The sequence below is a fragment of the Aethalodelphis obliquidens genome, unplaced genomic scaffold (genome assembly GCF_003676395.1).
Source record: "Aethalodelphis obliquidens isolate GAN/ISIS:26980383/991018 unplaced genomic scaffold, ASM367639v1 scaffold1, whole genome shotgun sequence".
In the NCBI taxonomy this organism is placed as follows: Eukaryota; Metazoa; Chordata; class Mammalia; order Artiodactyla; family Delphinidae; genus Aethalodelphis; species Aethalodelphis obliquidens.
Window position 1 is genome coordinate 23,618,761 of NW_020837945.1, and position 144,179 is coordinate 23,762,939.

The window sequence follows — 144,179 nt, forward strand, 5'->3', positions numbered from 1 at the left end:
GTAGTGAGAAATTAGTCATCTACATACCTACAACAAAAGAAATTTTATCTTTCATTATAAAAGATTATAAATGAAAGTTTGGGGATGCATGAAGGACAAAAAGTAAGAAAAGCATCAGCAAATGATAAATCTAAATAAACATTATTTTATAAAATAATAAAAATAATTTCTTGTAGGATTTTAAATATAGGGAGAGTTAAAATATATAATAGGACACAGATAAAAAGAACTGACTTGTTCCTTGAATTATCCAGGAAGATAATAAAATTACTAATTACTATCAGGATGTGGTAATATTTACAAAGGTATGTCACAACCACTTACCATACCATTAAATAGTAAAACAGTGAACAACACTGAAGGTGATAGCAAGTAAATATGAAGTAAAAACTGTTTTTGCATAAAAGAGTCAAAACAACAGAAGGATGGTAAAATTATAAGGACAAACTAGGAATTATTATTTTAAAATGTCAACATAGTAGTTTGGGTGTGGACGATTTTTGATTTTTTGATCTAGGTGGTGCCTACATGCTTTTTTATTTTATTGTAACTTGATATAAGCTATAGAACTTTTCTTTATGTGCTGTTATCTATATATGTTATATTCAACATTTTTTTAAAAAAAAGGTTTTAAAAAGACACAACAATCAAAGGGTAAAGCCAAAAAAGAAAGACAGGACTAGACATATTATCATCACATATGAGTAGGCTTGTCATATAGGAGACTTTTTATGCAATTCTGAGATTGATGTTTAAAACAACAACAACAACAAAATGAAATAAGTATCAATCAATATGAAGAAGACTAGACCCAAATAGCTTTTGATTTAAGAAAAAAAAAAAAAGAAAAATTTGAAAAAGTTAAATGGCATTTCCAAGGTCATCAATGTATACAGAATGGCAGTGTTGGGTCTAGAAAGCAGGTCTTTGAGTCTTTTTTCATTGTTCATGACAGTATACAGAAGTGTTTCCTATTTTTATTTTATTATTTTTCCTGTAAAAATTAACCCTAGGGTTTCAGCTTCCAAGGATTGCTGTTAGAAATTCAGAGACTATCCTGTCTTTTGCCTTCCTAGCAGTCCACATATTTCTATTTTTTGGTTTGTTTAACACTTGTATTGTTACTGGTTGGTAAGCATCATGAAAGCAGGGACATCACATTTATTCTAATTCCTTTTGTATTCCCCCAGCACATAGAAAATTTGTGGGCAAGAAGTCAGTAGATTAGATTCAGTAGATTAGATGTAAAAAGTGGCAAGAATAGAAATCAGATAAGACATTTGTGCAAAATGAAATTTGTCTAGTCATTTTCCTTATGAAAATATGGGACAATGTTGTGTATATTATTTTATTAGTTGGTTGTTTTGTTTTATGGCTTAACCACAAATTATGAATGACTTCCCATATTAACAAATACATATAAATAACATCATTATGATGGCTCTATCATGATGCTTTATTTTGTGATTGTCTCATTCAATGAATGCCTATTGTTGAACATTTAGGTTCTGATTGTTTCTAAAACGCTACATTATACATTTTTGTATGTACTTTAAGATATGTAATCACTGGGACAAAAGATATGAGTAAGTTTAGGGCCTTTGATAAATACTGTTAGAATTCTCTCCACAGAGGATTGTAAAGCATCTTTACATTTCAGAAAACAAGAATAATTGCCATTTTCTTCAGAGGCTTCCTGAATTTTTTGGTGCAGGAGTGTTTTTCCATTTGTAGTTACTAAAAATTTTTAAATGCTTCTTAGATAGTCACGTTCTATCAGAAGAGTTTTTCATGTAGACAGAACATTATTCTAAATGATGTTCAAGGGTTGTGAAAGGGAATTCTTGCATTTATTTGACTGTTAGCTGGTTATAAGCCATAGTTAATTTTATGTATCAGTCTGACTAAGCTAAGGGATGTCCAGATAGCTGGTAAAATGTTATTTCTGGGTCCATCTCTGAAGATTTTTTGGAAGAGATTAGCATTTGATTCTGTAAACTGAGTAAAGGTCCACCCCCACCAATGTGGGTGGGCATTAGCCAATCCACTGAGGACCCAAATAAAACAAAGAGGTAAAAAAAGGTGAATTTCCTGTTTCTTCTTGAGCCAGGAAGTCCATCTTTTCCTGCTCTTGGGCATCAGACCTCCTGGTTCTCGGGCCTTTGGATGCTGAGAGTCACACCAGCAGCCCCTTGGTTCTCAGGCTGCCAGACTTGAACTGGGAATTATACCATGAGCTCTCCGGGCCCTCGGACTCAGACTGAATTACACCACCAGCTTTCTTGGTTCTCCAGTTTATAGACAGCATACTGTAGGGCTTCTCAACGTCCACAACCTCATGATGAGCCAAATCCTATAATAAAGCTCTCTCTCTCTCTCTCTCTCTCTCTCTCTCTCTCTTTCATATCAGTTTGTCTCTCTAGAGAACCCTGATATATTATATAACTTTCAAGTGTGTCTTTATAGGATTTAATAAAAATATGAGATGCCTCAAAGTCATAAAACAATCTGCACATACCAATAACCCTAGTTCATTGGCATAATCTCCCTCTCTCTCTATCTCTCTTTCTTTCTCTCTCTTACCCCCAAATCCAAATCTATCTATCTATCTATCTATCTACCTATCTATCTATCTATCTATCTATCTATCATCTATGTTTGCATCTATCTATCTATCCTATGCATATATCTATACCATTATCATTTCTTCTGCTGTTTTAGCCTGGAATTTATTTTAATGGTTTTCACAATAAACAAGATGTTTGTTGTTGGTAGATATTTATTTTGCTTCACACATTTACAGAACCTATTTACAGTTATCTTCAGTGATATAGTTCACTAACTTCCTGGAATCTCAATCTCTTTAAAATAAAATTTTGATTATGGCCACAGAATTTTTTTCTTAAGTGAATACATTGTTATACAAAATTGTTTTTGACTTTTTTATTATTTCAATTAGTTTATTCTGGTAGTTGGTTTTTATTAGCTATGTCACTCAAAATACTGTGCATCTTTAGATTTGTATTGCTTTGTCTAATATGATGAGAGGTGATCTAGAATTTCTTGTATTTTGGAACAAATGATATTGGAATTCCACCAAAGTTCCATAAAAATCTAAGAACCACACTCAAATCAGCTTAAAGTTCCAATAATATAGATGTCAATTTTTCTGGCTGTCTTCATGGGATATTTTGCATACTTGTAATTGTGTCCGAAATGAACCATAAATTAAAATCTGAAATGATAAGCTATGTTGAAGTATTGAATTTTTTAATTCATTTCCCCAATTTTCCAGTGGAAAAACTATAGCTTACATGTAAAGTGGAATAAAAAACTGACGTAAAGTATCAGTTTCTTCTACAAAATAAAAGCCATTCTGAGATAAAGAGAATTTTTCTTTACAAAGAAATACCAAGCTAAAAAAAATCAAAACAAACAATTAACATAGGCTTCACAAATTTAGTCCTTTTCTTATCCAGTCTGAAGTCCCTTTATAATCACTGCCTTCCCAACCACTTCCTTTTAAAGAAAAAGCACAATAAGCAAGAGATATTCTAAATAATGCTTGTTAAGCCTTCCTCTTTCCATAACACCATACCCTTATATAGTCCAGAGAAACAGAAACACACGTAGATAAATTGTGAAATATCATCCAGTTTTTCTTATTTAAGATATAGAATAAAAGTATGCCAACCTTTTAGTGAGTTCCTAAAGATTTTGAGCTTAACTTTTGTAACTTAAAGTTAACTGAAACATGACCTAGATAATTTCTGCTACAGTGTATGCTCCCAATTTTGCTGCTGACAGAATACCACTATTTTATTTTAAACAAATTTCATGTCACTTGGCTTATCTACTTTACAATTTTACCAAATATTAAATACTCTTTTATCTTCATCACTTGCCTCATATTGCATTGTTGCTGTAGGTGTGTATGGATGTGTGTGTATTAACATTTTCCTTCTTCTCCATCTCTTTCAAGTATCAGTGGATATTTTGGGAGTACAGTGTTCAGGTTAAACTCTATTTATTACCCTTTTATCCTTTATACTCAACTCCTCAATCACTTGTTATAGTCTTCACTTTACCCAGTGCATTTTGATAAGTAAATCATCAAGCTGAGAACAAGATGGGGGTACTTATCTTCAGTGCCTGGGATAAAGTTGATCATCCTTCTCAGCTCAGGGTATTCTTCTCTAATTTCATATTTTCATCACAAGCTGTCAAACTCAAGAGAAGGCCCCTTGCAGAGTTAGAAATCACCTCCCAAATCAATGATTCAGTGGGCAGATGGACACATTTGTCAAATGTCCAACTCCAAAATGGGAGTTTTTAAAGGAAAGTTGAAGCATGTTTTTGAAAAAAATGTTGGAAGTTTTTTTTTTTTTCCTTAGAGTTATTTTATTTCTTTAAAAACTATGTGAGAGTCTTGTACCCTCTAATTCTATAGAATGTTAAATATTGTGAACTGTATGTTTAAAAGCATAAATAATATTCTTTTTTTTAACCCCACGTTTATTTATTTATTTTTGGATGTGTCGGGTCTTTGTTTCTGTGCCAGAGCTTTCTCTAGTTGTGGCAAGCGGGAGCCATTCTTCATCGCGGTTCGCGGGCCTCTCACTGTTGTGACCTCTCCTGTTGCAGAGCACAGGCTCCAGACGCGCAAGCTTAGTAGTTGTGGCTCACGGGCCTAGTTGCTCCGCAGCATGTGGGATCTTACCAGACCAGGGCTCGAACCCGTGTCCCCTGCATTAGCAGGCAGATTCTCAACCACTGTGCCACCAGGGAAGCCCAATATTCTTTTTAACTTAGGGAAAATAAAATAAAAAACATATTGTTTATGCATGCTTGATGACAACCATCACTATACACATGGATAGTATTTGCTATTTATTATACTTTGGATTGAAAAGTAATGAAAGAGTGAGAACAATCATTATGTTAATGAAATGTCAATGAAGCACGTTTGCTTTTCCCACTTGTAATGAAAATAGTCTTACTTCATCTATTAGATTTTAACAGAAGTCAGAGAAAATCGTCGATGTTATGCAAATTATTCTAACTACCATATTATAAACTTCATGTATGACTTAAGAACTCGTTAACTAAATACAGCAACATTTATGGAGTTACACTCTAAAATTATATCTAAGAATCTTTTCAAAGATTGTTCCACTGCCTAATTCACCTACTAGATTTGTCTTTTTGAAAACTACTAGCATCCAAATAAGATCTCAAAAATAAGATTTATGGGGAGCACAAAACCCATTATATCCAAGATCACCTCTGCTACAATCACTATTGCCAGGCAGAACACACGGGAAGTTTGTTTGGGTAGTTTTTCCTCTGCTCCCAGCTCTAACATATACATCTACTTTCTACAGTTAAGCAGAAGTTGAAACAGGTAGGCATGTGGGTTCAAGTGAAATTTCAGAGTCTACTGGAATTATAATATTCTAACAGAAAAAGATATTACGTGATTTTCCCCTTTAGAGTAAGATCATATAAGAGTGTGTCTGGTCATTTTCTTCAGCAAAGATTTGAAGATGGCCTGACTAGTTAAGCTAAATCTTTTCTCTGTTGATATTGGGAGAGCATGACCATCATGAGCTATTGTGTAGCTTCCTTCTGCATCTTTATCAGGGTGCTAGACATGACCACTGAACTCTTACTGATCCACAGGCAGAGTTTACGCCACCACTTCTAAGAATGGCAAAACTAAAGACACATTGTATTTAATTGTGCTCAACATGGAGTGGACAAAGAGGATTAACTCTCCATCACAAGTACTGAGCAAAAAGAGAAAGGAAGAGCAAACAGAAGATCGAGCTTCTGGAGGAAACTGCAGCAAAAATTTCCAAAGGACTTTGAAATGGTCTCAATTATCAGTGTTTCTGCCTTTCACTTTTTGTATGCAAATTTACATATCTATAAGTTGTACATAACTGATATCAATGCAAATGATAATGGTCTATAGACATATAATTTTACCTGACTTACTCACTGTCAAAAACAAAATGGCTCAAAACACTATGAGAAACAATTAAAAAATCAAGACAAAAAACTGTCTTTTTTAAAAAAAAATAAATGAAATTGAGAAACTACTAGCAAAAACTAATAAAGGTAAAATAACAGAAGACCCACATTATCATTATCAGGAATGAAAAAGGATTTCACTACACATCCTGCAGCCTTGAAAAGAATAATAAGGTAACACTACAAACACCTTTATGCTCAATTCAACAACCTGGAAGAAATGAACCAGTTTCTCAAAGGCCATGAACTACTATAATTCAACCATGATAAAACAGATAATCTGAAAGTTTAAAACAACTAAAGAAATTAAACTTGCATTTAAAACGGCCACAAAAAAGAAATAAACAGGAATAGATGTTTCACTCAATAATTCTCTCAGACATGTAATGAAGAATTAACATCAAAACTGTAAAGATGAAAGATCCAAATACCTGCTAATAGATCAAGTTGTCTGCTCCCAAAGACCATTGAGTCTTCAAAGAAAACACCAGAGATATAAGTAAAAGAGGTTATGAGGGGTTTAACAGGAGACTTATTTTCTTTAGACTTGAGTAGACTGTGTATGGTACTCAGCATCCACCTGTCCTTGAGTGTGGGATCTTGACACCCCTCCATTCTACTCTCTACCTCTGTCTGCCTAAGTTCTTTTTTTCTCTTCTTCTTCTTTTTAAATTTATTTTTTGAATTTCATTTTATTTTTTTTTAAATATAGCAGGTTCTCATTAGTTATCTATTTTATACATTATTAGTGTATATATGTTTTCCCCATCTCCCAATTCACCCCACCACCACCCACCTCCCCCACTTCCCCCCTTGGTGTCATATGCTTTTCCTCTATATCTGTGTTTCTATTTCTGCCTTGCAAACTGGTTCATCTGTACCATTTTTCTAGATTCCACATATATGCATCAATATATGATATTTATTTTTCTCTTTCTCACTTACTTCACTCTGTATGACAGTCTCTAGATACATCCACATCTCTACAAATGACCCAATTTTGTTCCTTTTTATGGCTGAATAATATTCCATTGTATATATGTACCACATCTTCTTTATCCATTTGTTAGGTTGCCCAAGTTCTGAGCATTGTTTAGCTTAAATCTCATGCTGAACACCAGATATGGTGATGGGGCTTGATGGACAGTAAAAACTTGCTTCATGACCAGTCAAGGTGAAACTGAACAGAACTATAGTGGTGAATTTTCCTATGAGATTGAAAAACAGTGGACATACTGACACTGACACACACTCCTTTATTCAGCAAAAATGTATTAAGTGCCTAGTATATGCCAGGCACTGTGCTCAGGCCTGGGTATACAAAGATTGATCTCCCTAAACTCAACAGAACAAAGAAACTGGATCAAGAGCAATCACAGCAGAAACATAGAAATATGACATAGCACAGTTCTGAAAGAAAAAGATGAACCATTCCTGAGTTAAGAGGCAGTTACAAAATTGTTTTGCAGTTTTGTGTGTTGGAGAATAAATCTCCTAAGACTTATCTTTGACCAAATCTCTTCCAATCTTTTATTTTTTTTCTGAAACACCAGTAGGTAGGATTATAGAAATAAAGTTAATAACATCTATAATTTTAAAAACTGAATTTTAAAAACTTCTAGAGAGACAGCAACCAAGAATTTGCTACAATTTCAGTACAAATCCCATACTCTTTAACAGCTCATTTTGAGGAGTCAAGTATGTTCAGAAAATGAAAATGAAAGATAAAAATATCATTTAGGAAGGCATTTTGGTTTGCCACTTTTGAATAAGAGGTTTAATTATTCTACAGTGAGTAGAAAATGACGTTGTTTTCAGAGCTAACCTTATGTCCTTTGGATTTTATTGCATATATGGTATGGAATATAGAATGAATATATTTCACTTTCAGGTGTACAGTTTTGAATCTTTGTGGTCCAAAGTGTGTGTATTTGTGTGTGTGCATTTGCACCTTTAATACAGAGTGTCACAAAAATAGACCACACAAGTATAGTTGTGTGAAAGGATTTCAATCTAAAATGGAACCTCATTTTTATTCACACATGAGCTCTCAGAAGAATGGAACTTAAGAACTGAAAGACTGATGTCCATTAAATGCCTGATGTATAAAAGTCCAAGACTTATCTCCTGACTATTGAACACCCACCAAGAATATTTCCCCATCCTCAAGCCAATGAACTTACTGTTTGGACTCTGGCTGGGCTTTCCCCTATTTGCACTCCATGCCTATAAATCCAATACACTCTTAACCCTCACTGGACTCGCCTATAGCTGGTGCCAGCATGCATTTCCTGAATTGCAATCCCTCTGCTATTACTGAATAAACTCAATTTTTGGTAATTTGAACTTGTCTCAGTGTAACTCCTTATTTAGGCTGACAGTGGTAAGTATCCTTTTTTTTTTTGGCTGCGCTGCCGGGCATGCGGGATCTTAGTTCCCCCACCAGGGATCCAACCCGTGCCCCCTATAGTGGGAGCGGAGTCTTAACCACTGACTGCCGGGAATTCCTGTAAGTATACATTTTTTTTTAAGTATACATTTTTTTTAGATGATTTGAAATAATTACAGAAAAATGTCTCTAAAAAAACCTTATTTCTGTTTGGTTTTTCACATGATACACTATGTACCAAATTATTATATACAACATCCAATGTAGCCGATTTTCTTAGTCCTTTCTTTCCAATATCTTTAGGCTATTTGAATTTCTTTCTCTGCTATTTAAAAAATCTTAGAGATTGGATCATTTATCTATTCTAATAACAACATCCAAGAAAGTAATATTCCTCATCGTACTGGACTTTCAATTAAGCCAAGTAGTGTAAGGTCAATTCAATATTGTAATTGGGAAAAGATTGTTTTATTGTTGGCTGCTTTTGGCATATTGCCCATGGACTATGCGCCAGATTAATAAAAATATTCAGTGTTTGGTGTCCCTGATATTTCATATCTTTGCTGATCCTGAACCAGGGTCAGTATCTTCTCTTTGAGGTTTGAAATTCATTTCTCCCCTGGAGTCAAATCTCAAATTGATGTGACTTGACTGTGATGAGTAAATTGATAGAATTGATATTTATCAAGTAGATTGTTTTGGGCATATTCATAAAATATTTATTATATTTATAAAAAGAGACAGAATCCCTTTAATTTTGTTTCTGGTAGAAATAAAGGGAATTTCAAGCTATTTCTTTCAACAAACTACAGCTCATGGGCCAAATCTGGCCTGCTGCCTGTTTTTGTATATAACATTTTATTAAGTCACTGCCACAACCCTTCATTTGCATATTGTCTTTGGCTGTTTGGGGGCTACAAGATCAAACAAAATAATTGTTATAAAGCCCAATGGCCTAAAAAGCCAACATTTATTTACTGTTTGGCCTTTACAGTAAAAGTTTACTGAACTAATAAGTCTGAATTTTAGTTTGTTCCCTAGTAACTTTCATTAATAATAATACAAATAATAACTGAAAACTGTACTATAGGGAAGATGCTGTTCTAATCACCATACATTTATTAAATTATTTAATATGCACAACTAATATTTAAGAACCAGAGGTTATCTCAATATTAAAGACGATAGGACTAAAACATATAGAGGTTAATTAACTTGTCTATGGTCACACAATTAACTAATAAGGGGCAGTGCAGTGTTTGAAACACTAAGATCTAGTTCTATTGCCTACACTTTAACTGCTATGTTATTTATGTGACGGTCAGATGAGATCATTGTTTAAGCTTTGTTTTTATCTTGAGTTCATTGTCATCTTGAGCTTATAAATTTTGTTACTACATTCTACTTTTTAACCTGCAAAACTGCACTGTGTCAAGAGTAATATTTCTTTGATAATATATTATCATACTAGTGAAGTAACTCTTTAAAAAAAAATGCCGATATATTTAAGGTTCATCTGATTCCCTGCTATTCTAAATATGAGAAAAGTATTCTTTTGCACTTCTTTTTTAGCAAAAACAGTAAAACAATAGTAAACATAACTCTGTAACACTTTCTAATATTTTATCGTATCAGTTTATTTTTACAAGTCCTTCGAAATTTAATAACTAACCAGAACATTGGCTTATCTAGAATATTTCATTTGCAACCACTCCAATGAGTGTTTTTCATCCCTTTATATAAGAATGGGACCATCTGATGATGGCTTGGCTTCTTACTATCTTCTATCTTGCTTCCTGCATACTCTCACTGGTTTGAGAGTATGCAGGGGGGTACTTCCTTAATCTATCACCTTCACTTGAATCTATGGCTTAGGTCTGCTACTGATAGAATCCTCCTGGATATTGTAGAAGGGAACCAAGATACAATCAAGAAAAATTAGGATGCACTCCAAGCTGATACTTACAGATAAACAAATGTTTAAACAAAAGGAGGAAAGGCCATAAAACAAGAGCAGTAACAAAACTCTAAGCAAAATATCTGACACTTTTGTTTCTATGATCCTCCAGTATATAGCTGTGAGTGAAGAAACAGAAAGAGGAGAAAGACCATGAGTCTCCCTGACAGAAATATCTTCTCAGTATATATGTTCTTTTTGTTTATTCCTGCCTCATTTTTTTCTACACTAACGCTGCTTTGGCCTAATTTAACTTGAGTTTATGCATCTGTGTGTTTGTGTCTATGTGTGCTTCTGTGTGTCTTTGTAGTTATAAAAGTATATATGTACTTGTGTGTGTATGTATGTCTGTGTGTATCTACACAAAACACTTATTCCCACATACTGATTTTTTTTCCTTTTGGTAAAAAAGAGCAAGTAAAGAAGGGAACAGAAAAATGTAATAACTTTTTCATGTTATTTTTCCCCAATATTCTCAAATTAAAATTACAATATTAGAAGAACTACTACATTTAATACTTAATGGTTCTTGGAATATTGAAATAGATTTTCTTTTCTCTGTATTCATTATATGTTTTTCAAGGTATAGTTTTGTAATAATCTTGATTTCATAATTTGTTTTCAATTATAAATGTGAATGTACTTAAGCACTAAAGAAATCCAGGAGCTTCAGCAGATATGTGACTAATGAATGGGTTCTCCTGAAGATATTTTATAAATAGGGGGAGTCAATGCATTACACACTACATGGAGAGAGCATTTCCCCTCCTGTATTACACAGAATGATGGTCTTCCCATTGGGACATTTCTATCATTCAGATGTTCAAAGGAAACAACAGGTGACATCTTTATGGTCCAAGTGTCCTAAAAGTGTCATTTCCTAAAGTTGATCTGCAGAACAGATCTATGACCCAAGAGTATTCCCTTTCTCAAATGTCCTTCACAAGGGACTTTTCTCCTGATTTTCCAAGGAATATCATATTTTACTCAGGTCATTTTATTTTTATGCCTTGCAGTGCAAAATCCTTGGAATGTGATCATTCTTGTCAATATTATATTTACAAGGAAGGATTAAATGAATCAAATGCCTAGTAACAAAGCACTTTTCAATTTAGGTTATTCTCGAATCATTACTTTAGCAAAATTGAAGGAGAACTTAATCTAGTTATCCACTTATAGATATTTAAACATTTTTATGATAAATCAGAGTAAGATTTGGATATAATTTAGAAAAACCTTAAAGAAGTAAGTTACACCACTATAAAAAGTTTTGTTCTAGTCCATTCTACGCATTTATGGAGACATAACTTTGTGGTGCTTCTATTTGTTAATAATAAAAGTGTCGGGGGTAGAATTAATACTGGAATCATATCTCATTCTGATAACAAATAATTTGTGTCCATGAATACGTGTGCTGACTGGTAAAACTAAAGCTTTCCTCATACCATTAAAAGCTATACTTTCAATAAAATATTGTCTTTTAATATTTAATAAAGATAAATATTAAAAATATTCATTTAGCTTTGATCAGTTCTGTGCTATTGCACATCAATTTTTTAACACCCAAAGGATTCTTCAGCTTTTTACCAAGATGGAGTTACATATGTGGGTCTATTTCTGTGTCCTCTGTTCTATTCCATCATCTTTTAACTAATATTGATACTACCTTGATTTATGTGGCTTTATAGTAAGTCTTGAAATAAGATAGTGTGACTGCTTCAACTTTTTTTCTTTTTCAGAGTTGTTTATGCTATTTTAGTTTGCCTTTTCTTATCAATTTTTGAATTCAGATCGTAGTTTTCTACAAACATTTTTCTGGGAATATCACTTGGTTTGCATTTATTCTGAAGACAGATTGAGAAAAACTGACATCTTTACCATGTTGAGTCTTCAGCTTCATGAACATATATATGCTGAAAATACAAAGTAGGTGTCCTTCCATTTCCTCCTCCAGTTCTATTTTTTTTTTCCCTTCTCTATCCTGCTTGGTAATCCAGGACACTGACCTCTATGGACTGTATCAAGGCCTTCCTTATCCTCTGGATTTCAATTGGCTTGGGCCAAAGATAGCAACTATGAGAGATCAAACAACAGAAAATGAGGAAGGGTGAGTTTCTTTACCAAAGGCACAGCCCCTATTGGGCAGCCTTCTTCCACAACTACTTTTGCTGAGTTTTTGTCCTTCAGGTTTACAACTGGCAACATTATCCACTATTCTTCATTGGACCCTCTTAAGTCTGCCAGAGCCTTTAAAATTGGCCCTCAATTAAATTTTCTTAAGTTGTGCCTTTGGAATGTGCCATCACTTCAATGCCATGACCATATCATTGTGTATATGTTTTCAGGTATACTGTTATTTTAAAGCAATGTGAATTTGATTACATACACACAGAGTCTCTACTATTGGTAAATACACTTACATATTTGTGACTTAAGTCAGATGACCAGTATTCTTTAATGCATACTTTCATTTTTCAGGGCACAGTTATGTTTTTATATAGAGAAGGATGTTCATTTGAATTAATAGATTTCCATGTTCCACAAGCTTTCTCACAAACAAAGTATTATGTTATATGCTATGAATTCTGAAATTGTATAGCACATCTAATAGAATATGTTACTGAATTCAGGTTCAGCTGCTCACCACTCGAAAAGCCAATACTCGAGAGACAAATGCTGGTAGGAATGGAAGTTTGCTTTATTCAGGAGACCAGCAATTTGGGAAAAAGGTGGACTCATGTCCCAGAACCAACTGTGAAGATTCTGCTTGACCATGACAGTTTTTAAGGGAAAAGGGGAAAAGAATCTCAGTGAATCATCAAGGGAGGAGGTTGGGTTCTGTGTCATTTTCCATTGTGTGCAGACTGGCTGACTCCTCCTGATCTTTCTTCAGATGTTACCTTGCCTGCAGAGTCTGCCTGCAGAATTACTAGGGGGGCTGCAGGGAGTAGAGCGCTAGTCATTTAACTACTTAATTCTTCATTCCTACTTCTTTTAATCTAGGAAAAGAATCAACAGGTTAGGCAAGGCATTGCGTGCATTCGGTAGAGCTAAAGTCAGGAGTTAAGTTAAATGTTACCTAGTGATCTCATTTTTATAATTAAGGTTTAAGAGGAACAGAAATAGGCAAGCAGGAAAGGGGAAAAAAGCTGCTTACAAATAGGTAAGGTGAAATTATTAATTCTCCCTGGATCTAGAAATTTCAAATTGTAAGACCAAGAATTTCAAATGTAACACACTTTCTAAAAATAGAAATTTTTGTAGATGTAAAAAACTTTTGTAGATGTAAAGTGTTATATTCTAGTTATATTTTAAAATGTGATCTGTAAAATTTAGCTTATTAAAGGTGTGTATTACAGAGTCACATTTGGAAGAGAGAAAATTGTGATGAAACTCATATAATGTGTTCTATTAAGCAAGAATGGATGTGTTGCATTGAAATGGGAAGTATTAAACGTTATAAACTGGCTTCATTGTAATCAGAACCTTGAGAAGACAATGGAGTACAAAATAAGATAACTCAAGAAGATAAAAAGCTAATGTCATCATTTTTCCACATATCTGAATTATCACTGATGAGAAACTCCTAATTAGCATTTTAACCTTTAAGCAGATAATTCAGCAAAACTTTCATTAGTAGTAGATCAAGAAGAAACTGCAAATTAAAATGCAATTTTCTGACTTGTTACAAACTGCTTACTGAATTTAAGGATAGCTATATATAATTACATAATATTCATTATCAATGAAACATGCTTATAGTAGACTTATTCAAAAATATGTTACAAAGGCTATATAAATTAAAAAAAAATTAAACTAGATTTTTATCTTTTCCACAGTAATCAAAAAGTTAATTTAATGTAGAGTTGTTTAAAATGAGCTAAGGAAAGAATATGTACTATTTGTTCCCATTTCATAAAATTTTAAGTACTGTGTTCCTTTTAACATTCAGTAATTATTATTGAGGTTTGGCAATAAAATATTTTTAAGAATAAAATGAACAAATTTACCCTTCTTACAATTTTTTCCACCAGTTTTTGGAGAATGGGTAGTAAAGAAAGTTTATTGTTTTCACACGTTTTTTATGAGTGGGCATGGAAAATGATCAGTTCCACATCTGACCAGTTCTGTCTTAGTTGTTTTGTATAACTATAAAAATGAATCTTTGCAATGTCAAGCTTGCAATGTGATTATGCTTATCACTAGCAGCCTTTTGGAAAACAGAAATATATATCCTCCTTTTACTGATTGATTTCTTGTCTCTCAACAAATTGAAGTGTAACTAATGATGGCAATGATTCTGGCCCTCAGGAGAACTCCAGTGGCTACGTGCATTTATGATGGCTACTGTTTGCTATTCCTGCCCTTTTGAAAAGCCCAAGGCTTTTTCCCTGGAATAGCTAGGATCAGTAAATGCATCCCATGATTGTACTCTATCAGTGCTTGCATGGTAGAATAGAGCAACACAGTGAGAAGATTAAAAGTATGACTGTCTTTATCCCAAGTCTTACTGACACAGATTTACTACAAGAAAATTAAAAGGCAAAATTCATTTCACAACATCAAGACTAATAGCTTGATATTGGATAACAGTAAGAGATCTTATTTTAAAATCTGGTACCAGTGTATCATTAAGGTGGATTAGCTATGTGAGGCTTAAGGGTACTAAAATTTTCAAGGCTGCCACTGACTTTAAATTGTATATTTTCAGAACTTAAGTTTCATATGTTTTGAAGTGAGAAAGTTAAATCTAATGTATTATCTGTAATATTAGTAAAATTTTAAGAATAACTTTATTTTTCTTATATGGAAAACTTTTAGTAAGTGTATACTACATTCCTAAGAATGAAAGGTGCCTTTTTCTGGTGTTCAGTTTTTTATATTGAAATGGGTCACAGGCATTACATAAAATTTGAGAAATTATTTATATGATTAGAAGTCCTAGAAAATTTTACACTTTACCTTCATTAAAAAGGAACAAAAACCAAAAACAACAACAAAAACCTTCTCTTAATTTATATCCCTCAACCTTAAGTATCTATTTCTTCTGCTTTTTGCTTTAGCACCAATGTAATCAATATGTGAATTTGAACTATGTCAGCACAGCTTGTGAAGAGGAAATACAGCATAAGATTTTAATGATTAAATGTATATATCAGAAATAGCCAAATATCCTTAAAGAAGAAATGCCAAGCTCTAGATCTGGTCTCAATGAAACCAATTATGGTGCATAAAAATTTCATTTGCTTTAGAATATTTTCATCTAACTTTGTGCCCGGCCTATCTGAAGAGACTGCAGATTAGGGAAGAATGTCACTGAAGACTGAAAATCTTTCAGAAAATGATGTTCAAAATACGAGACAAAGTTAAGATTAAAGAACTGTGAAATAGGTAAAAGGAAGAGAAGGATGAAATAGTAAAGTCGGTAGGGAAGAAAAAGAGCCTAGGTTTCAGAAAGTGTCATTCTGTTAAGCAGTCAGGTTTGCAACTATGTTAGACATTCCTTTTACAATTTCCATAACAGGGACCCACTCTGGTTACCTTCATTAATAGAGATTCATCCTATGTATATAATGAAGTAAGAAGGACAGAAAATAGTTGCTACAAAACTAAATCTCACAGGAAATTGCAATAGAATAATCGCCACCAGGATGTGATGCAGTTCTAGCATACTGCAGCAATGATGGCTCTAAACAATTATTCCCCTAGTCCTATTTGCGGCCACTTTGTCTATTTGTCCTGTTCTCTATTCCTCTTACCACCTTACTGTGATACCAAGTATCTGTTCTCTCTACTTTCTGACATCCCTTGGCTCTTGACTGGTAACACTTCACTTCTGCTTACTCACTCAGTTTTCTATGCCTCTCCAATTTTGACCACTCTACTCTCTACTAACTTTCCAAGTGTTCCATGTCCAGACTGTCAAAAGGAGAGATCTGGTTGAACCAGCCAGCCAGTCACATCCGGTTTAAAGTGTTCCTTACGGGCAGAGCAACTTACTGTTTCATGGTCTACTCTTTAAGCGTGAGGACTCCTGGGTATCAGGTATAAATTATTGTCTGAACATCTAAGTGCATATGATACAAAGCATAGTTTGATATGGAATTCTCTTTGAAAAACTCTAAAATTGTAATGGATGCTGAGAAATATATGACCTTTCCTCTGACCACCTTTAGGTACATCTGTCTATGCATGCCCAGTGTCTAAAGAGAGTTGGTTAATTGGAGTAAATGATCCAAAGTCCCAGATTCCTTTAAATTCTTGCTGCTTCTTTTAGAAAAGCAACATATATGTTTTAATAAACAAATTTATATATGATGATTTATTTAAAATAAAAAGTGGAAATTCTCTGTAATCCACCCTGAGAAAATTACTAACAATTGGTTGTATATTCTTTCTTAGATACTAAGCATGTTATAAAAATATGATTTTTTTAAAATTGGGATCATAAAACTACAATTTTCTGTAACTTGTAGATGCATGTTCATTTAATGGCTACATAATATTCTAAATAGTGTTATACATTTAATTATTTTTTTGGTTTTTTACTATTACAAATAATGCTTTTATATATACCTATGTAGTTATCTGTTTATATATTTGTGTAAGAACTTCTATATTATAAAATTCTAACATGAAAATATTGGGTCAAAGATTTTTTATAGATTAAGTATTCATTAATTAGGTACTTAAAATATATCGTATTCTGTGTGAGATGATGGTAATAAAAAGGTGAAAGTATTATATACTTTTCTTTCTTATATTTCTCTTTCACTGTGTTTCTCTTTCTTGTTGGTAGTTTCAACCCCATACTTCATCACCCATAGATGCTCTTCTGCAAAACAACCTCACTCTAACTGCATCTAACAATCAGCCATTACTGGGCTTTTCTCAAGATTGAAGTGTGTTATAAGAAGAAAGAAAGAAAAAAAAAGAATGAATACATAAATGAGCTACTGTGCTCTCATGGTTAGCAAATTCAATGGTTGCTAAAACCTGCTGCCAAACTCCCTAGTTTTCTCTTGTTTTGCTCTACTTGTTGGCAATTATTCCTCATTCTTCACAGAAAGTATTCAAACTGACTGTTCTCCATGAATCTTTGAATCCATACCGTCTTTGAGCAGATCATCTTGCCCTGCCCATCACACAAAAGAAGCCATGTGATCAAATATATCTTAAAAGTCTGGTATTAAATTGTAGTCTTTTTTCCTTTCTGTAAAAACAAGAGTGTTATCATTTCCTTAATCTAAAGGTTAAAAAAATAGCAAAGAGCAGGGTCTTGTGTTTCCTGAAGAGGACAGGTGATGGTTGGTAAAGGAAAAAAAAGAGAAGGGGAAATCAACAGAATCTAACCTTCTCTTTTGTGTATTCAGAACCTCAGTCTTTCCACTGTTCCTGAGATGAGCATCCCTGGAGTGCTGTCTTACACACACACACACACCAAAATAGATAAATAAATAAGTAAATAAATAAACCTAAAACAACAATGTCTATTTAATAATTCAGAAGTATGTATTTCTACAATGAGAACTTCAATAGTTATGAGGACTGGAGGTTATTCAGGGTCACTAATAAATGACTGTTCTCACTTCCAGTAAGAAGTACAGGAAACTGAACTAAAACCACAAGTTCAGTTAGCACAAAAACAGTAAATGAAGTTACCTTCATACTTAAAGTGTCTGATATATCACCTTCACAATAGGAATATATAGGAGAAGGATACTTTCTTCGTTTACAATTGTTTGTTTCTCTTTTAATTTCTGTTTTTACTCTAGTAGTTGAGCAAGTCTCAGTGAAAATTACTAATGCCTGTTTCACATACCTTGTCTAATATAAAGTTAGGGGTGGCTATTCAAGTGTACCTCATGCTCTTTGCATAGGACCTCAAAAGGATTAAACACCTACTATGTACTGGATACTCTTCCAATCATTAGAACAATCTTTGGCATTGTATCTGTATTTGACACATATATACTGAGATTATGTAGGATCTCTGAAAAGCAGAACCTGAAAAAATAGAAATATATTTGCCTTTACTTTTTACAAAACTGTATTTATCTTCCTCTGATTATTGACCTATGTTGGTTTTACAACATAATGAATCTCTAAAATAGGGTTTTATTTGTTGGCTGAAAGCACTGAAGAGGAGACAGAATACATGGCAACACATTAGAGTGAATTAACTTTCCATTAATCTCTGTGAGATCATAGGAACATTAAATCTGATCCTGTTATTGAAAGGGCGTCTGAGAGGCAAAAGCTGAAGTCTCTTGCTAGACAAAGATTTGTAAAACATTACTGCTTTAAAAATAAAATTCGTATTATGGCTAATGTAAACAGGAAAGCTAAATGAGGTGTGAGAGTTTACATTAGAAACTGTATGTTGTCTACTGAATTCTTGCTTCCATTGGGCAGCATAGTTACTTATTGGCTAAGCTACAAGATGAAAGAACAACGGGTCCTTTCAGTAGAAGAAATGGAAGGTGGAAAGAAATCCATTTATTGATTCAAGCACTGGATGATTAGGTGAGTGAGGAAAAAAAATTTTTTTTTTCATAATGATGGTGAGAACACTTAACATGGCCTACCTTCTTAACTTTTTCAGTGTTTAGTACAGTATGAATAAAGAACTTGTGGTCATAAATACAATGGGATATTATTCAGCTTTAAAAAAAGAAGGTATTCCTGCCAAATGCAACAACATGGAAGAACCTTGAGAACATTATGCTAAGTGAAATAAGACAGTCACAGGAATAATACATTTTTAAGCCATCAAAATTTAGGGGGTTGTTTTTTAGAGCAGCTAGTTTTGTCTTTCCTAACACAGTGAATATGTGCATTCATTGAAAACGTACATTCCTTATAAGTGGTCTTCTTGAAATACTTCAAGGGGTTAAAAAAAATGCAGGATTCCTGATTTCATGAAGCCTCTATTTTAATAGGAGGAGGGAGGCAAAAAAAGAGTTAAGTAAATAAATAAACACACCTTGTTTCTTAGGAATCTAAGCATCAATAAGCAGAGTGAAGTGAGTGACTGAGGATAGCATGGTTGTATACTGAGGATGTTGCAGCAACACATGTGTGGAGAGGTGGTGATCAAAGGTGAGTAGTGTGGAGAGAACTGCATGCCAAAAAAAAAAAAATGAGGGTGGAAAAACACCTAGGGCTTGGATGTGCTTGGCTGTTAAATTAACAAAAAGGTCAGTGTATCTAGATCCTACTAAGGTAAGAATGGAATGAGAAGGTGCTACAAACCAAGACTTGAGCTGTACCAAGAGACAACTCAAGGAGTACCATCTAGTAAAGAGGTTGGAGTTTTATTTAAAGGCAATGAGAAACCATTAGAATGTTAAGCAAGGATGTTATTCACTTTGGTTTATATTATATAGATCATTTTTGTCTCTGTCATCTAGTTGATGGTGAACTACAGTGGAATCTTGGATAACAAGAGAATTCTGCAATTTTCCAGGCAGGAGATGGAGATGGCTATAGCCAGGGTACTCACCGCACAGGTAGAGAAGAGTTGTTGATCATAAATTTTATATGGAAAGCAGGTTCACAGTGGAATTTGTAATTTCATTTCCTCAAATATTATTCAGACAAAAATTCTATTATTAAGAAGCAGAATGAAATATTTACCAACTACTGATACTTTTCAGAAATGTTTTGGTACAGATGTAAGAATTAGGTATATTTGGTAATCTTCCTATATTGAAAATTAAATAATAAATTTCATAAGTGAGGAGATCATTTTACATATGATTTTAAAAACTCTCAAACAGGGACTTCCCTGGTGGTCCAGGGGTTAAGACTACATGCTTCCACTGCAGGGGGCGCAGGTTTGATCCCTGGTAAGGGAACTAAGATCCCTGTGTTGCAATGTGGCCAAAAAAAAAACTGTTTAAAAAAAATCCTCTCAAACAAAAGGCAAGTGCAATGGGTAAATGGTTCATCAGTATTTGTATACCTTTGTTGTCTATATTTAATTGAGTACATAGAGTCGCATAGCTTTGATAACATTTTTGTCTGCCCTTATTGAATTTCATTAACTATGAAGTGCTTTTAGAAAATAACAGACTGACAGACATGGAAACTTTACACAGGAAGCTTCAAGCTGTAATTTTTTTTTCTTAACTAGAATGCTATCTGGATTTTTATCTCTACATGAAAAAAGGCATTAATACTTTGGTACTCTATTAAAATGTAATGTTACTCTGATGAACTAGGTAATGGGCTGACATCAATACATCAAAACAATGAGTTTCAGGAGAGATTCAAAAGGGTTTATGAACTTAAATCCAAAGGTACTGAACGCAAAATGCTAAGTAGTGATTAGTAACAGAATATGGAATTTGAGAATGTTAATGTGTGCATATGAATTAAATCTAAAGTGGCCTTAGAATTATTTGAAAGGCTATGTTTACAGGACACTATTCTATATATTAATTTATGTCAGGTAAAAAAATTCAAAATAATTATATACATATGAGTCATGGAATTTCTATCAAAGATCTATGTTACTAAATTTGCTGTTTTCATCAGTTTTGTTTAAAGAATACGGTTGTGCAAATATGTAATTAGGCAGTTGACTAAGTGCACAACAGAATGAGGCAGATCTATAAAACAATTCATTTGGATAAAATAGATTCTAAATTTGGGGTATTATTATGCTTGATGAGCTATGGTGATTGAAAGCAAAGTCCTGATTCACTGGATAACTATACAATTGCTTTCATCGTTGGGAATTTCCTCTTTTTTTCCTCTCTTGTTAGGCTTGTTCTAAGATCTCCTGTAGCTTAATTTACTGGAAGCATCAATAGTTCTCTTCAATACATAAGAATGCAGTAATTCATTCCTAACTTTAATCATTTGGAATCGACTAGATGTGGTCCATAAAATGCTGAAGTATAACTATGACAGGTAACAACCTTAGCAGAGGCAGTGAGCTATAATTACCCAGATGTAACTATTTATCTTACAGTTGTAGTAAAAATACAGAATAAACTTGTGTTCTTAGAGTAAATGTATGTGTATGCATTTATGTTTCTGCGTGAATTTATGCAAGCGAGTCAAGAGCTCAAAGCTATTTGTCACAAGATGAAGAAAGAAGTATACAACTGATTCTCATTATTTGCAGCAGTTATGTTCTATAAAGTCACCATGAATGCTGAATTAGTGAATACTGAATCATTATTCCTAGGAATATACAGTGTTGGATTCCTGGAAGCCTCTAGTCAAAACACTTTATCAACTCATCAATACATAACCTTGTTTATGTGTGTTTCTTTTCAAAGACACCTTATTTAATATATATTGCTGATTCATTAACATTGACCTCACAACCAACCTGTTAAGTTATGTCAGAACTAAACTTACCTAAACACACTTGTTTTCTCTGTAAGGTACATCATAACCTTCCTGCACTTAGGAAAACTACAGAGCACTACAGCACTATGCTTAAGAGCCATTTAAACAGCTAGAATCACTACTGCCACTACCAACAAAAGACAGAAAAATGTGGCACTACTTATAATGCAAAAAGGACATATTTACAGTGTCAGAACTGAGCAGAGAATCACCTTGTTTGACCTCAGCCGGGAATGTGAGCATCAGGCCACTCAGAGTTTTCACTGTTCTGTGCATGTGCAAATGGAGTGGAGTTATGGCTCCATGATTCCTCCTATGTTGACTCATGTCAGTCATAAGTTCTACTATGGGACAGAAATTGGAGGAGGTATGTTATCCATCAATTCAAAAAACAGTGATTAAGCATCTATGTTATATTAGGCAATTATATGTTAATTGCAAGTATGTAGCAATGAAGAAAATAACCATGGTCTTTGGGGAGTAACAACTTACAGTGCCTCATCAATTACAGTGTTCAAACAGCTGATGGGTTTTGTACATACCTGCATGGATCTGCTAAGATTCCTCTAATGACTATTAAAAAAATCATTATATTTAAACAGAAATATCCACTGGCTTGAAATATTTTGTGATTTAAAAACCATGGCTGTCATTTTTAAATCAGTTGAGAAAAGGAAATTCCAAGGCAGCTGTCTTCTATCATTGAAATAGTCTGTTAACATCATTGTTAGTGAAATATTAATTACTGAATTAATACTGATACGTCTTAGTTCTAAGTAGGATTGACTGCTATAGATAGCATAAAAGGTGTGTACCATGTCTTTATAATCTGCATGTAAGGTAAAAGGACTTACTGCATATATTTTGGATTTAAAATTTAAAGAGAGTGATCTGGAAAAAAAAGCTGAACAGACCATAAATTGTACACATACACACTCCCCCCGCACACACACAAAATAGACACAGATATATGAGTGTGTATAACAATTTAAGATGAGTTTTTATGCTTATAGAGCATATTTTCGGGATCTGTAGTATGTCAGTTAAGCTTTACTCTTTTTATTGGTGTACAATTCACCAGAATTACTACCTGAAGGCAGGAATACCCATCTGACTTTATAATCAAGCTCTGACCTAAACTTTGCCCAAAACTTTACTTCTTTCTCTGTTCATATATTTTGCTAAGCCATGAAACTTGGGATACGATTATTATATGTGGAAAATCACCATTATTTCACTATTGATTTTGAAAACGTAAAATTAAAAATGAAAATACTCTGAGTGTTGTCAATACTATTATCATCACAAACAAATGTCAGAGTCCAAATGAGAAATTGTATGCTTGAGACATTTTTCAACCAAGCATCACAGTCATTTTTGGTGGGTATCAAGGAAATATTTGCAAATATTTGGAATATTTAAGCATTTTTTTCAAAGGCAGCCTTGAAGTTTAACTGACAGACCCAGAAAACTAAAGGACATCTGATAAAAACTTATAATATTGTATTGTGTGTTCTGGGATTAATATTATTTTAGGAAATGAAATTAATCACTGGGATATTTTTAAATTTTTATTTCAGTGTTGGAGAGGGTGTGGAGAAAAGGAAACCCTCTTGCACTGTTGGTTGGAATGTAAACTGGAACAACCACTATGGAGAACAGTATGGAGGTTCCTCAAAAAACTAAAAATATAGTTGGCATATGATCCAGCGATCCCACTCCTGGGCATATATCCAGACAAAACTATAATTTGAAAAGATACATGCACCCCTATGTTCATAGCAGCACTATTTACAATAGCCAAGACATGGAAAAAACCTAAATGTCCATCATCAGATGAATGAAGAAAGAAGATGTGGTGTGTGTGTGTGTGTGTGTGTGTGTGTGTGTGTGTGTGTGTGTGTATACACACACACACACAATGGAATCTTACTCAGCTATAAAAAAGAATGAAATAATGTCATTTGCAGCAACATGGATGGACCTAGAGATTATCATACTAAGTGAAGTAAGTCAGAAAGAGAAAAACAGATACCATACGATATCACTTATATGTGGAATCTAAAATACGACACGAATGGACTTATCTTTGAAACAGAAACAGACTCACAGACATAGAGTACAGACTTGTGGTGGCCAGTGGGGAGGGGAGGTGGGGGAGGGAAAGATTGGGAGCTTGCAATTAGCAGATACAAACTAGTAAATATAGGATAGATAAACAACAATGTCCTACGGTATAGCATAGGGAGCTATACTCAATATCCTGTGATAAACCAGAATGGAAAAGAGTATGAAAAAGGATATATATATAACTGAGTCACTTTGCTGTAGAGCAGAAATTAACACAACATTGTAAATCAACTATACTTCAATAAAATATTAAAAAATAAAATATTTCACAATAAACAATTGCATAAAGTTTTATGAAAAGAAATTATTTATCACTCTATTCAAACTCTATGTTGATCTCACATTTAAACCACTTTATTTACATAATGTTAAGAAAGACGTGTTATTATCAGAGGGGAGCCATATCATTTTCTAAAGAACTTACAGGTATTTTTAAGAAAAAATAACTGAATTTCAGAAAAGTCAAATATAATTTTTTCAAAAATGAGGATCAATATAAATGCTTCTATATACCTGAAATGTTTATAAATGAGCTTGTACATAATCAAATTAGTAAACATTAATAGAAATAAAATGATTAATACAAATTCTATTTTAAAATAGACTGTGTTATCTAACTTTGCACAAATTACTTTCTTCCTATTGTCTATCAACTTCACCTGCCTTCTCTGTAGGAAAGTTTCTAAATCCACTTTGTAAATACAGTGTGACAACAATGACTTAAAAGATAAGAATAAAATATGTTGTCACTACTGATGTGTTTATATTACACCTGCATTGAAACTGGGACAAACGTTTTTGTCTTGAAAACAAACCCAGTTGAGCTTGAAGCACTTGTCTGTTTCAACCACTGAACCATTAAATTTTTAACGACTTTAAAGTTTTAAATTATAAACAACTTTCTCAAGTTTTTTTTGGATTCCTGTAAAAAGTGGATTGATGTGAAAAAGAAATACATACAAAGAAGAAAACAGGAAAATAAGATAATTTATTTTGTTGTTTGTATTGACATTTTCCAAGTAACTTAAAATAATAAGTTAGGCTGTTTAGAGATTTTAATGGAGGAATTGGCAAAAAGATAGATAAATCATTGTTTTAACTTCCAATGATTAAATGCCCCAATTTGACTTTGGGGTCATTCCCATGATGGCAATTTCAAGTAAGAAGTTGCTTATTATATGACTAATTTGAAAGTATTTTAAAGGGATGGCAATGATTTTAAATCTATTTCTTTTCAGAGCTATCTGAATTTTTTATTTATCAGGGAACATCCAGGTAAACAAACTCACACCAGGTAATTTAACAGAAGGAATTTAACATGAAAACTTAATTCCAACATTTTATAAGAGGAAAAGGGCAACTAGGGGAGAATGAAGACATCTCCTTCTTAACTACAGGAGGTTCTTACCACTCTTAGGACTGAAGAAAGACAAAGAGGTGGTGGTGGTACCAGCTTCAAGGAGTTAGAGCTCCTAGTCAACGATGGGATCAAAGCAGATGTGCTTGTCAGGAATGGGGACCCTAGTGTGGTGGGAGCTGAAGACGTAGAAGAGATGCTTCTGCCAGAGATGCTAGCCAAGGAAAAAAAGTGTGAGAAACACCTGCCCTTTGAATTTCCTTCCTTCCCCAAATCTCTTGCTAGTGTCTCCCATTGACTGAACCTAGCCTGAAGTCAGTGGGCAAGGGATCCTGGGAAAAGCGTATAGCCCCCGACTGTTATGCCAAGAAGAGGAGGGGCAAAGCAGTAAATGGAACTGAGAGCAAACCACTAACACAGTCTTCTAAAAGCTTGGATCTATTTATGTCTCTTGCAATTTGTTAAAGTATTGAATGTTCCCCACTGCCTACAGTAAGGAGTTAAATAACCCTACTCAACAAGACCATCAAGTACCTTTGCAGTCTAGCATCAGTCTAATTGTCCAGGCTGGTCTTCTGCCACTCCCTGTCTTTCAGTCTAACGTAGAGGTAAATAAATGAAATACGAGTTATTTATCACATAGAGTAACTTCAGGTCACTAAACCTTGTTTACGTTATGGCTTTTGCATAGAATGTTTTTCCTGGCCCTCCCCCTGACCCCAGCACTTTATCCCATGACTGTCAACATCTTAGGAAATCAATTCAAACATATCATTTCTGCAGAAATTATTTTGAGATGCAGATAGAATGACTTTATAGTGATCAGCCATATCATTAGAATAATATTTATATTATTAGTAGTAATATAGTTTTCTTTCCTTTAATAAATTGAACTCCTTTAAGACAGGGACCAAGTTAAAATGCATAGTGAATGGATTATTGTCAGTTCTCAGTAAGTATTAAATATATGAATTAATTATGTTTTTTAGAATCTAATAAATTATATTTTTCCAAGAAAATTTCCAATATATTAATCATTGTGGTGACTTTCTTTTTGCACCTATGGGATCAATGCTTTGTAATAATCAAGGTTTACACTGAAATATAAAAAAAACTAAAATATTTAATTTTGTCACTAGCAATCTTTCTTACTTGTATTTTGTCAAACTTTCTCTTTAAAAACATCTTTTTTCTAATAAAATAATATTTTCAATCTAATATGGTTGGTAGAATATCATTTTCTGTTATTCACAAACCAGTAAACAATCAAAATACCTGCAGGAATCAAGGAAAAATGATCATGGGCTTTGCCCTTTATTAGTCATAGCTATCATTTGTTTTCTACTCCTGTCCATTTCTTTTCTGCCCAGAGACTGAATTAAGAAACCCTATGTAGTATGTGAGCCCAATTCTCCAGCCATAAATGACTGAGTTATGGATAAATTTTTGTTTCAAACTGAGAGGAAATATCCCTTAGAAATGTCTGCAGCTGCTCTCCCTCTAGCATTATGTTTGCATTTCAGTCAAGAAGAGGAAGTACTGATGCCTTTCCAAAAGCAAAGTTTTTTCAGTAAATTCCTATTAAACTTTAATCTGTATTTCATTGGGCAGAAATATGTTACGTGATGACACTTAAAACCAACTGAATGTACAAATCTTAGTGCTGAAATCTCAGAATAGTCATCGTAATCTCAAAGTTTGTTTCAAACTTTGCAAGCATCAAGTGTCAGTCAAAACTGAGAATGAAACACCAATGAATGTTGAATTCTCATTCTCTGCTATTTTTACTGTACTGTTTCATTTAAATTTCCTACACACTAACTTCATTTGTGCAATTGAAATAAAATTGCAGTATATACATGTTAAAAAAAAGGAAATGAGAAATTATGTTCTTGACGTTTCAGTCTCTACAGTAGAGAAAGGAAATTGAAAAAAGAATTAATACTTTATTCTGAATGAGCCAATTCATAGTATCTAACCAAACAATATGGAGATTTGGAGTTAAGAAACATAGGGAGATAGTAGGGGACATTTAAGGCAATGAGGTCACTTCTCTAAGCCACATGCCAACACAGTAACCAGTGCAAAAAGTAAGAATTTTGCAGAGGAATGTGGTATATGGAGATAAGAGTGAAAAGAGAGCAAAAAGGAAAAAGACCATGGGGCCTCAAAGTAAAGAGAAAAAGAGAACAGCTGTCTGATGTTTCATTTGTTAAGTAGCCCAGCTATAATTTGAGCAATTAAGATTCCCAAGATTCATTAGTATCCTCAAAAAAATTGCCTATACTTAGGACGGCCTGAGAGGTATTTTGTTTCTTTATAGCCAAGCTTCCTGATTTATATAAGAGCTTAGATGAGAGTAATATAAGTGGAAAGTCTGGCAACATCTTCACTGTTTCTTTAGAATGTGCTCCTACTCTCATATACTCTATGAACATACAAGAAAACCCATTGAATGAGTATATGTGTTACATTTGCTACTATTTTCTCCATTTAAAATTATCAGCAATCTTATGAAGAACGCTTTTAAAGGATAGTTTTTTCCAGCCATTTAAACATGTAGCTAATCATTTAGCATTTAATGTAAATCAGTCAGAAGCAAAATTAAGAAGAATGAAATGCAATGAAACATCTGTACTTATTCTAGTTACCTCAATGTACACTATTTTAATTCTTAGTAATGTCTCCTCATATAGTTTCACTTGTAAATATTAGGATCTGTGAAAATGCAGCTAGAGTTTATCACTTATTATTCTCCTAGTATCATTTGTTTCTCCTACTTGATATGCTTCATCATTTGTTTGCTATTGAACCCATGTCTATGGGATACTAGAGAATCTAACAGCTATGCATTAATCCAAAGGTTACCTGACAGATTTTAGCAGTTCTCCCTGGGAGGTCCTTTTTCTCCCTTATATTTTTTTGAGCATTCTTCCTAAGGCAACACATTTGATAATAAGAACAATACATCTTTTGGAAAAGAGGCATTGGAATGTCAGGAAATAGTACAAAACGTAAACTTTAAAAATATATAATCTATCAGAATTGTGGAATAGCCGAAAACCAATGCAAGAAGAGCTAGTTTTTACTATCACTTAACATGATACAATATTTGGTGATAGAGAATACTGATTAAGCAGTTTTATCTTTCCAAGTATTCTGCTTATTTTGTATTACTTTTTCTGATACTAGGCAACCTCATGTACAATTTGTTTAAATTTAGTCCATTTATTATGCATGCCATAGATGCATCTTTCATATATACCAAATGCCATACATAAACACATATACACACATATACTTATTTGAGTTAAAACATCTTAAGTAAAGGAAATTTACTGTAAAATTAATCTTTGCTTCAACTCATAAGCATGAAACAATTTTGGATTTATAAAAACACATACATACATTCCATTTTTACTGAGACTAGTAAAATTGCCAACACTAACAGATAGTGATAGACTCAGAGCAACCCTAGATTTTTGAATTGTGTTTGTCACCTTAGCAGAGATGGCAAGTTATTCTATGACATTTCTTTGCCTATTCTTCTATGGCAATAGAAATGTTAGCTGGGGCTGGGCACAACAATATCCAAGTAAAGATTGTCTTGCAACTAGATCATGTGGCTAGGATCTGGCAAGTGGGATGAAGTGGAGAGACTGTAAGCAATTATACTGTTCTACCCTTAAAAGAAAAAAAAATCATTTTTTTTCTTTTCCTATCCCATTCCTGCCAGCAGAAATACACGTATGGTGATGAGCCTTTTTGGATAATGAAAAAGAAAGATAAAATCTATTTATGGATACCAAAGATAAGCAAAAAGCAAAAGAAGGACCCTGGATACTTAATGCCATAGAGGTATTATTCTAGATCTTAGTTACAAATGCTTGGAATGTTAACTAATAGAGAAATAAACTTCCATGCTATTTTTTTTTACATCTTTATTAGAGTATAATTGCTTTACAATGGTGTGTTAGTTTCTGCTTTATAACAAAGTGAATCAGTTATACATATACATATGTTCCCATATCTCTTCCCTCTTGCGTCTCCCTCCCTCCCACCCTCCCTATCCCACCCCTCTAGGTGGTCACAAAGCACCGAGCTGATCTCCCTGCTCTATGCGGCTGCTTCCCACTAGCTATTTTACATTTGGTAGTGTATATATGTCCATGCCTCTCTCTTGCTTTGTCACAGCTTACCCTTCCCCCTCCCCATATCCTCAAGTCCATTCTCTAGTAGGTCTGTGTCTTTATTCCTGTCTTACCCCTAGGTTCTTCATGACATTTTTTTTCTTAAATTCCATATATATGTGTTAGCATATGGTATTTGTCTTTCTCTTTCTGACTTACTTCACTCTGTATGACAGACTCTAGGTCTATCCACCTCATTACAATAGCTCAATTTCATTTCTTTTTATGGCTGAGTAATATTCCATTGTATATATGTGCCACATCTTCTTTATCCATTCATCTGATGATGGACACTTAGGTTGTTTCCATCTCCAGGCTATTGTAAATAGAGCTGCAATGAACATTGTGGTACATGCCTCTTTTTGAATTATGGTTTTCTCAGGGTATATGCCCAGTAGTGGGATTGCTGGCTTGTATGGTAGTTCTATTTGCAGTTTTTTAAGGAACCTCCATACTGTTCTCCATAGTGGCTGTACCAATTCACATTTCCACCAGTAGTGCAACAGTGTTCCCTTTTCTCCACACCTCTCCAGCATTTATTAACTTCCATGCTATTTAAGACACTTTTTAGTGAGACAATTTGTCAGCAGCCAAAATGGTGCCCTAAATATTTTGATCGCCATTTATCACATCAATAAATTGAAGGTCATGTATAATAAATGAAAGGATTTTAATGAAGATGCTTGTACATATTTGTAAATTTGATTAGAAAATGAGGTCTAATGGTTTATAAACTAACATCAAGAAAGCAAAGGAACTTTTATTCCATTTCACTTTTCTTAGTTATGTGATATGATGGCAATAATAATAAATTAAAGGTAAAACTAACTATTAACAAGAATATCACAATACTCTCTTTTCTAACACAGAAATTCATAGTCATGTATCCCTTGGGGATACTTTGCTACCTAATCATTGGGCTTCCTACATTATGAACAGGACCATGATTTAGTGGCTTTGACCTAAGAATTGGCACACTAGTCTCATAATTCCAAATGTAGACTATTTTTCTTAATGAAAGAAATACTTAAAATATATATTATACATTATATTTTTTAACATATTTATTGGAGCATAATTGCTCTACAATGTTGTGTTAGTTTCTTCTGTATAACAAAGTGAATCAGCCATATGCATACGTACATCCCCATATCCCCTCCCTCTTGTGCCTCCCTCCCACCTTCCTTATCCCACCCCTCTAGGTGGTCGCAAAGCACCAAGCTGATCTCCCTGCGCTATGCAGCTGCTTCTCACCAGCCATCCACCTTACATTTTGTAGTGTATATATGTCAATGCTACTCTCTCACTTCGACCCAGCCCACCCCACCCATCCCCCATGTCCCCAGGTCCATTCTCTACATCTATGTCTTTATTCCTGTCCTGCCCCTAGGTTCATCGGAGCCATTTTTCTTTTTAGATTCCATATATATGTGTTAGCATACAGTATTTGTTGTTCTCTTTCTGACTTCCTTCACTCTGAATGACAATCTCTAGGTCCATCCACCTCACTACAAAAAACTCAGTTTCGTTTCTTTTTATGACTGAGTAATATTCCATTGTATATATGTGCCACATCTTCTTTATCCATTCATCTGTTGATGGACACTTAGGTTGCTTCCATGTCCTGGCTATTGTAAACAGAACTGCAAATGAACATTGTGGTACATGACTCTTTTTGACTTACAGTTTTCTCAGGGCATACGCCCAGTAGTGCAATTGCTGGGTCATACGGTATTTCTATTTTTAATTTTTAAAGGAACCTCCATACTTTTCTCCATAGTGGCTGTATCAATTTCCATTCCCACCAACAGTGCAACAGGGTGCTCTTTTCTCCATACCCTCTCCATCATTTATTGTTTGTAGATTTTTTGATGATGGCCATTCTGAGTGGTGTGAGGTGATACCTCATTGTAGTTTTGCTTTGCATTTCTCTAATGATTAGTGATGTTGAGCATCTTTTCATGTGTTTGTTGGAAGTCTGTATATCTTCTTTGGAGAAATGTCTATTTAGGTCTTCTGCCCATTTTTGGATTGGGTTGTTAGTTTTTTTGACATTGAGCTGCATGAGCTACTTGTACATTTTGGAGATTAATACTTTGTCAGTTGCTTTGTTTGCAAATATTTTCTCACATTCTGATGGTTATCTTTTTTTCTTGTTTATGGTTTCCTTTGCTGTGCAAAAGCTTTTAAGTTTCATTAGGTCCCATTTGTTTATTTTTGTTTTTATTTCCATTTCTCTAGGAGGTGTGTCAAAATGGATCTTGATGTGATTTATGTAGTAGAGTGTTCTGCCTATGTTTTCCTCTAAGAGTTTTATAGTGTCTAGACTTACATTGAGGTGTTTAATCTATTTTGAATTTATTTTTGTGTATGGTGCTGGAAGTGTTCTAATTTCATTCTTTTATTTGTAGCTGTCCAGATTTCCCAGCACTACTTATTGAAGAGGATGTCTTTTCTCCATTATATATTCTTACCTCCTTTATCAAACTAAGGTGACCATATTTGTATGGGTTTATCTCTGGTCTTTCTATCCTTTCCATTGATCTATATTTCAGTTTTTGTGCCTGTACCATACTGTCTTGATTACTGCAGCTTTGTAGAACATTCAGATGTCAGGGAGCCTGATTCCTCCAGCTCCGTTGTTCTTTCTCAAGATTGCTTAGGGACTTTTGTGTTTCCATGAAATTTTTTGTTCTGGTTCTGTGAAAAATGCCATTGGTAGTTTCATAGGGATTGCACTGAATCTGTAGATTGCTTTGGGTAGTATAGTCATTTTCACAATATTGATTCTTCCAATCCAAGAATGTGGTATATCTCTCCATCTGTTTGTATCATCTTTAATTTCTTTCATCAACATCTTATAGTTTTCTGTATAGTGGTCTTTTGTCTGCTTAGGTAGGTTTATTCCTAGGTATTTTATCTTTTTCATTGCAATGGTAAATGGGAGTGTTTCCTTAATTTCTGTTTTAGATTTTCCACCATTAGTGTATAGGAATGCAAGAGAATTCTGAGCATTAATTTTGTATCCTGCTACACTACCAAATTCACTGATTAGCTCTACTAGTTTTCTGGTAGCACCTTTAGGATTCTTTATGTATAGTATCATGTCATCTGCAAACAGTGACAGTTTTAATTCTTCTTATCTGATTTGCGTTCCTTTTATTTCTTTTCCTTCTCTGATTGCTGTGGCTAAAGCTTCCAAAACTATGTTGAATAACAGTAGTCAGTATGGGTTGTTCCTGATCTTAGAGGAAATGGTTTCAGTTTTTCACCATTGAGAATGATATTAACTGTGGGTTTGTCACATAAGGATGGCCTTAACTATGCTGAAGTAGGTGCCCTCTATGCCTACTTTCTGGAGAGTTTTTATCATAAATGTGTGTTGAATTTTGTCAAACACTTTTTCTGCATCGATTGAGATTATCATATGGTTTTTATCCTTAAATTTGTTAATAAGGTGTATCACATTGATTGATTTGCGTATATTGAAGAATCCTTGCAATCCTGGGATAAACCCCACTTGATCATGGTGTATGATCCTTTTAATGTGCTGTTGGATCCTGTGTGCTAGAATTTTGTTGAGGATTTTTGCATCTTTGTTCACCAGAGATATTTGCCTGTAGTTTTCTACTTTTGTGACATCTTTGTCTGGTTTTGGTATCAGGGTGATGGTGGCCTCATAGAATGAATTGGGAGTTTTCCTCCCTTTGTTATATTTTGGAAGAGTTTGAGAAGGATAGGTGTTAGCTCTTCTCTAAATGTTTGATAGAATTCACCTGTGAAGCCATCTGGTCCTGGGCTTTTGTTTGTTGGAAGATTTTTAATCACAGTTTCAATTTCAGTGCTTGTGATTGGTCTGTTTATATTTTCTATTTCTTCTTGGTTCAGTCTTGGAAGGTTGTGCTTTTCTAAGAATTTGTCCATTTCTTCCAGGTTGTCCATTTTTCTGGCATATAGTTGCTTGTAGTAATCTCTCATTATCCTTTGTATTTCTGCAGTATCAGTTGTTACTTCTCCTTTTTCATTTCTAATTCTATTGATTTGAGTCTTCTCCCTTTTTTTGTTGATGAGTCTGACTAATGGTTTATCAATTCTTTTTTATCTTCTCAAAGAACCAGCTTTTAATTTTATTGATCTTTGCTATTGTTTCCTTCATTTCTTTCTCATTTATTTCTGATCTGATCTTTATGATTTCTTTCATTCTGCTAACTTTCGGGGGGGGGTTGTTCTTCTTTCTCTAATTGCTATAGGTGTAAGGTTAGGTTTTTTATTTGAGATTTTTCTTGTTTCTTGAGGTAGGATTGTATTGCTATAAACTTCCCTTTTGGGACTGCTTTTGCTGCATCCCATAGGTTTTGGGTCATCGTGTTTTCATTGTCATTTGCTTCTAGGTATTTTCTGATTTTCTCTTTGACTCCTTCAGTGATCTCTTGGTTATTTAGTATTGTATTGCTTAGCCTCCATGCGTTTGGTTTTTTTTACAGTTTTTTTCCCCTGTAATTGATATCTAGTCTCATAGCATTGTGGTCAGAAAAGATACTTGATATGATTTCAATTTTCTTAAGTTTACCAAGGTTTGATTTGTGACCCAAGATATGGTCTATCCTGAAGAATGTTTCATGAGCACTTGAGAATAAAGGTATTCTGTTGTTGTTGGATGGAATGTCCTATAAATATCAAGTAAGTCCATCTTGTATAATGTGTCATTTAAAGCTTGTGTTTCCTTATTTATTTTCATTTTGGATGATCAGTCCATTGATCAAAGTGGGGTGTTAAAGTCCCATACTATTATTGTGTTACTATAGATTTCCCCTTTTATGGCTGTTAGCATTTGCCTACTGTATTGAGGTGTCCCTATGTTGGTTGCATAAATATTTACAATTGTTAAATCTTCTCCTTGGATTGATCCCTTGATCATTATGTAGTGTCCTTCTTTGTCTCTTGTAATAGTCTTTATTTTAAAGTCTATTTTGTCTGATATGAAAATTGCTACTCCAGTTTTCTTTTGATTTCCATTTGCATGGAGTATCTTTTTCCATCCCCTCACTTTCAGTCTGTATGTGTACCTAGGTCTGATGTGGGTTTCTTGTAAACAGCATATGTATGGGTCTTATTTTCGTATCAATTCAACCAGTCTATGTCTTTTGGTTGGAGCATTTAAACCATTTACGTTTAAGATAATTATCAATATGTATGTTCCTGTTACCATTTTCTTAATTATTTTGGAGGTTTTTGGAGGCCTTTTCCTTCTCTTGTGTTTCTTGCCTAGAGAAGTTCCTTTAGCATTTGGTGTAAAGCTGGTATGGTGGTGCTGAATTCTCTTAACTTTCACTTATCTGTAAATATTTTAATTTCTCCATCAAATCTGAATGAGATCCTTGCTGGTTAGAGCAATCTTGGTTGTAGGTTTTTCCCTTTCATCACTTTAAATATGTCCTGCCACTCCCTTCTGGCTTGCAGGATTTCTGCTGAAAAATCAGCTGTTAACCTTATGGGGATTCCCTTGTATGTTATTTGTTGCTTTTCCCTTGCTGCTTTTAATACTTTTTCTTTGTATTTAATTTTTGATAGTTTGATTAATATATGTCTCGGCATGTTTCTCTTTGAGTTTATCCTGTATGGTACTCTCTGCACTTCATGGACTTTATTGATGATTTCCTTTCCCATGTTAGGGAAGTTTTTGACTATAATCTCTTCTAATATTTTCTCAGACCCGTTTTTTTTTTCTCTTCTTCTTCTGGGACTCTGATAATTCGAATGTTGGTGCATTAATGTTGTCCCAGAGGTCTCTGAGACTGTCTTCAATTCATTTTGTTCTTTTTTCTTTATTATGCTCCCTGGCAGTTATTTCCACCATTTTATCTTCCAGCTCACTTCTCTGTTCTTCTGTCTCAGTTATTCTGCTATTGATTCCTTCTAGGGCATTTTTAATTTCAGTAATTGTGCTATTCATCACTGTTTCTTTGCTCCTTAGTTCTTCTAGATCCTTGTTAAACGTTTCTTGTATTTTTCCATTTTGTTTCTGAGATTTTGAATCATCTTTACTATCATTACTCTGAATTATTTTACAGGTAGTTTGCCTATTTCATCTTCGTTTATTTGGTTTTGTAGGTTTTTTCCTTGCTCCTTCATCTGTAACATTTTTGTGTTGTTTTAATTTTTTTTTTTTTTTTTGATGTGTGGTACTGTATTCCTGTCTTACTGGTTGTTTGGCCTGAGACATCCAGCACTGGAGTTTGCAGGCAGTTTGATAGAGCTGGGTCTTGGTGCTGAGATGAGGACCCCTGGGAGGCCTCACTCCAATTAATATACCCTGGTATCTGAGGTTCTCTGTTAGTCCAGCAGTTTGGACTAGGAGCTCCCACCACAGGAGCTCTGGCCTGACCTCCAGCCTGGGAACCAAAATCTCACAAGTTTCATGGTGTGGTTAAAAAAAAAAGAGAAAGAAAGATAGAACGAAAAACAGGAACAGTACAATATCAAAGAATAAAAAGCAAAATAAGATTAGAAGGATAAAAAATATATTAGGAAAAGTAAAACTATAATTGAAACAACTGCAATAAGGCAATATAAAACCACAACAGGAAAAAGAAAAAAAAAAGGGCTGGGGGAACAAGCCAAAAGGAGAGAGCAACAAAGTTACACAATAACAAAGTGTAAAGAATAAAATAAAATTAGAAAAATAAAAGATTTATTAGGAAAAATAAAAATATAAAAGAATCAACAACAAGGAACCAACAAGGTAAAACAGAACCCCAATCTAAAAAAGTAAAAAAGAAAAAAAAAAACCTTGGCTATGGGGGTGGAATTTAGGTGGGGGTGGAACTTAGGCAGGGGTGAGGTTAAAGGTGGGGCGGGGCCTAGGCGCAGGACCTATTTAGCCAGAAAAGGCCCTGGGGGTGGGGCCCAGGCAGGGCGGTGTTCAAGCTTGGTGCGTGGCTCTGCTTAGGACCTGCATGGAAGGGGAGAGGCAGCACATGGAAGGGAGGGCCTCTGGAGTGTGGAGATCTGGAGTTCGGAGGTAGGGCCCTGAGTGAAGTTGTGTGGGTGGGGTTTAGGCCCAGTGCATTGGAGGGGGTCTCTGAGTGTAGAAATAGGGCCCTGGGTGGGGGTATAGGGGCAGGGCTTGGGCTCTGCACGGCAGGAGGGAGGCTCTGAGAACAGAGGATTAGGCCCGGGAGCCCAACAGGCTCCCTGGTGCCTAAATGGACAGGGAAAGTGCTGGCTCCAGTCCCTTCCGTTCCTTTGCATCCTTCCCCAGCCATCTCCCCCAGGGTATCCCTTGTCGCTGCTGGACCCCTAACTGTGGGTGGGTCCCGCTGGGTGTAGGAGCTCCTCCCCTCCCCCAGTCACCCATCAGGGGTGCCAGTCCCATAGGTCTGGCCTTTACTTTTGCTCCCCCCTCCCTCCCTCTCACTCTCTCAGGACCCACGTGGCTGGAGGAGCCTTGGTAGGCAGAGGTCAGGTTCGGGATCTCAGCAGGTTTCTGAGGGCCCAAGTGGGCAGGGGAAACCTGGCCACACTCCCTTTTAAGCCTGTGCCCTCCCAATGGTTCCCCAATTTCCCCCTTCGGGTGTGGGATCCCTTCCCCTCCCTCAGCTGTCCCTCAGGAGTGCCAGTCCTGTCCCACCTCCACTTCTCCTCCCCCTTCACTCCCCCCATGCCCCACATCCTACCTGGTTTCTGGGGGTTCCTCCCATCCCCTTAGGTGTCTGTCATCCCCCACCAGTGCCTGTTAGGTGCCCTAGTTGTGAGGAGACACTAATTCCGTGTCCTTCTAGTATGCCATCTTGACTCTGCCCCCTATATATTATATACATTTTTCAGAAGTATCTGAAATTTACAACAAATTATAATAGAATCAAAACCAAAATTCTATTCATTTATTCTCAATCTCTAATTACATAATTGGGAAGAACCTTGTTATATTTTCAATGTTTTCAGCATCTGCTTGGGAGAGTGATATCCAATTCCTCATATATCAAAAGTGTCAAGGTCCTGATTATTTAAAGCCTTGAAAGCCATGGAAAAGATCATAGAATGCATTCTATGGCAAGCTATGTGGAATGACACTAGAAAGATTAGAATAGAATAATAATACAGTAAAGTTTAGGTTTAAAAAAAGTAAGGTTAGTCTGTGGAGAATATAAATTAATACTCACATATATCATCTTAAGAATTTCATGTAAAAGCAGGAAATTGGGTACATAAATTCCTATGGTATATATAGCAAAGACTGTAGTAACAACCTACTGCTACTACTGTATCTGCTATACTTATGAGTTATTGTTAATATACAATTCAGTTGATATGCCATAGTAACAATGAGGAAAAAATTAGACCGTTGAAAATTTCTTTTAATCTTATCTGGTAAGTGTTGCTGATTTCACAGCCAGATTTTTAAGGTAAATATTATTATTATTATTATTATTATTATTACTATTTTTTGGTCAGGGGAGGTAGGAAACTTATACTGTCCACAATAACATTAATGTTTACAGAGAATCATTAGGAACATTATGGTGTCTGATTTGCACAATTCATGCCTGTATCATTTAATCTTTATAACAACCAAATGAGAAACACAAAGTTCTAAAAGGTTTTTCTTAGAAATGCCAAGACATACATGTAATAAGTGAGAGGTAGAATTCTCACCTAGGTCTTCATTTATCTTTTAATTTTCTTTTTTTCTAAAAAACTAAAAAACAAAACTATGCTAGCCAAAATAAGTTATTCTTTTTTGAGTTGAATGTAATGTCAATGTGAATTTAAAAATACATAAAAGTTTCAATGTAGATACGGATTTTTACTTAAAAATGCTACTCCTAGAAATTTATTCTTAGGAAATAATTAGACATTTAGCATAAGCAACAATCTAATTGTCCAGTGGAACACCACCCAGTGATTAATTACCATATAAGGCTAAAGATATACACTTATTCATATAAAAAGTTGTTCCTGGCCTTCCCTGGTGGCACAGTAGTTGAGAGTCCACCTGCCAATGCAGGGGACACGGGTTCGTGCCCCAGGCCGGGAAGATCCCACATGCCACGGAGCATCTGGGCCCGTGAGCCATGGCCGCTGGGCCTGTGCGTCTGGAGCCTGTGCTCTGCAACGGGGGAGGCCACAACAGTGAGAGGCCCACGTATCACAAAAACAAAACAAAAAAAAGTTGTTCTTATCATGTTGCTAAGTGTAAAGATGGAAAAGAAAAAACACTGAAAAGAATGCATACTAAAAAGCTATTTGGTTTTGTTTGCTTGCTTATTTGGGTAAAAATAAACATTTCATGTGTCCATGTTTGAGGGAGTATCAAAGATGTCCTACAATTTCTAATTCTTAAAAAAACAATTTTTAATGCTTGAATAACAATCATCAAATCTTTTATCCCACATGATTACTGGAACCACAGGTTTTACCCCATATTCCTGCCCAAATCATTAGGGAATATTTTAGTAATGCTGAAAAAGTTCACACATCCCTTTCAGCCCCAATTTTAGAAAGTCATTTTGCTTCCATCATTCTCTAGTCACTATTCCTTGATTTTCCTAAATATCTTTTAAACTTGTCTACATAATTTCATCTCTACTGCTATCACTATTCTCCACTTCATTATCTTCACCCATCTGAGTTATGTTAATAGCTTTCTAATGACCCTTCTATCGTTAGTAGGATCGTCCTGCAGCTACAATGATTTTCATAAATGCAAAGTTCAGCATACCATGTTTTCTTAAACTTTCCAGTGACTTCCTAAAACCCTTAAAAGAAGTTTTAATTAAATATTTTAACAGCAGTGTCCATGTTTTCCATAACCTGGCTTTTACCTTTTTGTTTTCTGTGTTATATCACATCCCTCTACCTCTTACAACTCAGCCACATTGAACTTGTTTTAACTCTCTCTAGCTTTAGAAAGATTGTTAGTTCCTTTCTAGTGTACATATCAAGCATCAAAGAATCCCAGGAAGAGGAAGCAAAATGCACACTGAGTGAACCAGAAGCAAAGTGCTCTCAGATTGTCAAGTCTGCCAGAACTGGTAGACACAGCAATGATTGTGATAAGAGGTGCGGCCAAGAGAATTTGAAGTTTTTTCATGTATCTGTGATAAAGTTATGCACAGAAACATACTTTATAGACTCATATTTTATAGAATTCAGAATTCCATTTACCCTTACATTTGTTGTTGTTGTTGTTTTAGCACTGCCATAATACTTGTTCTCTATTTGTTGCAAACCTTATTGCTTTTCTTTTCTAATATTTTATACACATGTTCTTAACTCTCTTTTTTTCTCAACAACGTATCTAAACTTTGTCCGAAGAAAATATATTTATTTTATTTTATAAGCTTTTAGATCACACATTTTAATTTCTCCTATCTTTCAGAAGTAAATATTGCTTAGGTAATCTCAGAATCAAAGTTAAGTTTAGGTAGAGCCAATTTGGCCCTTAGGAAATCATATTACCTAATATAAATAGCAAATACCAATTCCTTATTTCTGCCTTTTCAGATAATGAAAGTGTTACCTTAAAGCAATAAAATGAACTTGTTCAGCTCTACTAGATATCTCACCAGCAGAAAGCAATAGAACTGGACCAAATAAGCTACAGAAGACAACAGGGCACATTAGACAATGTTGTACCTTTATTCATCATCAGAATATTTGAATTTTTCTGGAGTTATTTTTTTCTTTCTTTCTTTCTGTTCTTTTGACCTAGTAGCATTGTGTTTTAACTCTCTGGTCCTTGCACATTACTTATCAAACACACTACTTGTCTTATTACATTATCTATATTGTCTATTCTTTCTTTTCCTATGTGTCACCCTATTTCTTGTTAAGTATTTTGACTGGCTCTGACCTATCAATATTGGCATAGTCTCACTTATTTATGCATTCCACAATTATTTATCAGCTATATGATAGTGACTACACTTTGTTATATATTGTTTTCAGATTATTTAATAATGTTTTATTTATTATTGTTATATGTTACTTATAAAAGTGTATAAAATAAAATACTGTGCTGTCTAAAAGTTCAGAATAAGGATAGCAAAACAATGTTTTCACTAGATAAGATTTGGATTTTGACAGAGTTAATTACTGGGGAAAAAGTGGGAAGCCATCTAAATCAGCTTGGGAAAAATGGGAGCCTTTTAAGAAGAAATAACACTAAAAGGAATTTTCCATGATAATTTGACATTATTGAGGAAAAATGTAATCTTGTGTTTTATTATGAGAGGTACAAGTAATTTCATTTGGCTGTTCATAACATAAGAGTAAGATATAGTCAAAGATGGAGCAAGTGAAGTAGAATGAAGTGTAAATATGATGAATCATTAAAGAATTTTAGATAGATAGAAGGCATGATAGGATTTATAATAGGAAGTTTAGCAATACTATGAACTGTTGGTCAGAGAGCTGTGACTGCAGTAAGTCAGATCAATTAGGTAACTATTTAAGTAATCCAGAAGAGAAGTAATCTAGATCTTACTTTAAGAGGGTATAGAAGATACCTCCATTTGAAGAACATTTATGAAGCAGAATTGAAGGCAGTAAAATACTGAGTTCCTGAATATACATAAGAAGGAAGAGAGAAAAAGAGAGAGAGAAAGAAGAGGAAGGAGGAGGAAAAGGAAGTGGAAGAGGAGGAGGAGATGAGAGAGACTTACTCCATGAAACATGAATTACTCCACAAAGTGTGGTCTCGTTCAATGAGTTAATCACTCCATTAGACATCTTCCCCATGGGTGGTGAATGTTCATAACTATAGCCTTACATAAACTGTATTGTTTTGAGAAAATTGTAAATCTATTTTTATTTGTTCAAAGCGTTATCATTTTTATAAATTGCCTTGAGGTGCAATTTCATTTACTAAATATTCTATTCAATAAACAAATATTGATTCAATACTCTATGGCAGGGATTATTTTTGGCTATGAGTACACAATGGTAAATAACAGAAATATGGTCCATATCTATCTTCCTTCAGATTTTTTGACAGGATATAAGCACATAAATAAACACAGCAATTACAGATTTGTATAAAAGTTTTGAAGGAAAAAAAGGAGGGTATTTTATAGAGAATAAATTTTAGAACTGTGTAGTCTGATAGTGAGAGATACCCCATACATTGTTCACAAAATACTTTTCAGAAGAGAAGATATTTTGGCTGAGACTAGAAAATGGAGAGGTGCTGTATCCACTCTTTAGGAATAGGATGGACTCTTACTCAAAATTTTGTTCAGATGTCAAGACTGATGAGGCTACACACACTGAAAGGGTATGAAACGTTTAATCACTAACACAGTGAGGCTCCCTGAGAGCAGAGCAGGCCTCTTAAGTTGATCCAAAAAATGGCTTGAGAAAGTAAGGAAAGGAGACATGCTTGGGGTAATGAGTGGGTCCATAGTAAGGGTCCCAGAGCACAGAAAGGGGCTTGTAGTAGTTTGAAACTACTATAGGTGTCAAAGAGCTTTCCTGGGCTTTCTTATCAGCTTGTCCAGATATGGAGCCAAAGAGGAAACACAAGGGGTGAGGCACCTGGCAGAAGTCAAACATCCAAAAATAAAGACTTTCTTACAGAAAGCTACCTTTGGACAGAGCTGGATGATGGGTGAGGAGAGAGCTTGTTAAAACTTAGAACTTAGCCATGAGGCCTGAGAAAACTGAGCATGATCAAAGCAGAATGCTGGTGTGGATGGTGTACGGTAAATAAAGGTGAGGAAATTTCTAAAAACATTCATCATTTTATCCACGTTTCTCTGTATTTTTTCAATCTCTTAACCAGGATGTCATTTAGAATAACATAATCAGAATGGACACCAGCCTTAGCTCTAGAGTAAGATCCTCCAGGCTCCCCACTGAGCCATGAATTAACCCTTTAATATTCAGATTACTTAAAAAGTCCATGATGTCTTAGAGAGAGGCCACGTGCCCAGATCAGTAGGGAAGATAATTGGGAAGCTCAGGGCAGTGGCTCTTTCCCAAGGAACACAGAGTATTTCAAACTTTTAAAGCTGGTATAGTACCAGCTGAATGTTGACCTTATTTTAAATATTTTCTACAAGTGAATGAACTAGAAATTGAAACTTATGATCAAAAGTCAAAATGAAGATACAAACATTTCAAATAGTACTATTTCTTAAACTTCAACATAAATATAAAGTATAAAAAAGATATTTTAAAATGACTTGCATCCTCAGTTTTAAAAACATATATGATATTGTACAGGGATATGATTAGCCCATATACAAACTTGTGTAAATTTAAAAATATTTCTCTTCCTCTGGGTGCAAATATCCCCATTCTTATTCTCCTGATTTGGTGAGGACCACAAACTAAATTACAGCTCCTATGTGCCACTCAAAGAGTGCCTTTGTGCAGTGAACAACTTGAAACAGTATGTAGGTTGGACTTACTGTTAAAATTCTTGAAAAGTGCTAATAATCTAAATGTTCTTTAATTATTTTGAAAATTAGGGAAGAAAAGAGTAGCTGTCTTGCAAGTAATAGCAATGAGTCTGTACATATTTCGAAGGAGAATATTTTAGATCATCAACATTCAGTTCCAGTTTGGCTAGGAGAAAAACAAGAAACACTAGTCACTAGCTTTCTGTTTTTAGGAAAGAAATTGGTAAGAAAAATAATTCATTTCTTATTATTTTCAGTTGTAGGTTGTTGGTGAAATTATCTCCAATTTGAGGAAGGGAGGACTCTTGGATATTTGCTTTAAAATATCACTAGAGGGCTTCCCTGGTGGCGCAGTGGTTGAGAGTCCACCTGCCAATGCAGGGGACACGGGTTCGTGCCCCGGGCCAGGAAGATCCCATATGCCGCAGAGCGGCTGGGCCCATGAGCCATGGCCGCTGAGCCTGCGCATCCGGAGCCTGTGCTCCGCAGCGGGAGAGGTCACAACAGTGAGAGGCCCGCGTACCGCAAAAAAAAAAAAAAAATCACTAGAAAATCCTTCATTGCATTTTTTCATGGTTGTTGGACACAAAGCAATGGCATACATTTATGTATGAGCAAAATCACCAGCTGAAAATGGACTTTTATTTCCCTGTGGGAACGTAATAGAAAAAATCTTGGAATTTCACTTTTTTTGTTACTTCTGCTTTTTAATGAAAATACTAATTATCCTCAATAGGAGCTCTGGTAATACATTATTTAATCTTTCTTTTTTGAACTAACACAGATGCTGTCAGACTATTCAAAATAGTTTTGTCAACTTTTAAAAGGCAGTCTTTCTGTCATATGTGGGTGGAGAGGTTGATGAATTTACCTGACAAAATTCATTGGTAAATAATAATTCAGTTTGCTTTATTAAAGCATTTTTCATTTTACAGTTGTGATTAAAAGTCTTAGCTTTTTCTTTTGCATTTTATGATGTTTCAGAGTATATCAGTAAAGCTATAAAAATATTTATTTTTCTCCACTGAAAGAATACTTTGTATAAACACATCTTAAGCAAAAAGGAAAATTCATTTTTATGGTTGATTTTTCACCGTGACTCACAGAGACAAGAGATTTTACTACAAGTGTATAGTATATTTAAATTAAGGAGCCCTTCTTTTCTAAGATGGTTTTCTGTTTTCCACAGCACTTTTTGTGAATCCTCTAGCTGTCTGTATTTTAATAAGAATGTTGGACTTTCCTGGTGACACAGTAGTTAAGAATCTCCCTGTCAATGCAGGGGACATGGGTTCGAGCCCTGGTCCGGGAAGATCACACATGATGTGGAACAACTAAACCCATGCACCACAACTATTGAGCCTGCGCTCTAGAGCCTGCAAACCCACAACTACTGAGCCTGTGTGCTACAACTACTGAAGCCCGCGTGCCTAGAGCCCATGCTCCATAACAAGAGAAGCCTGTGCACCGCAAGGAAGAGTGGACCCTGCTCGCCACAGCTAGAGAAAACCCACACTCAGCAAAAAAGACCCAATGCAGCCAAAATTAATTAATTAATTTAAAAAATAAGAAGTTTATGACCAAAGGAATATATGGATTAAATCAGGTACTATAAGCCACTTGAAAGATCAAAGTAAATTTCTTTAGTAAAACTGTGTGCCCACACTGTGTTGATAATTGAAGAGTTTTAGTTAAATAAAAGATACTGACATCTTAAAAGTCCACATTCATAAATATGCTTTGCCTAAGATTTTGAAGAGCTTCTGGAAAGAACATCGTAATAATAATTATGTTGAGAATATTTTGTTATTTAGCAAAACAATCAAATTGGCCAAAGTTCATTTTAACAGGGTGGAAAACATATATATAATAGACACTTTTAATGCAATGTCATAACAGAATTTCCAAAAATTTGTAATCAAAAGGAACTGAATTGGCATAACTGCTTATTTCAAAGTATTTCTAACACTGACTTTTTAATTGATAAATAAAAGGTTAAAGATTCACACATTTTATTGTGTAAGAATATTACAAAAGCTTAAACTATATCTGATAAAAATATATAATGCATTTAAAACATCTTTCAAAATAAGTTGCTTGGTGAGATATTTGCTAAATAAAATTTTACATGCTCAAATCTTACAGAGCTTTATAGAAATCTTAATAATTCATCTAAAATTATAAAAATATCATTGTATAAAAGTATGAAATAAACTCTGAAATGAAAATAACTGTATTTAATATTTTATAGCAATATTCACTTATAGAATAATAAAAATTTTTTAAAGTAGTGAAGATAAGGGGGGATAATCATAATAGTTTTCATTATATTTAAGTAGCAATTGAAAATATTTCATTACAAGATAATATATTTAATAAATGTTTTACCAAATATTTCTGTTTAAACACCACATACAATATTGGTTCCAAAAAATTAAATAATTTAAATTGCTTCAATATAATATTAAGAGAATTTCAAAAATTTTTTGCAAATATATAATTTTATTGTAGAGCCTTTTATATTAAAATTATAAAATAAAAATTAAAACATTTATTATTTTTCCTTTTTCATACTAAAATATAACTATGATTCTCAAAAATGAGATGCAATAAACTTAAGTATAACAAAATGTAATAAGGAGATTCATTTGTTTTTTGAAGGAGTTTCATTTATTCTTGTTTTAATTATCCAGTATTAAATCAACATTGTTAAACATAAATTTGAAGTGTAGAAGGGAATATACAGAGGAAAACATAAAACAATGGAACTGGAAAGGAAATGGACCATTATGAAAGAAAGTGCATGGATATGTAGGTAAAGGGGGAGCCTACATATATTTTAGTTAAAAAAAAATTGTAATCACAACCTCATGTAGCTTGTAAACCACTTCATCATTCCAGTTCCTATTTGGTATGTTAGTTAACTAGAGTTTGGGTAGCTGCCTCACTTTAGCACAAACAACCATGTTGATGATTCACTCCGTGGCAGATGGCAGATGCTATCCTTGTCCTATATGTAACTCATAGATATCTGAGTGTGCAACTTCCAAATGCCTGAAGGAACTGCTGAAAGATGAACTGCCAGCCTGAAGTGCCAAGGAATGAATACTATGAGCAGCCCTGAAACAATGTTTCATATTTCATATAAACATACTCTAGCTATATTTACCACAGGATAAACAGGATAATTTTGAGGTGTGTTCTTTTGCATTGTTTCCATCATTTTTCTGTGGGATTGAGGACCTTGTTCTTCACCACTATATATAAGCCTGAGCTATGATGGGCAGCCACAGAAACACATGAATATGGTAAGTTATTTCTCTACATAATATGTTAATTATTTTATATAGAATAATTCACTGAAGTCAGTCTCTTGTAGACAGCACATATACATGTCTTTTTTTTGTATCCATCCTGCCAGTCTATGTCTTTTGGTTGGAGCATTTAATCCATTTACATTTAAGGTAATTATTGATATGTTTGTTCCTATTAGTATTTTCTTAATTGTTTTGGGTCTGTTATTGTAGGTTCTTTTCCTTATCTTGTGCTTCCTGCCTAGAGATGTTCCTTTAGCATTTGTTGTAAAGCTAAGCTGGTTTGGTGGTGCTGAGTTCTCTTAGCTTTTGCTTGTCTGTAAAGGTTTTAACTTCTCCATCAAATCTGAATGAGATCCTTGGTGGGTAGAGCAATCTTGGTTGTAGGTTTTCCCCTTTCATTACTTTAAATATGTCCTGCCATCCCCTTCTGGCTTGCAGAGTTTCTGCTGAAAAATCAGCTGTTAACCTTATGGGGATTCCCTTGTATGTTATTTGTTCCTTTTCCCTTGGTGCTTTTAATATTTTTTCTTTGTATTTAATTTTTGAAAGTTTGATTAATATGTATGTATTAATAATTTGATTAATAAGTGTTTCTCCTTGGATTTATCCTGTATGGGACTTTGTGCTTCCTGGACTTGATTGACTATTTCCTTTCCCATGTTAGGGAAGTTGTCAACTATGATCTCTTCAAATATTTTCCCAGTCCTTTTCTTTTTCTCTTCTTCTTCTGGGACCCCTATAATTTAAATGTTGGTGCATTTAATGTTGTCCCAGAGGTCTCTGAGACTGCCCTCAATTGTTTTCATTCTTTTTTCTTTGTTCTGCTCTGTGATAGTTATTTCCACTATTTTATCTTCCAGGTCACTTATACGTTCTTCTGCCTCAGTTATTCTGCTATTGATTCCTTCTAGAGAATTTTTAGTTTCATTTATTGTGTTGTTCATCATTGTTCCTTGGCTCTTTCGTTCTTCTAGGTCCTTATTAAACCTTTCTTGTATTTTCTCCATTCTATTTCCAAGATTTTGGATCATCTTTACTATCATTACTCTGAATTCTTTTTCAGGTAGACTGCTTATTTCCTCTTCATTTTTTTGGCCTGGTGGGTTTTTCCTTGCTCCATGATCTGCTGTGTATTTCTCTGTCTTCTCATTTTGCTTAACTTACTGTGTTTGGTGTCTCCTTTTCACAGGCTGCAGGTTCATAGTTCCTGTTGTTTTCAGTGTCTGCCCCCAGTGGCTGAGGTTGGTTCAGTGGGTTTTGTAGGCTTCCTGGTGGAGTGGACTGTGGCCTGTGTTCTGGTGGATGAGGGTGGATCTTGTCTTTCTGGTGCACAAGACAATGTCTGGTGATATGTTCTGGGGTGTCTGTGAACTTATTATGATTTTAGGCAGCCTCTTTGCTAATAGGTGGAGTTGTGTTCCTGTCTTGCTAGTTGTTTGGCATGGGGTGCCCAGCACTCGAGCTTGCTGGTTATTGAGTGGAGCTGGGTCTTAGTGTTTAGATGGAGACTTCTGGGAGAGCTTTTGCCAATTGATATTACATGGGGCCAGGAGTTCTCTGGTGGACCAATGTCCTGAACTTGGCTCTCCCTCCTCAGAGGCTCAGGCCTGACACCTGGCCAGAGCACCAAGACCCTGTCAGCTACAGGGCTTAGAAGAAAAGGGAGAAAAAATAAAAAGAAAGAATGAAGAAACTGAAATAAAATAAAATAAATACAGTTATTAAAATAAAAAATCAAAAACTATTATTAAAATGAAAAAACTTAAAATGTAATGACAAAAAAAAAGAAAGAATAGAGCAACCAAACCAATAAACAAATCCACCAATGATAACAAGTGCTAAAAACAATATTAAAAATAAAGAAAACTGGACAGACAGAACCCTAGGACAAATGGTAAAAGCAAATGTATACAGACAAAATCACACAAAGAAGCATACACATACACACTCACAAAAAAGAGAAAAAGGCAAAAAGAAAAAATATATATATGAAAAAAGGAAGAGAGCAACCAAATCAATAAACAAATCTACCAATGATAAGAAGCTCTAAATACTAAACTAAGATAAACATAAAACCAGAAACAAATTAGATGCAGAAAGCAAACCCCAAGTCTACATTCCTCCCAAAGTCCACTGCCTCAATTTTGGGATGATTCATTGTCTCTTCGGGTATTCCACAGATTTAGGGTACATCAAGTTGATTGTGGAGATTTAATCTGCTGCTACAGAGGCTGCATGGAGAAATTTCCTTTTCTCTTCTTTCTTCACACATCTCCTTGGGTTCACCTATGGATTTGGCCCTGCCTCTGCATGTAGGTTGACCTCTGGCATCTGTTATTTGCCCAGACGAGGGGATTAAAAGAGTGGCTGATTAGGGGGTCCTGGCTCACTCAGGCCAGGAGGAGGGAGGGGTACAGAATCAGGGCAAGCCTGCAGCAGCAGAGGACAGTGTGACATTGCACCAGCCTGAGGCATGCTGTGTGTTCTCTGGGAAAGTTATCCCTGGATCACTGGACCCTGACAGTGGCGGGCTGCACAAGCTCCCAGGAGGGAGGTGTGGATTGTGACCTGTGATGCACACAGGCTTCTTGGTGGCTGCAGCAGCAGCCTTAGCATTTCATGCCCTTCTCTGGGGTCCACGCTGATAGCTGTGGCTCACGTCCATCTCTGGAGCTCGTTTAGGTGGTGCTCTGAATCCCCTTTCCTTGCGCACCCTGAAACAATGGTCACTTACCTCTTAGGCAGGTCCAGACATTTTCCTGGACACCCTCCAGGTTAGCTGTGGTGCACTAGCCCCCTTCAGGCTGTGTTCATGCCGCCAACCCCAGTCCTCTCCCTGGGATCTGATCTCCGAAGCCCAAGCCTCAGCTCCCAGGTCCCACTCACCCTGTTGGGTGAGCAGACAAGCTTCTCAGGCTGGTGAGTGCTGGTCGGCACTGATCCTCTGTGCAGGAATCTCTTAACTTTCTCCTTGCACCCCTGTTGCTGTGCTCTTCTCAATGGCTCTGAAGCTTCCCCCCCGGCCACGCCCCATCTCCACCAGTGAAGGGGCTTCCTAGTGTGTGGAAACTTTTCCTCCTTCACAGCTCCCTCCCAGAGGTGCAGGTCCTGTTCCTATTCTTTTGTCTCTGTTTTTTCATTTTTATTGTGCCCTTTCCAGGTATGTAGGGATTTTCTTGACTTTTGGGAAGTCTGAGGTCTTTTGCCAGCGTTCAATAGGTGTTCTGTAGGGGTTGTTCCACATGTAGATGTATTTTTGGTGTATTTGTGGAGAGGAAGGTGATCTCCACATCTTACTCCTCTGCCATCTTGAAGGTCCCCCTCCTCAAAAGATATTTAAAAATATTTTGAACTAAATGGAAATAAAAATATAAGCTACCAATATTTGTAGGATGCGGCAAAAGCAGTGTTTAGAAGAAAATTAGCACATAATACATGCGTTAGAAAAGAAGAAAGATCTGAAATTAATAATTTCAGCATCAGCCTTAAGATATTAGAAAAAGAATTAAATCCACATTAAGCAGAAGAAAAGAAGTAATAAAAATCAGAGCACGTATCAAAGAAATTGACAACAGGAAAGCAACAGAGAAAAACAAAGAAACCTAAAGTTCGTTCTTTGAAAAGTCTGACAAAATTGATAAACTCCCAACCAGTCTAACTGATAAAAAAGTAAAAATACACAAATACTAGTATAAGAAATAATGGAGGCTGTATAGCACAGGGAACTCTACTCAGTACTCTGTAATGACCTATATAGGAAAAGAATCAGAAAAAGAGTGGATATATGTATATGTATAACTGATTCACTTTGATGTACCCCTGAAACTAGCACAACATTGTAAATCAACTATACTTCAATAAAAATTAAAAAACAAAAGAAATGAAGGAGGGCACTCACTATCAATCCCATGGATGTTATAAGGAAAATAAAAAAATATAAACAATTCTATGCCCACAAATCTGATAACTTAGATGAAATGGACCAATTTTTCTTGAAAGCCCCAATCTACCAAAACTAATTAAATATGGAGAAACAAATAATTATATGCACATGCGAGCACACACACACACACACATGCATATATGAAATAACATCAAAAATAGAAAGCACCAGGCGCGTATGGTTTCACTGGTGAATTCTACCAAACAACAGAAGAGCAAATCATTTCAATTCTCAGCAATCTCTTTGAGAAAATAGAAGCAGAGGGAACACTTTCTAAACTCATTTTATGAGGTCAGTGATACACAAATACCAAAAACAGACAAAGATATTACAAGAAAGGAAAACTACAGACCAATATCTCTCATGAAAATGGCTGAAAAATCCTTAAGAAAATATTGAATAATAAAATCAAAATGTGTATGAAAACTATTATTACCATGACCAACTTGAACTTATTCCAAGAATGAAAGATTGGCTCTAATTCAAACATCAATTAATGTAATCTATAACATCAACAACAGCTAAAGAAAAAAGATTATATTATCATATAGACAGATGCAGAAAGGGCATTTGACACAATCCAACTCTCATACAGGATAAAAACTGTTAGAAAACTACAAATAGAGGGGAACTTCCTCAGCCTGATAAAGAACATCTACCAAAATCCTATAGCCAACATCATATTTAGTGATGAGAAATGAGAAGCTTCCTGCTAAGATCAGGAACAGGCAAAGATTTTCCCTCCCACCAATACCATTCAACATTGTACTGGAAGTTCTAGCTAATGCAATAAGAAATGAAAAGGAATTTAAAAGGTATGCAGATTGAAAGGAAAAAAAAAATATCTCTTCATTTAAAAATGACATGGGGCTTCCCTGGTGGCGCAGTGGTTGAGAGTCCGCCTGACGATGCAGGGGACGCAGGTTCGTGCCCCGGTCCGGGAAGATCCCATATGCCGCGGAGCGGCTGGGCCCGTGAGCCATGGCCGCTAAGCCTGCGTGTCCGGAGCCTGTGCTGCGCAACGAGAGAGGCCACGACAGTGAGAGGCCCGTGTACCGCAAAAAAAAAAAATTAAAAATGACATGAACCAAAATGTAGAAAATCACAAAGAATCAAACAAAAATCTCCTGGAACTAACTAGTGATTATAGCAAGGCTGTAGAATATGAGGTTAATATTCAAAAGTCAATTGTTTAAGCAATAAACAATTGGAAGTTGAAATTAAAAACACAATGCCTTTTATATTAGCACCAAAATATTGTGAAATACCTAGGTATAAATATAACAAAATATGTGCAAGATATATATGAGAAATACTATAAAACTGTGAAAGAAATCAAATAATATCTAAACAAATGTAGATATATTCCATGTTCATGGGTAGGAAGAATTGATATTGTTAACATATCAGTTCTTCTCAATTTTATCTATAAATTCAATGTAATCCCAAACAAAGTCCCAACAAGTTACTTTGTGATATAAACAAACTGATTCTAAAGTTTCAAAGGAAAGAAAAGAAGCCAAAATAGTCAATATGATATTGAAGGACAGAGTTGGAGGACTGACATGACCCAACTTCAAGTCTCACTAGAAAGCAACCATCAGGGCAGTGTAATATTGGTGAAAGAGTAGTAAAATAGATCAATAGAATATAATAGAGAGCCCAGAAATAGACCTACACAAATACAGTCAACTGATCACTGACAAAGGAGTAAAGGCCATTGATTGGAGAAATTGTAACAAATGACACTAGGACAATTAGAAAGCTATACGCAAAAGAAGAAAAAAAAATCTAGAGACGACCTTACATGTCTTACAAAAATTAACTTGAAAATTAACTCACAGACCTATACATAAAACATAAAACTATAAAACTTCTGGAAGATAACATAGGAGAAAATTTAGGTGACCCTGGGTTTAGCAATGAGTTTGTCAATAAAAACACCAAAAGATCAAAAGCATGACCCACGAGAGAATGAATTGATAAGTTAGACTCCATTAAAATAGACACTTCTGCTCTGTAAAAAAAAAAAAAAAAAAAAAATTAAGAGAATGAAAACAGAAGTCACAGATTGGGAGACTGTATTTGAAAAGCATATATATGATAAAGGGTTTGTATCTGAAATACATATTTTTAAAAACCTATTAAAAGTCAATAGTAAGAAAACAAACAACCTGATTGAAAAGTGGGCAACAATCTGAACAGACACCTAACCAAAGAAGGTATATCAATGGCAAACAAGCCTATGAAAAGATGTTCAACATTATACCTCATTAGAGAACTGCAAATTAAAACAATGAGATGCCACTACTCACTTATCACCCTAGGATGGCTAAATTAAACACACTGACAATAAATTCTAGTGAGGGTGTTGACCAAAAGCAACTCTCATTCTTTGCTAGGAGGAATGCAAAATGGTACGACTACTTTGGAAGACAGTTTCTTACAAAGATAAATATAGTTTTAGCATATAATCCACTCCTAGGTATTTGCTCAAATGAGTTGAAAACTTAAGTCCATGCAAAAATATGCAAACAAATGTTTACAATCAATTTTTATCATAATTGCCAAAAACTGGAAGTAAGATGTTTTCCCGTAGGTGAATGGATAAACACTGTGTTACATCCATACAATAGAATATTATTCAGTGATAAATCAAAGTGAGCTATCCAGCCACAGAAAGACATGGGGGGACCTTAAATGTATACTGTTAAGTAAAGCAAACCAGTCTGAAAATCTGTTTGATTCTAACTATATGACATTTTGCAAAAGACCCAACTATAGAGAAAGTAAAATGATCAGCAGTTCCCAGGGGTTGGGGATGAGGGGAAAGGGATGAATAGGTGCAGCACAGGTGATTTTTAGGTCAGTGAATCTATTCTGTATGACATTATGATTGTGGACACATGACATTATGTATAGAACTGCACAACAGAAAAAGTGAACCTTAATGTAAACCATGGAATTTAGTTAATAATGATATATCAGTATTGGTTCATCAGTTGTAACAGAGGTATCTCAAGAATGAAAGGTGTTAATAATAGGGAAAACCAAAGACAGGGAAGGAAGCAGTATTTGGGAACTCTTTGTACTTTCTGTTTAATATTTCAATAAATCTAAATGCACTCTCAGAAATGAAGTCTGTTTATTAAAAATAAAAATCACCAACATCCATCCCACCCCAAGAAAAGGATTACATTTCCAAATCACCTTCTTATGGTTAGCTTTTGAAAATACATGTCTGCCAGATTAACAAACTTTGTTTAAAGTTAACTCATGCAATAGCTAGAGAAAATATATTTAAAAAATTAAGCACAACAGTGAATTGTACAGAAAGAAAACAATATGGATTTTGTGAAGGTTTCCCTGATCCTATTTAAAATTATATCTCCCCAAACTTGGAACTCCCTGTTGACACTTTCTGACTGTATTTTTGCTCATAGCACAAACTACCATTTTACCTAGTATATATTTTATAACTTGTTTTGTCTCACTAGAATGTAATTTCCTTCAGGGCAAATATTTTTGACTGGTATGTTGACTGCTGTATCTCCAGGGCCATGCACAGCATCTAGAACATAGTAAATGCATTGTATATGATTGGATAAATGGATTTATGGGAAAAGATTTAAAATTGATGTGTGAAATAACAGAAAATATATTGATATATATTGGTCTCTGCCCTTGGTTCCCAGCTCAGAGCTCCTAAAACTGTTGTAACTTTTTAAGTTATAAGAATTCTAGGAGCATCTTTTTCTAATATCTGGTCTTTGATCCTGGTTCCTCAGACAGAGGTCCTAAAACCCATTGGAATTTCCTGGGTAATAACATCATCTTTTGTTCCAGTGAGGTGACTCTTGGTGGGCTCCTTAAGGGGGGCTGGTCAGTAGAAAGACCAAGCCATTATTAGAAGCTTGGAACTTTCAGCCCCACCCCCTCACTCTATGGGAAAGGGAGAAGGGCTAGAAATGGAGTTAATGATTGATCATACCTACAGGATGAAGACTCCATAAAAATTCTAAAAGTATAAGGTTCAGAGAGCTTTGGGGTTGATGAACACATTCACATGCCAGGAGGGTGACAAACCCTAACTCCAAGGGATCAGAAGCTTCTGTGCTTGGAACCCTTCCAGAAATTGCACTATGTATCTCTTCATCTGGCTGGTTGTTTATATATTTTATCATATATTTTATTATATAAGAAAGTAGTAAGTACAAGTAAGTGTTTCCCTGAGTGTGAGCTATTCTTAAAAATGATAGAACCCAAGCAGGAGAGGCATGGGAATACCTGATTTACACCTACTTGGTCAAAAGCACAGGTGGCAACCTAGACTTTCCACTGGCTTCTGAGGTGTGGGGTCAGTCTTGCAGGGCTAAGCTCTTAACCTGTGGAGTCTGTGATAATGTCAGAATTGAATTGAGTTGTAGGACACCCAGCTGGTATAGCAGAGAACTGCTTAATGGGGGGGAAAAACCCATACATTTGGTGTCAGAAGTGTTATAAATAGAGCGTGAGTACAGCAGAAACAGAGTTTTTTTGAGACAGGACAATCATTAAAAATTTAAGACTCTTCATAGGACTGGCCTTTAAATGATTTGTAAGATTGGAGAGAAGGAGAAGAGGACAAGAGAGACCACACTTGGTGGTAACACTATAATTCAAGTCAAACTGATAAATACTGGGTCATACAGAACTGAAAAAACTTTGGATCAGGTAGACCAGAGAATGGGAGTAAATGTGTATAGCATCACAGAAGCAACCTGTATCAGCTATAAAGGCCACAGCTTCCAGACTTCATGATAAGAACTATGTGTATGCTCTTGGTTAGCAGTCAGACCCTAATCCCAAATCCTAATGCATTACAAAGTTTACCGCAACACTTACACAAAAAGTCAACAAGGTATTTGGGGTTATCAGTGCCCAATTTTTGTTGGAAAGACCCCATCCCTGACCCCAGTGTGTTCTACACATCGCCAAATATTTTTTTTCAGTATTATTTCAATGTAAGAAACAAAAAAGCAAAAAGTGTACACACAAATAATACAACTAGAAAATTGTGAATTCAATTTTTCTTCATCAGATACATTTTTGACCCACGTAAGTGGATTAAAATGTAGATAATATAAAGAATGGGATACATATTTTGTAAGCACAATTAAATTACAATCTTTTTTGGTGAACACATCAGAAAAGACATCAATTCTTAACAATGAAGGAGCAAAGCAACACATTAAAAATATATCCAAAATAAGACAGGACAGAGGGAAAAATAATACATAATTATTACTCCAGAAGATCCATAGGAGTAAAAAGCATTGCATATTGTGCCTCAAGTGGCAGAGACATTTCATAGTCAGTGGATTTTAAGCCAGTACAGAAAGATAGAATAAGGCAAGGTACAGAAAATTAGGAAGGTGTTCCTGACAGGGTTAGATTCACCACTTAATTTAAAATTCATTTTGTGCTCCCCCAACTCTTCCCACTTACATCTGATCTGATACACTTCACTTTACTGCAGAGCTACTTAGCACATGTCTCTGAGCCTTTCAAAAAGTAAGGATTACTTTATACAACTTAGAACCATCAGTTCTTAGCACTGTGTTTTTTAAATTTCCTAATTTGAGTAGCTAATGAATGCATGCATTTAGGGGAATCAAAGAATTTTAAATAATTAAAACCTCACTAGGAAGATACATTTTGGGGCTAAAATATCATGTGGTGAATCCCAAAGCCATTTATAGTCAGCTTTTGCAACATTCACTGCTCTAAGTTACACTCTAACTTGCTCCAACTCTATTTCACATTGAGAAGAAAATACATTTTAGTTTATTTCAGAAGAGCCAAGAAATGCATTATAAAGGAGCAGTGTAGAAGCATTTACTGAAGATTTATAATAGTTATTAAAATTTTGGCAATTCCTGAGGTAGTTTTTACACGTTTCTTGTTAGATTTAAGAAAACAGCAGCCCAGGATGTCTCCGTTACTTGCCCAAGGTCACACAGTAAGTAAATGGCAAACAATATCTCCATTTCTCCAAAGACTCTCCATATATCACATTAACTATTATAGAACAGCAGAGGGGCAGAAATGACTTTTTCTAAGCCATGGGAGTATTTTGTGTCACTCTCTTTGAAAAATATTCAGCCATGTATTTTCAACCCAGAGTCATAAGGAATAAAGATAAGCCTCTAAAATAGCGCTGAATTGCAGAAGAACATGAAATTTCTTATGCACAATTCCCAGCTCTATCAATCATGAGTTGTGTAACCTTATATAGGTCATGTTAACCTCTCTAAGCTACCAAACTTTCATCTGTAAAATGGAGATTAAAAAATCACATCTATAGTGTTGTTATGAAGATTAAGTAAAACAATATTTTAACGTGCTAGAGGCTGGTACATAGAAATATTCCTTGGGCATGATAGATGCCCTTTTTTACTTTTTAAACTATTCCTCTGACCCCTAAATACATATTCGATCATTGAACAAAAGTTAATACAGTATTTGTTATGTGTCAGACACCATATCTAGAATCTTGCTATACTATGATCTACAAAAAGACAGGTTCTTACCTCTCATCCTTTAGAAAACAGAGACTGTAGCAAATCAAAATGCTGATGACATATTTAGAGAGTGAGGATCTAGGGCATCATGGTGAGAAACGATACAAAGTGAGGTAAAGAAAGACACAAACAAATGTTTACTGATGCGTACCTTTGGCAGGTGGCTCCACAAGTATAGTACCAGGTAGACTATACAGCATCAGTACTGTGCTGCTTGGCCTACAGGAAGAACATCTCTGGACAGGCTGCAAGGTAAACTCAGGTCTCAGAGTGGCCAATCAAAGAAAAGTAGGAAAGGAATTATGTGCCAATTTCTTTTTTACCTACTGTTTCCTATTGGTCAGAGTTGATCCCGCAGGGAAATACCTCACATCCATTCTAAAATGCACTACCTAGTGACTGGGCATCCCTTCTGGGATCCCAGATCCCCCTGCTTGTGCTATGGTGTTTCATCTAAATGTATCAGGTGAGCTAGAAGGCAGAAATTCCGTGATTTCACTGGTCAACCCACTCTGTTGAAATGGCCAGAGGGAATGGCTCAGAACCTTCATGACAAATGAATTGCTGGCCCTCAGAAATGGCAGCATCTTAACAGGAGGTGAAAACAAGCTATCAAAACTTTGTATCACTGGCACCAAAAGAGAAACATGCTTAGGAAAGGAAAAAATGCTTAGGAAATGAGAAAACGTGTCCATTACAGCCAGAGAAGCTTCCATTGGATTGAATAACATGAACAACCTAGTTAATATATGAAAAAGCATATTGTTTGGAGGAGAGCCCAAAAGACAGATTAGAGCAAAAAGGAAGCAAAAGCAGTCTCTCTCTATCCAACATTGAATGCCAGGCAAGACATGCAAGAAACTACATGATATGCTAAAGGACTGTAGGGCTAGGCTCAGAAAATAGAAATGGTATTTTGATATATCAGAAATACTGAGACTTCTCCCGAGGGGCTGAAAATACATTGCCTTTGGCCAAGAAAAAGTTGCAATGGAAGCCATTAATTTCAGGATATGTAGGATACAACAAAATTTAGAGTAGTAATACTAGAGACATACGAACAGGATTTTTGGTAGAAATCATAAAGATGTTAAAAACCTGAAAGAAAATAAGATATATATCTATATCTTTATATATATATATATATACACACACACATAATCTCACAAGTCATGAGAGGAAGACCACTGCCAGGAAGGAGATTAAGCAGCAGTCAAAAATATGAGAATCAGACCTATACTGAGAAATAAAGACATATATACAACTAAAAATAAAACTGTATTAATTTAAGTATGGATGTTAAATTTTCAATGTTAGAATTAAAATATTGAAATTCACTGTCTATCTTTCCAAGTAGTAGAGAGGAAATATATGCTTAATAAAAGCAATCAATACAACAAAAGGAGAAGAATAAATAATAAGAGGAATAAATAAAAGGCAGGAAAAATAGAGCACATAATTTGAGAATGGAGATATATCTAGATATATAGATATGAAAAATGTATTAAATTGATTAAATTTATGTGTATATATACACATACATATACAAGTGTTTTACTAATCACAGTAATTATAAATGGATTAAATTTTTTGTTAGAATACAGAAATTATCAGATTATATAAAAAAAAACTAGTGATATTTACCAAGGACATACATAAAAGAGAAGAAAGAGTATGATGCAGACAAAACATAGAACTGGTAAATGAAATCCAGTAATGATATATATCAGGGCTTCCCTGGTGGCGCAGTGGTTGACAGTCCGCCTGCCGATGCAGGGAACACGGGTTCGTGCCCCAGTCCGGGAAGATCCCACATGCCTCGGAGCGGCTGGGCCCGTGAGACACGGCCGCTGAGCCTGCGCGTCCGGAGCCTGTGCTCCGCAACGGGGGAGGCCACAACAGCGAGAGGTCCGCATACCACAAAAAAAATAATAATAAAAAATAAATAAATAAAATAAAATAAAAATGATATATATCAGACAAAATTACTGTTATTGTAAAAAACATCATTAGGAAAAAAGAAAGCCTCTATTAATTAATGACTTCAACATTCAAAATAAAGTTAAAAAGCCAGGTAAAGAAAGTAAATTCTAAAAAACGTGTAAGGATTAGAAGAGGTTTAGCAAAAAATATTATTACGTACATAGTATCTACAGTAAGTTTTTAGAATTAATGTGTGCAACCATGTTGCTATATGTAATATTTTTAAAAATCAACTGAATTCTTCTTTCTCAGTGGCAAATATTAAGAAATCATAGTTAGTAGATACCATCTACAATAGCAACAATATATAGTGCATCTTCGAATAAATCTAAAAAAGATATTCAAAAACTCAATAAAAAATATTATAAAGCTTTACTGAAGTAATTTGAAGACCACCTGAATTAGTTGGAAGATGAACAATTTGATCCTGTCCAACCATATATTAAGGCTGATTTTAAATATGTAATAATTAAAATCCTGAAGCAGAGACATAATAATACATGCAGAGGCCAGTAGAACAAAACAGAGACCCTATTATTTGACAAAGCACACTTAGTGATATGAGAGAATGGTCATTCTATATTGTTAAAGAGAAAGAAAAAATTGAAATGTTGCATGATAACATGGCCACCATGATCCTAACTACACTGAAAAATATATAACCAAAGGAAAGTAATAGTATATTAGATGATGATGTGTCAATGTAAGTTTACCAATTGTAACAAATGCACCACTGGTGGGAGATGTTAGTAATGGTAGATGCTATACATGTGTGGAGGCAGGGGTATATGAGAATTCTGTGTACATTCCACTCAATTTTGTTGTGAACCTAAAACAGCTCTAAAAGATAAAATTTACTAAGAAAAGAAGAAAAGAAAAAGGAAATCAGAAAAAAAAAAAAAGGGTGGGGCAATGATAAAGCCTTCTATCCATTGCCTCTGTAAGAGATGGGAATATATTCTCCCACCTCTAGAGTTTCTTTCACTGGTTAATGCCAGTTAACATCATTTTAGGATTGTAAAAACAGAAGAAGTGAATGTTCTTGCCTATACTGCCAAGAAAGAGACATTATAACGATAACTAAGATATCTGCCAGTTTATGAATGCCTTTAAAATCTTTCCAGGAGTATTTGGATATTTTGATTGGCTATTATTTTCCATTTGTAAAACCTGCAAATAATTTGTTTGCTAAAATCATCTATTATACCTCAATTTTTATACAATTGACCTATTTAACTGGTATCTAATATTTTACATATTATTTAATATTTGGATTAAGCTATAAGATAAATTTCTGAACTCTTTCAATCTGATAAAATGTAGTCCTATCAGGCAGAATGCAGGATAAGTAATAATATAATTAAATCATTTTAAAAGCATGAATGCTTAGCTTGAGGAGTTTGAGTCTCCTGTGTTCAAATTCACACACACCCGTGCACATGCAAAAAGTTTTTTCATTGTTCTGGGAAATATTTAATTAACAAAAATAAAAAATGGAAGAAAAAAGGGATTGTTAACTGATAGAAAAACATTAAAGTTAACTGCTTCCAGTTAAAAACACTGTCTCTTATTTTACTGAAAATGAACAAAAATGCTTTGATCTGCAATAGCTGTAATAAATAAAGTTACATAATGTGTGAAATCTATTATTAGCAAAGTAAAAAGCAGGTAACTATATCCAACTAAATACTGAAATAGTACACTATGAATTTTTGCAATTTTAATACCTGATAAATTTGATTCTTTTTCTACTCCTCTAATTTTATAAACAGAGAAACTCTTTAATCAAAAAAATTTCCCAATTCCTACTATGGGCTTTATTTTTATCTGTTTTTTAATTTCAGTTTTACTTTGTGCTTTTTTACCTTATGGTTTATGTCCTTACATCTCATCCAATGTATTAATTTCTCATTTTTTGAATAATTTTTTAGCAAATATATTTCTTTTCAGTTTCTTTTTAAACTGCATCTATTTTTTCTATATTATTTTATTGTTTCATAGCATGTTATTTGATGTTTCAATTTTACCACAATGAATTTTAATTATGCAATATATAACTTTTAGATAAGCTGGGGCATATAGGTGTTTATGACATTTTGAAATTTGGTTCTAAAAAATGAAGATAAAACAGTGTGAAAAAAGGTCTATTTTTCTAACCTGTTCTGTTACAATTTGAAGCCCATTCTTTGCTCTATGAGGCTTAGATCACAATTCTAATAATTAATACTTATTAAGCAACTTCAATGCTTTGGGCACTGTTCTTAGTGCTTTATACATACTTTCTATTTTATTTTTTATTGAGTTGGAAACATGTTCATAAATTAACCATCGCTCTCTACTTCCAACCACTTCAACATTTCTTATCCCTCTCTTACCCTCATTTTGAGGAGTTAGACTTTCTTCATTCATTGACTCAGCAAAGTGCTAACCAAAGAAGAGTCACAGCCTTACCTTTTGTGCTAAAAGCTTAAGAGCAGGGTGCAATCACTAAATTTTGCAGATGCTAGTTATGAAAGAAAGGTTTTTCTATCACTCCCCCTCATTTCCTCATACCTCCCCACACTACTACTACTACACACACACACACACACACACACACACACACACACACTTGATTCATTTGATTTTGAGAATGACAGCATGATGAAGAGGGAAATAAAAAAAAAATAAAACTTATACATGGAGGAACCTTTGAGAAGGTACCCAATGCTGCAGCCCACACTGTCCTGGGTGGCCATCAGTGAGGGAGAGGATCCTGATAGAGACGGGGTCCAAACTGCTGAGGAAACATCTACCCCTGATATCCAAGTGTTCAGATTCCAGAGTTCTCCTCAGTCAACCAGGGCTCAAGAGTCTCAAGTTAACTGAGGTACTTAAACCCACAGGCCAAAGAGAACTCAGTAGGCAATAGATTTTCTCTTGTGTCAAGGGCCACAGGAAGCTTGGACTGAGGGAGAGTAAGCCTGAAGAGAATGTCATGGCAGCGAACTGCTTGGTTCCAAAGTCAGAGTCTCACCCTGAAATGTGGAAGGTGCACTCAGCAGATGGCAACTTGTGCGGGTGACAACTGGACCCGCAGTAATGTGCCCCCTGCACATAAACACACACAGTAGCCATGAAAGGGTCTGATTTTTCCAACTACTCTGATTTAGAATTTAAATGCTGGCTCAAGAAATGATGAAAGGAACATGATTTAAGTGAGAATTTGTCCGCCAGCAGAATGAGAAATTTAATTATATCCCAGTTATAGATAAACAAAGAATATTTTTTGCATATGTGCATTTGTAATTTGATACACATATTCAGACTGATGCAATCTTACCATCCACATTTGATGGATAAAGAGAACAAGGCCCAGTATGACATTAATTTTTCAAGGTCACATAGCTAGAAAGATCTACAGTCAGAATTGAAATGCTTGTAGGCTGATTCTGAACCTACACTTTAAAAAAAGATGTCTTCTGGGCTTTCCTAGTGGCGCAGTGGTTGAGAGTCCGCCTGCTGATGCAGGGGACACGAGTTCGTGTCCCGGTCCGGGAAGATCCCGCATGCTGCAGAGCGGCTAGGCCCGTGAGCCATGGCCGCTGAGCCTGCGCGTCCGGAGCCTGTGCTCTGCAATGGGAAAGGCCACGACAGTGAGAGGCCCACATACCGCAAAAAAAGAAAAAGAGATGTCTTCTCAGAAATTATTTTTTATAGTAAAAGTGGCTGAAAAGCTTTTTTTTGTTTTGGAGGGGAGGGGCATTCTGCCACCCCAACACTAAATGGGTGGATTATGTCAATAAATAGTCACATGAGATCTCTATCTCTATCTAGCTATCTAAAATTTGAGGATTTTTGCTTAAATGCTTAATATATTTTCTCACTTTCTTTTTCATTAAAAAAGAAATGAAAAACTGTGTGATATTTTAAAAATTTGCTTTTCAGGTTTATTAAAAATTAATTTATTATCAAATTAAAATAAATAAACTGACATCCTCTTTGTCCAAAATACTGTGTAACTGAGGCACACAGTCCCTGATCTTGAAGAATAAATGTGGACACAGATGTCTTAATGTTAATATCACATAGTTACTCAAAAGTGTGTCAAAAGAAGGTACAGTAAATGCACATGGCTGTGGTTCTCATCAGGAGTGAATGTTTCTATTTCAGAAGATCGATGAAGGAGATTCCATTTGAGCCTAATCATGAGACTATATAGAAGAATATCCATAAGCAGAAACACAAAATAGTAAGAACAATCTAGTTTGGGGAGAATATATCAAAGCCCAAAGGCCAAATGACACAAGAATTTAGAATATCTGTTACATAAAGTAGGTAGTGAAAGTAGAAGCTTGAAATATCATTGGAATATTGATCAGAGAGGACCTGACATAAAATATTAAGGAGTTTGAACTTTATTCTTAAGGAATTAAATTATATGACCTAAAATATAAGATACACAGATATTTAAGATCTCTGCGCATGTGCACTCCACAGCCCAAAATGGTGTGTGTCATTCACATAGGCTCCAATATAAGTTATACCCCCTACAGTTGGGCCAAATGGTGGCTCTGAAGACACATTAGTTTGCAGAATAAAGGATACATCGAAATATCAGTGGCAATGGAAAATGAGACAAAGTTTAGCCCCGTGGATATGTGAGATCGTGGTTGTAGAAATATTTCAATTAGACAACCAAAGAAGAATGCTCTGGTTATCAATGGATTGCTCTTGTCTCCAGATGAACTTTACCTGTTCTGCAATAAAGGAGATTTCTGGCAAGCACAATAGTAAGCTTTGTCAGTAGAGAGCACTGGAGGGACATTACGGTAGTAAGGAGCTTCTCTTCCCAGGTCTATTTTTTCTTCTCTTCCCAGCTCCTCTTCCCAGACCATTTTTCTTTCTTATTGCTGAGACTGTGCAGCTGTACAAGGATTCTGCTTGAGCCCAGAGCATGTAGTTTCTCAGCAAGCTTGCAGCCCCTGCCCAGGTCTGGTGACCACCTTTCTGCTGCCCTTCTGAAATAGACACTCAAGACTTCAAGTTGCCCTGGCAGGACAGGTTCACAAAGCTGCGACTCCCCTTCTACCGTTGCTTGCTAGTATGAATGTAAAATATTTATTGTTTGCCCTATCAGTAAACAAAGGATGCTGCAGCCACCAAGCCATCACTTTATGGTGAGCCCTGAGGGAACTCAGGAGGGAGGCAGGATGGCCTGCCCCCACCCCCCAACTAGCAGTCAGCTGCTTCAGGCACCCCCAACTGTACACTCGGAGTAGACTTAGGATGAGAAGCACAGGATACTGGCCCCAGATGGCTGAGGTGCATAGCAAAGGAATGATTTCAATGAATCCAGACGTTGCATCTTCCCATACATAGAAAAGCGTTAAATTATTTAACTTGAGATATCCGGTTTTCTTTATTTCTTCATTTATTTATTTTTAAAGGGTGACTTTATTTATTTGCTTGTTTATTTATTTTCAGGACATTATTTTACTTTTTTAATTAATTAATTAATTTTTGACTGCGTTGGATCTTTGCTGCACGTGGGCTTTCTCTAGTTGCAGCAAGCAGGGGCTACTCTTCATTGTGGTGCACAGGCTTCTCATTGTGGTGGCTTCTCTTGTTGCAGAGCACCGGCTCTAGGCGCATGGGCTCAGTAGTTGTGGCTCGTGGGCTCTAGAGTGCAGGCTCAGTAGTTGTGGTGCACGGACTTAGTTGCTCTGCGGCATGTGGGATCTTCTCGGACCAGGGCTCAAAACCCTGTCCCCTGCATTGGCAGGCGGATTCTTAACCACTGCGCCACCGGGAAAGTCCTGGTTTTCTTTAATTAACAGTAATATTTTGATATTCCAACCACCTGGTCTTTGTTGCAAAAACTGTATCTCCTGGCTCCCCACCTTGTCTCTTCGGAGCAGTCTCTCAGATCTATCTGAGATGCTGTGTCCCGGGGTTAAGTCCTCAGTTTTGTCTGCCGAATAAAACATAACTCTCAACTTTTAGGTTGTGCATTCTTTTTCAGTTGACACTAGCTTCTCTCAGCCTGCACCCTCGAGGATAAGAGGGTAATTTATGCAACCCTACTAAGAGCACCCTAGGCTTCTGATGTCCCAAACAACTCTGCACACCCTCCTCTCGACCCACCTGCACAGTGGATGGAGTCTTTCCATCCTCTCTGGCTGGGGCAGCCCAGTGTGTTTTTCCACTATCCAATGGGCTGCACCCACAACTTCTGCCAAGGAGACTTGGAGCCGAGCCTTGGGGCGGGGGCACACTTGTCCAAATTTGTCCTTTCTTCCTCATGTACTTTAAAATTCTGTTTATATTTTGATCATGTCTTTGCTTATTGTTAACAATTATTTATATTAAACTTCTCCTGTTCAAATTAAATTGTAGTTTCTGTCTCCTGATTGGATATGAACTGATACAGGAGGATAAAATAAAGGAGGAGGAAAGAAGAACTGGATGTAATTATAATGACTATGTGTTTGTTGCAATTTGACAAAGTAATAATGGAGATAATTTCTGGGAAGATGGTTAGGGAAAGCAGAGAAATATTGCTAAAATGCTTATTTCATTGCTTAATAAAGAAGCTGCTTCATAAGTACTTGAATGCCCAAATAACTAAGTTAATGAGATATGTCATGACACAGTCACTGTGTCCTTGTTCCACCCCTTACTTTCTAGTTTGAAGTTGTTAAATGTATGCAGAAACTATTACAATTTTATATTAATCATATTTACAATGCATTTGTGTTTAAGTAGGTTTTAATTTGTTTACCATGAAAATATAACTCTCTAGTACGGCGTGTTTCTGACAGCTTCTCAATTACATGTTAAATATGTTTAAATTAGCTAGTCAGTATATCTTCTATCGTTGAAGCTACAGAGGATTTCCTGACAAAAATTTGCTCTTTGATCCCTGTCTTGCTAAATTTTATTGAATATCCCCTTCTTTTATATTGTTCTTTCTTCAGAGAGAGGACAATGTAATTGCTTGGGTATGAACTTATTTATTACATTATGCTTCTAGATCACATCAATTAGAAAATGGTGTTTCTTAATATCTTCAACGATCTATTTACAAATTATTCCTTTGGTGAAATAATTGTTACAGATGGTTGATTCTACTTATTGTATATCTTCATTTTATTTATAATGTGCATATTAGTTTCCTAAGGCTGCTATAACAAATTCCCAGAAACTGGATGGCTTTAAACAACAGAATTTAATTCTCTCACAATTGTGGAGTTCTGGCGTCTGAAATCATGTGGGATCTTCCCGGACTGGGGCATGAACCCATGTCCCCTGCATCGGCAGGTGGACTCTCAACCACTGCACCACCAGGGAAGCCCATATTTCTTGTTCTTTGATTGTAGCAACATAATTCCATCTCTGCTGTCTTCATATGTCATTTTTCCCCGTGTGTATGTATTCTCTTCTTATAAGTCATTGGATTTAGGACCTATCTCAATTCCATATGACCTCATCTTAGCAAATTATATCTGCAAAGATCCCATTTCCAAATAATTTCCAATCTCACATTCTGAGATTCCTGGAGCATGAATTTTTGAGGTACATTATTCAACCCACTACTCTAGGGATATTAATTTTAAGGTTAAGGAAATTATCTAGGGTGGCTTCTGAAAAACAGAAATAACTTAGAGATCCATTTCAGTTCTTCTTAGTCCACTTTTATATTTGAAATATAGTACATATTTTTTATACTATAGACTTAAAATGGAGAGATAAATGAGTATATCTGGAGATAGTAAACAGCATGTGCCTAAGTTCCAAACTCCTCTTCTGCTACACATTCTTTTAATAGGAATGTTGCTTTCTTTAAACCATTTTATTGACCTTGATAGAGGTGGGCTAAATCCCTGCCAAGATTCCCATAAGAGTCAGGATATATTATCCTGAAAAATAAATAAATAAATACTCCAGGTTGTTAGACAATGATGCATATAAGGATAAAAATCTAAAAGGAAACGTAGATGAGAATTTCAAAGCAGAGTTCATTGATAATGGTATTATTTAAACAGAAGAGGAGAGGGAATTACCATAAAATGATAGCCAGAGATGAGCTTTCTGGAGAGAGAAATAGTCAGTGTAAATGTCCTGAGATGGGTGTTGCCTGATGTGTTTCTAGGATAGCAAATAGGTCAGTGTGACTGCAAGAAAGTGAGCAAGGAAGAGCTGCAGGAGATGACAGCACAGAGTTACAAGGTGGTGTGGGATCCTGGGGCATTTCCAGACCATAGTAAGGACTTTTCCCTTTAGTCTGAGTAACGCCAGACACCTGGAGGGTTTTGCCAAGAAGAGTGAGATTATGTAATGCAACATTGCAAGAGCTGCTGTGTTGCAAGTAGTCTTGGCGGTGGGGGGGCGGGGAGAACAAAGTGGAAGCAATAATATTAAATTGAAAAGAGAGAGTTTATTGCAATAATCCAGGTGAGAGATGACTGTGGTTTTGACCGCGGTGTGAGGAGTAGAGGTAGTGAGGTTTAGCAAGCACTTTAAAATATCTTTACGCATCCACTTACGAAAACTCGGTGATTTTGTAACTCATACACATTTACATAAGTAAACTGCCTCTTCAAATTCAGCAATGACATGAACATTGTGAAAGGCAATGTTCAAATCTCGTTTTCCATCTCACAGGATACACTCCCTGATTAAAGGTTGATTATCCATACACAGTAGTAGAGAAGTCTATGGATACAAAAGGTTGGGGAGAAGGCAACCAGGAATTCTGTTTCCATGTCTAACCTGAGATATCTACAGGCCACCTAGATGGACATATTGTACAGGTAGTTAAATATATGAATCCACAGTATAGGAGGAAATTCAAGCTAGAGAAATAAACTTTGAAGAGATATTGTTGGTACTGTTAGCAAAGAGGTAAAATGAGATCAATATGGGAGTGAGTGTATCTGAAGAATCAAAGGGGGCATTTGATGTTAAGAAGTCAGAAAGAAGAGAAAGAAGGTGGGGGACCTCCCTGGCGGTCCAGTGGCTAAGACTCTGCACTTCCAATGCATGGGGCACAGGTTCGATCCCTGGTTGGGGAACTAAGATCCCGCATGATGCGCAGCGTGGCAAAAAAAAAAGAAAAAGAAAAAGAAGAGGTAGGAAAAAGCAACAAATGGAATGAAAAGGGGTTGTAGCAAGTGAAGAAGAAATAAAAAGGCCAAAAGAAAAAAAAAAAAGAGTCCAAAAGCCAAATAAAGGCAGTGTTTCTAACACATGGGAGTAAAGCATGAGCTGTGGTCAATATGGCTGCTGGGTCAAGTGAAATGAAGACTGTGAACTGACCAATGGCTTTAGCAATGTGGAGGTCTTTGGTGATTTTGACCAGAGGCATTCTATTTAAGTAAACTTGGACAAATCACAAAATCTCTGCACTTCTCTGTCTGGACGTACAATGGTAAAATTAAGTGACCCATGTACCTTATTTGCCTGTGGCTCATATAGAAGAAAACATGTCAGAAGTGTCTTAAAATTGGTAAAAGTTTGTACAAACGTAAACCAGTATGCTTTTTGTTATGAATAACTGACATTCCACGCATGTCCTCTCTTTGTTAACTAACTCAAACAACCATTTGCTATGCTTTTTGGTTTGGATTTCACTTCTTTTTATTGAGATGCTTTTACTCTATGTCTTAAAATATAAAGATATGATTTCTGTGAGGTAATAAGTGTTGGAAACTCTTTACTAACACTTTTTCTTTGAACCATGCAATTTATGTTTCTGTTAAATCTCGATTGCACTTAGGTTTAATCTCATTTTTATAGAATCTACACACATCAAAAAAAAAGTATTCAATACAAGGCAGTTAACAAACGATTTTTTAAAAAGTAATATGGACTTGCATCATCTCATAAGTGCAGATGTGGAGTGTACGTATTTAGTGCAATATTTATTTTGTTTGAAAACACGGTATTATATAAAATGTGTGAGGATCTTATTTTGCTGCTGTTACTGAACTGTGGTTAGAGGACATTTAAATCTTTCTATGTCAAATCTTCATCTATGAAATTAATACATTAGTTTAGATGTTCCTCTAAATTCCTTTCAACCTCTTAATTTCTGTGGTTCATTTCTCAGAATAATGTCCAAACATACTTGCTTCCATATTTCTAGGTACTGCCTTTCTTGCAGGTTTCCTAGACATCTCATTTTATCTCATTATAAATAACTCTTCAGTTGAAATATGCCACTCTTTTTCCATAAAATTCTTAAATGTGTCTTTTAATTTCATTTAAATTTAATAGAAAATAACAGCCCAGACTGTAGGTATTCATTGCACATGTTGGAGAAAATAATTGTTATTAAAGGATTGACACTAAAAAATTTTATACAAAATCCAGGTATTTCATTGACCTCCCTTTAGGATCCACTTCTGAAAACAATATTACTGAGATGTTAGTCATAAGTCATATATCAAAAGTATACAGGAATATGAGTTAATGTTTATACTTTATGTAATTTCTAAAGCAATTATATTTCTATAGGCATTTCAAAAATTGATAAAGTATTTTTTAAATGTTTAAATATATTTGAGTCAATAATTATTATACACTTACTATCAGGTAAACTAGTTTTCTGGATGTTGCCGTAGAACAACTGTTGAATAAAACACACTCTGCCTTCAAGTAATTAATAATGTAAGGAAAGAGATAAGATTAAAATTATTTATTGTGATTCTAATCCATGTTAGGTATTACGCTAGGGCCTGGGGGCATGACAGTGAATAAGATAGTATTTCTTTTTGGAGTTTATAGTCTAATGTGGAGAAATAAATGAGTAAGTACACAATTAAAATAACATCTGATAAGTGTTATGGTGTTAGTGAAAAGAGTACAATGGGAATTCAAGGAAAAGCCACTTAATTCAACTGTATGGATACAAGGAAAGGGTCCTAAGTGAGAATGACATTCGATCCCAAACCTGAAGAAATAGCAAAGGATGAAAGAGTTAAAACCAGGAAATAATATGGAGACAAGCTTAAATTAAGTAAAAGCAAGGCATATTTGGAGAAGTAATGTGTTTCACCAGATTTTAAAGGTGGCATGTGTTCTGGACTGAATTGTGTCCCCTCCAAATCCATATCCTGAAGTCCTAACCCCCAGTAACTCAGAATGTGATTGAATGTGGAGACAGTGTGTTTGCAGAGGTAATTAAGGTTTAATGAGTTCATTGGGGTGGGTCCTAATCTTATACAGCCAGTGTCCTTATATGAAAAGGAGATCGGGACATAGACACTACAAGAGAAAAGACCATGTGAAAACATAGGTGGAAGGAGGCCATTTACAAACCAAGAAGAGAAGCCCTAGGAGAGATCAACTGTGCCAACATCTTGGACTCGGACTTCCAGCCTCCAGAACTGTGAGAAAGTAAATTTCTTTTTCTCAAATAAATTAAACACATAGTCTGTGGCCCTTTGTTACAGTAGCTCTAGCACATTGCAACAAGGTTAAAAATATGTTAGGCATACCGTAAGGAATGTTGAAGATATTTCACAGACTCTGGGCTTTATTGTGAAGTATTTGTAAAAGTTTTGCATTGCTTTCATCAGCGGAGTAATGATTTTAAAATGTCACCCTACCTGCAATCCTTAATGAATTGGCAGGAGACATGACTGAATTTGGAATGATATATAGGAGGAAGATGTACAGGTTTCCAGGTAAGAAATGATGATAGTCTTAATTAGAATAGATAAAGTGAGGATGGTAAAGGAAAGTGAAGTGCCTCAAGGGATATTTGAGAGGTAGAATTGTGAGGATTTCATTGACCGTGTGTGAATATTGTGGAAAAAGTCAAGGATGCCACTCACTACTAAAAGATGGAACACTGGTTTGATGGAGATGCCATTCACTGAGTAGAGGATTGTAAAATGCTAACATGTGCAACTAACCTCCCTTTCAGGATGGAGGCACTTATTACCTTAGGTCCTGGGAGGACTGATAGCTGATGTCTCATCTGAGTTGCTTCCAGGAACTGCCCTCAGCTGAAGGAGCATCCTTTCTCAAAGGTATCCTTTTTGCTAGGGAGTAACCCATATCCAATGACTGGTTACTGCAGTGATACAAAACTTAGGCTGCTTCCCCTCAAAGAAGGAAATGCTGAAAGACTAGGGAAGCTTCAGAGACCCCAGAGTATCCGCTACGGCTTATGTTCCAACTATATCATTCTTAAATTCAACTGCTCCCATTACCCAATTCTGCTTCCCTCGCTCTTTTATAGGTGTTGTTCCTTAGACATTGTTTAGTAAACCTCCCCCCATACATTTTTCTCTATTTTATATTTCCAATTGACTTAATATAGTTAAGTCAGAAGTCATCCCAGGAAGCAGGTTTTAAAATAAGATTTTTGGACCAGGATCATTCACTTCATGGCTAATTGGCAATGAGGACCAGCATATTAGTGGTATGTGTAATAACAGTGATAGCCCCTGGATACAGTATTGGTACAGTTTGACTACTGATGGGATACTAATGGAAATAAATGAGCTGAATAGTACAATGGCTCAGAGATTTGCAAGCTGTGGTGGGAACTGACGACCATGAGGGCTGTGGAATCAGTTGGCTAAAACTAAGTGCTACCGGGCTCCCCTGGTGGCGCAGTGGTTGAGAGTCCGCCTGCCGATGCAGCGGACACGGGTTCGTGCCCCGGTCCGGGTGGATCCCACATGCTGCGGAGCGTCTGGGCCTGTGAGCTACGGCCGCTGAGCCTGCGCGTCTGGAGCCTGTGCTCTGCAACGGGAGAGGCCACAGCAGTGAGAGGCCCGCGTACCGCAAAAAAAAAAAAAAAAGAGAAAGAAAGCTCAGCAGCTGACTATGCCTTACAGGAGAACGTGTGAGGTACTCTATTATTAGTGAAGGTAACAACAATCTTGTTGAGAAGCTCAATGGTGGCTGTCTTCTCTAGAACATGAGTAACTATGTGGTATATTGTTACAGAATCAATCTCCTTAATAGCAATAGGGAACAATAGGGATGATAGAATCTCAAAATAATAGAGGTCAGATGGCTATGTTTAAACACAATGTTAATACATTCTTTTCTATCCCTGGCAGGAGTAAGGATCAGAATCAGCTATTATTTATGTGACACAAACATTCAATTCTCTAGTTCTCTGACATCAGCAGTGATAATGAATGGCTTTTTTTTTTTTTTTTTTGGTTCAAGGACCTGGAGATAAATTTTCAAAAAGAGTGGGGAAAAAGATCAAGGATTAAGAAGTTTCAAGAAATAGAATGTGGATGGAACTATGGCAGTGGCCACAACGTATGAAGACCTTTGAAATGCAAATAAGCCACTGGAGAGCATACTCTATAGAAGAGGCTTTAGCCCACCTAGTAAACAGAATAGCATAGTCATTTGACATCAGAAATCTTCTATCATTGATTGTAGGCACAGTGATTCATAACAGAGTGGCCAGTGTGGCAGAGATCATGGCTATGCATGGCCACAACAGCATGGGCTCCTACCCTCCAAGCCTGATGTGCAAATATCCAGTAAAACAGTGCCTGTTGTCACATTTATTATGTAGTACTACTTCCAACCTGAAAGGACAGTGATATACATTTCAGCTAAGGGTTTGTCTTGCCTGCCTATAGGCCTTAGGCCAGCAGATAATTTAGAGACTTGCAGACCTGTAATCCCACATAAGATTGCTTCAGACCATGGAGTTCAGCCCACTTTCTAGCAAAGAAGTATGCCAGTGAGCTCATGACCATGGGATCTACGGGTTATACTGCACACCAGACCACCCAGAAGCTGCTATCCTGATGAGCAAAAAAAAAAAAAACAGATTTTGAAGGTGACATGCCATTTTGAAAATGATACTCTGAAGTGATGGGGTTTCATGCTTCCATACTCCAGGATGCAGTGAACATCCTAAAGCAATTATCATTTTATGGTGCTGGGTCCCCAGTAGGTAAAAAATGTTGATACAGGAATCAAAGAATGAAAATAGAAGTGTTCCACTTACTGTCATTCCCCAAATGGGGAATTCATGCTTCTTGTCTTCACAGCATTAGGCTCTGTGGGTCTAGAGTCCCTGGTTGCTTGAGAAGAACACTTCCACTGGGGAAAAGAGTAAGAGTACCAGTGAACTTTAATTTATGGCTGCCACCTGCTGATGGCATCTCTTTATGTCACAGAATAGTGTCATCATACTAACAGGGGAGGAAATAAAGTCGATGTTACATGGTGGGGACAAGGACAGATTCACTTGGCAATCATTTGGGGTGTCTCTTGTTACCCCCCTGTACAATTTTGATTGCAAATGGACAAATGCAGCAGTCAAGGTCTGAGCAGGACATGGTGAAAATAGACCAGCCCAGATACTTTGGGGATGAATTTCTGAATCACCCCACTCTACAATCTCCTTAGGCTAACAGAGATACTAAAACAGAGTGTGGGGAATCTAGACTGGGTGGTAAGAGACAGAAATGTTAAGTGTTGCCATGAGAATTATAGCACCAGTGGGAGCTTCATTTGTCCCCTTTTACCTTACTTTTCTAAATTACTTCAGAAAAGAGGCCAATCAGAATCTTAGGGAAACTATACCTAGCTGGAGTTGGATCATGTGTTGCAAATTTATGGTCAGTAACAGATTCTTTCTTGAGTTGCCCAGATCACCCTTCAGAAATGAGGCTGTCATTCATCCAGCTACCAGGAATGTTGTCCGTTGCTGGCTCACAACTAAGCCTTTCATAAGGAATTGCTCCTGTCAAGTGCGAGCCCACATCTAGTGACTGGTGAATGCCACAGTACAAAGGTTCAATTCCCTTGCCTCAATTCGGGATGACCCTGAAGGGCCATTCTAGTCCAGAGCTCACTGTGTTACTGGCTAAAACCTATATTACAGGTGTGTTACAGTTCAACTCCTTTCTCTGCCAACCCCATTTCTTTACTCTACTACAGGAAATATTCTCCAGATACTTCCCTAGAAATTTCTTGCTGGCAAATTTTCATGCCAGAGTCTGTTTTCAGGGAACCTTAACTAAGAAAAGAATATACCAGTAAAAGCGAATTAGAAGAAACATATAAAGAACTTAGTTGACTTTTATGGTGTTCTGGAATATTCAGAAGGCTGGTAGATACATGGACTTGGAGTTAATTAAGGTGATCTGGGCTGGTGATATATTTGGGAGATATCGACACTAGAGCTGGTACCTGAAGTCATGAGAATAAAGATCATTTAGTACAAGTGTTCAAATAAAAAGAGAAGAAAGTCTCAGACAGAATCCTGATAAAACAACAAATTCAGTGGGTTGGCAAAGGGTTAGATTCCAGCAAAGTAAAAGTGGACACTGGGGAAGGAAGAAAGTCATTTAAGAAAAATGAGTCTCAATGAATACAAGTAATACTGAAAAGTCAAGACACCTAAGGTGTAAAAATGTACCTTTCACAAAAACATTAGCACTGATGCCCTGGACAAGAACAAAATTTATTAGTGGTGGCAGAAGCCAGGCTACAATAGCTTAATCAACATGTGTGGTAAAGATTTGGAATCATGAACTTCAGACAAGGCGTCCAAGAGGTCTAACTGTGCAAGAGAAGAGAAAGATGACTGGAGTGTGATATGGAATTGAAGGTTTTTTTTTTTTTTAATTTAATTTATTTTTCTGTAATGGGAAAAGTCTTCCCATATTTAAACCTATTTGTTCATCTTTTCCCGAGTATCTCTATCTTTTCATATATATATACATATATATATATATGTATATATATACATGTGTATATATATATATTTAATTTTAGTAATCCTATCCCTTGCAATTCATAAATAGAATTAAAAATTGTGTAGAAAGGGACAGAGAAAAATGAATTTGAAGAATGTACAAGAAGAATAAAGATAAACAGGATAGGAAAACAGGAGGCCAGGGCATATCGAAGGTAAGTGATGGAATTTTTGTAAATAAAAGTTTAAGAAGCAGTGCAAGATTTTTTGTTTGTTTACTTTGATTTTAGTTATGATCTCTGTTATTGTGTTTGTTCTTTTGTCTTCCTTGAATTGTACTTGTCCAGTGATGTGAAATGGCTCTTTCTCAGTGCTAATTCATAAGTTGCAAAGAGTATTGTTTATAATTCTTTTTACAATGATATAGGTCTATAAATTTCCAATTTTAAATAACTAATATCAGTATTTCTGTGTCTCTTTTATTCTTTTACTGGAATAAACTATAAGAAATACCATTCAACATTTGTCACTGAAACCCAAAGGAAATATTCTTATCATCTTTGAACACATTTTTGGGGGGGTAGTTTCAACAATTTATACTCTTGATCCTGGCCATTTTATTTCTTCTCTACTTACAACAGTGCAAACATAATGGAATATAGTGCTATAGGATTGAATTCTTAGGCTGAGGGAATATATTCAGAATGTCATCATCTTCTACTGCAACTACTAGATGTATTCCACTTGGCACATAATATGCTCATGAAAATGATGACCCCCAAAGAGAAAATGAAACTTCCCTCCACACAGTGAAGAGAAAAAGGTAGGAAAAATATATACACAGTTTATTTTTGTTACACTGGGTAACTGTGTGGACATCTTCAATTCCCTAGCAATTGCTAGATTTGGTTTTCATTTCATTTTCTGAGAACATTCCTCTGCTCTATGTTAAATCATGACCTCCTGGGACATGACATGTTTGATGCATCATGTTTTAAAATAATAAAATATAACATGTCAAGGATTATTACACACAAAAAATCAAACAAAATAAAGGAGGTAAGCATAACAACATGCCCCCAAAGCTCCAGAGGACTTATTTATTTTGTTTGAAATATGAGGGATTGGTTCAGTGCACTTCAACTTGGAAAAAGAGAAGACTACTAATGTCATTATTCCAGGCTCTGCTTCTACTTAAGGGTTACCTTGGACTGTACAATCACAATGAAAGTGAGAAAGGAGCAAAATATAAAAGAAAATGGCAAGCAATCTCACTATCAACAGATTTTCTCATAAGTCTATAAAATCACAACTTGAGAACTGAACTGATCTAATATTCTATTGAATAAAGCTGTGCAGCTGAGATTTATAATCAATGTACCAACATATGTTTGTGTCAAAAATATTGTACATGCACTCAATAAAACTCTTGAGCACATAATATATGTTTGAATATCTAGATGGAAGGATTAAACCTATCTTCTCAGGCTAGTGAGAAAAGGAGCTATGAAAACAGAACCAAAATTCATCAGTGATGTCTACATATCTGAGAGAGAGAGAGAGAGAGAGAGAGAGAGAGAAAGGGGGGGAATATTCCAAATTTTGATGGGAAGACTATATCCTCAGTCCATTTATTTCTTTGGAAAATCAATGCTGAAAGCTTACAGACTCACCCTAGTCTCAGTCTCATGTATTTTTCTCAACATTTGTCCCTGATTGAAACACTCTTCATCTTACACATTGATTCTGCGACAGACTTGAACCTGCCAATATAGGTAGTCTTTTTCTGTAGCAAGATCCTGACCTCTTTATTGGAGGAAACTGTTCAATCACCCATTTGTGCATTATTGCTTGGAAGTATTATACTTTACCCAAGGCTAGGTCAACTACTGCAAGTTGATTTTACCATAATTCCATTCTTAAGTTCTTAGAGTTATCTTGCTTTACTGCTTAGAGTGAAGGATGCTCTAATAGATGTAGGGAAATTGACCTGTAGAGTACAGAGGAGAAATAAGTTCTGAATGCCATTATTTCTGATGGTTCATACCAAAATAAGACTTTCTTATATAGGAAGCTTAAAAAAAAATCATGGTGTCTGATCTGGGCTGGGATATTCAGTCAGGAGAATGTATAAAAGGCCATTCCAGGCAGAAAGACAAATATAAATAAAAGCATTGAGCCATGGAAGTTTATTCTGACTAGAAATAAAAAAAAGAAAAATCACTTAGAAGACACATAACTGCTGACTTGGGAGTCAGAGTAACACTTTTTCCCTCTCTGTCTGCCCTTCTTATTAAGGACAAAAATTTGTCAATTTATTCATATCTTGAATAAGCTCAATTGTGTGCCCATTACCATTCTGTAAGGAAGAGATTATGCCTACTTCAAAACACCCACATCTCAGAGGAGGAAAAGAAAGCATTAAAGATAATATCATAAATGTGATAAAGATAGTAACAGAGGTACTGTCCAAGAGCAAAGAAAATAATCAGTAACTAAAAAAAAAAAAAAAAAGAAAAAAAAACCCCGCGAGAGAAGAGGGGGGGGGGGGGGATTGGGGGAGGGAGTGGGCAAGGAAGTCTTCACAGTAGAGAAGAAAAAAATGCCTGATTTATTTAAGAAGATCAGTAGGAGATTGAAAAGAAAAGACGAAATGAGAAAGTCAATTTACTTACAGAAAATAACAAAGCTACAGAGAGGTAGGTGATTCTAGGAGTGTAGTCTGGGTGCAGTGAAAATTTATGGAAGAGATGATGTCAACAGGTCATACCAGGAAGGCCCTGTGTTCCATGCTAAAGAGTTACACTTTGACCCAGTGCCATAAGAGCAGTTGTTGAAGGGTTTAAAAAGAAAAGGGGGCTTCCCTGGTGGCGCAGTGGTTGAGAGTCCGCCTGCCGATGCAGGGGACACGTGTTCGTGCCCCGGTCCGGGAAGATCCCACATGCCGCGGAGCGGCTGGGCCTGTGGGCCATGGCTGCTGAGCCTGCGCGTCCGGAGCCTGTGCTCCGCAACGGGAGAGGCCACAACAGTGAGAGGCTCGTGTACCGCAAAAAAAAAAAAAAAAAAAAAAAAAAAAAAGAAAAGAAAAGGACACAGCAAGCTATGCGTGTGAGACAGATCACTCCGTAGGTGTATGGATGATGGATTTGAGGTTGCACTGTTAAAGGGAGGGAGACCAGGTACTTAATTGACAGATGATGAGAAGACTAATTAAGGCATTATTATTAGGGATAGTGATTAGTGAGTGTACTTACCATAAAAAAAATTATAAAGCAAGTATTTTTGCCTTTGTGACGGAGCTGTAGGGGAGATGAGAGAAAGGAAACAAATCTGAATTTGCTTTCAGCTTTGTAGCCCTGGTAAATTTATGAACAGTGTTGTCAGCAAATAAGATAACATAAAAAGGAAGAGGAGAATTACCTTTAAACTTTCAGACTGAACAAGTTCATCTTTGTTGCATTTCAAAACACCACTAAAATGGCAAGAGGCATATAGGTCCATAAGAACCAAACAATGGAGAGACAAAAAAAAAATTTGAAGAAACAATGCCACTGCAACACTTAAGGGGAAGGGATGAACATTTTAGCAGAGCAGAGAAAGATGGACTCTAAGTGAGAAGAGGGATAATAACAGGAATAAAATTAGTCCAATTTGCTTGAATATTTTAAGTATTCAAAGTTTTTAGGGACTATGAGGGGCAGATGGAGGACTAGGGGCTGAAATTAGAAGGATTGGATGAACAGCTATATCTTTACCTCCCTCAGGACCCTAAAAGAATCAGAAGTTTATTCTCTAAAAATATTGAACCATAATGCTCCAGACTCCAGGATATCTGGCACAGGTGTGGGTAAGGTGGGGAAATGGATAGAAAAGAGAAGCATAAGTAAAAGTCTTCACTCTGTATCTTATGACCCCCTAAGTCCTTCCAGAATATTCCTGGGGTGTTTCTAGTATGCTCTCTGACATGTATAAACCCTGTCCCACCACTGGAGTTGGGAATTAATTTCTGGAAAAACTAGTAAGCCACAGAGGAAGTATTTGCCCATCAGAAAAGCCTATTCATTTTTTAATAACTTTAGAGTAAACTGATCAGCTAGAATCCACCCTGCCCATTCCCCTTCTCACCCTATATTAATTTCCTGGGGATGTTGTAACAAATTACTACAAATCTGGTGGGTTAAAACAACAGAAATGTATTCTCTCAAAATTCAGGGTGGGGTCAGGGAGGAGAAGTCTGTAATCAAGGAGTTGACAGGGCCACATTCCCTTGAAGGCTTTTGAGGAGAATCCTTTCTTGCCTCTTCCAGCTTCTTGTAGCTCCAGGCATTCCTCCAGCATAGAAATCTCTGCCCCATCTTTATATGACCTTCTTCCTTGTTTGTCTATCTTCTTTCCTTTTCTTCTCTTATAAAGACACATGTCATTGAATTTAGGCCCACCCTAATTCAGGATGATCTCATCTTGAGATCCTTAATTACATGTGCAAAAAGACCTTTTTCCAAATAAGGCTGCATTCACGGGTTCTAGAGGTTATGATGTGAACATTTATTTCTGGGACCCACAATTCAACCCACTACACATCCCATACTCCCAGAGCAGAATGTGTTCTTGTGATTCTTAAATATGAACTGGTAGCCAAGGGATGCTTTGAAGCAGTAGAGAAAGAAAGGTTGATGTAGAAGTGAAAGAGAAAGAGGACATCATGAGGAGAAGAAACGAGATGAGGTCAAGATCAATGTAGAGGATTTTTTCTTTGATCTAGAGAAAGAATCAACTTGACATCCAACAATGGAGAAATGGTGATAGAAACTGATGGAAATTCACGATGGTCTATGGATAGAAAGTAGGAAAACATGTCTGCAGGCCTTGCTTTTCTTGGTGATGCAATGTGTCGGTAGGAAGCAAACACTGAGACAGAGTTAGGAGTGGAAGTGATTTCTTGGGGGATAATGCCTTTAAAAGATAAATGGGGCTGGAAGCAGGACTGGACAGAGAGCCTCAAAACACATCACATACCTTTCAGTGTTTCAGCCAACACCACAGGAAGCTCTAGAGCCAAGTCAGAGTAGTCCATATTTGAGCAAACATGACCAGGCTGTAGTATACCCACCACACTTGGTCACTGATGGAAGGCTGCCCTGGAAGAGTGTGGCCTTGGTTCAGCTACTGAGGGAAATCATGAAGACACTGCCTCCTTCAGATGAATGCTAGTCCTTTCTTGGAGCAAAGTTCCTCCTTGGCTACTACAATTTGTAGAAAAAGATGTTTGCTGCAAGTAAGTGAGGGCAAGGATTTCACAGAGGAATTGCAAAGAATGGCTCACATAATAAATTCCAAAATGTCACAATATAAAAGATTGGAAGGTGAGTATTTGGAGACTCCAGAAATACGTGATTTCACAAAGAGACAATGACATGACTGATGAAAGAATACCAACAGCCATACAGAATATTTTCTTTAGAAACATAATAAATGAGCCTTTTGAGGGATGTTTATGTACCTTAGGAGATAACACTCTGTGTTTCCAGATGGTGATATGGTTTTGCAGATCCCCAAAATTTCCCATTATTTTTTAAAAATTTGGGTCATATCACCTTCAGGTAGTAAAGATTTTACCCAGCATAAAAATCTCTTTCTGCCATCCTCACAAGTGATTTTTATCCTCTGCTGCCTAACCCTAACCAAAAACATACAGGACACACAGACACATACACACACACCCACTTGGACACAGCAACTAAATAACATCTGGCTCCTTGGAAGCCATTAAGTATTGCAAAATAAATAAATGAAAAGAAAGAATAATCTCCCAAACTTTCTGAATTGTCTACTCTGAATTGGGTGAGGGGAAACTTGATTCATCAGGAAATATTCTTTGGTAGGCTTAGCCTTCAGGCTTGACTGAGGACCACTTCTGCAAGGGCAAAGAAAGCAGTAGGAGGAAAATATATGTGTAAATGGGAGGAGAGAAAAATAAAGAGATGTGGTGAAATTATCTCAAAACAGAAATAGAGTTACAGATGTAGAAAATAAACTTATGGTTATTGGGGGTAAGGGGGGGGAGGAAAAAATTGGAAGATTGGGATTGACATATACACACTACTATATATAAAATAAATTATTAGTAAGAACCTACTGAATAGCACAGGGAGCTCTACTCAATATTCTGTAATGGTCTACATGGGAAAATAATCTTAAAAAGAGTAGATGTATGTATGTGTATAAAAGATTCACTTTGCTGTACACTTGAAAATAACACCACATTGTAAATCAACTATACCCCAATAAAAATTATTTTTAAAAAAAGAGAAATGTGGTGAAAGAGGATGGCAGTGATGAAGACTGTGGCTGGATATGACTGCCCTCAAATGCCTTAACTTTTACACAGTAACTTGGGTAAGGGAAAATTTATGAACCAAAAGTTTATTTTCAAATCAGTTTGGTACTAAAAATAATTTTAATAGAAAACTTACATCCATGGGAAAATACTTGATTTTGGAATGGAAGATATTACAGAACTTTAGAACATAATTTGGTCACCTGCCAATCTACAGCTGCTCATTTGATATACGGCATGCCAGTATATGATGTTACACCACTACTGGTCTTTTCCTACTCACTCCTAATAGAAGACGTTTTCACATAGTGAGGGATGAGGAAGTCATTCTGGCTTATACCTAATTTGGTTTGAACTTCATGCTAACTAAACAGCCTGCCTTGTGGCCTGTCAACATAAATTGTATATCTGTTTAACCACTAAAGTAAAATTGGTGTTGCCCACCATCCAATTATACAAAGGGTTAAGTTGCAACCCACTGCAGTCACCCACTGACCATGTGCCCTGAGGGGAATTGAGGGGAAAAGAAAATAAAACAGGGTAAGGCTTTCTGTGACTTGAATAACACAGCCCATAGACAGTTAAGATGCACACCTCAGGAAGAATTTTAATGACCCAGATTCTTGTATTATCCCAAATAGAAAGTCACTAAAGTCATTAATTTGCCGTGTCTGTTCTTTGTGATTAGCAATAATCTCTTACCAAGATGTACTGGTACTTGACTACATGTATTTCCCAGCCGAAATACTCATATATAAGCTGGTTCCTCCCCTACCTCTTAGAAACAGTGCCCTCAGAGCTACTGCGAGGCTGTTTCCAGGACTATAGTCCTCAGTTTGGCTGTAATAAAACTCTCTTCTATTCTTATTATAGATTGTTTATTGATTATTTGCATTGACAATCTGTAGGACTGTAAACGAAAAGAAAAAATTATGTGGTTCAAGGGACAAAAGAAAAAGGAAAGGAAAGAAAATAAATTCCAGCTCTTTTCCTAGGCTAACCCACAAATTTCATTTACTTTTGTGTATGTACTCACCTCCCACTCTTCTGGAGGACCACAGTGCCCACATGCTGGCCTGACCCCTGTGAGGGAGTCCCCAATCTCCCTCACCAACTTAAACTTGACATACACTCCTACCCACCTTCACCAAGATTTTCATAATCCTGGGTCATTTTCATGTTAAGAATTAACAAAGAATTAACATGTTAACAAAATTCATGTTAAATTTTGGTACTAAACACTCATTAACATTTGTTATTGTTTTATATGCTGTTGTGTTTTCTTATACAATAAAGATATGCACACTTACACAAGAAGTGTAAGATTCTGTTTTCAAAGAAAGACTGAGGACTGAATAAACATACAATATCTTTACTGACTGAGGAAAGAAGCACACTCTATATTCTCTATAATTTTATAGAAAATAATATACAGGGAAATAAAATTACACAGAATACTGTGGACAGCTAAATAAATTGTATACAAAGGTCACCAGAGATCACCAGGAATTTGAAAGTAAATATATTAAAATAGATATTTGGGACAATAACAACAAAAAACTCTGTAAATAAAACTGTAAAAGAAATTCTGAGTTCTCTGAACAAAAAACCTTTTGTTGTAAGTTCTACATATGAGTTAAAGTTCTTTTGCAACCAATTATGTCTATGGCTTGCAGTAAAGTCATAGTTCTTCACAGGTGTTAAATGTTGAAAAGCACAAAGTTCTGTTGACAATGCGAATATAGTAAACCAATTATGAAAATGACAAAAATGTCTTAAGGTGAAAACAGTGTGTTAAAAAGAGCAGCTTTTATATTTTTGCTATTGTAAAATGTTCAGATAGCAGTTGAATGTAAGGGAAAATAAATCCTGTATACTAGAAACCTTTATAAAAATCCTCACCTACAACTAAAGCAATTGACTGTGTCTTAATGTTGTTTATAAAAATATTTGTGTGTACATATTAATTCACATAATCATATATGTACATATATATATATATTTATACATGTATTAGTTCACACAATTAGTTTTCCTTACATGAAAGAGAAAAAAATTGAAACTAATAAAATAGTTGTAACATGCTTTTGAGCAAAAAAAAGTGTTTACCTACAAAAAAGAATGAAAAGTTTGTTGTATTAATTACTATACAAGATCAAGACATATGTGCTAATATCACTACTTAAAAATTACTCCATTTTATCCCAGTTTATGACTCCCACTACACCTGTATGGCAATGTTTCAAAATGGAAATGATTCTTAAGAGATAGAAGTGAGCATCTTCCTGGAGAATGTGAATGAGTTGCCACACAGACACACAAACAGAATCTGAAGGGGGTGATTGACTAACGTGATAATTATTGGTCTTTAATACCTGTCTTTTTGAGTCTTCAAATTGTGTAAAATTACTCCTGATGCATGCAAGTAAGAAGTAAGGGTTAACTTGTCCAATGCTACACCCCTGCAAGAGAGACTCCTAGAGAGGGTGCTAGTCACCCCCAAATCCACTGCTTAATGGAAAAAATTAAGGTCAACCTCAAAGCTTGGAACCCAGTCCCAGTTCACCCAAGAACAACAATGTCACAAGGAGTCTGCCACATAATACAACTGCAGTTGCATGTCTTGTGCCCCAAACCTCAAACATATCCTCCCAGAAAAGGGAGTTTTCCTCTCCAAACCTCAGTTCCCACCTACACTGAGCTGGCAATAGGGATCCCTGGATTCACCGTTCTGAATCATCATGTTATTTTGTATGTGATCCCTGCTATCACCAAAGGAGAAGCTCTCTGGTTCTTTCCGAAAGCCCCACAACCCGAAGGCTGCAGTCTATTTCCCCAAGTCTTGCTTCAGGTCATGTGAGCTCACTTCAGATATCAATCAGTTGTCCCAGAATGCAACAGGGCAATGGGGACTGCATGCTTGTCATTGATTTTCATCTCTGCAAGCGTTAACAATAAATGCTGTTCCAGCAAACCTGATGTTTCTGCTTGACCATCTGTCCTTTTTCACATGAGATCCAGAACACATTAATCTGGATACACACAGAAATCATTGTGTCCCCAACTCTGGTTCCTTAAACACAGCTCCAACTAATGACAGTTCGGAGTCCTTTAATATATTGTACTTGAACAAGAATATTCTCTGTCCATCTTTCACTTGGATCACAATGCACTCAGAGGAACAATAACACACATAATATAAATAAAAGGTCAAGACATTTAGTGTGCACTTATGTTCTGTTTGCTCAAAATGATTTACTTCCAGCTACCATTTTATTTTGTTTGTAAAAAGAAAAGTGACAAGAGAAAGATGAAGTGTTTCAAATATTAACTTCCCTATTTAACATTTTCCCCCCTAAGGTAAGTCTCTCTTACAAATATATGATAAATGAGAAAAAGGGCAAAAGACTTATTGGTTTGGGACTAAGTGTACAGCTATGTAAGTGAACTCATCATTTTTCACCTTTTCTTTTCATGCAGTGCATTCTTTGTAGGGTTGTTCAAAATAGAAAGTTAAGTGAATCTAAAAAACGACATATAACACTTGTTTCACAATCAATATATGATGTTTCTGACACATCGAAAGAAACAGTCAGTTTAAAATTATTAATTAAATGCAGGATTATTTTAAGATGTAAGCAAATCTTTAAACTCTTTATTAAAACAACTGGACTCCTATATCTAACCAATGTCTCAATTGAAATATTAAATAATGTAATTTATCATTTACAAATTACTGTATTGCACTGAAAGTGGATTTAAATGACATCATTAAAATAATGTCACCACAGAGAAGCACTATAAATGATCTGACTCTCAGTCCCTTCAAATACTTGAAATTAAGATGGAATAAATCTTCACTTTGGTATATTCCTCAATTACTATTGATATTTTATGAGTCATTGCCTTTTGGATGCATTATAAATACTATGAGACATTCAATACCCTCGGCAGAAAAGCAACTCTAGCTCCTCTAGTCTAAATCATCTGCTTTCCTGGGGTGACAAAATTCAGGTTTGCTGAAAAAGTTGATTCCCAAATAATCACTCAGCAGGTAGTTGCTGAGTGAAGACTAGGCAATAAATCTGGACAAGGAATTGTGATGTCATTAAGAAAGCATAATATAAATTCCTTTAATGGAAACTGCAAATGAATAAACGGTACTAAACTCCATGCCATTAGAATGGTTCATAATGATCTGTGCTCAGCTAACCTCTGCATCCTTCTCTCCCTCCACTCTCTCTTCATTCTCTGTGTTTCATCCACACTGGTCTGCTTTCATTTCCATAACCACGCTGTGCTCCTTCCTATCTCTAGCATATGGGGTTGCCTTTATCTGAATGTTCTTCCACTTTGTCCCTAGTTAATCTATTCATTCTTTATAATCATTCTTCAGATATTATTGGAGAAAACTTTCCTTTCTTCCTCAGAGTAGGCCAAGCTCCCCTCTTCCATCATTTCTTAGTACTGAATATTTTTCCTTTTCCATTTTAGAGTTACATATTTATTTTTGCCATTTTTGAACTTATCTTTTCTCCTCCCTAAGTTGTAAGCTCTATGGTGGTCTGTATGATTTCTTTTTTGTTCAACCTTGTACTTCTGGGGTACAATTCCAGACAAAGAGAAAGTGCTTAATATTTGTTAAATGAATGAATGAAAATATGGACGAATAAGAAAATACCACAATTTGCTGTGTAATCTATTAATTATGTTATAGGTCAGGTGATATATCTAAGTATTTTAGTGTGCTCATTGGTATACTTGTAACATGGCAAAGAGATGTAGATGGGAGCACATTCTGTCCAATCTCAGCCATAATGAGGTCTTGCCTGCCTCTGTTGCTAGTACTCGTCCATACACATATTATACATTCTTTCAACCTCATAACATGTTGCTGAGAGTGAGGTAGATAGAATGTACCTGTCCAAAGATGAGAGTGAAGATGAACATTTATGTATGGAATATATTAAAAGAATGTTAGTACTATTATCATTTAAAATCAGCATAGTATAATGCTGTCTTATACATGATTGCTTTGTAGCCTGTCCTTAGGGACTAGAACCTTCTTTGTTCCCAACAGTGAGAAATAATATGCTTGTGTTTCCTTTGAGTTAAATGACCCAATTGTTTTCCCTTTACTGTCACTTTACTTTATGTTGTATAGCTCTCCTTGGTCAAAAAGAGAATAACCAAATAAGAATTAGAACATTAAAATCAAGTTTTACATTCCCCATCCTACGTTTCCTCAATTTGGAATATGTAACATTTGGGATGCCAAGATAAAACTGAATAGATTGAACTGTTTTTCTGGGAAAGACTTTTCTAAATATGTTTAAAATAAAAACAAACAAACAAACAAAAGAAAACAACTTCAAGTCTTTTAAAATAATTTAGGAAATGGTATTCTGAGTTTTCTGAAAATCATAAGAAAGTTTATGTAAAGTTATTCATGATAAAGTAAATTTTGTACTAAAGTTTAAAAATGTTAACATAAATTGTAAAAAGCCAGTTTCTTGTACTTGAGTAACTTTTACTACAGATTTTCATGAAAATATTTCCAACAAAAGTTCAAAAAATTGTAGATCATTTGTTTCATATAATTTTATATATATATTGCTTCTCATGATAATGATCCTTTAGTTTAGAAGAATTTATAGGGTAAATCACGATGGATATCACATAAGGGTTGAGACATGAAAGAACAATGTTAAAACATTCAAATCAAAACAGTGCTTGTTTGATAAAATAAAATAATTTTTGGTGTATTTTTTTCACTATTAAAAGTCCCTGTATGTTCTTTATGTAACTTGAAGTAAAAAAAAAAATTATAAGTAATCAGTGTAAGGAGAGTATATGATCAACGATTACACTTTCCTTGGAACCATTACAGTCCATCAATTATTTCAGAAGTTATCATATACTCAAAACCAGATTATGTCTATATCAGACATCATTCATTCATTCATTTTACTCTTTTCTTGGCAAAAGAGAAATTTTTGTACTTGTAAGCCAATAAAACATGTACAGTATATCATAGGATATAGATGTATATGCTGCAAAAAAACAAAGTTTCCAAATTTCTTTCAAATATTTGAGTTTATTTTAAAACAGTTGACTTCTAGCTTGACTGGCAATCTAATTCTTCTGCATTGATAAAAAACATAGTGGTCTAAATTCTACTAGTAAAGGCCAAGTGGATTTTTTTAATAAAAATATAATTATAGTGTACTAAAAGGTGCTCATTTACTCTTACTTTAAAATTCAAAATTAATTAGTGCCACAGAGCACAGTTGTTAAATCATACATGGATATTATTAATTTCATCAAAGGAAATAAAAGTGTAAACACAAATAGGAAATTAAGTAGCAAGGAAACTAAAAGATTCATATTGACCTTAATCCCATCTCAGATTCTGAGTTTAATTGCCATTTGCAGAGTAAGCTCAATTATAAAATCCCTCTAGTTTATTCAGAAAACTGACTTTTAAATTTTATGGAAATAGATGGAGACTTGATTTAAAAATCTGGAGAAATAAAAAATTCCTTGATGAAAGATTATGCAAAGTAGTATTCTCACAATAAGCACAGTATTCTAGCAACTGTAAAGTCAAACAGATTCTACTCAAAAATCAAAAAAAATGATATTTAATATGTATCTTTTGTTCCCTTTAAAAATGTAGTGTTTGATTTAGTTGTATGAATTTAATCTAGTAAATCATTTACTCAAGCAAAAATAATATTTAATGATTGATTATGAAAGCCCTCATGAAACAAATTTTTATGAGAAAATAGTGATTAGCAACCCAATTGGTTTGAAGTAAATCAGAGAACCAGCAGAGTATAAGTTGAGTGCACATCTTCCCATAGATAAACACAAATATTGTGATAAATAGTTGAATGTGGAGTCTTTCTACCAAGGCAGTTTTTCCATCCCATTTAGAAAAAAGTATAGTATCTGTCTCATTTCCTTCAGATTTATTATATGAAAAATGCTGTTTTGTACAACAGAAATTAAATCAATTTTCTGACCTATACTTTGGGGCAATTTTGTGGTTCATTATTTGTTCATTCTCTAGCTGTGGCTTAACTGTATATACAATCACCCTTCATACTGATGTTCAAAATTAGGCCTGTCTTATCCCTCAAGAATTGACACATCATTTATAAGAATCATAGTCAACAGTCCTTTATTTAGAATTCAAATTTTTCTATATAGTTTGATATAATTTGGAGCTTGCTGTAAATTGCCTGGGTTTTTTATCTACTAAACATTTTATTTTAAATAACTCCTCCATCTCAACTACTCGCATTACAGCTTGACCAAAATGTTGATTTGATGTCAAGTAAATTATATTTTTATATTTTTATCCATAACACACTTCTCCTGTAAGTAGCTATATAATTTATATGCATATATAAATGAAATTATACAGAATTCATTCCATGTGTATACAAATTGGAATAAGTTACTACATAATCATACTTTCATACATACATACAAATTTTGAAAGAGGGAAATAGCCAGGTTCATATAAATTTTAGCTTTAAGGAGTCTATTTAGAAAAACCTTTATCTTTGTATATTTGTTCTGTTAGTGCTCTCCATTTGTTTTTTATCATTAATAGCCACCTCCCCAAGCTCCATGTTCTAGGAATCATTCTTAAAGAATCATTTAAACTCCCTGATCTGTGGTTCCCGCTGTAAATTGATTCTATGCACAGCAGTCTAATGAAACCATATAAAAATAGTTTTGTGATTCTAAACCATAGATACATGTGGATGTTTCTTCACTAAAAGATGAACTTAAACACTAGTATGATTCTTTATCTCTTCACATCCTTTTTCACAAATAAGATAGCAAAACCACGAAGCCCAGAGAGAGCTCCTGGGTTAAGTGTTTGTGTAACTCTTTTTCTCAGCATGCAATTTCTTATTCTGTGCCTGTATTTCTTTAACTGACTCTCACTGTATGTTCCCATTATATCTTACTGTAGCAATGCTTCAAAGTACTGTCCTTAGTGAAAAGACTCTGATCTGAGAGCTAGTGATGAAGGTGTAAATTACATGAGAAGAAGAAAAAATGCACCCTAGGAGGTTAAACCCATTTGCCTTCATGATTTGGACAAATTCATTCAGTGAGGTAATGAGCTATGAGAAACGAGCTATGTTTTGAACACTGCTGAGTGTAGAGAATGTTTTAGTAGTCTTGATTCTATCATTAGAGAGTTGTGGTCTGGTACACTGTTAGGAAATTCAGAATATGTTTAACTAACATGTCTTGTATTTTTAAGAAAGAGTGATTAAAAGAGTGGGAATTTTCAAGAAAGCAGTGTTTTTTCTCTTTTTTGATAAATATGATATATTTAACATGCTTTTTATCACCAATAGTGTTTTACTTTTTGTGTATCTGTTTTTATACAACTTGTTTTATTCAAGATAATTTATTGTGGCTGACAAAATTTACCAGCAGAGCCTGCTTGAGACTTGGAACTGATGATGTTTAGAAAAATAATTACTTAGAATTGACAGTGAGACCAAAGCTTAGCAAATGGTAAGAAGCAAGCCAATTAAGTGATAGGTACCACATATTAATACAAATGTAAACCAAATGCAGGGAAACACAGAGGATTACAAAAAGGCTTTCCTGATAATGTCATGCATTCCAAGGAAGGAGTTCTTTACCCATATCAAAGATTATTTTACAAAAACATGGTGAAGCAGCTGCTCCATATTTTCAGGGATGTCTGAAAGAAAGAAACCTCCTTTGACTTGCAGCAGTGAGAATTTTTCCTAAGATAACATTAGTTGACTTAATAATGGCATGACACAATTCTATTATTACTGTATTACTGTGACCATACTATTTATACACAATAGTATGCTTTTAACCACAACAAAACATCATTACAATTTTTCTTATTTATTTTCAAGTAATTTTATGGAAAATTTAAGAGGCATAGCTTCCATTTCTAAATGACTATGAAAATGAACAATAAATGCAAGGAAAAATACCTTGATCTTATCACCAAGTAGTGAAAAATAAGATCCAGCTGCATTTGTGCCTTTATTAAAATAAGGATGTGGTGAGAAAATACTGAGAACACATTACACTTAAAACACCACAAATAAATAAACCTTTGGGCTTTCTATGTTTTAGGAAGAAGCAATCCTTCCTGTTTTATGATTGTATTAAGCTCATGCAGCATTTTCCTTTTTCATAAACCTTTTTAGTATTGACCAATAATAAAATAATAGTTGATGTTTATTGAACATGTATGTACTGGTGGCAGGAGTTTTTTAGCTCGCCAATGAATCCATTCTCCTGCTCTTACCTAAGAAGAGCATTGCTCCTAGGCCTGAGAATTCATTTCTCAGCTTATATATGGACAGAGTCTATGAGATTAAATGTTCCCCAGGCAGTGAACAGCATTGTGCTAGTTTGGGGCCTGAGTCTGTAAGACTGTGGTCTTTCCCATATATTCTTTTCCTCTTCCCCTGCTTGATGGAACCAGACTCACAGAACCACTGTGCAAAGTACAGATTATCACAGGCTATTTGCTCCTGCCTTCCAGGAAAACTGTCATGTGAAAGAAATATGCTTCTTTGTTTCTTTTTTTTTTTTTTTACATTATAATATTGCTTTTAAAAAATGTAATAAAGTTAGCCTTTTCTTCCACCTAATAAGTTTAATACATGTCATGCAATCTTCTAAGAACTTTATATGAACTCTATATAATTTAATCATCAAAACAGTTGAAATAGGTGGGTACTTTTAGTATTACCCTTCTTAGAATAAAGCAACTTAGTTTTATTTAGATGAAGTAATTTGTACATGTTCACTCTGCTACTGCCATATTTCATCAACTCTAAGATGTACTTTCTTTTCATATTTCATATTTCATGTTTCATACGTAACATCTTTGAAATCAAGATGCATCTTGAAATAATTGGTATCCTACAAGTTATTTGTATAGGTTGCCTGTGTGTGTCTAGGAGATGATGTATAAAGTAATGATCTGTTAAAAAAAGATGTCTTATTTTTGATAAAATAAGTAAACATGGTGGTAAGTCTTCAAATCCAGGCAGCCCTGCTCCAAAACTCTTAATCTGAAGCATTACTTCGCTTAAATAATAAAACAATTTCAACATAACACAAAACATTATCTAGAAAGGGCAGTTTTGTATGTTTTCCAAGTTGATTGATTCTGTTTATTTTCAGTTCCCCATATCTCCTGAAATTTTGATTTAATAAGTAAACAACTTTTAATCTTTCAGCATAAATAAACAACTTTTCTGAAATATCCAAACAAATAGTAATAGATGGGAAGATCATTGCAACTTATTTTATATTTCCTTGTGATACATGAATACAAGAGAGGACTAAATCTTGTCTCCTGGGATATGTCCTGCTTTAATGGAATTTACAAATCAGAGAAAATAAATGGTTTACGAGTAAGATATGTTTGAAAAATAATGTCAATCAAAAATACGTAGCCCTCCACTTAGTTGCTGCCAAAATTATAATGTATTTTTTCTATTCCCTTTCTTTCCTCATCCTTCCAATAACTATCTCTCCCTCCTTCTGTCTCTCTTTCTCTGTCTGTCTCTCTGTCTCTGTCTGGTTGTCTCTCTTTGCTTTTCCTTTTGTGGGGAGCAGGGAGAAGATTTAATTTGAGTCATTTGAAAGGTTTTAAAGCAATCAGAGGTGATAAAACTATGTCTTATACTTTGGTTTATCAACCAGATTATAAACTTCTTGAAGATATGCTGAATGATTTTTATCTCTGTTCTCCAGCCCTTGGTACAGAGTCGATTACTTACTAGCTCTTGAGAGTCTGTTAAATTTCACTGTGTTTTGAAAGAATGGGGTGGTAAAATTTTTTTCAATTACTTAACTCAATAATATTGAGTACTCTGTACCAATTCATATTCCTGGCAGAGTTCAAGTGTAAGAAACACACTCATACCTACTTGGGGCTATCCTAAAGGTAATGATTATTTATATAATCACATTAAAGCTGATATTTTCCATTGTATATTTCTCCTAGTGTGTTCACTTCCCTCATAAATTTTGACTATGCTCATAAAAAAGAAATATAATCCTCAAAAATACATTTTTATGTGACTTAAACATATAGACACATGATTCCAAACAACCATTCTACTTTATAAAATCTCTCCTAAAGAAATGACCCTAAATATGAAAAAAATATAAGAACACATTTTAAATATAAATACTTATAACTGGATTTTACAAAGCGGAAAATTGGAAACAAGAAGTTACTATATCACAATAAAAGAGTTGTGGTCTTTGAGTTTTCATAACGGGATGTATTTTTCTCTTAATTTTATTTTTCTGTGATTATAAAAGTTTGTTATATATAGATATTTGTACTAGGAACTGTATGGAAATTATAGAATATAATGTAATGCTTTTTGAGGAGTTATAAAGGCCAATCACTATGAAACACAATTTAAAAGAATTATTACTTCATTATTCATTACAAGATTATGAGATATTATACTATTATTCCCATTTTATTTCTGGTGAAACAGCCCAAGCAGATGAAATTATAAAAAAGCTACAAAGTAGGGGAACTAGGATTGGAACCAGGCAATTCCAGAACTGCTTCTTGACTCATCAGTTATATAATTTCCCCGGAAAAAGATGAACAAATATTGTCTCTCTCCTCAAGTAATAGAGACAATATTATATACCTATGGGACAATGTTAAAGACTACCTGTAAATGAAAATAAAAGTCAGCCTAGACTGAAACGAACAAAAAATCTCTCTCATTAATTAGGCCAGGGAGAGTGGCTGGGTAGACACAGAAAATGACAGCTACTAAGTTAACAGGAATTATTGTATCTCCCAATGTCATAGAGCAGCTACAAATTGACATAATGATCTCCTTTTTGAGTGACTACTGCTTTCTTACCAATCACTTTCTTTGCTATCTTCATTTATAACTAGAGATACACAATTACTAAGCTAGCTTTACTTTATTGAGAGTCTCCAATGCCTAATTAATCCCCACTTCTCCTATCTTGCCTTAGGAAAAGTGACATCCAAAACTAACTCTTACTTTCCTTAGACCCTTCTCAAAATCATTCCATAGCATGCTAAACTTTACAAAAGATGCTCCTCTGGAATGTTACACTTGCCACATCAAGTCAATAGCTCTGGCTTAGATTACAGGTTTGTCCCTGTGGTTTTCTGACCACATGGATTTAGGCCTTGCCACATGGATCGCCTTAATGCAAAACAGAAGTTGATAAATGCTGTTAGATGAGTTTAAATATTCTGCAGTTGGTGCACTGGAGAGGAAATGATTACATTTAGTAAAAGGACCTATGAGAGTGGTTTTAAGTTGTAGACCAATTTGGTTGTGTGACTCTGTTTCAGGATCAAGGAACAATTTGAACATGAGAAGGATACTATCAGAAAATATCAAAGTATTCTGCTTTGTTTGAATTAGGATTAAGGATATTAAGTCTGGAAAGGAAAGTTGGAGATATAATGTGAAATGTCTCAAATACTACAAAATAAAAGTTAGGCACGTCTTCCGCAGGCCATGTGGCTGGAGACAAAGGCATTTACATGGTGTATGATGGCTAAATCTTTGGATTGGAGCAAAAAAAATCTAGTATCAGTTAAAGAATAGATTGAACATGAGACAGAGAGAACATTTAGGAACGTATCACAAAATCTGAGACAGAGAGAAGGTTTAGGAACGCACCACAAAAATTTGAGTGTATATTCCTGAAATGGGCCAGTGCCAGAATGATTAAAGTAAGGAGATATTTTTGTGTGACAATATTTGATGAGAGATAAAAGAGAAGGGACAAAAAATGTGTGCTAAGAGTTTTAGTAGAACACAGATTCAGAAGTTGGTGATGTTATCAAAGAGGGGAAGATGAATACTTTTTTGCTTGCCAGGCTGCCAAAAGCAGGCATTGTACTAAGATGGAGCTACAAGCTGACGTCTGAAAATAAGTATTTAGAAGAAGAGGAGTGTATCTGAACTGGAAAGGACAATTTGAGGGTTGTCAATATAGAAGTGATTTTTTTTTTTTTTTTTTTGCGGTACGCGGGCCTCTCACTGTTGTGGCCTCCCCCGTTGCGGAGCACAGGCTCTGGACGCGCAGGCTCAGCGGCCATGGCTCACGGGTCCAGCCGCTCTGCGGCATGTGGGATCTTCCCGGACCCAGGCACGAACCCATGTCCCCTGCATCGGCAGGCGGACTCTCAACCACTGCCCCACCAGGGAAGCCCTTGAAGTGATTTTTGAAAGTACATCAGTAGAGGATGTTAAGAAAGTAACTAGTGTGGAATGAGAGGAATGAGTCCATTTAGAAGCCATATTTTAGGAGAGAGTGAATAATGAAAAACTGGTGAACAATAGAATAAAAAGGATGAGTGATAGATGGAAAACAAAAATGTGTATTGCCTGTAAAAACTGACTTTCAAGAAGAAAGAAGTTGACAATAATATTATACAGTGCAATGAGTGTAAGGAGGAAGAAAATAAGATTTGGTGGTTATGAAATCACTGCTGCCCCATTTAGAAAGTACTAACACATTCTAAATCTTTTTCCAAAGCTCTTTTTTTTGAGCAGGGGATGTTAATTAAAGGTATTGCCATATTTAAATTTATATAATTTTCCTCAAATCTCTACCCCTTCCTAATTTCTCATTGATTTTATGACCTTTAAAGTCCTGTATTTCTTTAAAGTTAGAAGTTCCTATGAATGATGGTACTGCTAGAATGTGGCAATGTACTGCAATACTGAATGAACACAGACCTGTGCTAGGAAATAAAGAGCAGTGGAAATTGGCAAGATCATCTGAAGCTACTACTTGTATTCAAAGCACTCTGCCATCCCCACTGTTCTATGAATCCATTACTTAAGAATAATTGATTTTCTATTTAAATATAAACTTTCAAGTTCGTTTAAGCATAAAGAGTATATGTCATATATTTGAATATTGTGGGTAACTTCAATGAATGGTTGATCTATAATCTTTCCTCGTCACACACATCTGATTTACTGTGGCTCCATTGCTGCTAATTCACCATATGGGCGAAATGCCAAACAGGTTAATTTTCCTATGAATGTGAGTACTTTTATCGCTTATCATTTTTGCCAGTTTTTCTTTTTCCTAATACATGAGTACCATTCTCAACACAGAGCTAGATAACATTTTATAACTTATCTTTTATCTGTTGAGTCGTTCCAGGAATTGCCAGGAACAACTTGAAGAACAATGCTGGGTCAATTACTGTAATCATTTCCTCCTCTTTCTCTCAAAGACATTTGCCATTTAAGACACAGCTCAGGTCTGAATGGTCTCTTGATTTTAAACCTCTCGATGAAAGATTCACTGACTTCTCACATAAGAATCAATTTATTAATGTTTCCAGAGCTTTGACATATTTGAAAAAGTCACCCTCTCTTCACTGTAAATATCATTTTCACCAGATAATTACTTCTCTTTTAATTTAAGTGGAAAAATCCTCCTTCATCTTCATAAATTTTTTTATATTATTCTGTTGCCTTGCCCTAAACATGTTGCATTCTACAACATTCTTCATTTTATATGTGACATGTAATAATCTTCATTTTCTTTTTCCTGCTGGGATACTTTTCTGCTTCAAATGCTTTCCCAAAATTTGCTTATTCATTCCATTCTGAACTCTTCTTTGGTAACTTCATAATTGCTGAAGAAAAAAAAGTAGTGCCTACAAGTTGGACTCAGATTAATTTTCTATTACATGACAGTGAATGACAAGGGAGAAAATCTTGCCCTTCCAAACACATGTGAAGAAACTGTTTTCAAAATAGCTAAGTATTTTGAAACACATGAGTTATATTACTTTCTATACATGCAAAACTATTTAAAATATTTCTAAGGAGAATACTCATCTAGATACATGACAATACTTCTCACTGGATATTTTCAACGTGTTTAGGTAGGAAACAAATGTCTACCTTTTCTCTCAATGCCCACACTACCCACGGAACATCATTTTTGTCATGCCTGTTATGAAACAGCTTCATTGTCTCAGGATAATTGGTGATCCTGGAGTTATTTCTGCCCAGGACCTCTTCCAACAATCATTACTAACAAACTATCACAGTATTTTAGAACACATATTTATATAGAATTATATCACTTTCCTTACTACATTTATTCATGCATTTTTCTCTTCAAATAATTTTCCAAACAACAAGTAAGGAGGACGTAGACATTAAAGACGAGTCTGCTTTTTACAGGTATATCTCCCCTCTGGACTGTAAATTTTATGAGGGATTATTGAGTTGATTTGTCTTCATATGCCTCAGTGAAGGAGGAGGTCATGGAGAGGATGTGACTGCTAGTTGACCCTCAAGCTGGACATGAGGTATCAGAGATTCCTCACCTCTTTCCCTGACCTTGGAATGTGTATTCCACTTGCCTTCCCCATGCAAGTAGCTGCCCCAGAGTCATAACCTTGAGACTGTAATGTGATGCTGAGATCATCTGGAGGGTGTACATGGCTAATCCCAGTAAAGGCCTCTATATAAACTTTAAAATTCTGGTGATGGGTGCAGAGATGTACTTGTTTTGAGCCACCCAAGACAAGCCTTGTAAGTAAGTTTCCTTACCTATTAAACCTGTCACCTACCAATCTGGAGTGGTCTGCTTCTTTCTTCACTCTCCCTGCCCTCCATATAAGGGGGCCAGTTTCAGATTATACCTGGGAAGTTCCCAAGGTTGTGAAGCAGTATTCAGAACAATTAGAAATAAGATTGCCTTGAAAACTTTAGAAGATGGTAGCATAGAAAGACCCTGAGCTCACCTCCTGCCCCAGACACACCAAATATACACCATTACAGAGTCCTCTGTATTGCTGGAGAAGCCAGAACGGCAGATGACAAAGGATACTACAGGGCTGCATATACCTGCAGAAGCCTTGGATCCTAAGGAAAAGATTAAAGAGGCACAGTGAAGATTTATCCCTGATTGGCCAGCTGGCAATGATGAGTTAATATGATGAAATTTGGGGCTTTCCATATATGCAGGAAAATTTTTTCTCTTAACCTGGATTTTAAACTATCTCACTTTTACTGAGGATCTCTTGTGTAATCTATTTAGATATAAAGTTACATTCTAATAAGAAATAGGATCCCTCCCCCCCCAAAAAAAACTGAACTCTTAATTATACCAATCGTTAGTGTTTAAAATGTTGGGCCTATATTTTAGAGATTCTACATACTGAGAGAGTTATCAAAAATCTATAAAATTATCTGAGTTTAAGTAAGTGTGCTTAGCCAAGTTAATCCTGTTTATGAGTTTCAAATACAACAATATTGGTATCTAAAATCTTAGCATAAGTGCCTCTCTTTAAACAACATGCAGAACGAGGTGATGCCTGCTTTGGTGGCATTCTGTATGTTAAAAAGATGAAACTGTAAATAGCAGTCTAAGGCCAGTGGTTTCTTCAAATACTGCCCTCCTCCTTGCATTCAGAGATATGAAGATTTTCACTTTTTTTTTTTTTTTTTTCGGTACGCGGGCCTCTCACTGTTGCGGCCTCTCCCGTTGCGGAGCACAGGCTCCGGAACGCGCAGGCTCAGCGGCCATGGCTCACGGGCCCCGCCGCTCCGCGACATGTGAGATCCTCCCGGACGGGGCACAAAGCCGTGTCCCCTGCATCGGCAGGCGGGCTTTCAACCACTGCGCCACCAGGGAAGCCCGATTTTCACATTTTTTAAAGCCATTTGTAAGTGAAGGGAAACAGAAGGATGAATTGACAGGTAGGCAATTAGCTCATTACGGGATAGGCAGGTGGAACGCTTGCCCTTTTAAACAGGGTCTCAGCTGTTTTTCTGAGCTGCTGGTGAAGAAAAGAGATGATCATCAATTCCCATTTACCCTTTCCCTAATCTCCCTATCACTAGGAACACAGTTCTGGCTGAAATGTGTCTGAATATATTTGGCATTTGTAAATGTCAATATAATATCCTGAAACAATAAATACATACAGATATACTTAGAGAAAAGCAATACTGGAGACGCCATAGAAGACGTGTTAAGTCTGGTTTTGTGGGTTTTTTAAGGCAGATTTAGATTTTCTTTCATCATTCTTAAGACTCCAGGAAGGAATCTGGTGAAAAGATGAAACCTAGGGCACTTCCTGGGAGTAAGAAAAATTCTCCCAAAATAGTAGGAACCTCTGTTCTGGCAGATTCTTCTAAAGAAATAATGATACCTTGTCACTTATTGTCACTATGAAGTCAAAACCAAATATCAACTAAACCCTATGCCACCAGAAAGCTGAACTAAACCTCATTGTTTTCTAAGATTAAGTTAGCAGAATTTTAAAGTGGTAGTGAGTATTCCAAGCAGAAAGATGTGATCTTTCATTTCTGTATTTTATATAACAACCGTTATGTAATATTTCCTCTTGGTGTTCACTCATTTGTGATTTTTTTAAATTGAATAACTTCCAACATAGTAAAATATAATGCTAATGGTGATTAATTGGCTTTTACATTTTTGTCTTTAACCCTCAAATATGACTTACAGTTGACACTTGAACAACACCAGGGTTATGGGCTCTGACCATACAGTTGAAAATCTGGAAATAACTTTACAGTCAGCCTTCCATATACATGGTTCCACATCTGAGGATTCAATCAACCAAGGATCCTGTAGTTTCAAAGTACTACTTAGTGAAAAAAATCTGCAGTAGACCTGGGCAGTTCACATCTGTGCTGTTCAAGAGTCCACTGTAATTGCAAATCAATGCATTCTTTGGGAGGAACTAATCTACAGGCCCGTATGATGACTTAATGACATATTGTGCTTTAATGTTACCCATTCTCTTTTGCTGGCACTTGCCCCTACCTCTATTTTTAATCATATTTAGCATCCTCTTAATAATATTTGGTATGTTGCTCATGGCAATAGGGAGAGAGAGCATGCTTACTTCAACAAAAAGAAGAAAAGGAAAGATTGAAAAGAATGTCAGCATTTCTGGGGGCCAAAGGGAGTGGATGGGGCCTCCCTCTGTGCATCAGTCAGCACATTTCTATAATGAGCCAATGATACAGATGCTAAGGGACTACTTTTTTTTTTTTCCTTCAGAAAGGTATCTTGCATATACAATTTTGCTCAAACACTTGACAACTTCCTAAAATACCTTATGAACAAAAGCAAGGAAAACAACACATAAAAATTTGATACTTGGAAAAAAGTTTGCCTAAATTACTATTATTATTTTTTTGTTCAATGATTTTCCTTTGGTAAATTTTAGGAATAGTTTAATTACCCATATACCTTATTGTCTTCGCTTGTTCCTAACAGTGTCAAGGTTGGAAGCAGGCTATGGAAACATTCATGGGAATACAGATATACAGTTAATATCTAGTAGAAACTGTCATTTCCTGCCAGCTCACACTCTGCCAGGCACTGTTCAAAGTGCTTCCTGCACATTTGCACATTTCTGCTTCATCCAGAACTGTGGGATGTATGTACTCATCCTCGTTTTACAATTGAAGAGACTGAGTATTACAAAAATTAATAAATGTACCCAAGGTTATATGCAAATGACTGGCAGAAGTGGGGCACTGTGAAGCTAGGGCCTGTTATAATAACCACACTCTCCTTTTGATAGATTCAAAATAAGGAACTATTGCAGGAAATTTTGCATCTTTGATGTTAACACTAAAAATTACTGTGAATGCTCAGGATATTTACAGGCATCTAGTTATTTGAATTTATATAAGTTAAAATACTGGAATATTTGACATAATTATTCACCCAACTATTTAGCTGTATTTTGTAATGTTTCACTGTAATTTGGTAAGCTGCAAATAAGATTTTCACCTAAAAACAGTTTCTTCTTTAACATGAGCGCTTTAATATTGTATTGCAATATCCAAAACTTTGAATTCTGTATAATAGTATATATGTAGTGTTTACAGCACATATATACACCCTATGCAGTGTTTATATATTTATATATTTACCTATTAAAATGTGATTTATAATACATGTATACATGGGGGTATGTAGATTATGTTTATATATATATACACACACACCCATATATAGGAATATAATATGTGCATATATGTAAACATAATAAGCTATGAGAAAAATGCATAAATTAGACAACTAGTTTTGATTTTTAATTTTAATGATAACATTGTTCTTATTTGTTTTATATGATAACATTTATTTAATATAAATTATTTTGCCCAAAATTTAGATCATCATAAATATCTATTTAAAAATGGATTCTAATCATTCTATGCACTAATGATCAACTTATTATTTTATAAAAACTAATATCTAGTCTTTTAATATCTAGACTAGTATCTAAAAAGATATTAAATATATAACTAGTATAGCTTAAGTAAAGATTAGTTTTATAAGGCTATGATTTTGAACGAGTCATCCATCCTCATAACAACTAGAGGTAGATGATGATCATTTTTAAACTTTTATGTTTATCAAGTTTTTACTTGGTCATTTGTCAAGAACATTTAAAATATTTATGTTGGAAAGTAAAAAGTCATATTATTCAAAAAGCAAATATTAGAAAGTCTATGATACAGAGGAGGAAACTTTGTATACGAGTCACTATATCCTTGAAAAAGTACAAATTTGTCCACATTTCAGGTTTCATATGACTTATTTCCTGGAGATTTTTCTGAGTTTCAAGATATTTTCTCACATCTCAGAATAAACTATGCCATTTTAGCATGTGTTCATCATAGATTAAATAATTTATGATACCAAAAATTTTTGTACATTCTTCCAAATTATGCTGATTCAATTTTATATTGCATTTTTAAGGCAAATATATGGTTAAAATAAGTTTATATTAAGCAAAAAATTTAACTTATAAAACATTGCAGTAAATCTTTAATTACTGAACATTTCTATTTAAATCAGTGTTGAGGAAGGTAGGAAAGAAGGAAGGGAGGAAAAAGAAAAAAAGTCCTTTGCTTATTTTTATTAGAAGTTTAAGAGTGAAGACTGTATTAATTTTCTTTTCTGCAATTGGATTTGCTGTTGTTGTTTAATTAATATTTTGTAGAGGTTCCAGATCAAGATTTAGAAAATGTAAATTATTGATTGAAACTAAATTGCCTTTAATGTATATTTCAAACTTCCTTTATATAAAGTCATCCACACATTGTGTCACATTTTGAGTACATACTGGAAATTTCTTCCAAAGAAATACGTTAAATTAGCATTGCACGTTAAATCAGAGTGCCCTTTCTACTAACTGCATTACTTATATTTTAGCTTTAACACCCAGAAAAAAAAAAAAAATATTAGGTATGCATAATTTGACAAATGATTTAACTAAGTCCAGAGATTTGAAATATATATACATTTAGTAAATGGCAAAACTGATTCAATCCCAAATTTCTCAGCCTCTGAAACCAATGCTGTGTTCACTTGACTATACTAAGCATATTATACTGTAATATAATTCATTTTCTGATTTTTCTGATTTTCTGATTTTTTTTCTCTGTATACTCATCTCTCTGCCTCTTTACACAACTTTACCTTTACACAGCTCTACCTTTACCTTTACACAACTCTACCTTTTTCTACATGTATGCCACTGTTTTCCTGTTTCGTCTATTTGGCTGCTGTCTCCAAGTTTCCCCCCTGTGTCACATCTGCCTTTGCATACTCCCCAATTCCTTTCACTAATTGTTAATATGGAACTGAATTTACTTTATAAAACAACTTTATTATTTCTACAATGTATAAGGTAATTATTTTAAAATCCATTATAAGTACTTAATTTGCTTTCTTAAAAATCTATGTGTGTGTATGTGTGTGTGTGTATGTGTGTGAGTGTGTGAATTATTCCTAACAGAATCTAAAATAGATTTCAAAACACAAATTAAATAAAAGACATGGAAAGGACATCGGAGATCTTTTCATCTCATCTATCTCCACCCATATCCTTCTCCCCTTAAATTCTTTTATAACATTATTAACAAATGATTCATTCAGACTCACCTTTCTGTTTATTTTCAGGATTATTTACTCGAGATAACCAATTGCATTATGAACATTCTACATTTTGTAATTAAAATATGCCCCTTCCTAACATTTGTGAGTTAAATAACATCATATTATAGTACTGAAAACTGAACAAAATTGTACCAACAGCTAGAATGGAAATATCTTACTTCCTGTTAAATTATTATTCTATTAATAGGTCCTTATTTTTCTACTGTGTCTTACAGGGCCTAGAATGAAAAAAGTTTTTGAAGTCTTTCCATCTATGCTCATCTCAAGCCACATCTACTTGTTTTCACATTATATAACTTATTATTTGAGCATATATTCAAATGTTATAAATGAAGGACTATTTCTACTAACACTTGAGGAATAATACACAGAATCCCAACAAAAATAACAATTATAAACACTAGATAATACTAAAAAACAAAAAAATACTGTCCATAGCAAGTGTTGGTGAGAATGTAGAGCAACTGAAACTCTCATGCTTCCTGGTGGGAATCTAAAATGGTATAATTATTTTGAAAAATAGTTTGGAAATTTCCTAAAAATGAATATACACTTACCATATGACCCAGCCATTTCAATCCTGGAAATTTACTGAAGGCAAATGACATCACATATACACATAAAATTGCATATACTTCTATTCATATTGGTTAAAACTTGGCAACAGCCCACACGTTCATCAGAAGATGAAAGGGTAAGCAAATATGGCATATCCACCCAATGGAATACTACTCAGCAATAAAAAGGAATACACTAATGATACAAACATCATAATGGATTAATCTCAAAATCATTATGTTAAGGAAAAGAAGCCAGACACAAAAGAGGACACATTGGAATGATTGAGAAAGGAGGAATTAGGAAATGAGACCATGAATGAGGAAACATAGAAACGATTGAAATGTTTCACATCTTAAATGTGATTGAGATTGCACAAATGTGTACATCACTTAAAATTTATTTACTTGTACATTTTAAATGGATGCAGATTCACTATAGGTAGACTGTATCACAAAAAGTTATTTAAAGTGATATATCAAATTTAATATTGCTGATTTGGAGCTCCAGCATGGATGTTCAATAATCTGAGTGCAAATTTTGCATGCAAGTAATTTGCTATGTCTTAATTAAAAAAAATATTTAATAAACCAGAAAGCCATGCCTTCAACATTTTACTCTAAGTCCACACTTCTCAAATGTAAATACAGTCATATCCTAGAATAGAAGTAGTATGGGGTATGGTAAAGAGTGTAGAGGGCCCAGACAGTTGAACAAAATTGACATTTCAAAATGATAATTTAAAATAAGTAGTTGCTAATCTCAAACTTATTTTAAACTGTATTGCAGGCACACAGATATCCTATACTTATTAATAAGAATTCTTATGAAAGGAAGATATTTGTAAGGAATTACCACATTATAGTAAGCCCATTAGAGATGTTCACAGCCATTCAGAAGGATAGCTTCACTTTCTTCTCATTTTGCCATTTTAACACTGAACAAATTATTTCCCTAGATACAGCAAACATTTCAGGCCGGTAAATCATCTATGCATAAATCAGAAATATTTACTGACATTTTCTAAGAAGTACAAATCTACTTATAACTAAAGTTTCAGGATTATGCCCGCAAGGAGATTTCTGAAGCTATTTTCCAAACATCTATCAAAAAGTAAATGATTACAAAGTATTTTTCATATGAGCCTATGCTTTTTCAGAGACGATATGCATCTTATAGGTGTAATTCATTCTGAGACGGAAAAGGGTAAGGGAGTATTAATAAAAAGCAACTGGCCTCTTTATCGCAATAAATAATACACAGAAAATAAGTCCTCAAAAGAGGGCTTGTCCTCTACTTCTGGTATAAATAACCTTGTATTTTCTTTGATAATACAGGATGCAATGAAGACTTCTCATATTGTTTCTCAGTTGTTAAGAGTGAGGGCTCTGGTTTCGAACACTGGATGTCCAATTTACTAATCTGATCATGGAGGACTTGTTTAAACTATTTGTACCTCATTATCACCTTATGCAAATTGGGGCTGTTACTGATATCTACTGCTTAGAATTTTTTTTTGTGATGTTCGTATATATCAATATCTGGAAAGTGCTTTAAAAGCTATTTGAAACAGGGTAAAAATTTAATACATATTACATGTATTTATTATGTTTAATTTTGATATATTTTTCCCAGTATCTGTGAGCATTCTATTAAACACATTATTTTTACATAAATCCTCTTTCATTAAAATTGTCCATCTAATGCAGAATAAAAATTTAGTTTTTAAGACTCAATTTTGGAAATGCTGTTTATGTCTTTCAAAACCAACCTTATATCTGACTTTTAAAAAAAAATACACTCTTATGATTCTAGGGTGAAGTTCTCCTACTTCACCATAAAAAAATATTTAGAATTGACTTTTGCTCATTACTCCATGCTTTCACTCTAATATTTCTATCCTTGCCATTTTATCAGGCATTTCAGACTTGAGAAGCACTTCCCTGTATGTTTCCACAAAATTCTGAGAGATAAAATGCCATTGTATTAAATCAAGAATTTATCAGACGTTCTGCTTTCAGCTCAGTAAAAGATACAAAGTAAAGAATGTTCTCCTCATCCAGTTCTACAGGGATTGAATCATTAGCCAGTGCAGATTCAGACCTACAGACACCCTGAAAGGAATTCAAGGGGGAAGGTCAGGAATGAGGCACTCTGTGCTCTGGGAAAACAGGCAGATAGATATCTTCAGAGGAACTTTTTATGAACTGGAATTCTTGCATCTTCCCATACTTAGAAAAGCACTAAAATCATTAACTGAGATATCTGTTCCTCATGACTATCAGTAACCTTCTACAGAGAAGTATGCTTGATTACACATACCGCTTTGCCCAAAAGCACACATATACTGCCTGCCCCCCAGCTCTTTGGAACAGTTCCTCCGAGCTGAGAGGCTGTGTCCCAGACACCTAATAAATTCAACTCAGAGCTTGAAGGTTGTGCATTTATTTCTTCGAGTCTACAAAGATGTTTAGGTAGTTCAAGTGGAATGTAACAAAAAGTCCAGCTATTTGAGATTTTATTCTGTCTCATTTTAATAAGAAACATGTAACACTTAAGAATAATTTTGTTCTTTGACAGTCACAATACCTTTTAAAAATTAGTAATAAATCACATTAAAAAAACAACTATTTTCCCTTTTATAATGTAACTTTCATAAAAATTTTTAATTTCTCAAAACAATTGTTAGTGAATATACTGATATCTGCAGACTGTAGATAAAATTTTCATTAAAGATAAGCCTTAGTATGATTTGCATAACTTAAAAAAATAAAATAAAGGGGTTAATTTTCTTTTTCCACTGACAAGAAAGAATATATATTAAAATCTTGAAAAGGCAAAACTAGAGTGACAGAAGATCAGTGGTTGCCAAGAGCTGAGGGTGATGGGAAAGGATTTACATTGTAGGAAAAGCAAAATATGCCATCCCCAAATGTGTCTTTTTGGCATGAGGATTAAATTATGCTGTTTATTTTAAAGAAACTGAAGACACGGCGGTCGGGGGAAATCTGAAAACTGAGTAGAAGTTTCTATTTTGTAAGAAACATTTACATTTATAAGAGAACTCCTCATTTGTAAGGGGGTCTCCCTCTCTGTACTAGGAAGAGAAGGATGAATTTAAATCTCTAGAAAGTCTTATCAATAAAGAAGGCAATGACCTAAATTTCTGTAATAAAATTACCCTTGTAGCCTGTGCTTTCCCTGGTAACTTATGATAACTGCCTTTCCCATCCCCCCCACCACCCAACATCTTCTTTTTGTCTTTAGCTGGAGATGTTATTTAACGTGGTACCTTGGCCATTTTAGGGAGTTACTCTGTTTTCCTGGGTCTCTCCCACGTATACAGGAGGTATACATGTTATTAAACTTTCTGTTTTTCTCCTGTTAGTGTATTAAAGGGGGTGTCTCAGCCAAGAACCTAGAAAGGTAGAAGGAAAACAATTTTTCTCCCCCACAAGCAGCCCCAAAATATGGGGTGGTTAGTTTTTATGGGCTGGGTAATTTCATAGGCTAATGAGTGGGAGGATTATTCCAACTATTTTGGGGAAGGGAAGGAAATTTCCAGGAATTGGGGCATCACCCACTTTTTGGCCTTTTATAGTCATCCTCAGATCTGTCATGCCACCTGTGGGTGTGTCACTTAGCATTCAAATGTATTACAATGAGCGTATAATAAGGAAGTTGAATCTTCTGCCATCTTGGACCTAATTGCTTCTAACCAGTTTTGTCCCATCCAGTTTTTCTCAAAGGTTGTGTCATTCTTTAAGGGTTGTGCCCTGCCCCCTTCCCTCTTATCTCAGTGGTGCAACTGGTACTCTACTCTAGGCAGTAGGGCTCTGGAGAAAAGTACAGTATTTCTACAAACTAAAAGGTATGATTTAAATGAAAAAGTAAAGTAGAATAAGATATATTCTTTTATGAAATTAATTAATATTTTAGTCAAAAATTTTGAAGTTTGGCTGATGATTTGTAGAAAAATTGTAGGAAGAAGGAATTTTATGCATGCTCCACAGAGTCAAAATAAGTCCTCGTTCAAATAGCTTTACACCAAATGTTTTAGGTCAGAGTAACTGTGTATTTAACAGTAATTACATCAGGTGACATGGATGGTCACTGCAGAATTTCTTCTAACAACATAATGTCAACTTAAAGAAAAACACACAATATAAAAACTGTGAGGTTAAGTTTTATTCAGGGTCTTACTGAAGACTGTAGCCCAGGAAACAGTCTCTCAGTAGCTCTGAGAGAACTGCTCTGAGAAGGTAGGGGAGAAGCCAGTCTGCATATGATTTTGGCTAGGGAATACATGTAGTCGAGCATGAAATGAAACAGGACCCTGTGGGGCCCTTGCTGGTACAAATCCCCTCCTTGTTCTCTGTTTCTTGTTTGTAGGAAATAGTCTTCATTCAGCCTCCTAGACCTTTCCTGAGTTCCAAAGGGCAGATTCAAGCAGTTGCTAATCAGGTAAGAGAGGGAATGAAGAAACAAGGGAGGAGCAATGAAGAAACAATAATGCAGCCTTGGGGCAGGGTCCTGGTTTCTCCTCAAGGGATATACCTAACAATATCTTTGAGTTCTTCTGCAGGAACTAAGGCCCTCACCCAGGTTGGGGATGGTGACTTCAGGCTGAGCACAAGATTCCTGGAGCACTGCCCTGTTACCTCACCACCAACCAATCAGAAGAAAATCCCACACTCTGCAGCCCTCACCCCAAATTTTGCCCGTTTAAAAACTTCTCCCCCAAAACCATCCAGGAGTTTGGATTTTTTGAGCACGAGCCACACACTCTCCTTGCTTGGTCCTGCAATAAACCTTTCTCTGCTCCAAACTCTGATGTTTTGGTTTGTTTGGCCTCACTGTGCATCAGGCACACAAACTTGCTTTCAGTAACAAGAGTACATGTTGATAAATGGTTGCTGCTGGTCACAAGGGACAGATATCTCAATGAATGATTTTAGTGCTTTTTTATGTATATGGGAAGATGTAAGAATCTGGGTTCATTAAAATTCTTCCTTAGATATACATCAAACTATCTGTGGGACCTGTTTTTCCAAAGTACAAGTGGCTCATCGGTTTTTCATATTGAACTCCCCTCAGGGTACACTGTTGGCCAGCAACTGCAGTGACCAATGACTTAATCCTTGCAGAATTGGTTGGTGAGCAACATAGTTTGTTTTATAATAATATACATACACCCATACAAATATAAATATACATACATGTCTATTGTTCTATTGTTAGTGTTAAAACAAAAAAGCAGAGACCGGCCTTGAAAATTCTCTGAGCAGACAAAATCAGGTTAGTCACACAAACAAAGTTTAATTTAGCTTATTTTGAAAAACTAATTTGACTTGGGTGGTTTCTTGCTTATGCCCCTGGAAATCATAAGTAAAACTCAAACTGAGACCATGCAACTCAGACTGGGACTTGAACCCACACACCAGGACTCAAACACAGCCAAAACCCAGATTGGGACTCGAACACACATTCTTTTGACTGAGATCACACACCTATTCTCAGGACTTAATGAAGCTCAGGTTCTTGTTGTCTCATCACAGAAAGAATTCAGTAAGAGACAAAGTGATAAATAAGAAGTGGATTCATTTAGAGAGAAACACACTCCACAGACAGAGTATGGGCCATCTCAGAAGGCAAAAGTGGCACCAAGGTATAGGGTTGTCAGTTTTTATAGGGGTGGGTAATTTCATAGGCTAATGAGTAGTATTCCAGCTCTTTTGGAGGAAAGGGTGGGGATTTCTAGGAACTGAGTCACCACCCACTTTTTGACCTTTATGGTTGGCCTTGGAACTGTCATGGCACCTGTGGGTGTGTCATTTAGCTTGCTGATGTGTTGCAATGAGCATATACTGAGGCTCAGGGTCTAGTTGAATTCAACTTGTCTGCCATCTTGGACCTATTTGGTTCTAATCAGTTTATGTCATGTTCTCCAGCTATGTCATTCTTTTAAAGGTTGTGACCTGCCCCTTTCCCTCCTGTTTCAAAACTGTTTTCCAAAATTGAAATGAGGTAACCAGTAACCAATTCCCTATCATTTAAGAAAATTCTAATATTATAACCAATCATTACAAAGAGTAACTTAGTCATTGCCTTCCCACTATATAAGCTGCTATAAAACAATATACCACTGAGCTCCATTCATGTTTTGGTTTGAGTGCTCCTGGCTTGCAAACTGTTTTTGTGTGTGTGTGTTCATGATAAACTTTTACTAATTACTACCACAGTGATTCAGTGGTTTTACTTCTGTAATTTCTAAACTTTTAACATTGATTTAATATGACATGATATGTATGTGTCCATAAACATATTATATCTTTCACATTTACATATTTTTAGGAAATATTTTATATCCATAAAGCTACTGAGATCTCTAAAGATCTGTACTGTGCTTATTCCAAAAAGAGAAAAACCAAGATTGCAAGCTAAAAAATAAAAAAGCTTATTTTTATTAGACATTTTATATTTTAAGGAATTAGGAGTAGGGGGAAATTCCAAGTAAAAAACGATTTTTCTTCAAAAACTTCTGACTACTTCATAAATTGAAACTTCCTGAGGACAGATGGACACCTGCTAGGATTTAATAGTTCATTCTGAGGCACTTTCCTTTTTAGTTGCAAATTTCTGCTGTTCATTTCAAGTATGGTTTTAAACTTTGTTTTTACTTTTAAATAAAAATTCTTCCTACTCTTTTGATATGCTGATATCCTATGATATCTCACCTTTTATTCAAACTACAGTGAATACTTCCTCCCTAGTCTTCTTTTGCCTATCTTTTTTTTTTTTTTTATTCCCCCAAAGGCATTTCCTTGAAATGTAATACATGGCTTTATACTTCATAAACCCATGGAATTTAAAATCTTTTTTACCTATGATCTCATTTCTTTGATTCCTTCCCACTTTCAAGCAATTCCTGCATGGTTGTGAAACATACATTTAGAATAATTTCTTCTTGTTGAATTCTCTAGTTTAGACAATGTAATTGACCTCTCAGAAACCAGGAAACCTTTCTGGTCTATTTTTAGCTATATTTGTCACCCACCAGCTGTCGAGGTAGTTAAAATTCCCCTGGAGAACACTGTTAAACAGTGTTATTGAGTGTTGCATTTCAAGTTCAAAATTTTACAGCACTGAAACCTGTGCTGTGTGCATAGTGGCTTCACCTCTTAACAGGGATCAATATTGCTTTTGTTCTGCTTTAAACTTAAATAGAAAGAGTGTCAGTAAACTCTGATCAAAATCATATAAATATGATCTCTTCTTTTATCAAATAAAATTAAGACAAATATTTCTGGATAATAGTAGATAAGCAGCACAGTAATTTTATAGATAACACCCATATTTTTTATATGACTATCAGAAAAATTTTCCTCTTAAAAACAGAAAATATGTTTGGAAAATTACTGAAAAAAGGGAGAAATTAGGTCAACATGAAATACTGAAGTAAAAAGGAATGAAATAATTATAGATTTGAAATATGTAAATTGAAAAACAATTTTCATCTTTAAAAATAATGCCTTCCTGTTTTCACATAAGTCTAAATTTTGTTGTAAGTAAATTTTAGAAAATAGAGCTTTAAAATAGTATATTGTACTTGGTCTATAGTTGCTAAATTTCACAAAATAAAAGAATTACAGGGCTTCCCTGGTGGCGCAGTGGTTGAGAATCCGCCTGCCGATGCAGGGGACATGGATTCATTCCCTGGTCCAGGAAGATCACACATGGCGCGGAGCGGCTGGGCCCGTGAGCCATGGCCGCTGAGCCTGCACGTCCGGAGCCTGTGCTCCGCAACGGGAAAGGCCACAACAGTGAGGGGCTCATGTACCACAAAAAAAAAAAAAAAAAAAAAGAATTACAAAGGTGAAAAGCATGTATAGTTTTCAACAACTCTTCATCCACTGAAATTAATTGACCATAAATTTGTTAGCAGTTGGACTCTGAAGTGGGATGGGACCAAGGTACAGGTACATATTATTTTAATGAACAATGATGTGTGAAAGGAATCACAGCCTTGTCAACAAGATAATGGTGAATTATATAGCCTATTTGTGGATGAAATGCTGTGTGACAAGCACATGGAGTAATCTGTAAAAAATGCCAGTTAAAGTTTTTATTTGAAAAGGAAAAACTCAAGGAAGTGCATAGCTTTCAGGACATGTCCATTAAATAAATATACTGAAGTCCTGTTTCAAAGATTTTGGATGAAATAGAACAATTTATTGGTTTTCTATTGCCTCTGTAACAAATTTACCATAAACAGTAGCTTAATGCAAGACACATTTATTATCCTACAGTTCTGAAGGTCAGAAGTCTGACATAGGTCTCACTGGACTAAAATCAAGATGTGGTCAGGGCTGAGGTCCTTTCTGGAGGCTCTAGGGGAGAGTTCACTTTCTCCTTATTTGGATTCAGTTTCTTGTGGTTGTAGGTCTGAGATCAGTGTATGGGTTCAGAACAGGCTTCCTTAGGATGTGCCACTTGTGGCATGTGGGTTATTTTGAGCTAAAGACAATGAAGACCATGCAAGCTCAAGAGAAACTGCTACTTCCTTAATTAACTAGAAGAATTTAAATTGGGGCTTTTTCCCAGAAAAAAAGTTATTCCCAGAGATACATTTATCTAGGTGGCCCCATATGTATGGCAGGGCAAACATCTAATTACCAAACATCTGTTCTTCCTCTTATTGTCCTGGGAATGACCTTCCTGTCCTTGAAAGCCCCAGGTCCCTATCCCATTCCTTATCTCTGGATGGCATGTATATCTCATTTTAATTTTTCTGTCTTTGACCCTCTTATGTATGTGGGATCCCTGTAAGTATGAAATTAAATTTGATTTTCTCCTGTTAATCTGTCTCATGACAATATAATTCGTAGACCAGCCAGAAGAACCAAGAAAGGTAGAGGACAGTTTTCTTCCTCCCTGACATCAGCTCTTCCTGGCTGGCTGTCAGCTGTCGCCTCTCAGCTTCCAGAGGCTGCCTTTGATCCTTGAATCACGGCTGTCTTCTTCCATCTTCAAAGCCAGTAACAACATGCTGAGTCCCTCTCATGAATCAAATCTCCCCTTCTTTCCTCTCATCTCTGACAAAGCCAGGAAAGGTCCTCTAATTTTAAAGATTCCTGAAGTAAGATTGGGCCAACCAGGACCCTGCCCTTAATCACACCTACAAAGTCTCTTTTGCCATGTGAGGCAACATATTCATGAGGTTCCAAGGGTAGAGTATAGACATCTATTGCAGGGGGCCCTTATGCTGCCTGCCATGACATTGATTACTTTACCCAGTGCATTTGTTTGGTAAGGCTGACATAACAAAATACCACAGACTAGGGGCTTAAACAACCAAAATGTATTTTCCTCACAGTTCTATAGGCTACAAGTCCAAAATAGAGGTGTCAGCAGATTTGATTTCTTCTGAGGCCTCTCTACTTGGCTAGCAGATGGTCACCTTCTTGTTGTGTCTTTACATGGTCTTTTCTCTGTGTACATGCAGCCCTGGTATCTCTTTGTGTGACCAAATTTCTGTTCCTTAGAAGGACACTATTCAAATTAGATTAGGGTCCACCCTAAAGTCCTCATTCTAACTTAATCACCTCTTTGAAGACCTACCTCCAAATACAGTCACATTCTGAGGTATTGAGGATTAGGGCTTCAACATATGAATTTTGGGGAGAGGCAATTCAGCCCATAAAAGACAGTAATTTGGGCATTATGAGAGCTGGGAGTTTACAATGCCACTTCTCTCAAAGTGCAACTGAGAAAACCAGTAATCAGATAAACCAAGTAGCTCAAGGTTATGTAGGCAGTCCATTGTATGTCAAGAGCTCCAATCAAGTACAGCACATTTGCAGTGCAAACTTAATTTTCCCAATATGCCGTGTTCCCCCTCCACACAGTCATATAATTTTAATACATATCTTACCAAAATTCAATTGTAGGGCTTGATTTTGCAAAATGAGCACATAAAAGAATAGTAATACGTGCTTATCTACTGTGGTTTCTGAATATGAAACACTATTTTCGGGGGTGGAGGGGTGACCCATGTATTTTCACAGGCTTAAACTTCTGAATGATTGGCTCTCCTGAGTTTTGTTTTGTTTTATGTTTTTACCAGGAGTACGTCTTTTCAGGACTCAAGGAAAACACCACCTCACCACATTAAACATAAACTAAATTAATTTTAAGGACTTAATAGATATATTCAGTCTACCACATAATAATGAAATGACTCTAGCTCTGACTTTAAATAACACATGGTGAATTGAGGCATCAGACAAGGAAACTGGAAATCCTAATAGACTGTGGTTTTATGCTATGACTTGGGGTAATCCAGGCTTCACACAGGAGACACACAGAGAAGAAATGGAGCAGTTGAGGGGTTGGATTGGGACAGCTGACTGGAGGAGATAGCATTGGGTTTGCCAGGGGAAAGGGAGTTGAGTGGAGAGAGAATGGAAGCAGCGGTGTGAATTCAGCAACTATGAGGCTCAGAATAGAGAGACAGTATTGGTAATTTAAAGAATGACAGCATTGTTAAATGTAAAGAACTGAATGTAAGTTAGTTCATTTTGCCCAGAATCTGGAGTACCACGAGTGGATCTGAAAGGTAGAGAGAAAAGGCAATGATTGGAAAATGGTACATTCGTGGAAAGTTATGAAAATAGAGATATAATCTAGGTCCTCACGATGAAAGGCCTAGTATGCTCTCCAAAAACGTTAGGATTTCATCATGAAAGCAAATGAGAGTTCCTGAAGAACTGAAGTAGATAAATAGAATGAACATATTTATATTTTAGCAAAACAAGTCCACTTGATGAGTAAAAGATAAATAGGGGTGGGATATGAGAGTATGAAACAAGAAATAAAAAGCTGCAGCAATAATAGAAAATAATAACTAATTGAACTCTTATTATTTTGGTGGATGCTTAAATGATGCACTTTCTATCGACTTAACTTTTGGAGTAGGTATTCTTTTTAGCCATATTTTAGTAATGAGGAAACTCAAATCAGAGAATTCAAATGACTTTCCCAAAATAAAATATCTGTTGAGTGATAGAGGTATGATTTGAGGTCTGGCAATCTGACTCCTGAGCTCATGCTCTTAAATACTACACAATCCACATCCTCAAGGAAGGTAAGACAATGAAATAAAGTCCAGAGGACACAGGACACAGGAAAAATGGACAAAACAGGTTAATATATTGATTTTAAAAGTTGAGGAAGGTAAGAAGAATGCTAGCTCAGGAAACCCACCTTTACAGAAATCTCTGTGATTCCATGGCAATTTGTGTATTCCTCAATTGCATACATTTTCAAATTTACTTTTAATTGTGGGTTTGCTTTCTCCTTCCTATACCTGACTTCAAACTCTTCATGGATAAGGATTAAGTTTTAAAAGAGAGAAGCCTAGAATAATCTGTTATAGAAAGAATCAGAGAAGCTTCTCTTTCCTCATATTAAACAAATCTTGAGTGTTGATTCTTAATTAGTCACCTACTGATTATGTGCTCCTTTGACAAGTTACTTCATTTTGTTAATTATTTCATTAATTACATATGAATTTATGACGATAATGAAGATTTCACTTTAGGATTAATTTGTCTATGTAGCTGCAGCATTGGTTAGTAAACGTTAATTATCTTTGCTTCATTGTTTTGGTCTTCAAGGAAACTTCAATCAGAGGATAAGTCATCTAATACTGTTTAAAGTATCTCTATTTTTCTCATTTCCAAAGAGAAAAGATGCAGTTGATTCAGTATTAAAGGAAGTTAATGTGAAGAAAAAATATTATAATATTAAACTATTATTCAGCTAGATTCTTATGTAAATAGCCTTTGTGTCAAAGATACTTACACAAGCAGAGATCACTACTTTAGCATATCCCATTGCACTCAGCATTACTCCCAACCAGGACCACTGTCACAGGCTGCACGTAGAAGGGCCCCATACTTGCTTTCACGCTCTGTTGTTGATACGTTGAAATACCTAATAATTTTTGAAAAAGAAGACTGCACTTACATTTTGTACTTGGTCCCAAAAATTATGTAGTTGGTCTAGTTCCCACCTATCGAAATATAGATAGCTGGCACTCTCCTCCTTACTCTTTCAACATTAATTAAAATTAAATACATCAAAACCCAATTAATTCTATTTATTACACATAGATATTGAGAATTCTACAAAATCACAACCTTGCAAATGTTCATTAACATTAAATACATTTAATGGATTTTTAAAATTTAACTGCTCTAGGTCCCCAAGGTGAGGTATCCTCACCAAAAATCTAGGTTTCACAATGTATTTGGTTTTTGACTGAAAATTTTACCCATAGCAGTGCCAGGACTCACATTCTAAGTATCTCCTTTGTGCCTATCCTTCTTCAAAGACTTCAAAGTCAGCTACTGTGGTATAATCCATATGTAAAGAAAGGGAAAGGGAGGGATATTCTCCATTGTATTTCTATATTTTTATTTTTCTTCTATCTGAAACCTTCCCAGTTCTTTTAGAAGGTTTTCTCAAATTTTTTTTCCCACTTCTCCTAGTGATCATCTAATGAAAAATCTACAACTGGTTGGGCTAGGAAGGTTAATTCTTTACACATTCATTTAATAATTTTTATTAAATCACTATACTTCACCTAGCATTCACCTAGCAGAGGATATAGCAGTGAGGAAGCTACAAAATCCTTTCCCTCTGGGAGCTTAAATTCTAGTGGTCATTTATACCTTTTAGGTAACTCTGACACATATAATATCAGAACTACAAGAACAAAGCCCATTAATAACTTAGATATCTTTTCTTTGCTAAATACATTTTCATTTTTCATGGGCAAAATTTTGAGGTTTTTTTTTTTTTTTTGAGCTGGAAGGAAATTTTGATGTCACTAGTCTTAGGAATGATAGGGTTTGTGGATAAATCATTCTCTTAAAAATCAAATTCTCTTTAAATGTGAATCTACTCATCTATTTATTTTACAGTATTTGTTGTACAGTTTTCAGAATCCAAAAAAAAGGGTACTAAATGTCAACTAAAATTACGACTGAAAACAAACCTATTAGGGAATACAGCTATGATTGAATCAGATTATCAGCTAAGATTATACTGTTTTTCTGAGATTTAATGAAATTTGTGTTTCCTAAGATATGTCTTAACACTCTGTTCTTCTGTTCTTTCTTAAATTCTTGTCCCCATTTCTGCTTCCAAGTTCCTTCTGCTGAGTTATACATCTCACTTTTACAACTGTTTCCTCTTAGCCTCTCACAAATCCAGTTGTAAAATACAGTTCTCATCAGTGGATGTAGCATATATTAGAAGTTTTGAAACAAAGAAGTCTTTTGCTCCACAAAACTCACAAGTGAATATTTAATTTTTTTATTATTACTTAGAAAGAACTTTATTCTTTATTAAGAATTGTTCTATATCAGTTATTTTGATCACCTTGAAAATTTCCACATAAATTCTAGCTCCAGACAATGATTCTTAGGCTATTTTCATTTTTATATTTTGCCCTCTTTTGGTGTTTAATCCAGCCTCCAAATTCCTGTTCATTTCCTATCAATGTAGTTTAGCTGATTTCTATTTTTTGCCTTATATAATCACCTATATCAAATGAGTTTTTAGCAAAAAATGTCAGTTTTATTTCTTAGAGGTAATTTGCTGTAAGAAGTTTAAAATAATACTTTAAAAACTACTGTAAGTAATTGAGTTATTTAATATAATATGTACAAAGTTAGAGAAGTACAGGGCACTATAGGAATCCACAAGAGAGGTATTTTGGTGATATTAGGATGGGCTGGCTCCCCAGTTGAAGTGGCACTTAAGATGAGAAGCAATGAAACTATGTGCTATATATAGACTGAGGAAAGGAAAGTGTTAAATACTCAAAACCAAAGCTGAGAAGATACTTGGGAAAGTGACAAGAATTCAATATGCTTGGAGGGTGGCGTGTGGACCACAAGGAGATGGATGCAGAAAGGAGGCGAAAGTAGAACAGGGTTATGATCACTAGGGATAATCACTGTAGGCTATTAAAAAGTTTGAACTTCTTCCTAAAAATGAAAACACTGGAAAGGTTTTAAGCAAAGTGATAACAATCTGTTCTCTACTTCAGAAATTTTGCGATGGCTACAATAGCCACAATGGATCCCAGGGAACAAATGTGAAAATTCAGAAACTAGTTACGAAGTACAGTATTGTGGAAATTCAGGTGATAAATGATTGTGGTTTGAAGCAGGATAATAGCATAGGGAATGGAGAAAAAGGAAGAGGTGTAAGAGGGTTCACTGTGAACCAATGTTGACAAAAATTCATTGATTTTGAAATTCACTGCATGTTAGAGAAGTCAGTTGATTTATATTTTTGATATTAAAGGCAAAGTGTATCTGACTAAACTGATTGTCTGTTATTTAAGTGGTTTTTGTTGCCTGTCCCCAAGATTTGATTTACACTTTGGAAATGACAGAAAATGAAAAATTCCTTTTATACTTTTTAACTTGATATTTTTAGACAAAATACCAATAAAGAAAAACAAATGAGTTACACAATTTTTTCCCTCAGATACGAGAGGTGGAACTTTAAGACTTGCTTCCTTTATCTTTTCAGAGAATGCCATTGAGTTTAGGACTGGGAAAGACTTTAAAGCACTTTCTTTTCAAATTACATATTTGATAAGAGGATTCCATTAAAAGCATCCTTATGAGGGTCACATAATCTGGGGCTTCTCAAACTTCAGTGTGTATATGAATGACATGAGGATCTTGTTAAAATGTGAATTCCAAGTCTGTAATTTTGGGAGGAGTAATTTTAATAAGTTTTAATGTGAAATTTTGAGGCTTTAATACTGTTCCAGCTGTTGCTGATGTTCATGATGGACTATATTTTGAGTACTATGGGTCTAACTTACACTTGAAAACAACTCCTAGTTAAACCAAGTTCATTGCTAATCCTGACATTATGGCATCATGAGAGAACACTGTTGAGTCCAGAATTTAGGTTAAATGAAAAAACTTTTATCTTTTATTTATACATGTTTACTATCTCCTAATCTGAGAGCCAGCTTAAACTCAAGTTTTCTCTGCAAAGTGAAGGGTAGATGGTATCTTTCTGTAGGACTCCTTGAATTAACTGGGGATAACCGATTGAGCCACATAACCCAGTGAATTAACTGAACAAAATAGGCACCATTTAATTTAGTTTAAAAGTGACAGTGTAATATATCTACATCTACAAGCAAATTCCTTCACTTTACGTATTTTTTGAAGATTCATTTACATGAATACTACTTCAGACTAAGCTTTAGAGACATATCACCAAATCTGGAAATACTTAGTTATCTTAGCACATTTCAATTTGCATCTTATCTTATATAAATATTTTGGAATGAATACTGAAAGCCGTATAGTTATAGAATTTGACCCCATGTTTGTCTGTTTGAAAGCCTTTATTTTTTCCATTATTACTTGACCATCTGTATTTTTTCTCCAAAGTTAAATTGTAAAAAGATCAATTTGAGTCCGTTTCTATTTCTCTTATCTATAACATTCAGTAATAAGAAGAAAAAGAAGAAGAAGAAGGTCACCTAATTCACAGGTTCATTTAGTGAATTAGAGTCAATATGAGTACTCATCTGGTATACAGAAGGTGCTTATAAATTGTACTGGTTGGTGTAATTAGTAGAATTATTAAAGTTACGTCCTCAAGCTCTTAAAAATAGTCAGTATCCTTCTCACTGTCAGAGAATGTGCAGTGAAGTTGGGAGACTTCCTGCCTCATTCACCAGGGGTCTCTCTTGGGGCTTTTCATAGGCTCCTAACTTCTTTATATATATATTTTTTTCATTTTCAATGACATTTATCGTTTTCTTTCTAATTTTATAAGGAATACATGTTCACTGCAGACAACTAGAAATACATAAAAGCACATCAACAGACACTTGGTTTGCTTCCATATCTTGGCTATTGTAAATAATGCTGCAATGATAATAAGTGTGCATATATCTTTACATATTTTACAATTTATATAAATACGGGTGGTTTATAACAGTATAACTTCACATGCAGAAGAGTCGCTCCTATTGTTAAACTAAGTTAGAAATTTAGAATGAAGGTCAAACCAAGACGTGTAATTTCTATAAACGTTTCACAGACTCACTAATACATTTTTGGAGAGTTTAACTTCATATTTAACTTTTATTTAAGAAGCTTCAGTGGTCTTTCACATGTCTAGTGTTGTTTTGAAAAATAAGAAAAAAAAACACAAGACAAATATTATTCCTTAAATTATTTCTGGTTATAATTTTAAAATAAAATAAATATTTGATTTAGCAATAATATGTGAATTACTGGCAGTGGTGAGGTCATGAATGTAAATGAGCTGGAAAAGTTCCACATGATATAAAGTCCATTTAGAAAAAGTGAGAAAATTACTGGCCTTGCCATATGAGAAATATTTATGTAATTAGGTTGATTTTTGGTGTATTTGTTTTATGCTTGAATTTATTAACTGATCATTTGTAAAGTTTATAAAACTTTCTTTTCTGTTCATTGTTTATGCTTCCTATTTAGCTGTGCAGTGGAATCAAAGACACATGAATGAATATAATGTTTTTATAATTATTTGTTCATCAGCAATGAGCATTCAAGTTTTTCTGGTATTATGAAATCATTGGTTTGATACAAATAATACACAATGATTTTACTAAGTCAGAAAGTGACAATATAGAGTTCTCATCTAGTGGAACATTTTTGCTTGGACAAAATTATTTTAAACAAAAAACTAATAAAAGCAAAACAATAGAAAACAGTAACAGTTTTTATTGCCTTTGTATTTTTAAGTTTTGTCTAAAATTTCCTGTTTTCCTTCAATAAACACTTATTATCAGAAAATATATTTGTTTAGTTGACATATTTAATTTTTAAATAATCAACTTGCTAATATTAACTTAGTTAGCAAAGAATTATTACCTCATATGAAGTAGCTAAATCTATTTACACAACTAAAATCCATCTGAAGTGTCAATATCCTCTTCCACCATATTGTTTCACCACACAAACCTTCAGTGGCAAAATCTCATCTTTTATGAAATAAGTAATAATCTTTTTTGTAATGTGATGGCTGTATGGGGGTAATGCTTAGAATTATTATTATTATTTTATTTTATTTTTTCTGTACATGGACCTCCCGTTGCGGAGCACAGGCTCTGGACACACAGGCTCAGCGGCCATGGCTCATGGGCCCAGCCACTCCGCGGCATGTGGGATCTTCCCGGACCGGGGCACGAACCCATGTCCCCTGCATCGGCAGGTGGACTCCCAACCACTGCGCCACCAGGGAAGCCCAGAATTATTATTTTTAAGAGGAGAATCTCTAGCCCTCCTTGATCTATAGCCCTCTCATATACACAGCCCTTGAAACATGGGGTATATTGATTCCAGACAGCCTCCTATTAAAAAAAAAGATCAGGTGCTTGTTTTGGGAGTACATATTGTAAAATTGGAATGAAAACACCTAGACTAGCATGGACCCTGATCAAAGATGACAGACAAATTTGTGAAGCATTCGTATTTTTATTCTCTAATGAAAATTAAAGTAGCTGAGTTTTGTTTTTTCATTTTTAAAGATTGAGCTGTATGATGCCTAATTAGGTTTAAACAAATGAGATACAAATGAAATAAAAATACTATAATTTTACTTAAGAGCTCACAAAAATGAAGTAATTTATAATTTTAAGAAAATTTTCCTTGGTATGTAGCCAAATGTTAATTTTTAAATGATGTGTTTTTACCTTTCTTTCCCTTTGTAACTTAGTTTATAAAAAGCAACTTTAGAAAAGCACTTTTATAAATTCATAAAATTATCCAGATTACCTGCTTTGCATTGCTCAAGTTCATAACAGAATTGTTTACTTCTTCTTTTCTTTTTTTCTAGGTAAACTTGATGCTGATATTGACAACTGATGTAACGGTAGTATTATTAGCACTTTGCTTCAAATAAAAACAAGTCCAGGAGTAGATAAGGAGAGACCTTATTCAAAAAGACTAATACAATAGGGGGAAACCTTGGAGCTCAGAAATCTGCAAGTGCCTCAAAATCAAACACAAAAAGGCTTTTCTTTTATAGAGAGAGGTAAGCAGAGCTTAGCAGAAACTTTTAAGAGGAAGTTGGACAAACAAGGAGTGTGTAAATAGCATAATAGATGCAATCTGTTGACTGAAAAAAATGCACAAACTAAAAACTGAGTCCTCAGGTGGACATACTGAGGACTTAAGCCTGGGATACAGCCTCTCAGATAGCTCGGAGGGACTGTTCCAAAGAGGTAAGGGAAGAGCCAGAATATGTAGGAGTTTTTGCACACTCAAAGAGAACAAAAAACAAAACAAAACAAAAACAGGTAGTTTTTTTTAATCTTTTTAATCAAAAGATTACTGTTAAAGAAAACCAGACATCTCAAGTTAATGAATTTAGTGCTCTTCTACGTATGGGAAGATGTAAGAGTCTGACTGGGCTCATTGAAATCATCCTTTTAATACGCACCTTAACTATCTAGGGTCACGGTGTGCAATTTTTTTTGTTGAAAGGTATGACAGGAAATGTGTCTGCTGGGCCTGCTGATTTGGGGATTGGGGGGGAGTGCATATTCTGTACCTTAGCCTTTGACTCAGGGATGGGGACAAGCTAAAGTTCAGGGAACTGTGGGGAAAGAGAAGCCTGAATAAAGTTTGGTCAAGACAAAGCAGAGGAGAAGAAATACACAATTGTGAATACTTGGTCAGGAGCTATAACAGTATATTGTGTGTGTGTGTGTGTGTGTGTGTGTGTGTGTGTGTGTGTGTGTAAGTACACTTATTGGTGGCTCAGTGTTTCACTTTGTTTGTGATAAGCTATTTTGATGGTTTGGTATGTAGCTGTGGTATTAGATAAAGATATTTGATTTTTGTCCCCTTCCTGTCTCCTAAAACCAAGCTCCTAAAAAGCTTGGAATTTCCTAAGTGATAAGGATGATAAAGGCCTTTTGTTATAAGAGGCAACTCTTGGTGAATGGGACCCTAGATAGCTTCAGGATGGGGGCTGGTTGCCAGAAAGATCATGCCTTGATTGGAAGCTTGGGGAGAAGAAACTAGAGATTGAGTCAATCACCAATAGCCAATGAAATCTCCATAAAATATCTAAATGATGGAGTTTGAAATCTTCCAGGTTCATGAGCACATGAAAAGGCTGAGAGAATGGCACACCTGGAGAGGGCACAGAAGCTCCATGATCCCTCTTCCCCTACTTTGCCCTCTACATCACTGTCACTTTGGCCATTTCTGAGGTTTAGCCTTAATAACAGACTGGAAAATGTAAGTAAAGTGTTTTCCTGAGTTCTGTGAACCTGAAGAGGTTGAACCTGATTTACAGTTGGTGGGTTAGAAGTACAAATGGCCTGAGACTTGTGACTGGCATCTGGAACTGGAGCTGTCTTGTGGGACTGAGCTCCTTAGCTTGTGAGATCTGATGCTAACTCCAGGTAGATAGTGTCAGAATTGATCTCAATTGTTGAACACACATTCAGTGTCTGGAAAATTAAATAAGTGGTGTTGGAAAAGATACCAGGTATTTGGTGTCAAGAACAAGAAACTCTCTTTTGGTGTTAGAAAAAAATGGAATTTTCTAGAACAGCCCTGGCCCAGAGAAACATGTGGTTTGTGAAGAGAAAGAGTAAAAGGGTAGCGAATGAGGAATCTTTAATCCATGGATGGCTACTTAGTCACCAGAGGTATGAAATTTCAGCTGCATTGCAATCACTTACTAAAGGTAAAAGTTACTAGTGGTATTTAGAAATGGTTGCAGACCTGACTTCCAAGGACTTCAGTCACTGGATAACTAAGGAAATGTAAAATAATAAGAAGCATGCCAAACATATAATCCACTGTTGGTTATTATTATCTGTAATAGCTAAAATGAATGAAAATGCTGAGTTGGACTTTGATGCTAGACCAAGCACAGATTTCTCTTGGTGAGAGTCAAGGGACTTGTCCTATCAGGGTGGAAATTTTTAAAGGGTTACTAAGAAATGTAGTGAATAAAGGAAACCTTGACAGGGGTGAAAAAATGAGGAAGAGAAAGGAGAGAGTCAAGAAGCCTCTTGCAGAAGGGTGGGAATATTTAGATGGTTATTTAAAAATGGGATGAATAAAATGAACATTGATGTTATTGAAACAAAGGTCTTAATACACCACTATTGAAAGTTAAGTGGACCAGAGAAAGTCCCTTCTGATCTCCCAACATTAAAAGGCCCCAAATAAGTCCACTCTATGTGCCATCGTTTGGAAGAATTAAAAAAATAAGAAGGCAAATATTTCAATGAGAAACTGGCCCTGGACATACTTGATGCCATAATTGGGCCAATTAATCAAGGTAATGATTGACAAAAGGACTCTGGTCCCTCAGCTAGAAACCCTGCTGTAGACAACAAAGCCTTTTGTACTTACATGATTATAATGGTCAAGGGGTAGGAAGAAGTTTCTGGGATTTCTTGACATAGGAACCATTTGCACTGTGGTACCAAAACCCACTGGTGAAACACTAACATAGACTTCAATTAGATTTAGCAAATATAGAAATGTAAGAGCTAGTAGGATTAAGGTGGAGGTCTGGAAGAAAATTAGAATGTTTAAACAGTTCCTGTGTGAAGAGGTTTTATCTCCTTTACTTGAATGTTTTATGAGAATGGATGTCTATGGATATTTTGTCTGACTGTGGAATGCCTAATTTACCTAGTATTATAAAACCAAAAACTGTTAATGAAGGCCTGACGAAGGCTACAGTTACAAATGTAAGAGTTAATGGGATTAAGTGAAGTTTGGGAGAAGAGTTGGTAAATTTGAATAGGCTTTATTTGAAATGGTTGCAGCTCTTTCACACGAATGTATTATTAGGACAGACATCATATCTGATTGGGAACATTTCCCTTATCTAGTATTGTAAAACACAAGCCATGTAAATCAACCCTTCAAGCAATATTAATTGGACATGCTAAATGGGAACCAGTAAGATTGGCTGAACCCAAAAAGCACAGAATAGAAACTGGATTGCTGGTATGGACAAATTCTCTGAGATACCCCTATATTGAGTGTATACTAGGGATTATGGCAAAACCTGTGAGTGCCTCCCTGCAATGACTACTGGGACATTAGGAATGTTCATCTGAGGGGCAATTACCAGTTGGTATCAGAAATTAGTTATAACTGTCCCTATGATTGAAGGACATAAAATAATCTTGAAACGTGAAACACCCATGTCTTGGGTAATGTTGGATAAATGTTCTAATGGGGAGGACAGTGTCCAGAAGAGTTTCATAATGAAATGGAAATGATTTACAGTTGGCCCTCCATAGCTTTAGATTCCACATCCATAGATTCAACCAAGCATGGATGGAAAATATTATAAAAAGAATCCAGAATGTTCCAGAAAGCAAAATTTGAATTTGCCATATGGCAACTATATACATAGCATTTACGTTGTATTAGGTATTACAAGTAATCTAGAGATGACTTAAAGTATACAGAAGGATATGTATAAGTTATACATAACTACTACACCATTTTATATGAGACTTGAGCAACTTCAGATTTTGGTATCTGTGGGTGTCCTGGAACCAATCCTCCATGGATACCCAGGGATGACTGTATATAAGATCTTTATACTAAGGTAATCCAAGGAGACACCCGTGAGTAGGGAGCTCTTTCCCCAGGACAGAATGTGTAACTGCGTGAAGAGCTGCTGGATTCTATTGTCACTTGGACAGCATCCTATAAACAACAATCAAAGATGTGCCTGGTTTACAGATGGTAGTCCAAAAGTGAACGGACAGCATCCTGTTTAGAAGGCCATCACTCTGACTGAAAAAGGTAAAACATCAGTTCAGTGGGCTGCATTGCTTGCTGCTTGCCACAGTGTTTCAGTTTTTACTCAATGATGGGTTGCTTCTGGCAGGCCTGCAAGCCCTGTACCTGCCCAGCCTCAAGACTGAAGAAAGAGCCTGGAGTCAGCGACAGAGACATCTCATTCCTTTATCCTTGGCTACTATTCTTTCTATTTTCCATTTATGCCCAAACATTTACATCTTTGGAAGGGATATTAGGGTTGGCCACTGTGCTGGTCTAGAGTGTAGGCAGCAGTATTAGTCTAGCAAGTACTTCCCCTCATCTAAGGAGGGGGTTGTGGGAACCTCCTGATTTATAGCCATTAAGTCAGAAGTAAGGATGGCCCAGGGCTTGTTACTGGTGTCTGAAGTGTGAGACTTGAACCCCTTTAACCTGTGGAATCTGATGCTAAATCCAGGTAGATTGTGTCAGATTTGAATTGAATTGTTGGACACCCTGTTTGTGTGTCAGAGAATCAGAGGAATGGTTGGTATGGGGGAAGAAAAACCCTTCAATAGTATAAAATCAAGTATTAAGTCTCTATTAAAGTTGGACAGTTTAGCTTTTTTTCTATCTATAAGAACATCACTAATCCTGGCCTATTACGTGAGTCCTACTGATCGTAAGAGGGACTGAATAAAGGAGAGTATTTAAAATTGTTAAAAGCTATTCTCAGTACTGAGAAAAACAATTTTAAGTGCAAGTTCTACTAGTGATGGGCCAGTAGTTGCAAATTTGCATATAAAGGATGGCATATTATTTTCACCTTTCAAGTACTTGAGACTATTATACCTTTAGACAACTGATGCTTAACTAAACAGTACATTTTCTGTTCCTGCAATTTTTTTTTTTTTTTTGTAATTCAGTGGGTTGATTCCATTAATCATTTCTGCTCTCTTCAAAACTCTTTCCAAATCCCTGTAAGTATCGATATTAAGGGAAATAAAGCAGAAAGAAACAAATCTGCTGTCATCTGAGTCACAAGTTGCAGGTAATAGATTCATTCTTATCCTTGATTTAGGAAACGACAGCCTGTCCATCAGTGATGATCAGAAATTATATGCTTTCAATTCTGTGCAGCCCAGCTCTTGGTAGGTGTGGGGTGAAAAGTACCCTCACCAATGAACTCAGCTTCAGCTTCCGGTAAATCCAAGCCCTCACCCTTCCATGACACATGAAAGGAGTCAATGTCTCAGATCAGTCCTAATAAAGACAATCTTGCTATTTGTACCCTAAGTCCTATTACTCCAACTTCTCTTTGGATGTGTGAAATAAAATTAATATTTTATGGCAAGACAAGAAAAATTTAAACAAAAAATTTTCTCTGCCTTTTGGCCTCCTCTCTCCCTGCACTGTGCTTTGTGTATCTGCATTTTGCATTGACCAAACCTCCCCAATGGTAGAAATACCTGCTCAACCATAAAAAGCAACAGTCTCCTAGCATCAGTAAGACAAGTTCTTAAAGATAACATTCCTTCTTGATCTCTTAAGGGGTCACATAGTGCTTTTATATCTGGATTATGTAAACTGTCAATAATACATCATTTGATGTACAGCTCTTTGTCTCAAAATAAACTTATATAACTGTGCCTTGACTTCTAATGGGTGGAACAGTTCTCAGAGCTTTCTGAGATGCTTTTCCTGGGTTATAATCCTCAAATTTGGCTTGAATAAAATTTTCCATTTCTTTCTTAGATTGACTGGTTAATTTTTCATCAAGAGATGGCTGTGTTTTCTCCCTTTATGTAATCTCAGAAATAGCCTCTAATTGTCATTTGTAATTCTATGGCTGGACCTCAAGCTCTTGTATTTATGCTTCTACTCTTAAATATATTTTTTTCCACAAAACAATCATAAACTGTAGACAGAGTAGCACCAGACACTGTAGTACCTGCTATACATATATAATTTCATTTAGCACTCATCGCAAAAATATAGGGTAGATAATATTTTCCCACTTTTTCTGGACAAGTTAAATTAACTGTGATTAACAACTACTAAGTAATAAATGGTCAGCAGGATCTAATCTAGATCGACTCTGTTCTTTCTACTCTACTACACTGCAGCTCCCAGTCCATGGTCCACTTTCCAGTGTGTTCATCTACAATGCCCACCTAGTTCTTTACTTCATATTGCCACTTCCTTATAGAGAATATTACCCCCCAAAGCCACTTAAACGTGCCAACTGAAACCATGGAAATACAACCCTTCTATGCCTGTGGATCATTAGGTTTTCCTACCTCTCCAGTATGCAAAGCAGGGATTCTAAAGGTGGGTTACATGGATCTCCCTGGGTTTAATAATTGGTTTGGGGGAACTCTGTGATATCCTTAAAGCTATGCAAAACAAAGCAAAAAAAAAAAAACCAAAAAAGTGTGTGTGTGTTTGTGTGTGTGTGAGAATATGTGCTTTCTCCTAGGGTAGTAAGCTCTTTACCGACCACTTATCCTCTTTACAGATGTACAGATGTATAAATCAGGGATCATGTCATTGAAGGGCTTCTGTCATGCTCAAAGCCATTGTGATTTTTAAGGTGGACTCTATGCAACCACTCATAAGTAACTTCTCTTTCTCTTCACATGTGGGAGAGGAATCAACAGCTGTATTTTGTGGTGCCACATGTGTGGCAGAGTGTAGGAGGGATTTTGTTTTCTGTTCTCATCTACTTCATCATTACTATTTCTCACTTTGCTTCTATCATCTTCTGGTGCATATCTCCTTTGTGGCCTATTTTATTTATTTATGAAAAATATTAATATTATGATGTGTATATGCTCATTTTATATTAATATGAAGGGCTATTTAATTATTTTTTCTTTTTTTTTTCTTCTATAGCACTTTGAATATGTCATTCTACAGCCTTGTGGGGTTCTTTGGTTTTGTTTTGTGTGTGTGTGTGGTACACGGGCCTCTCACTATTGTGGCCTCTCCATTGAGGAGCAGAGCCTCCGGACGCACAGGCTCAGCGGCCATAGCTCATGGGCCCAGACACTCCGCGGCATGTGGGATCTTCCCGGACCGGGGCACGAACCCATGTCCCCTGCATCGGCAGGTGGACTCTCAACCACTGCACCACCAGGGAAGCCCTGGGGTCCTTTGTTTTTTATGAGAAGTCAGCTGTTACTCATATTGGGGTTTTCTTGTAACAAGCCATTTTCTCTTCCTGTTTTCAAGATTTTTTTCTTTGTTCCTGATTTTCAACAATTTAACTATGATGTGTCTGAATGTGAATCTTTTTACATCAACACTTGCAGTGTGTTGAGATTTTTGGATTTGTAGATTGACATTTTTCATCAGATTTGGGAAAATTTTTCAGCCATTATGTCTTTGAATATTATGTCATGAATATTTTTCATGTCCCTTTCTATCTCTCCAATGCTGGTACTCCCATTATACATATGTTGATGTGCTTAATGGTTTTAAACACTTCTCTCAGGCACTGTTTACTTTCATTCTTTCTTTTTTCTCTTCACCGTATTGCATAATCTTTATTAATCTATCTTTTGTGTGCCTGATTCTTTTTTCTGCCAGCTCAAATTTACTGTTGAGCCCCTCTAGTAAATTTTTTATTCTAATTACTATAATTTTCAACTCCAGACTTTCAACTTGGTTCTTACTTATAATTTCTATCTCTTTACTGATATTTTTTATTTGATGAGGCATTCTTATCTTTAGTTCTTTGAACATATTTATAATGCCTGCTTTTGAAAACTTTATCTGACAAGTCCAACATCTGGGCTTCTTCAAAGGGTTTCTATTGCCTACATTTTTCTTCTTTCTTTTTGTGTATGATTCACACTTTCCTGTTTGCTGTTCTTTATATGTCTCAATTTTTCATTGACCATCCCCCTCCGTGGGTGGTTTGATATGGTGTTGCTGTTGCTTCCTTGGTCATGTGTTTGTTTAGTAACTTGACTGAAATATCTCTGTAGCATCTATTTTCCCCATAATATACAGCATCTGATGGCTCTTGTAATTTTTTTTTCTTGTTTTTATCTTTTATTCTAGTGGTCTTTTATATACCTAGTGGTCACATCTAAGTCAGTTAAGCCACTTGTTTGGTCAAAGATCATGTTTAAACATCCTTAGCCAGTTAGATTTTTATCCTTTACAGTTTTTACTGTTAGATATGTGTCTGACATAGAGGATGCTATCACAATTTAAGGAGTTTATGATCTTGTCCCATGTTCATCTAGTAACTAATCATTTAGATTTTTCCTCTCTGATCATTCCTAAGAGGACACAGCCTAAGGCATGCACATAGCCTTTCACTCTGCCAGGAATGGGTGATTTTATTTTTTAACCCTGGTTTCCTAAGATATGTCCATGAGTCAGAGTAGCTTATTATTCAGCCAGTGTTTTGTCAGAATTGCTCTGACGTCTCTTGTGCCAATGAGGCTTCTGCCTTTTGTTGATGGACCTTTGTGTAGCTTGGGAAGTGCTTTTCAAATCTACCCCATGTCCAGTTCTGACTGCTTCTAATGATCTGGTGCAGCCTAGCACATGCACACAACACTCCCAACCCCCATGATTGACTGTTACTCCAAAGAAGTCTGGTAAAGACAATATTGTCCCTGGGTTCTTTTAAATTTCTGGTTCCTCTTCCATGTCACTTGTTGCTACTAGTATCAGGGTGCTATCTTAATTGCCTCCCTCTAAGGTCTTCATGGTTTTTGACAACAACCTTAGTAATGGAATTCTCTGAGCTTTGTTAAAAATAAAGTCAGCCCCTTCAGGCAGAGCTGTGGATCTCTAAATTATGATGGCCTTCCTCTTCCCCTGCTCAGAATCTTTGCAGGTCTGCACAGGAGTTGGAGGTGAGCCAATGGCCCACTTCTAGAGTGATATTCCAGCTCGATCAGCTGAAACTGCAGGCAGTTAGTAACATCTGATCTTCTTGGCTTTCCCTTCCCTGCATGGAAACTCTGCCCTATAAGCAAGCTGGAGCGGAGAAAACTGTGCCCAGTTTTTTTAGTTTATCATATCTAGAGTGGAGCTTGCATGCTACAGTTAGGGCCTGAGTAGGGACAGGGGGCCTCAATCTTCTGAGTTATGCCTGTTTTGAATAGACCTTCAGCAAAACAGGACTTGAGATGAGAAATTCTTACTACCTACCTCTTCTGAGGTGAAACCATAGCCCTCAAATGAAATTGGAGGAAGGAGTTCCCATCTTAATGTCTGTACCCTCCTGGGGTAGTGGACATGGGTAGAGTTTCTATACATGGAGCTGGGAGGGGGAAAAAGGAATAGGTCATGGCTTAAATGCCATAGTCTCCTGCTATTGTTGAGATTTAGACTTTCTTGAACAAGTGTTGTACCCTTTGCTTTATGGCCTTAAAACAATTTCCAGAGACTTTAAATTATTATTTTGTTTTCTTTTATAATTTTCTCCAGTTTAAAGGTTGTTTTGTTGGGAGTAAGTTTCACTGCATTACTCACTCTTCCATTCCAAAATTACTACTTCCTTAATCATAATTCATTGCATTACTTTCATATTGCTCCCAGAGATAAACCAACACATATATGGTCACCTTATTTTTGATAAAGGAGGCAAGAATATACAATGAAGAAAAGACAGCCTCTTCAATAAGTGGTGCTGGGAAAACTGGACAGCTACATGTAAAAGAATGAAATTAGAACACTCCCTAACACCACACACAAAAATAAACTCAGAATGGATTAAAGACCTAAATGTAAGGCCAGACACTATAAAACTCTTAGAAGAAAACATAGGCAGAACACTTTATGACATAAATCACAGCAAGATCTTTTTTGACCCACCTCCTAGAGAAATGGAAATAAAAATAAACAAATGGGATCTAATGAAACTTAAAAGCTATTGCAGTACAAAAGAAAACATAAACAAGATGAAAAGACAACCCTCAGAATGGGAGAAAATATTTTCAAATGAAGCAACTGACCAAGGATTACTCTCCAAAATTTTCAAGCAGCTCATGCAGCTCAATTTCAAAAAAACAAGCAACCCAATCCAAAACTGGGCAGAAGACCTAAATAGACATTTCTCCTAAGAAGATATACAGATTGCTAACAAACACATGAAAGGATGCTCAACATCACTAATCATTAGAGAAATGCAAATCAAAACTACAATGGGGTATCACCTCAAACTGGTCAGAATGGCCATCATCAAAAAATCTACAAACAATAAATGCTGGAGAGGATATGAAGAAAAGGGAACCCTCTTGCACTGTTGGTGGGAATGTAAATAGGTACAGCCACTATGGAGAACAGTATGGAGGTTCCTTAAAAAACTAAAAGTAAAACTACCATATGACCCAGCAATCCCACTACTGGGCATATACCCTGAGAAAACCATAATTCAAAAAGAGTCATGTACCACAATGTTCATTGCAGCTCTATTTACAATAGCCAGGACATGGAAGCAACCTAAATGTCCATCGACAAATGAATGGATAAAGAAGATGTGGCACATATATACAATGGAATATTACTCAGTCATAAAAAGAAACAAAATTGAGTTATTTGTACTGAGGTGGATGGACCCAGAGTCTGTCATACAGAGTGAAGTAAGTCAGAAAGAGAAAAACAAATACCATATGCTAACACATATATATGGAATCTAAAAAAAATGGTTCTGAAGAACCTAGGGGCAGGACAGGAATAAAGACACAGACGTAGAGAATGGACTTGAGGACATGGGAAGGGGGAAGGGTAAGCTAGGACGAAGTGAGAGAGTGGCATTGACAGATATACACTACCAAATGTAAAATAGATAGCCAGTGGGAAGCAGTCGCATAGCACAGGGAGATCATCTCAGTGCTTTGTGACCACCTAGAGGGGTGGGATAGGGAGGGTGGGATAGGGAGTGTGGGAGGGAGAAGCAAGAGGGAGGGGATGTGGGGATATATGTATATATATACCTGATTCACTTTGTTATACAGCAGAAACTAACACAACACTGTAACAGAATTATGCTCCAATAAAGATGTTTAAAAAAAATTTCATATTGCTAAAAAAATTTTAAGCATACTGAAATTTATTGTTCATTTAAATTGTATGTGGAACTGACTTAAACTTTAAACCAACAAAGAAAATTTTGGTGGTGTATTATTAAATACATTTAAGAATTTGCCTGACATAAATTAAGTAAACTATATGTTAAACACCATTTATAAGTTAATCTTTGGATATACATTTCATAGTGAGACAGGAGCAAATGGGGCAGGGCACAACCTTTAAAAGAATGACATAGCCTTTGAGGATACAATAAAAACTGGTTACAACAGATTAGATCCAAGATGGTGGAAGGTTGAACCTCCAGTAGACCTTGAGCCTTGTTATACACTCATTGTAATACATTAGCATGCTAAATGACACACCCACAGGTGCCATGACAGTTCCAAGGTCAACCATAAAAGGCCAAAAGTGAGTGGTGGCCCAACTCCTGGAAATTCCCACCCCTTCCCCAAAATAGTCGGAATAATCCTCTCATTTATTAGCCAGGGAAATTACCTGGCCCAGAATAACTAACTACCCCATAATTCAGGGCGTCTCTCACTTTCCCAGACAGCCTACATTCTGTCTGTGGAGTGTGTTTCTCCCAGTGCTGATCTCATTTTCCAAGATGACCCCATTCCCTGGGACTGCTCTCGCCTTTTGAGAGGGACCACATTCTGCCTATAGAATTTATATCTCTCTAAATAAGCCTGTTTTCAATTTACTATGGCTCACTTTTGAATTCTTTTCTTTCTGAAGCTACGGACCGTCACTTGGCAACGTGTCCCAGGGACTCACCTGAGACCTGGGACATGACCATCCTCTCGCACCCCATTTTCCTGCAACAATAGAGCTTTATATTTTCATGAGGACTCTTTTGAAATAACTTAATATTTCATATCCCTTTTTTTATTTTTGCCTTAGTGACAGATATAATTATCCAACTCTACTGAGAAAAGATGTTGAAATATTTTCTCCTGTAATCATTGTGAAAAGTCAAAAATTTGTAAAGGTGCAACAATAGGTCACATTACAATTTTTGAAAAAATACTTTTTAAGCCAGTAATAACCATCGAAATGGCAGAGATTAAAACAACAACAACAGCAGCAACCAAGTATGTAATGACTACTTTTATGTGACTATTATGTAACACATTTGCAGAAAATTCCCTCTATATGTTAAGTATCTATACATTTGTTTGGGGCCCAGACCAACTGTGGGGCTTTTTGTGTTACTCTGTCCTCATTCCTCTTTTCAGGGGTATCTAATTTTCTTGTTGCACGACAGAGTCTTTTTAAAAAGACAAAAACTGTAGCGTCATCTGATTCAACTGCTTTATTTTATAAATCTTAAAAACTATGTTCTAGAGAGAAAAATCAAGGTCATGTGGCTTTTAATGGACATCTGAAACTTGGGTGTCTCAAACCCCTCCCCAATGCATACTTCACTCTGCATGCAGCTTCCCCCCAAAAAATAGCAGAAGGTGATGGTAACTGAACTCAAGTCACCAGAATCAACCTAGCACCTTACTCATTTATTTCCCTGTACAGCTGCTGTTCCAGATGCAGTATTCGGAAATAGAGGTAACACTTCAGAACGGGTCCTTTCTATGTTGGACACTTTATTTCTGTTCACATTTTCTGAAGATCCCATGTACTCCTGGGAGATTATTTTTCCTTAACTTTCTTTAAAGGGGAGGGGGATGGGGGAAGACTTTCCTAGGACATCTGCAATTCTGAATAAGTACTGCAGGCAAGGAAAGAAGAAGTGAGTGTTCATAATTGAAGGATATCTCCCAAAGGACAAAGGTCAAGTTAAAAAAAAAATCAGGAAGGGGTAATGTTTACAGAGGACAAAGTGCTTTAAACTGGAGAGATGCAATATTTTTACTATAGGATAATGGTAAAAGTATGTCTTTTTCACAAGTTAAAATTTCTGTCCATAGTTAGAGAAAAAAAATGTATACCTATGATATAGAGAATTACTTTGGATCAGTGCTTTTAGTTTATGTAGTACCACTATTTGGAGGAATATGCATTTTCTACATTATTTAAAAATATTTATAACAACAAATAACTTATAAACAGATTATCTCTGACAATGGTGCATATCATTCACTGAAAATCTAATTTATTTATGGTATTTTTAAAGAGAAAATATAAACAAGTAATCTTTAAATAATTTCCAATGTGCTTTGGGGGCCAGTCAATATAATATTGTGTGATTCTCATTTCCTTTCCTAAATTCTCTGTGGGAATCCTCAGTCAGTTGTTGCAGCGATTAGATCTTAGTTTTGTGGCATGTTGAAACACTCTAAATCAGGACAGAGGAGGTGAAGAAAGCTCTCTTAGTTAAACAGATAACTTGTGTACTGCAAGGCATTCTTTTGTTTATGAACTTCAGAGAGAACTCTTTGTACATTATACAAGCCCACATTGTGAAGAACAAAGATGGGATTTCAAAGGCTGGCCTCTTTTGTGATAGAAGAAAAAGCATTTTTCCTCTCCAGGTGGATATTTCTAAGAAAGATTAATAGGTAGAGGAAAAATCATCTTCAGAAAAGATCAGAGTTTGAGCTGTGCTGTTTGTGCTTCATGGCTTTATATATCCCCTCACTAATAGTGGGCCAAGCATGAAAAAGTTTTTTTCTTTTTCTTCAAACTATCCATTGCATAAAATTAATTGACAAACATAACCATGTCTGACAGTGAAATTTGCAATTTAATGTGCATACACACAGTATGTCTTCTACTTTACGCAAATATTCCCCAGATGCTTTCATTTTGCTGGTAAGGACATATCTTCCTCTTCTACTATCGTCCTCTTTTACTTTTCATTGAGTCATTTCTATACCTTCACAGGCACATTTTCAAGTGCTTCTGAAGAAGGATTGGTCTACACTGCGCCTTGTCTCAACGTGATGTCTCCCAGCCTCTATTATCAGAACCAGTCTTCTTTTTCACCACCCACTTTGTTTCCTTTGCCTGTGAATGTTTTTAAATATTCTAAGTTGTTTTGTATTTCTTTGTAATCTGTTAAAAATCAAGCTCACCCGACCATCTCTGTAACAATGTTCTATTTCCTGCTCTTTTAATATAATTACCAGCATGAATTATCTCATGCCTGACATTTGTACCTCTATAATATATGGCTGTCAGGATTGGACTTTTAAATATATATTCTCAGTAGAGTTTAACCTACTGTAAATAGGTTGCTTAGCACTGCCATTGCATCTTACTTTATACATATTATTCAAAAATAAGCATGAAGAGCACTTCTGTAGACCGAGGACACTTTATAGGGTTTAGAAAGAACTTAAGTGAGTAAATAGTGTTTTGAATATATTAAACAGTCAGCTTATGCACTTTTATTTTTTTTGGAAAATGGAATTCTAGTAATTCTAAGAAATTCTAGGAAATGTCATATACAGTCCTAAAAATCTTCCAATCAGTGAACTAAAAAATTGCTCTGATTCTTGTTTGCGTAAAAATACTTAGTTAGAAATAATTTCATTACTAGGAAGTATATAGCAGCCTCATTGCTAAAAGAAAATAAGCAAAAAAAATAATAATAATAGATACACAAAATTAAATCGCTATCTACAAAAGTAATGTTGCCAGATTATATTAAAAGTGGGACATAAGATCTTAAGGGAGAGATGCTGGAAGTGGAGCAACATGGATCAGGTTCCATTATCCCTTTTTCCTTAAATGAATAAAAGTATTTTCACGGGGGACATCATTGTTTCCCATTTTTCTTGGGCAGTTGTCTCAGCAACAGAAGGCATTTAAAGCTACAAAATTTTTTTTGAAAACAAATCAGTATAATAAATAAAATATACAAAATGTTACATTGAAGGATCCAGGAAAAGATTTGTAAAATAAGAAATAGGCTCAGGAAAAAAAAAAAAGTAATTTTCAAGTTCAAAGATTTTTATGTATACTGTAGGGGCAGAAAAAAATTTCCCTTCTACCCTTCTAGGTTCTTTGGCTGGTCTAGTAATTAAACTGACATAAGACAGATTAACAAGAAAAAAATTGATATCATATGTACAGGATTCCCAAAGATATGAGACCAAAAGACCATCAAGCAATTGAAGTTTCTATGCTATCTTGAGCTGAGAATTGGGATGGGGGCTTCAAAGAGGAAGAGGGTAATTCATGGGGGCACATTTTGGATGGCATATTCTGTTCCCCTTCAGTAGCCGTTCAAAAATTCATTCATACATTATTTAGATATACATTCAGAATATGTATTTTATTTTATTCTCTAACATTTTTATTTATATCCTTCTCATAATCTTTTGGGTACAGAAGGAATAAAGGAAAGTCATTTTAGCAAAAATCAGTTAAAAAACTTGGTCCAATCCACTAATTTAAACTGGATCTTGAGGTTGAAGTCAGTGTCTTTGAGGTAATTCATTCTTAAAGTTTTTCCATTTTCCCCTCACTCCTGTCACAGGTGGGATTAGAGATGTGAGCAAAAGACTTCTATAACTCTGAGGCATTAGGAGGAAGAAAAACCTCTCACCTTATTCCCTAGGCTAGTTCTTGGGAATAAAACAAATCTGAACTTCAGCAAGGAGGAACTTATTCAAAAAGAACATTGCAATAAGGGGAGGAAGACTGTTGTGATGGGGCAGGGGCACTCTTGCAATAGGGGCAGGGGGGTTATTGAAATTATATGATGTGGAAAATATGCCAGGAGATCTGCAAGTGTATCAAATGGCATGAGAAATGGACTTTTCTTTTTCAGGGAGGAGTAAACAAGACTAGAAAAAAATGGATATGGGAAAATGGGATGAGTGATGGTGTGTAGGACAGCTGATGGGGGAATATTTTCCCCTGAGGTCAGCTAACATTCTGAGCAGTGGCTGCAGAAGAGGAGTTGTACAGCGTTGGGATGATCAAAAATGGGTGAAGGCTTAGGGGCCTGGGGAAGGAGAGGTGTCTGATTAAAGTTTGTTCAAGTTAGCAAGCATTTCATCCAGATTGCTCAGTGGGGATAAACAGTTCAGCTCACCATTTAAGAGTCAAAGAATGGGAATTTAGAGAGTATTGGTCAGGCCTTGTCTTAGTAAAATGGGGGATACTCATGGGTCTTGTCTAACTATACAGGGAAGGGTGGATTTTTACAGTCAGTCATTTTGGGGAGCACAGAAACGCTGGGGTAATTTCCTGACTGTTGCTCTTTGGGGAGAGTCAAAGGATTCTGATAAAGTTCAACATTGTCAACCAAGTGGAACTTTGCGGCCAGTGCTGCAAATATCCTTGGTTGGTGAACTTGCAGTCTCCACCTTCTTAGCTCAGTCAGGGCTGAGAGGCTGCTGTCAGATGGCTCGGTTTCTTATTGCCTCTCATTGGTGCTGAAAACCACCAATGGTGAGTGTGTTACTATGATTCTAGTACCATTTCCAGTGTAGGGGTAAAAGGATTTTCCTACCCAATTCTCTGACATCAGTTGGGTGTCCTATAATTCAACTCAATTCTGACACTATCTACCTGGAGATAACATCAAATTCCACAGGGTAAGGGCTCAGTCCCACAGGACTGCCTCCCCACTTCCAATGCCAGCTGCAAGCCCAAGTTGTCACCTGTGCTTCTGACTCACCTGCTATGAATTGGAGGTTCCAACAGCCCCCTTCTTGGGTATGATTACTTTTCTAGAGCAACTCACAGAACTCAGAGGTACTGGATCACCAGTTTATTAGAAAAGGATTTAACTCAGGAACAGCCAGATGGGAGAGATGCATAGGGCAATGTATGGAGAAAGGGCATGGAGCTTTCCTGTGCTCTCCAAGCTTGTCACTCTCCCCAAATCTCCACCTGCTCACCAACCCAGAATCTCTCTTACACCTGCATTTTTAGGTTTTTAAGGAGGCATCGTACATAGGCATGATTGATGAGAATCATTAGCCATTGGTTCAACCTTCAGCCCATTTCCCCTTCCCCAAGTTCAGGGAGGTGGGACTAAAAGTTCCAATCCTCTAATCACATGGTTAGCTCCCCTGGCAACCAACTGGCATCCTTAGGTTAAGTTTATTGCTCTCATCTCAGGAAATTCCAAAGGTTTGGGAAGCTGTGTCCAGAAATGGGAACAAAGACCAAATCTATATTTCTTATTATAAATCATGTTATCACAAGGCAATCTCCTCACTTCAGCTCTTGGTCTAGAATGTCCTCTCCCCAGAAACAACAGCTCAGACACACAGAATTACAAGTCAGGTCCATAAATTTTCAACTTAACACACACCATAAAAAAACTGAAGGGTACAAACCAGAAAAGCTGGCTGCCTGACCATGCTTATTTACTGTCTTAATCCATCATGAACAAAAATCTTGGTACTAAATCACCCTAAACAGTGACCTGTTCCAAAGTCTGAATTTTGGATTGGTGAACAGCCTCTCTGCTCATAACAGAGCCTTCCTGACATAAAATGCACTTCCAGTGCAATGGCTATCTCACACTAAGCAGAAAAACAATGAATATGTGATTACTATATGGAGGAGGTGGAGAAGTCAGGAAAAGACAAAACATTTTCCTTTAAAAATATTACCTAGGGCTTCCCTGGTGGCGCAGTGGTTGAGAGTCCACCTGCCGATGCGGGGGACGCGGGTTTGTGCCCCGGTCCGGGAAGATCCCACATGCTGCGGAGCGGCAGGGCCCGTGAGCCATGGCCACTGAGCCTGCGCATCCAGAGCCTGTGCTCCGCAACAGGAGAGGCCACAACATTGAGAGGCCCACATACCGCAAAAAAAAAAAAAAAAAAAAAAATTACCTAGTTACCCTTACAAAGTAAATATTCAAAAACGCATAAACTAAAAACAGATTTGCTATACATCAGCTCTCAGGACAAAAATGTAATAAAATATAAATAATTAGACGTCAATGGAGGAAATTGATCAGATTAAAGGAAACTATTAATTATTTATAATATAGCAAGAGTGAAAGGAAGTAATCAGACACCCATCTAAGAATAGCTTTTTGGTAGCCAAGGTACAGAGCTTGGCAGTGACAAGGGAGCTGAATCAACCTGACATCTGCTAACCAGGAAAGATGCTCTGTTGTAAAAAGCAGAGGAATTAACATGGCTGAGCTTCTTTATTTGACTCTTATGCACCCAGGAGAACTGCATGATGTAATCTGCACAAAACTTACCCGGAACTGATACAGCTGAGAATTCAAAAGCAGAATGGGGGTAGGGGTAGGGGTGGGAGTTAAGCAACACAACAACTATGTTTCCAGAAAGTAGATTTAAACAGAATGAAGGAAAAAGTTTTGTTTTTAAGTCTTGTAGGATGGAAAAATTCAAGGGATAGTAAGGTAAAGATCTGTACCTTCAGAAAAAAATAATAAGTTCATTTTATTGGTGAAATAAGTAAAAATATGGGGAAAACCTAGTTACCAGATGACTTGAGAGAGCTAAAAAATAAGCATGCATATATATATATATATATATATATATATATATATATATATATATATATTTAGACAGAGATACATGGATGACTGCCCAACAGAAATATCTTACAGAGGAGGTAAGGAAATTTAGAGTAGAACACTTCTACAAACCCTTATTGGCCACTTATGTGATATGCACTGGTTTTATTTAATTTAGTCTTCACAATTGCCAGGAAAGACAGTGAGGACAGGGAAGGTAAAAGAGAAGAAACAACAACTGGACAAGATCATATGATCTTGAATGCTTATTCCACTGAATGAGTTTTAATGGAGAATTACCCATGTTTTTTCAGACTTAAGGATCTAATGCTTAGCACATTTCTCTGAAAGTGATCTTTCAGATATTGGCTCTCTGCTAAAATATTTCCCCTTTGTCAAGAATATTTGGACTAAAATCTGACTCTTTACTCTAAAATTCCAGATGATTCATTAGTTATTCTTCACTAACCTTTTCATCATCACATATTAACACTCCCTGAAAATCACCCTATATCTTGGTCATGCCAATTTTTCTTAACTTCTTCACACATGGTGTGTGCTATGGTGGCCAGTCCCTTTGCACAGGCTGTTCCCTATAGCTGTAATGTCTTTCCTTCCATTCTTTATCTGGTAATTCTCTACTCAATCATCAAAACACATCTCATGAAGTTTTCTTTGTTCTAACCCAGCCAAGGTAAATGTTTTCCTCTAGGCTCTCACTAGAGAATTTCATCTAATGAAATTAGTATAGGTATCACACATGGCTGTAAAAGTTAATTTTTAAAAAATTTATTTTATTTTATTTATTTATTTTTGACTGCATTGGGTCTTTGTTGCTACGCACGGGCTTTCTCTAGTTGCGGCGAGTAGAGGCTATTTTTCATTGTGGTGCGTGGGCTTCTCATTGCGGTGGCTTCTCTTGTTGCAGAGCATGGGCTCTAGGTGCGTGGGCTTCAGTAGTTGTGGTATGTGGGCTCAGTAGTTGTGGCTCATGAGCTCTAGAGCGCAGGCTCAGTAGTTGTGGTGCATGGGCTTAGTTGCTCCGCAGCATGTGGGATCTTCCCGGACCAGGGCTCGAACCTGTGTCTCCTACATTGGCAGGCGGATTCTTAACCACTGCACCACCAGGGAAGCCCAAAAGTTAACTTTTTAGTTTAGTTTCCCAGGAGCACATGAGCCCTATTAGTTCTGAATCTTAATCCTGTACATCTCTCTACCTCAGTATCTATCCCACTGCCTGGTATAAAATAAACCCTCAATTTCTATTATTTGAATGGATGTTGAATGGAATGATAAGCACTGACTAAATGACACTACTACTGTACACTGGAATAATTCCATGTGCTCATACTGGCTCCATTCTTTTAAAACCAGTCTAGGGAAACAAGAGATTTTTTTTTTTTTTTTTTATTCAATGTCCTCCTTGAGATTCCATTCAGAAGTTGCCTCAGACTCAAGTGTTCCTCTCGTTCCTGTCCAGGACTTTCATGTGACACTTCTGACTACCCTCACTGTCCCTCACTTTAACTTATGGTTACATTATATAATAGGATAGCTTTTCTTCTATCTCTTACTATTATGAGAAAGACATATCAAGCTTTGATAAATCTGTGATTAAATTAAAATTACTGTGAGGGAAATATTGTTAAATCATGTGAATAACTTAAAAGTATAGATATATATATATATATATATATATATATGTATATATATATATATAAAACATACAAAGGAAAATATTCAGAAAGGTAAACCTTTGTGGGTGTTGAGGTTCTTCTCAAAGCTAATGTCACTCCCCTTTTTTCAGAGCCATGCTCTCTGTGACATCCTTTCCTATATTTAAAACCAGCTATGTCTCTATTCAACTTTGGAAAATCTACTTCCTATCCAGAAGGATGATCTTATTTAGCCCAGGCTATAAGCTCCTCCCTCTAGAGTTCATCCATGACCTTGAGCCCTCAATCTAGCCCTTGGCTGAGCTGTGCATCTGCTCTGCTCATTACTTAAAGGGATGGCTCATGTTTAAATTTACTAATCATAAGTGGCCAAAATATAAAGCAGTTCATACTGACCTCTTGCTAACGTTTTTCAATAACTTCCATTTTCACTTGGATGTCTTAACAAGCCATTGTTCTGTTTTAACCTTGGATTTTTCTCCAGCTTACTTTTGAATCTGTAGCCATCCTGGCCTTATTTTTACACACTGAAACTGTCAAATTCCTTCCAGCCTTTAGGACCTTTGCATTCCTATTTCCTCTGCCTGGAGCACTCCTCTTTCTAACCTTTACAAGTTTAGCTTCTGTTTTTTCATCAGATGTCATCTCAAGTGTAAATCTCTTAGGAGGACTTTCCTGAACTCCTAAAGTTCAGGAAATTTTGTGTTATTTTCTCATGGCACTTGTCATTCATCCAAACGGTCTTGCCCAAATATTTGCTTACTTACACTGTACTCTTCCCACAGCTAGAATATAAGCCTCAGAGAGCAGGGAACTTGTTTCTCTTATTCGCTGTCATATCCTCACAGTATAGAAGATCACCTGGCACGTTAGAGTCATTAAATGATGACTGAGTGAATGAATGAGCAGCAGACAGAGAAAATGCTTAGCCTATAGTACAGCCATTCTCATACTCCACTTTTTTGGAAGGCAGGAGGTAAAGAGTAATTTCATTTTTCCAGTAACAACTATAATAGCTCTTAAACAACACGTCAGTCATTACTGTCACATTCACTATAACAACAAACGAAAAATTATTGTCTGCTGATAGATCAATGAAGAGATCAATTGGCATGGGTTTGAAGACTATGCCAAGAATGTTTGTTGAGAAAATTATGTGAGAATACTTCTGAGACAGAGTTTAATTGAAATTTACAAAAGTACAAATTTTCTTGATAAGGAGACTGTTTAGAATTTTCCACATTTCAAACCTGTTAAGAATAGCAAGTCATTGATGGACAAAACAAAATAAAATGAATTCTAAAAGTGCTAGAACATTCTTCCGTCACAACTTAATGTAGGGTATCTATATGAGCAGCAGTTAATCAGAATGTATGGACGAAGGGGCACAGAGCACCTGAGCTACCAGCACACATCCTGTAATATGGCTCCATTTAAAATGCAAAAGTCTTACATAGTTGAACAAAGCCAGAACTCATAGAGTAAAATTGAAGATATATATCCAAAACACACACAAAAAGAAATTTCTAGCTCATTGCTTAATCTCAAAATAGCATCACTACCTAAATGGTCACCATTATTCAGAGATGCATAGATGCACAATGTCACTTCTTAAATTTCTGCCTGCCACAGGTTGCGAAAATCACCAAAGGAATAAATTAAAGCAGGCTTGGTGTGAGAAGCATCTCTCTTCCAATTTTTATGGAATTCTCCTGAACAGAACAGTTTCATGAGCCTTTTTATAGAAAAGCTGTCTGTATTGCACACGTTTTGCTTCTATGCAAAGATCCTCCCTCTGTCACTTCTTCTATACTTTCATAGAACATCTAGTGGCCTAACTGCTATTCACTTTTGCTTTTTTTCTTAGTAACAAAACCATGAATTTATATGAGGTGTCAGTGTATTTAGCAAAAGTATTTCATTTTTCAAACTTTTCAACTATATATGACCATTGAAAAAAATAGGGAAAAGGAAAAAAAATGGTGCTTTGAGGTAATTCCCAGTAAACCTCTGGAAAGGGGGCTGACTCAGCACATAGATAATGCTCCCTTTCCCTTGATCCTCTCTATCTCGCCGCTCCATTCACAACCACTTGACCTTCAGGATAGAAGTCAGCTACTCCATTATATACTATTTAACCTTCCGGATAGAAGTCACAGGCTAACAATGATGAGACAGACAGGATGAAGGAGCCTGTGTCCTCATGATATGATAGCCCTAGATAGTCTCTTTAGTTAAGAAAGAGAGAACAAATTCCTGGGGTTGGTTTGTTTGTTTTGTTTTGTTTTTAACCCACTACAAATGGGTCTTTAATTTTAGCAGACAGAACAAAATTCTTACTGATATATAAGCTTATTTCCATAAGCAATATGAAGCTACCCTATGATGAGACACAGAAATAATAAAAGCACGATGTCATAAAAGTAAAAATAAATAATAAATAACAATAACAAAATAGCAGTGATGGTTGCAGTTATTTATAACAGAAATCCTTAATATAAAAAAAAGCAACGGAAATTAAAATATATTGTCCCTATGAGCTTCCTGAAAATTAAGAAAACCCAGAAAATTTGATTATTTAATCTTTTAAAGTTTCATGATCAAAAAGTCCTACATCAAAAATGATACAATGCTACTAATATTAAAATGTTCTACTTTATGGAATGCTAAGATATCATACTGATCACTTTATGTTTTGTTTAATCTTTATAATATGTCCAAGTGGTGGATTGTTTTCCTATTTCCATTTTACACCTGATAAATAGAGGATCACAAAGGTTAAAGGGTCAAATCAATTTTCTAAACTTGAAATAAAAGTACTCATTTAAGGGTAAGGTTATCATTTTTAATAGTGGGGTTTTTGTTTGTTTCTGGACTCCTAGCTGTCCCTACACTTTCTTTTCTGAAAATAGGTAGGTACTGAATTATCCCTATTATTATGAAGATTAAAATATTTAACATAAGTGAAAGGTATGCAGTAAGCCACAGTATTTTAGCTATTATTGATTCTATTTCAGTTATTTTTTATATCATCAGAGGTTATTTTATCAGAGCTTACAATCTTGTGCTTTAATGCTACCCCAATAAGAGGCTCAAAATTTAAGCAAAGAAGCAGAACTTTATCTTTGTAAAAGTATTGTTTATAAATTTTTATAAATCTAAAAATAGACTTTTTTTTTACCTAACATCTCTTGCCATTCTTGTTTCTTCAATTATGTTTACATTATATATTATGTAAAGAAATGGGACCCTAGTATTAAAGCTATTTCAGAAATACGTACCGGAAATTATTAATGAAATTATTGACATTTTAAGCATAACAGTCACAAATATTTAGATAAGTTTATTGTTTTCCTCTTTCTGTTGTGACAATGAAAACATATGTCATTGAAATCATGAAGGGCATGAGCCTATGATGTTGACAGGGCATTTTCAACAGGACAAATATGTTAGAAATATTTCTTATTGCCTCAGGTGCATGATTTTCCTCAGAAACAGTCTAACTGGTCTTATATGGCTCTGGTACTGGTCCTTTCCAGCATTCTGATCTCTCCTTTATTAGTGCATCATTTATCAACATGCTTTGCACAAAGACATGCTTTTAAACATAAAAGTGTACTCTTAAAGTTCATGAACTGTTCGTAAGCATGACAGTTCATAAAACTGAATGAATACTTTTTGGAAATGATTCATAACTGCATCTCGGTGTTTATGAACCAAGACAACCTGTACAATTGAATAGATTGTATTCCTTACCTAGCTGATGAACCAAAGCTGATTTGTGTGTGTATGTACTCTGGTCATTCTGTCAAGACCTTTGCACTCAGCATTAAGAATATATTTGGGGGGCTTCCCTGGTGGTGCAGTGGTTGAGAGTCCGCCTGCCGATGCAGGGGACATGGGT

General features: G+C 35.6%; 1 non-coding gene across 1 annotated transcript; it reads left to right on the top strand.

The window, feature by feature from the left end:
• The first annotated feature begins 119,738 nt into the window (after window positions 1-119,738).
• On the top strand, window positions 119,739-119,845 carry LOC113624231 (U6 spliceosomal RNA). Its single transcript, XR_003434281.1, has one exon. It is a non-coding gene; the product is annotated as a U6 spliceosomal RNA (small nuclear RNA).
• The last annotated feature ends 24,334 nt before the right edge of the window (window positions 119,846-144,179 follow it).